Genomic DNA, 117,688 nt, shown 5'->3' on the forward strand with positions numbered 1-117,688 from the left:
GCGAGACAGTTGCTAAGTCAGCTTTGCCCCGTTTTACGAACTTCCTTGCCACCATTGTTAAGGGAGTCCCTGCAATTGTTAAAAGTTAGCTACATGGTTGTTAAGCATCCCGCGTGGACTTGGCTTGTCGGGAGGTCCCCAAAGGGGAATCACGTGACCCCGGGACACTGCGACCGTCATAAATGTGAGTCGAGCATTGGAATGTAAATCACATGACTGCAGGGACGATGCGACGGTTGTATGCGTAAAAACGGTCCTCAATAATCCTGTATTCTAACCACAGGGAAGGAAGGAAGGAAGGAAGGAAGGAAGGAAGGAAGGAAGGAAGGCAATAGCAACAGCCCTTAGACTTATACACCGCTTCACAGTGCTTTGCAGCCCTCTCTAAACCATTTTACAGAGTCAGCTTTTTGGGTTCTCATTTTATCGATCTCGGAAGGACGGAAGGCTGAGTCAATCTTGAGGCAGTCATCTCCCTACTCCAAAAATCACATTGGAAGCGTCTAGCATTTTGTTTTCACAGTGACCTGCCCAATTGCCTCTTTGGGAGGACACCCACCCACACACCCACCCTGCAAGAGAGAGAGAAGAACAAGCTCTGCCCTGCTCTTCTACTATTGTTGCCTGTCGCAATTCTTGCCAGCAGCCAAAAATAGCGGTGGATTTATCGTCCCCATTTAAAGCCCACTGATCTGGTTGCTCTCCGCACATCCTGAGGCAATGAATTCCACAGGTTAACCAATTAGACACTTGTCAAAAAGTCCTGCTTTTGCTCTGGCTTGGATCTCATTGCATTAGATCCCTGGGAGTTTTAGGAAGTTTGCAGCCTGTCCCTCCCTTCCTTTCTTTCTTTCTTTCTTTCTTTCTTTCTTTCTTTCTTTCTTTCTTTCTTTCTTTCTTTCTTTCTTTCTTTCTTTCTTTCTTTCTCTCTCTCTCTCTCTCTTTCTCTCTTTCTTTCTCTCTCTCTCTCTCTCTTTTTCTTTCTTTCTTCCTCTCTCTGTCTCTTTCTCCTCCCCTTTCTCTTTTTCCCTTCCTTTCTTTCGCTCTTTCTTTTCTCTGTACTGCAGCCAGTTGCACAGTATTTTTTTTTATTATTATTATTATTTTAAAAACGCCAGAGAAAAACAGTTCAAAAACAAGAGCCAAACGACCACACGGCTTGGAAGAGCAGCCTCTGAAATCTCACACCAGTCCGAAGGGAGGTGGAGTTGTGTGAAGCCCTGTTGCAAAGGAAACATACAAGGGAAGTGGTCAAGTCTGGCTTGCTTTCTTCCTTCGCTGCCAGAGGAGGAACTCGGCATGACGACAGCCGACAGCACACACACACACACAAAAAAGCCATCCGAAGCCGTCGCTTTTTCCACAACAGCCATGAGCAGAGCGCACGATTGTGTGGTGCCCTAGCTTTGCTGCGATGCTTGTCCCTGAAAGCTTGGGAAAACTTCTCCCATTGGGTCTTGGATTTTTTGGCAACAGCAAAGAGACCCCGGGGGAGACAGACCTGTGGCCCTAAAAGCGAATTTCGTTTCTAGAAGAGTCTGGAGGCCAAATTGTAGGATGTACGGTTGAGGGAGCTCAGTATGTCTAGTCTAGGGAAAAGAAGGACCAGGAGTGACGTGATAGCAGTGCTCCAGTATTTGAAGGGCTGCCACAAAGGAGGGGGTCCATCTATTCTCCAAAGCTCCAGAAGGCAGCACAAGAAGCAACGTATGGAAACTCATCAAGGAGAGAAGCCACCTGGAATTAAGGAGAAACTTCCTGACAGTGAGGACAATTAACCAGTAGAACAGCTTGCCACCAGAAATTATGGATGCTCCATCGCTGGAGGTCTTCAAGAAGAGATTGGACCACCATTTCTCTAGAATGGTGTAGAGTCTCCTGCCTGAGCAGGGGGTTGGACTAGAAGACCTCCAAGGTCCCTTCCAGCTCTATTCTGATGGATTGATTGATCGATTGAAATGGTCTAAGGCCTCCTGCTTGAGTAGGGGGTCAGACTAGAAGATCTCCAAGATCCCTCCTGATTCTTTTATTCTGTTATTCTGTACACCGCCCCAGATAAATGATTGCCCAGTCTTACTTTTGAAGAACTCCAGCGATGGAGCACCCACAGCTCTGGAAGGCAAGCTGTTCCATTGATTCATTGTTCCTGCACGCACGTACACACACACACACACACACACACACGGCTGGCTGGGGAATATTTACACTTGGCAGGTGTAAAAATTGTGAAGTTGCTTCCAAAAACCGGTCGGCCTGGGTACTGTCCAGCTGCTGAACACTGGATTTAACTTGAAAATCCGGCAGCCGGGAACCCGGTCGAACTGCCCATTGCCTTTTTCCTTAAGGAAAATCCCCATTTTTCTCCTTGAGAAAACTCACTTAGCAACGGTTTTGCCAAACCAAATGGAAATTTTGGGCTGCGTTTTTAGTTCCAAGTTGAAGCCCGTTTCCCCAATCTGTCTCTTCGAAACAGTCCGAATGGCGGCTGGAATTCTCAGGAGCCCGGAAAGACTAAACGCGTTTCTTATTACCTAGCCAAGCTAGATCGAATCAAGAACTAAGCAAGGGGTTAGAATAGAATAGCAGAGTTGGAAAAGGGGCCTTGGAGGTCATCTAGCCCAACCCGCTACTCAGGCAGGAAACCCTAGACCATTTCAATCAATCAGAATAGAGCTGGAAGGGGCCTTGGAGGTCATCTAGTTCAATACACTGCCCAAGCAGGAGACTCTAGATCATTTCGAACAATGACACCTCTGGAGTTTCTCTGCTTCCCCCATTTCCATCTGCCTTGCCCTTTTCATGTTGCTGTTGCTTCTAAAGGAAAAAAAAAAAAGTGATTTAGGAACCCTTTCCACACTCTTATGCGACCCTTGCATCATCCCCAGGGTCACATGATTTGCATTTGGATGCCGACTTACCTTTACGACAGTCACAATGTCCCAGGGGTCACGTGACACCCCCCCCTTTCTCCCTCCCCCCCAAAAGAAGCAAAGTCAACAGAGAAACCAAACTCACTTAAGCATCTCTGACTAATTTAACAACCGCAGGGTTTTGCTTAAAGGTGGCAAGAAAAGTCATAAAATGGGGCAAAATTCAAATTAACAAATGTTTCACTTAGCGACATAAACACACTCACACACACACATACAGAGGGCACCAGTGGGGAACAGATCGTCCTCGGGTTTTATCCAGCCCTGTGTGTAGGTCCCATTCAGGGACGAAAAAGAGAAGCTGGAATTTTTTATTTTATGTTTTTTTACTTTTCTACCTGCTTTCTAATGACTTTAGATGAGTGTTTGTCACATTAAGACCCATGGACTTCAACTCCCAGAATCCCCCATCTGCAGGACACCAGTGGGGAACAACTGGTGGCTTTGGAATTTTTTTTAAAAAAATAATCCTTTTTCCCACCCACCCCCAATTTTTCTGGGGTTCCCCCCCCCCAAGCCTTCCCATCTCTATTTGTGTGCGTAATGTGTAGCAAGCAACGAATCTTCGCACCAGTCCTTGGTGAAGAATGTGCCAGGACAAGCCATGGGGTCTGCGCAAATTTTGGTCTGCCCCCCGCCCTTTTTTTGGGGGGGCAAAAATGGATATTGGCCCTTTCTGGGCACACAAGTCAGCAGCACCCGCCGTCCACCAGAACTTGCCGTTGTGTGGTTCAGCAGCCAAAAAAAACCTACAGCTGGATCTTGTCTGGCCGCATCTTCCAGTGACCCCATCACTCCCCCGTCCCATCACAGCTGTGGCAGAACTAGGCAGCCTCGGATGCTGGTCCCCCTGCCTGCCTGCCCCCTAACCTCTCCCCTTCCTCTCTGAGAGAAACGTGGGGCCCTTCCAGGAGGAGAAAGGCATTGCAAAAAGGAGCCAACAATTCGGAAAGTCGGGTCTGTCCAGACGTGAAGAACAGTTGCAGGAACTGGGTATGTCTCATCTAACAAGGAGGAGGATTAGGGGTGACATGGTAGCCGTCTTCCAATAGCTGAGGGGCTCTGCCCCCCCCAAAAGAGGGGGTCCACCTATTCTCCAAAGCCCCTGAAGGCAGGACAAGAAGCAACGGAGGGAAACTAACCGAGGAGAGAAGCCACCTGGAATTAAGGAGAAACTGCCTGACTGTAAGGACAATTCACCAGTGGAACAGCTTGCCACTAGAAGTAGTGAATGCTCCATCACTGGATGGATACCAGGAAGGAAAGGAAGGAACGAAAGAAAGAGAAACAGCAAGAGAAAAAGGAAGGAAATGAAAAAGGGAAGGAAGGAAGGAAGAAGGAAAGAGAAACAACAAGAGAAAAAGGAAGGAAGGAAATGAAAAGGAAGGAAAAAAAGGAAAGAAACAGCAAGAGAAGAAGGAAGGAAGGAAATGAAAGGAAGGAAAAAAGGAAGGAAAGAAACAGCAAGAGAAAAAGGAAGGAAGGAAGTCCACCTATTCTCCAAAGCAGCTGAAGGCAGGACAAGAAGTAAAAGATGGAATCCAGGAGAGAACGAAAGAGAAATTTTGTGACCTTGGGACCAGCAAAGTCAGTGGGGAAGTCCGATCCACTTAACAACTGTGTTACTAACTTAACAACCTCAGTGATTCACTTAACAATCCGGGGCAGCCAAGGTCACAAAAGGGGGCAAATATCCCCTTAACAAATGTCTCTCCTTAAGAACAAAAAATGTTAGGCTCAGTGGCGGTTGTGGGTCGACGGCTACTTATGTACGATAACAATCCACTCTTCCCTCCCAACCTCAAATTACAATCACAATTGGAAACGTTAAATATTTTTCTTCTTTTTCTCTTTCTTTTTTAAAAAAACTGCTCTCTATTCCCTTCTTTGCGACCCTTTTCGGTCAGGGGGCCCAAGACCGTGTCCCAGAAGTTTCCATGGCTGGCTGGCTGGCTGGTTTTCCTCCCAGGTCATCGACACGTGTGCATTTCCACCAGCCGGTGGCACTGTTTACATTTGACAAAACAGCACCAATGGAACTTGCAGCTGCAGCGCTCCACCACTTGAACTTCGTCCGTGTGGAATCCCCGGCCGCAGCACATGAGCTCGCAGCCGTCGATGGCCTTGGAGGTCTTGTTGCAAGACCTCCCCTGGGTGCCCAGCACGCCGTTCCGGAGGTCGTGGTCGCAGAAATCGGGGCTGGAATCCAGATACACCAGGTCCTCGTCCGTGTGCGGTTTGAACTGGGAGTTCTTGGGGACCAGCACCTTCGCGGAGCCGATCTTCCGCTGCTCCACCTCGGTGGCCCCGTCGAACTTCTCCTTCAGCATGTGGCCCACTTTGCGGAAGGGGGGCATGGCTTTCCAGCATGTCTTGACCTCGCACGAGCCCGACACGCCGTGGCACTTGCACTCCACCCTCATGTGATTCAGGATGGCCTGGGGGGGGGGGGAAAGATCGAGGGAGATGCAACAAGGATGCTGAGGCTTTGGGGAAAGTGCAGAGAAGAGCAAATGAGATGATTAGAGGCTTGGGGACCGAAACGTACGAACGGTGGCAGGATTTGGATATGGCTAGTTCTATGAAGGTGGGACATGATAGCACTATTTCAGTATTTAGGGGGGCTGCCCCAAAGAAGAGGACGTCAATTTATTCTCCAAAGCACCAGAAGGCAGGACAAGAAACAAGAAACTAATCAAGAAGCAACCTGGAATTAAGGAGAAACTTCCTGACAAGTTAGAACAATTAGCCAGTGGAACGGCGTGCCACCAGAAGTTGTGGGTGCTCCATCACTGGAGGTTTTGAAGAAGAGATTGGACCACCATTTGTCTGGAATGGTCTAGGGTCTCCTACTTCAGCAGGGGGTTGGACTAGAAGACCTCCAAGGTCCCTTCCAACTCTGTTACTCCACAATCCCAGATCGATCAACCAGTGGAACCCCCTGCCTCCAGAAGTTGTGGGTGCTCCATCCCTGGAGGTTTTTAAAAAGAGACTTTCCTGCCTGAGCAGGGGGTTGGACTAGAAGACCTCCAAGGTCCCTAGGAGTCTATGATTCTGAGATAGATAGATAGATAGATAGATAGATAGATAGATAGATAGATAGATAGATAGATAGATAGATAGATAGATAGATAGACAGATAGATAGATCGCCATAGCTGCAGGAAGTCATTGCTGGAGGGGTAGCCAAGCCCATGGGGCTGTTACCTTTCGCCCGGCTTCGTTGTTATGGAGGTTCATGAGGGCTCGGCTGGAAGAGGCCCCTTTGCTTCTCTCCCGCACGTCCACAAAGGACTGGGAGAAAGCAACGCCGTAAGCGATGTTGTCGGAGCAGCCGGACCACTGGAAACCTAGAGGCAGAAAGAGAAGAAGAGTTTGATACCAGCAGACGAGAATATTTCTAGCTGAGCGTTGAACCGCGCGGAGCCCTTGATGCTCTCTGAGCTGGCTGCTTTTCTTGCAGACGTTTCAGGACCCAGCTAGGTGATATCATCAGGGCTAGAAGGGAGCCCCCTTACCCTGAGGGCTGACGCCGTGCACCGTGTGATCACAGCCGCACTTCTCCAGTTCTCCACTGCTGCACGCCCTGGTCACGGCAAAGGCGACGCCAGCGGAGGAGATGGCGTAGACGAAGGCCGCTTCGCGTGTCCCTGGCAGAACCAGAACAACAAAAAAAATGATCGATTGGTTGAAATGGTGTAGAGTCTCTTCCTTAAGGAGCGGGTTGGACTAGAAGACCTCTGAGGTCCCTCCGTTTTTCTGTGAACTGGACTTCCCGATGAGGAAAGACGATGCGGAACCCAGGTTCCCTCAACTGCCGCGCTGCTCGCTCTAACACCCGCCGCGGTTCCCTTAGCCCCCGTGGCGCGAGAGGCCGCAAAGCAGAGCCAAACGCAACCTCACGGAGGCCTCGCTTAGCCACGGAAAAGTCGGGCTGAGGAGTGGACGTTAAGCTGAGGACCAGCCTGTATTTGAAACCCTCAAACAGCATCAAAGTGCTTCTCTTTCTCCCCCCCCCCCCATGCCGGCAGCCTTTTGCATAAGAGCTGGGTTTTATTTTTAAGTGTGTGTGTGTGTGTGTGTGTGTGTGTGTGTGTGTGCGTTTGTGTTTGTGTGTTTGCGTTTGTGTGTGTGTGTGTCTATAAATGTATAAATTAAGATATATAAATGTATATACATTTATAAAGTAAGATATATAAATTTATATACATTTATAAAGTAAGATATATAAATTTATAAAGTAAGATATTCTGCACGTGTGATATATATATATATAAAGATATTCTGCACGTGTTTTATATATATAAAGATATTCTGCACATGTGATATATATATATATTAAGATATTCTGCACGTGTTTTATATATATATATATATATATATATATATATATATATATATATATATATATATATATATATATAAATTAAGATACTCTGCATGTGTCCTCGCTTGGTCTCTCGCCGAACTTTCCTGGCCCTGTAAAGGAGACCGCCCTGTTCCCCCCCCCCCCCATTCCTCTGGAGAAGCTCTAGAAGAGATGGCGGTCTGTGCCCCCCTCCCGATGCCGGCGGGTGGGGTGGGGCAGGCCTCTGCAAGCCAAAGAGGGAATGTTGGTTTAGCGGTTCTCCCTGAAACCTTGCGACATCCAGTTCCTGCCAATGGTGGTTAGAGGCATGACAGAGGCCTCTGTCTCAAAGGACCCTTTGCTGCCCTCCCTCTCCCCCCTTCCCCTCCCCAAATGGAGCAAAGGAATGGGCAGAAATGCCCTCTTTTGGGATGGGAGTTTTTTTGCAAAGCCCAAACTTGGCAAACCTGGGCAGTTTTGGCTCCTGGAAGAAGGGGGGGGGGAACGGGACACATCCATCCGGACGACCTTTGAATTAATTGTGGTTAATGACAGGCTGAAGCTAGCTGGCCTCGCTCTGCGGCCGGCCGCTGGGAAGAGAGAGAGCTTCATTCCTTGGTATTTTTGGTATTTCCAGGGCACAGGGCTCCGGCAGCCTCTCCCCCCCCCCCCGCCTCTCCCCTCGCTGAACACAAGCAAGGGAAAGTTAAATTAGAAGCCGGGGGGGGGGCTTTTTAAAAAGGAGGCGGCTCCCTGCCTTCAACGGAGGCCAGATGCAAATCCAGCGACGATGAACAAACGGAGAAGAAGCAAGCAAGCAAGCACTTGGGAGAAGCGTATCCACCCAATCTCGCCCCTTTTTCTAGCTTTGGTTTTTTTTTTCGTTTTTTTTTCTCCCCCCCCCCTGCAAATTCCCTGAAAACCTGTCAGTAAGGTGCAGCAGCAAAGAGACTCTTTTGCAAAAAAAAAAACAAAAAGCATTTGATCGCCAGAGCCCCCAAGAGCAGGGGAAAAAAAGGGGGGGGGAATCTATGTCTCCACCAGGTTTGGCAGCTCTGGGCTAAAAGCTCTCGTTCCTCCTCGCCGCAACATTTCATTGCAGGCTTTGGTGACCGACTAGGAAGGCCCGGCTTGTGAAATGAAAGCTGTGCAGAGAAGGAGAAGGAGGATGGGAAGACAGAGAAGACGATGGAGGAGGAGGGATGGAGGAAGAGATGGAGAAGGAGAGATGGAGAAGGAGAGTTGGAAGATGGGAGAAGATGGAGAAAGAGGAGGAGGAGATGGAGAAGAATGAGTGATAGAAGGTTGGAAAGAAGATGGAGAAGGGGAGGATGGACGAGGAGGAAGAGAAGAAGAAGGAAAGAAAGAAAAAGAAAGAAAGAAAGAAAGAAAGAAAGAAAGAAAGAAAGAAGAAAGGAAGAAAGAATTGAGAGCTGTTTAAATGCAGTGTTTCTCAACCATGGTGACTTGAAAAATGCATGGACTTCAACTCCCAGAATTCCCCGCACCATCCCTGTTAGGTGGATTGAAAGCACCCTCCTCCTCTGCCTCGCCCCCTCCCCACCGGCCTCCTGCTGGACCACCATACCTTGCGTGACCACCTTGCCAAAGACCGGCAGGCTCTCCAAGGTGGAGCAGTTCCACCGGCGGTTACGGAACTGGAACTGGCACTCCTCGATGGCCAGCTGCGCCCCCCGGCGCACCGAGTCCATGACTTCCAGGTTCCTCTTGCACATCTGGACTTGCCGCTGGATCAGCCCCTTCAGCTTCTCACAGGTCTCCTCCTCGGAGATGCTGCCCACCGAAGACAGCTTGGCCAAATACCTGCCAGGAACACGTCGGAAATGAAACTCGGCGTAGCTCGTGTTTTTCTCTCCCTCCCCTCTTTCTCTTTCTTCTTCCCTTAATTTCCTATTTTTATTTTTCTTTGTGTTTTATACATTGATAAAACAGTAAAAGTGATCTCTCTCTCTCTCTCTCTCTCTCACACACACACACACACACACACACACACACACACACATACACACACACACCACTTTTATTGGAATTTTAACTTGGTCTCCCAAGATTAAAAGGCGGCCACTGTGAACCCAGGCAGAGAAACCGGTGCAGCTCTGTTATTCTGATATTCAGAACGGTCTAGGTTCTCCTGCTTGGGCACGGGGTTGGACTAGAAGATCTCTAAGGTCCCTTCCAACTCTCTTGTTCTGTTTAAATGTTTTGGCTATCTCTTGGTTGCTGAAGATTTGGGGAGAAAAGGCAGAATAACCGGGTTGGACGGGAACTCGGAGGTCTTCTAGTCCAGCCCCTTGCTCAAGCAGGAAACCCTAGACAAGTGGCTGTCCAGTCTCTTCTTAAAATCCTCCAATGTTGGAGCATCCACCGCTTCTGGAGGCAGGTGGTTCCACTGATTCATTGTTCTCACTGTTAGGAAGTTTCTCCTTAATCCCAGGTTGCTTCTCTCCTTGATTAGCTTCCATCCGTTGTTTCTTGTCCTGCCTTCAGGGGCTTTGGAGAATAAGTTGATCCCCCCTCGTCTTTGGGGCAGCCCCTCAAACACTGGAAGGCTGCTATCCTGTCTCCCCTAGTCCTTCTTTTCATTAAATTAGACATCCCCAATTCCTGCAACTGCCAGATACTTTTCTCAAACTTCCTCTGATGGAGCCCTGGCTATGAGCTGGAGATACCCAGCCTGCTGCTTCCCACGTCAGCCAGGCTTTTGCCTGTTTTAGGGTGCTGATTGATTGATTGATCTGGGATTACAGACTAACAGAGTCGGAAGGGACCTTGGAGGTCTTCTAGTCCAACCCCCAGGCTATGCCCCTTCCCCAGACCTGTCCTTTGTCGCTTCTCCAGCTCAACAGCTGTCCTTTGTCGCCCCCCCCCAAAAAACGGAGGTGGACAGGCCGGCCCTGCCGGGTCTGAGGAGGCTTACTGTGTCCCAGGGCCGTTCGGAGAAGAAGCCAAAGCCGTGGAGATCCGGCCAAGATCAGCAGAACGAGGACAGGGGCTGCCAGGAACCTCCCTCAGCCTGGGCAGCGTTGTGATCCCTCAAAACCACTTCCACCCCCCCCCCCTCCTGAAGGCCAGGCCGAGCTTTTCGAGGTCAGCAACCCCTGCAGGCTGCAGCTGTGGTGGCTGAAAGGCTGCTGGGGACCAGCGCATCCTCGCTGAACTCCAAGAGTCTCATAGCACCGTCGCTGGAAGGGACTTTCAGAAGTCGGAAGGGCCCCTCGGAGGCCATCTAGTCCAACCCCGTGCTCAAGTAAGGAGACCCTACGCCATTTCGGACCAATGGCCGTCCAGTCTCCTCTTGAACAGCTCCAGTCGTGGAGCACCCACAACGTCCGGAGGCAACTTCCGTTCCGCTGGTGGATTGATTGATCTGGGGATAGTAGAATAACAGGACTGGAAGGGACCTCGGAGGTCTTCTAGTCCACCCCCTTGAGAAAGCAGGAGACCCTATACTATTTTAGACAAAGGGCTAAAATTTTTTTAAAAAATCTCCAGTGATGGAGCAGCCACAACCTCTGGAGGCAACTTCCGTTCCGCTGGTGGATTGATCTGGGATGGTAGAATAACCAAAGGTGGAAGGGACCTTGGAGGTCATCTAGTCCAACCCCCGCCCAAGCCACTCCTAATTAGGATTCCTAAGCCATCCTGAGATAGGCTGCTCTCCACCACCCCCCTTCCATGCCCGATCCTATCCGTTGTCACGCACCCCTTGTGAGGGATAACCAGATGGCCTGCGGGACAGGAGCATGGGAGGTTGCCATTTTGGCAGCGCAAACTGGTCAAACCATCCCCCCCCCCCCACCGTCCCTGGTCCCCGGGAGAGTTCCCAGAGTTTTTCCAGCCGATGGGAGCATCAAAGCCGAGGCAGAGGCGTCTCCAGAACGCCTCTCTTTCAAATCCTTCCAAACAGATGCTCCAGATAAGAGCTCTCCCAAACAAATGCTTATTACTGCTAAGGGGAGGATCAAAATGAAGATTAACGTGTGTTGTTTCAGCCGATAAAGGCTGCTGTCCTCCAGGCTCCAAGAGGGAAGGGGGGAAAAAAAAACCCGAAGGAAAAAAACAGTCTCCCAGATGTCTTGTCTTGCGGCTCAGCAAAGCTTCGTGAAAAAGAGGGGCTCTCTCCCCCCCACCCCCATTTCCAGGTCATCCTGTTTAGAAATAGCTGGAGGTTTGTAAGAAGAGGCGGGACAGCCGTTTGTCTGAAATGGTAGAGGATCTCCTGCTCGAATGGGGTTGGACTAGAAGACCTCAAAGGTCCCTTCCAGCTCTATTCTCATTGATTGATTGATTGAATGAATGATTGATTGATTGAAATGATCTAGGGTTTCCTGCCTGACCCGGGGTTGGACTAGACAGCCTCCAAGGTCCCTTCCAGCTCTATTCTGATTGATTGATTGAAATAGTATAAGGTTCCCTATTTGAGCAGGGGGCTGGACTAGCTCCAAGGTCCCTTCCAGCCCTAGTATTCTATCAATAATTAGAGCACCCAATAATAAACCGGATCCCGTTAACAACTGTTTGACTAGCTTAACTGCAGTGATTCGCTTAAAAACACAAGTTTAAGGACTTGACTTAGCTCCTTTGCAAACGCCCTTTATCTCCAAAATATCCTTGTCAGAAGGCCCCCTTCCTACCGGATGAACACTGAGCGAGTAAACCCGGAGGATAAATACACCGCCTCGCAAGCCACCAAGCAGCGAAGGGGTGGGAGTCCCCCCTCCTTTGGCCAAAAGCCCCGGCCGAGTTGCCAGTGACCAAAATTGGACGTTCGTTCTTGATGAATTTGGAATCGCCGTTTCAATAAAAAAGGGGGCTTTGGGATGCCCCCAGCCACCCCTGGAGGACAGCAGCTGTTTTCTATCTCCAGAGAAAGCAAAAGAGGATAACAATTGTACATTACACGCTAATATTTACAACAGGCTTCCCATATTATTATTGTTTCCCCCCTAATTGCAGCTTTGGAAACGGCCTGATTTGGGATGGGGAAAAGAGGCAAACGAACGGAGTTCATGAACCCCACTTTTGCTCGTTCACGCGCGCAGCCGTCTTACTGATTCATCCGTGCGCCCGTACACGGGTGCGGCCAACTCACCCCGTGCCACGTTTCTTACAACATCCCCAAATTTTAATCACGTGACCCTCGTGGGATGCTGCAACAATCGCAAAAGCGAGAAAAACGGTCCCAAGCCACTTCATAACTTTGAAAGGAATGGTCAGCTAAGCAAGGAAAGAAGCAACCTGCAATGAAGGAGAAATTCCCTGACAGGGAGAACAATTAACCTGTGGAACTGCTTGCCACCAGAAACTGTGGGTGCTCCGACACTGGAGGTTTTCAAAAAGAGACTGGAGAGCCATTTGTCTCCTGCTTGAGCCAGAGGTTGGACTAGAAGACCTCCAAGATGCCTTCCAGCTCTCTTCTGATTGATTGATTGATTGATTGATTGATTGATTGAAATGATCTAGGATCTCCTGCCTGAGCAGGGGGTTGGACTAGAAGACCTCCAAGGTCCCTACCGATTCTGTCATTCTTTGACTCCCATGACCTCACAGTTTAACCCCGAGCCACAAAGGTTCCTTTCTAGCGATTCTTTGCGCACCTCCTGCCTTTTATGTACTGGCCCAAACTGTCGTTTACTAGTAGTAGTAGTAATAATAATAATAATAATAATAATAATGATGATGATGATGATGATGATGATGATGATGATGATAAAGTTGGAAGGGATCTTGGAGGTCATCTAGTCCAGCCCCCTGCTCAGGCAGGAAACCCTAGACCATTTCGGACAAATGGCTGTCCAGTCTCTTCTTAAAATCCTCCAATGTTGGAGCATCCACCGCTTCTGGAGGCAGGTGGTTCCACTGGTTAATTGTTCTCACTGTCAGGAAGTTTCTCCTTAGTTCTAAAGTTGCTTCTCTAGGCAAGTTTGCTAACAAGCTGCCAATTCAATAAAGACGTGTCTTCACGAAGGCAGCAGCAGGTAGATAAGAGGTGGAAGGAGAACTAGGTTTTACACACACACACACACACACACACACAAGCACAACACCCAGCGATTTCTTTCTTTCTTTGGGGTTGATCTGGGAGCAGAGCCAAGGATCTGCTCCTCTGGCTTCAATTCCTGCAAGGCAATTTGCAAAGGATGCCAGTCCCAACACGTCTTGCGAGCCTTCGAGCCCTTTTCACATTTTTGACAGATCCTCCTTTCTTTTTCCACACACTGACGAGAAAAGGCACAAAAATCAGCAACTTCGCAGGGCAGCATCAGCCAGGTGGGGGGTGTAGGAAAAGGCCCCTTGGTGGACATATCCCTGACCTCAAAGGGCACAAGATGTTCTTTGTTGCAGGGCCCGATGCCCACCAGAGGCATAGAACATGGAATTATAAGGCTGGAAGGGACCTTGGAGGTCGTCTAGTCCAGCCCCCTGCTCAAGCAAGAGACCCTGTACCAGAATAACAAGAGTTGGAAGGAACCTTGGAGGTCTTCTAGTCCAACCAGGAAACCATTCCAGACCAGTGGCTGTCCCATCTCTTCTTAAGAGCCTCCAGTGGTGGAGCACCCACAACTTCTGGAGGCAGGTTGTTCCGCTGGTTAATTGTTCTGTTAGGAAATTCCTCCTTAGTTCTAGGTTGCTTCTCTCCTTGATAAGCTGCCATCCGTTGCTTCTCATCCTGCCTTCTGGTGCTTTGGATGATAGGTGGGCCCTCCCCCCCCTTCTTGGTGGCAGCCCCTCAAATACTGGAACCCTGCTGTCATGTCACCCCTAGTCCTTTTTTTCACTAGACTGGACAAACCTAGTTCCCGCTACTCCTCATTGTACAGCTTAGCCTCCAGTTTCCTTGACCGCTTCTGTGGGTCTTCTCCTCAAGCAGGGGTCTTCCAACTTGGCCCTTCGATGACGTGTGGACTCCAACTCCCAGAATTCCACGCATGCCTGGCTGAGGAATTCTGGGAGCTGAAGTCCACATGTCATCGAAGGGCCAAGTTGGAAGACCCCTGTTCTAAAGTCTCGCTGTCTTTTTTCTCCTTCGAAAGCTGGTTTTCTCTCTCTTTCTCCCGTCCACCAATATCCTGCCTTTCTTCCCAGGAGTTTGAGGAAGTCTGGCCCACCACAATCACCGCCTGGGGAGGGTGGTCAGGACGAGGCTTTGCCGCAGATCCCGGGGGCCAAATCGTTGGAATGCCGGGCCCTGGTCCAACCTTGGCCCCATCCGCCGGGGGTCTTTGCCTCCAGTGGCCATCTTTAACCTTTCGGCTACATAACACAATGTGTGGCTAGTCTCACAGCCGTGACGTTTTGACCGGGCGACCCCCGGAGAGGGTGCTTGGAGCCCTCTTCGGACCCTGTAGAAGCTTACACGGAGATTTACACGGAGTTGTCCCAAGATACTACACTCATCGCGGTGTTTCTGGAGAGCCACTTTGACACGCTTGGATTAGTCATTACAAAAAGCGATCCTGGCCTGGACGGACACACACACACACACACACACACACACACACACACACACACACTCACTCACTCCCCGATGGATAGAAATCTGCCCTCTTCTCTTTTGTCGCTCTGATCGCTCAAAAGAGGAACAGAGAAGGAATGAGAGGGACAGAACCCCAGGTACGACGTCGGTTAGCGACCCGTTCAAAGTCAATTCTGTCCAGAGTGATAGAGCTGGAAGGGACCTTGGAGGTCTTCTAGTCCAACCCCCTGCCTCAGGGAGGAGTCCTTATACCATCCCAGGCAAATGGTTGTCCAATCTTTTCTTGAAAACCTCCAGCAATGATGCACCCACAACTCCGGGAAAACTTCCTTCCTTCCTTCCTTCCTTCCTTCCTTCCTTCCTTCCTTCCTTCCTTCCTTCCTTCCTTCCTTCCTTCCTTCCTTCCTTATTTTGTTTTATTTCAAGATAAGAATAATGAATAAATTTCCTTGCCCTCCATCTCTCCCTCCCTTCCCTCTTTTTCCCCCCTCCCTCCCTTTTTTAAAAATGCAGCTACAGTTAATATACAACCTCGCTGTTTCTATTATCATCATCATTATTATTATTATTATTATTATTATTATTATTATTATTATTATTATTATTATTATTATTATGTGAGTCGCAACAAGCTAGCTAGCAAAGGCACTCATGAGCAAGGAAGAGAAAAAGGGAAGAAAGCTTTTGGTGGGGGCAGAGAAAGAGGGAGACAATATATATATAATATTTATAATATTTATATATATGAACCAAACACTCTCTTGTTTTATTGCGAAACGCTTTGGGAGAGCTTAACCGCTAATCCGGGCAGGTTTTCTGTTAAAATACGTCCATCAAGTGCCTAGAGGGGAAAAAAACACGTTCCTCGCCAAGGTAAAAACTGGCTGGGACAGCTCCCACACCTGGGCACCCACAGGCCCGAGACAACACACACACACACATACACACACACACACACACACACACACACACACTTGCCACAAATCCTCTTCATCCCCCCCCCTCTTCAGATGCGGGTTGGGTAGTGATGCACAACACACAGACACACACCAAAAAAAAAAAAAACCCCCAAGATTTCTCTCCCTTTCCAAAAGGAAGAAAATTTCTACAGGACAAGACACATCCCAGCGTGGAACTGCTCCAAGTATTTAATATCTCTTGAAAAATCATCTCATTTTCCTCCGCCGTCTCTTCCCCCCCCCCTTCCCTCTCCAGCAGTTCCTCATCTCGAGGTCAAAAGAAACTTAAAAAAAAAAAGGGGGGGGAACCTGGGAGAAAGGCAACTATCCCGTATGGGCAAATCTAAGAAAACGGCCCCCGCCCCTGAAAGTCTCGTCCGTCCAATTCCTGGATCGCCGTCGCGGTCCGGAGGAACCCCTGGCATCTTGTGGGCAACCAGGAAGAATGACAAGACCGGGCCTGAGACCTCAAAAACCACCCAAAGTTGGAAGGAAGAAGGTTCAGCCCGGTTCAAACCCCACCATCCCAGCACAAGGACTGTCTTTCTGCCAAAGCAGCTGGATTTGCACAATATGCAGCAAGAAGGGAGGGGTGGGAGAAACCCCACTTATATTTATTTATCGTCGCTTTTTCTCTAAGGCAGGGGTCTCCCAACGTGGCCCCTTTTCAGACGTGTGGACTTCAACTCTCAGCATTGAGACTTACGGACTTCCTCTCTCAGAATGGTGGACTTCCAATTCCCCAAATTAGGACTTGCGGACTTCAACTCTCAGAATTAAGACTTGGGGGTTTGATTTCTCCCCTTCCCCATTTTGCAAAATGACAGCATTCGCTTTCCGAAACCGCTCAAAACACGAAGACAGTGGCTGCGTCTTCCAGGCCGCTCCATTCGCACCCCACTTGCCCTCCCCGTCTTTCTCCCATTGCCCCCCCACCCAGTTTTTTCATTCCAAAATCCAGAAATGAGTTAAAATGCCACGTTGTAGCAGAATAACTGGGTTGGAAGGGACCTCAGAGGTCTTCTAGCCCAACCCCCTGCTCAAACAGGAGACCCTAGACCATTTCAGACAAATGGCTGCCCAATCTCTTGTTAAAAAGCTCCAGTGATGGAGCACCCACACCTTCTGGTGGCCAAGTTGTTCCACTGGTTAATTGTTCTGTCGGGAAGTTTCTCCTTAATTCCAGGTTGCTTCTCTCCTTGGTTAGTCTCCATCCTTTGCTTCTTGTCCTGCCTTCAGCTGCTTTGGAGAATAGCTGGGCCCCCCCTCTTTTCTGCCCCCCCCCTCTGAGACAGCCCCTCAAATATTGGAATCCTGCCACCATGCCCCCCCTAGTCCTTCTTTTCGCTAAACCAGACATACCCAATTCCTGCAACCGTCCTTCATATGTTTTAACCTTGTCCAGAAAAACCTACAAGCTAGTTTCCAAGTTTTTGTTTCGTCTCCCTTCGCCAGGACTGGGTTTTCTGCCCGACTCCCTCATCCCTCTTCACAACCCACATGTTTCCTTAATTGCCCGGCCTTTCCTTTCCTGGCACCCCTCTAGAATAAAATAGAGCTGGAAGGGACCTTGGAGGTCTTCTAGTCCAGCCCCCTGCTCAAGCTCTACCCTCAACGCAAGCTGTAACCCAGCTAGCAGAGAAGGCCGGACATTCGACGTGGCTGAGTCTCTCCTGCCTGATAAATAAAGAAATTTTTTTTCCTCCATTCCTGCAGAGAAAAACCTCTCAAGGCTGCCCCCATACACCCACACTTTGGGGCACCTGGAACCGGGGTTGTCCTCGGACTGACAGCCAGCCGGGCCCTGCGAGGCGAGGCCCCGGTTTCCCTTGAACCAGTCCCAGCTCCGCATCCGGGTCTCAATTTAATCCGCAAATATTTGCCTATGTTTTTATGATACTGTTAATCGCGCTTGTTGTTGAACTGGAGGAAGAAAAATCAAGCCGGGCTGCAAATTTGCCCGGTGCCAAAAGCGGATAAAACAAAGGCTGGGGAAGGGGTGGGTGGGAGGGAAGGAGCCCACTTGATTAACGTGGCCCACTAGGGACGACGGACAATGAGACCGTTGTAAGGGTAAGACCCAGTCGTAAGTCGCTCTGGGAGCTGACGTCCTCACATCTTAAAGCTGTCGTGGCTGAGAAACACTGAATTAGATAAATAATAATAACAGAATAATAAAGTTGGAAGGGACCTTGGAGGTCCTCTAGTCCAACCCCCTGCTCAGGCAGGAGACCCTCTGCCATCTCAGACAAATGGCTGTCCAGTCTTTTCTTGAAAACCCCCCGCAAGCCAGATTGTGAGGGGTGACAACTCCACACGCACGAAGAACCTGGAGTTCTTAACGGGCATAGCAGAAAAAGAGGAAGGCAGAAGATTTAAAGCTACTTTCCCAACTGCTTGCATTAAAAAGAAAACCTGCCAGTATGTTTAAAAGGATGAGTAGATAATCAAGAGAAATCTAACCGACCCACTTTAGAGCGATAGTAACCAGCAGCAATTTATGAATCCCTGTCCAAAGGGGTCTTCATAAATTCTAGTTTTCCATCCCGTTTAAAGCAATAATTGCCTTATTCATCTATCTTATTTCAGCCTCACAAGAGACCAAAGAGAGTTTGACCGTAAAAAGCATCCATTTAAAGCAAGGGAAGACGCAGCTAAGTCTGATCTAACTACTTTGTTCCCTCTGACCCTCTTGAAAACAGGGAGGGTGGGAAGCTGGGCAGGTTGCGGAATTATGACCTGTTTATTGTGCATAATAACATCCACAAAACGGGGACCCAGAGCAGGTGAACCCCTGAGCTTTTTCAATCCGAGCCTTCGGTTACCGGCCTCGGGGCATGCAAAACCAGCGTTACCATCCTGCTCTCCAGTTCTTGGTCAGCCGTGAGAAAAGGGGGGGGGGATAAAAATAAATAAACCCACACATTTGACAAAATCGTCCCTTCAGTTGGCTTTAAAGTGGAGGCTGGTCATTTCAAATCTTATCGTCCAACCGCGGCGGCAATCATGTAAGGGATGATAACTGGCTAAAAGTGGGTTTATTGTTTACCCAAGAATAAAAGGTTTACCCAGAGAAGTTGTATTACAAGCCTTTAAACGGGGAACCGCGAAGATAAGTTGGGTCAACATTCAAATCGTGGCAGAAACCTGGGAACTAGCATTTATTCCTCCGTCTGGCTTCATCCTGGTTTTGTGGTCCCTTAGGTTTCCATGTACCAAAATCTCTCTGTCTCTCTCTCTCTCATCTGTATTTATCTATCCATCCATCCATCATTTATATCTAATCTATTATCTGTATTTATCATCTCTCTAATCTCCCTTTCTATTTGTATCTCTCTCTTTCTCTCTCTCTCTCTCTCTCTCTCTGTCATTTATCATCACTGAAGGTTTTTAAGAAGAGATTAGACAATTCACTTGTCTGAAATGATATAGGTTCTCCTGCTTGAGCAGGGGGCTGGACTAGAAGACCTCCAAAGTCCCCTCCAGCTTCTATTCTATTCTATTCTATTCTATTCTATTCTATTCTTCCATTCCTATTCCATTTGATTCTATTTTATTCTGTTTTGTTCTATTCCATTCTATTCCTAATCCTTTCTATTCTGTTCTGTTCCATTCTATTCTGCATTCTATTCTATTCTATATTCCAATCTATTCTACATTCTATTTTATTCTGTTCTGTTCCATTTCCATTCCATTCCATTCCATCTCCTATTCCTATTCTATTCTATTCTATTCTATTCTATTCTATTCCTTTCTTCACAACGATTCTGCTAGGTGGGCCCCCCAGGTGTGTTGCCAACCAGCTGCCCAATCCCAGTCTTGCCAATTCCTAGACGCCCCAAGCAAAGCTGCTATCTTGCCCTGGATCCCTCTGCTAGCCAGGCCCAGCGAGGGCCGGTTTTACGCTTTTATTTTTTGTTTTATTTGTAAAATTGATCGGCCGGCCGCCTTTCCTCAAAGTAACTCCGAGCGGCTTACCAGGCTAAAAGATACAAACGACATAAACTTAAAACAAACAACCCTCCCTTTTGACGACCCCGTCATCCCTTCCTCCTTCGGGGTAACAGAAAGTCAACCGCGGCAGCGCAAGTCAGCAGGCGCCGGTTCGCCCGCCTGGTGGGCACGCAGAGGAGCCCCGGTCCCTGCCCTTCCGCGCCCACCCGGGTCTCCCCGCCGAAGGCAGAGTCCCTCGGTGACCCCCCCTCCCCCAAACGGAATGTACCGCCTTCCAGGACGGCCCTTTCGCCCCCGCCGGCCGCCAAGGGCCTCTGAGCGTGCACAGAGCACGGGAGCAGCCGCTCCCAGTCGATCCTCTGAGCGTGCCCAGAGCTCTGGAGAGTGCCAAGGGCGCGGGTGCGATCGTCTGAGCTTGCAGAGAGCGCGGATGCAGCCGGTCCTCTGAGCGTGCCCAGAGCGCGGGTGGAGCCGCTCCCAGCCGAGTCTCTGAGCGTGCCCAGAGTTCTGGTGCCAGCCGGTCCCAACCGGTTCTCAGAGCGTGCCCAGAGCGCTGGTGCCAGCCGCTCCCAACCGGTCGCCTGAGCGTGCTCAGAGCGCGGATGCAGCCGGTCCTCTGAGCGTGCCCAGAGCGCTGGTGCCACCCGCTCCCAACCGGCCCTCGGAGAGTGCCAAGGGCGCGGGTGCAGCGGCTGCCAGCCGATCGTCTGAGCTTGCAGAGAGCGCGGATGCAGCTGGTCCTCTGAGCGTGCGCAGAGCGCGGGTGGAGCCGCTCCCAGCCGAGTCTCTGAGCGTGCCCAGAGCGCTCAGGCAGCCGGTCCTCTGAGCGTGCGCAGAGCGCGGGTGGAGCCGCTCCCAGCCGAGTCTCTGAGCGTGCCCAGAGCGCTCAGGCAGCCGGTCCTCTGAGCGTGCCCAGAGCGCTGGTGCCAGCCGGTCCTCTGAGCGCGCACCGAGCGCCGGAGGCGGCGTGATCTTCCCTCCGCCCTCCCCCGCCCGGTGTCTCCCTCCCCCCTCCGCTCCTCTCGCGCGCCGGCCAGGTAAGGCGAGCCGGGCCCGGCGCACCTGCCCGCCCCGCCCGCCCGCCCGCCGTCCCCCCCCCCCGCCCCACTCACAGCCAGTTGCTGGCGTTGGCCGAGGAGGCGGCCAGGATGAGCAGCGGCAGCGAGCGCAGCAGGCAGCGCGGGCTCATCCTGCAGCGGGGCGGGGAGCCCGGCCCTCCCTCCCTCCCTCCGCCCGGGGGGCTCAGGGGCCGCCGCCGCCGCCGCCCGCTCGGCCCGCCGGCCGGGGCAGCAGCAGCAGCAACAGCAGCGGCGGCGGCAGGAGCGGAGCCGGACTGTCAGCGCGGCCGGGCGCTGCCGGGATGCGGCGGGCGGGCGGGGCGCGGCCCCAGGGGGCGGCTCTCGGGGCGGGACGGGGACACCCCCGAGGCGGAGCGCCCGGCCGCCCACACGCGCCGCCCAGCCCGGCCGGGCTCGGTCCGTGGAAGAGCGGGAGGGCACCTCGGAGGTCTTCTAGTCCAACCCCCGGCTCCAGCAGGAGACCCTGGACCATTTCAATCAATCAATCAATCAGAGCTGGAAGGGACCTTGGAGGTCTTCTAGTCCAGCCCCTGCTCAAGCAGGAGACCCTGGACTATTTCAATCAATCAATCAATCAGAGCTGGAAGGGACCTTGGAGGTCTTCTAGTCCAGCCCCTGCTCAAGCAGGAGACCCTGGACTATTTCAATCAATCAATCAGAGCTGAAAGGGACCTCGGAGGTCTTCTAGTCCAACCCCCTGCCCATTCCAGACAAATGCCTGTCCAGTCTCTTCTTGAAAACCTCCAGTGTTGGAGCACCCGCAACTTCTGGAGGCCAGCACAACTGGCCTGGGGGATTCTGGGAGTTGAAGCCCCCCCCCACCAATCTACCTGTGACCAGGCTTGGGAAACCAGGCTGCTTGATAGGAAGAGGGCAGATGTCAATAGGGCAGAATGACGTCTCTAGCGCCATAATAATTAAGAAACTGGGTTTGAAAATCGGTGAGTAATGGCAGAGGAGGCAGGCGTGGTTCCAGAGCCTCTGGAATTAGCGGGTGCCACCTAAGCCGGGCAGAGCCGAAAGCCGAGCGAGACTGGAACCGCAGACAGGCCTTGGCCTGTTCCGGCTCTTCCTCTCCTCCGGGATTTGCCCTCACCGCGACTCCCTGCGCTTTTGAGAGGGTTTCCATCGGCAGCGGGCAGGAGAGCCTGCGCTGCGTCTGATCCCCAAAGTCTCCCCGGCCTCGCCCTGAAAGGAGAGTTGTGGCTTGGCTGCATTGTGTGCCTTTGTGATAGTTGCTGAGAAGGCTTCTCTTTTCTCTTTCTTCTCTTCTCTTCTCTCCTCTCCTCTCTTGTCTCCTCTCCTTTCCTCTCCTCTCCTTTCCTTTCCTTTCCTATCCTTTCCTTTCCTTTCCTATCCTTTCCTTTCCTTTCCCTTTCTTTCCCTCTTCGCCTTTTCCTTTCCTTTCCCTTTCCTTCTCTTTTCCTCCTTCCCTCCCCTTCCCCTCCACAATTAATCAGTGGAAGAGCTTTCCTCCAGAGGTTGTGGGGGCTGCCTCATGTGTCTGGAATGGTATAGTTTTTCCCTCCCCACGCAGGGGGTTGAGCTAGAAGACCTCCCAGGTCCCTTCCAGCTCTCGTTATTCTGTCTTCTCTTTGCCTCCTTCGTGCCCCCCCCCCAACCTTCCACCCAGCCTCTCTAAGCTATTCTGGGACCCTTGTCTAACTGCAGTTTGTTGATGAAACACAATCAACAGCCGAGGCGCACGCAGCCACCCAAACCGAGACCGAAGCCGCGTTTTGCAAAGCCCTTCTTCCCCACCCCCACCCCCCCACCCCCGATTTTGCAGAGGTGTGGTGCAGGCGTTGCGTGTGGCTGTGTTTTCGGACGCGAGTAATTGGTTTATTCCTGAGGTAACTGTATAAATAGCAAAGGGGAAACGCTTCCTGTTCCAAAGCAAATAGTGGACTGCCAGCCGGTTGGCTTCTGGCCACCGAAACGGCAAAAGGACACCGTGCATCAGTGTGCAGCAATGCGCAGCCGGCCTCCTCCATGCGCGCTCTCCGGCTGGCTGAAATACCTTCGCCCTCTCCCTGCAAACCCTCTGCTCCAATCATGGCCCATCCTTCCTTCGCAAAAAAACACCGGGCACCCTTGTCCTCGCCACGTGGACGGGCAGCGCCCCGGCGTGGCTTTGGCAAACGGCGACGGGTTCTTTGAACGTCACAGGTGGCTCGAACCGGCCTGCAAAATAGAGAGGCCTCCAAAAGAAGAAGGTGAAGGAAGAAGAAACACACACACACACACACACACACACACAGCAAATAACGTACCTCCTCTAAAGCAGATTTAGTCTACCTTGGCAGCCTGAAGATGGGTGGACTTCAGCGCCCAGGAAGAAATGTTTTGAATCTATCTCGATGGATGTTTGCTCCGGATTGTTGTTGTTGTTTTTTTAATTATTATTATTATTTGTGATTTCAGCCTAGCCTACACAATTTTTTTTTCTGTAAGCATTTTTTCTCTCTCTTAACACAACACACTTTTATTTAGTCTTTTCAAGAACGCAAACATCCTTGTACTGACTTCCCCCTCCCCCCCCCGCAATATCAGTTTTTAACATTATCCACGTCGCAAGATTGTACATAAGAAAACTTCCTGCAATGCAGGATGGTTTACATCGAGTGCAGGCAAAATATTGTCTTTACAGAGGGCGAAATGCTTATATTCCTCTTTTTTTCCCCCCACGTTTTCTCTCCTTTTTCTTCGCCTCGTCTCCTCAGCTCCAGCTTAGCAGAGAGAATTTCCCGAGGACATTTCTGAATTGGAAGATGGTTTTTATCTGCTCGCGTTGTATTTTGTACTCTGCTGAAGTAGTAAAAAAAAAAAAGTACAAGTAAAATGAACAGGTTTTTTAAAAAACAGGCAAAAGTTTTGTGCTGGGATTGATATCCTTCCCAGAGATGGTAAAAGTGCGATAGATAGATAGATAGATAGATAGATAGATAGATAGATAGATAGATAGATAGATAGATAGATAGACAGACAGACAGATGATAGATAGATAGATAGATAGATAGATAGATAGATAGATAGATAGAGATATATCTTGATTTTTATTCTGCGGGAAGTGCCTAGAGTCATGTCAATTGCTAGTTAGTCAATTGCATGCTGGTTAATTGTGCATTAGTCAATTGCATGCTGGTGAATTGCATGCTAGTTAATTGCATGTTGGTCTGTCATTTGCAACTTGGTCAATTTCATCTTTAACTCAGCCTGGAGTTTCTGGCTAGACTTAGTCATGGCGGTTTGTGCTGAGGGCCGGCCCCCATTCCCACGTTAGAGTCCACACTGACGTACCAGACTCCTTCCCTGAGAAGGGAGCTGGACTAGATGACCTCTGAAGTCTTCTCCATTCTACAATGCTCCTTCTTTGTTCTTTATTCTGACTTTGCTTGTCTGCACGTTCAGTTACGGGAAAGAGAGTCAAGGACCGGATTCACAACACGTCAGCCCTCGTTGGTTTAACCAGGCGTCCCCGTAGCATTCCCTCCTCCGTGAACCCTGGTTTGCAAACCCATCATAGCTGGGGGCTCCCCCACAAAACACGGTCTTTCCAGAAATGTGTGAATGTAGCCTTCTATTTTCCATCCAGGTTCAAGCCGCTTGCTCCGTCCCGGGGCAGAAAAATGAAGCGCCTGCTGTCATTTTTGCCTCTCTGCAGGGAAAATAAGGGAAAAAGACCAACACAAACACATTTGTGCCGAAAACAAGCGAGCTTTCGCACAGACGCAGGCTCCCCGCCGCTGGCTGTTGATGTCAAACAAATTGCAAACACAAACACATTTTGCTAATTCGGATCCCGCTCTCCCCTGTGGATTGGGCCACGGGCCACGTTCAGATTCCTGCCTGCAGGCTGAAAATTCATCCAATTGGTGGGACTAGAAGACCTCCAAGGTCCCTTCCAGCTCTCTTCTGCTTGAATTAGCTATTTGGTAGCATTGCCCTATGGCGATGCAGCTAGTCTCCCCCCCCCCTTTAAACCAAGCAACCCAGATTCAGTTCCAGTTGTGTCTTTCCAACACAATTTGGAACCCGGGGCCTGGGACCCCAGAGGGGAAGCACCGGGTGTCCCCTCCCTCCCTCCGGGCCGTCCCGTCTCCCCAGCCTCCCGGTCGGATTAATCTGGATCCCTTCTCACAACTGCAGGGGTGAAACAGGAACTAGGAGCTTCCCAGACACAAACATCTATTTTGGTCGCGCTGCGTAAAACCGTCCCCGCTGGAAAAATTTTTGACACGCGCCGATCCCTTTTGTATCGGCTCCCCAGCCCCAAACCCTAATTACGGCCCTGCTTGTAATCAAGACCCCCGTCCGTCCATTAATAAAAGAATAATTATGGAGGGGGATTAAGCAGGTTTATCGGAAACAGGTGGCGGGCAGCATGTGTGTCTGCTCCGCCGGGCAGCCCGAGCCGGGCCCGAGTTCCCTCCGTGCCTGGCCCGAGGGCTAATCTGCCGGATGGACGGGCGGGCGACGGGTCCTGCCCTTTGCTGCCCACCCCCCGCCCCGTCTAAGCCGTGCCCTTCCTTCGCTGGCGTGACTTTGTAGGAGTGCAACTGCAGTAAGCAACCCTCTTTCCTTTTTCTGCAAGAGAGCGCAAAAAAACCCCCAAACCCACAATCCCCCATGCGGGAGGCTCACGCCATTCCCTTTTGCGACCGTCTGAGAAACCGCGTCAACGCAGTCCCGCAACAACCCCGCGTGACTAGCTTAACAACGGCAGCGATTCACTTAAACGGGGTGGCAAGTAAGGTCGTAAAAAGGGGGCAAAGCTCACAACCGTCTCGCTTAGCAACGGAGACTTTGCAGATAAGGAGAAGGGCAAACATTCGTGACTCGCTGAACAACCAAAAGAAATTTTGGGCACGGCGGCCGTCGTAAGTTGAGGACTTTGCTTGTTTTATGCGGACCGGTTGCTGGCGTGCCGCGGCCCGGTCCCGCTTCCATGGACCAGGTGGTTGGGGACCCCTGCTCTACCCCCCTCCACTAGCTCGAGTAAAACGCGTTCCCACAACCGGTTGATTTGGGGGGGGAGGAGGAACGTCTCGTTTCCGTTTTGCACATCCGCCCAGTTGCACAATCCGAGATTGTCCGGCGAGTTAGCGGTCTCCTGGTTTGATGCCAGCTCCGGAAACGGGTGAATGCCGTCCCGGTGTGCCAAGCAGGGTCAGGAAAGCCGCGTTGGGTTACCGCACCAATAGTGTAACTCTATCTACCTGGAATGTCGTCTTTCCAGCTTTCGAGCTGCATTCGGGACTCTTGCACGGGATTTTATATCCCGAGCGGGCCAGGGAGGGGAAAAAAAAAAAAAAAAGAGCAGAAGGATGCTATACCTGAGCAAGCCCCGCCCCTTCGCTTTCTGACTCCGCCCACTGACGCCGGGGACCCTGCGAGTCAGCTAGCGAGCGTCTGAATGTTGATCACGTGGCCCTGAGGTCGTTAAGTGTGAAAAACGGTCATAAGCCCTCCCTTATTTTTTCCTCCAGCGCCGTTGTAACTCGGAACAGTCACTGAATGAATTTTATTTATTTGTAAATAAAATTCCCCTTGACTTTGAAGGAGCCAGCGTCTCAACAGATGCACTGGCTTTTAAAAACTATTTTGATTTATACACCAATCTGGCAGCATCTGCCTGTCCCGGACAAACAGGAATAAATAAATATATATATATTTCCTCCCTTTTTTGGTGCTCATCTGCCTTAAAACGACCCCTTCCTTTCTCTCTCTCTCTCTCTTTTTTTCCCTAAAAACCTTTCTCTCCTCCTAAAGAAAAGAGAGTGCAAAAGTTAATTGCCCAAGCCATTCATTTTCATTTAAGGCCCAATGTTTGTTAACGGTCTGTTCTTGTTCATCAAAATAGCTTCGGCGATTGAGCCCTGCGATAATTGGGTTTTTTTTTTTAATAAAAAAAAACGCACACACAAACAAAACACGGCTTCTTTCAGACATAACTTTTCTCCTGCCCTGGCGATAACGCCGATTAAGAAAAGAAAGAAGGAAAAAAAAGCTTTTGATGCCCCCCCAGAAGGAAATTCAGCCCTTTTTTAAAAAAAATTTGCAGACAAAACTAAATGTGCAGCCCCCACTTTTCTCCCTTTCGAACCGTTTGCATCCTCCCACAACTGCGCCTTGATCTCCCTGCCAAAAGAAGCAACACACACAGCTGGATGTCAGCAAGCAGCCTTGGGTTGCGATGAGTCAAATGTTGTTGCGGAGAAAGGCAGAAAGGCGGCGAGGTCGTGATGCTCACCGGGGTGTGGAAACAGCCCTCGCCCCACGGCTGGGAGCCAGGTGGGGCAGAGCTGGAGAGAAGCGTGGCATCCCAGGGCGGGGAGGAAGGGACCCGGGAGGTCCTCTAGTCCAGCCCCCTGCCCAAGCCAGGAGCCCTGAGAGCATCCCAGTCGAATGGCTGTCGAGGCTTCTCTTGGAAACCTCCGGCGATGGAGAACTCACAACTCCGGGAGGCCAGGCGTTTTTTCACGGGATCGATCCTTCTTACAGCCAGGAAATTGGCTCTTGTTCCATCCACTGCTTCTTGTGCTGCCCTTAGGTGCTTTGGAGGGAGGGAGGGAGGGAGGGAGGAAGGAAGGAAGGAAGGAAGGAAGGAAGGAAGGAAGGAAGGAAGGAAGGAAGGAAGGAAGGAAGGAAGGAAAAAAGGAAGGAAGGAAGGGGATGGAAGAAGAAAAGGAAGAGAAGGAAGGAGGGAAGGAAGGAGAAAGAAGGAAGGAAAGAAAGGAAGGGAGGGAGGGAGGGAGAGGGAGGAAGAAAGGAAGGAAGAGGATGGAAGAAGAAGGAAGAGAAGGAAGGAGAAAGAAAGAAAGAAAGAAAGAAAGAAAGAAAGAAAGAAAGAGGAAGGGAGGGAGAGGGAGGAAGGAAGGAAGGAAGGAAGAGGATGGAAGAAGAAGAAGGAAGGAAGGGGGAGATAGAGAGGGAGGGAGGACGGAAGGAAGAGGATGGAAGAAGAAAAGGAAAAGAAGGAAGGAAGGAAAGATGCTGGATCCCACTGGATCCTTCTTCCTTCCGATTATGGGATGTCCTGCCTCCTCAACCGGAGACGCCACCCCGTCTCTGCCTTGCCCCGAAGGGCGGCCAGGATGATGGGCTCACCCAGGCCCTTCCCTCCAGCCCTCCTCTCTCCCTCCCTCCCTCCCTCCCTCTCTCCCTGTCTTCAAAGGGGCCTCCCAGCCTTTCTCTTGGCCCCAGCAGGGGACACTTTCTCCCCGCCGGCCGAGTCCCGTCTTCCGGAATGCGAAGGCCAAGGAGAGCTTTTCAAGTTCAGCCAAAAATCACAGTCGGCGGAGGTCAGCCGGGCCGACCCCGGCTTGGAGGAGAAGAAAAAATACGGCGGGGCCCGGGTCCCTCCCTCTGGGGGCCGATGCCTTGGAGGGAGCATCAAAGCGCCGGACGGGGGGGGGGACCGAGGCCAGCCCCGTCCCTCCCCTCCCCTCCTTTCCTCCTTCCTTCTTCTCTCCTCTCCTCAAAGTTGACTCCACAGCTGTCTTGCTTTGCAAACCTTGTGGCTGTAAGTCGAGAGTTGCCTTACGCACCTCTGAAAACTCAAGTGTTTTTTTTTTTTTTTTAATGGCGTAACGTCTTCTGGCTTGGCCGGGGGGGGGGGGTCAGACTGGAGGACCTCCGGGGTCCCTTCCCGCCCTTTATCTCTGTTTCTAACTCCACCTTTCCTTTTTTTTTTTTTTTTTGCATCTTTGCAAGAAGATGACTTTTGTGCGCAATGTTGTTTTTCCAGGGCCCAAATTCAAGATTTGGGTATCCCGGATCCCTTTCCTCCGGCCGTGCCCCATCCTTCAGAAGCCAGCCGGGATTATCTCGGCGGGCTCTCCACACACACACACACACACACACACACACACACACACACACACCCCTGTCCGCCTTACCTGTTCCAGGTAAGTCCCTTTCTCGGCCCCGCTTTCTCCCCACACCCTGGGCCTCACCCTTTGTATTCCCAGGCCTCCCTTGCCGGGACTTGCTCAGGTGAATGCCGCAAAAACGCTTCAGGGAACATTCCTGGCCACAAATATTTGGGTAATGTAGCTGCCGAGGGAGAACGGGGAGGTGTGTGTTGTGTGTGTGTGTGTGTGTGTGTGTGTGTGTGGGAAATCTCCCTGACTCAGGCGCTACAGGTAGGTTAATATGCTAAGGAATGCTGCTATGGGGGCGATCCGGCCGAGGGGGGCATGCCTGGAAGCATCTGAAGAGCGTTGAAGGCCCCCCCAAGGGACACCCCCATCCTTGACGATGGAAAAGCAAGGGGCTCCTTCGGTGTTTCTCCAGCTTCGCCCCCTGAAAATGGGTCTTCTGCCTTGAGCAGCAGGCGGTTAGACTAGAAGACCTCCAAGGACCCTTCCAGCTCCCGGGATGGGTGAACTTCAACCCCCAGAATCCTTGCTGGCTGAGGAAGTCTGGGCGTTGAAGTCCACACACACACACACACACACACACCCCATCTTCAAAGGGACAAAAGCTTGAGAACCCTGTTGCAGACCTTCAACCACGGATGGTCCCATCTCCGTTGACCGGTGGCTGACCCTCCTCCGATGCTGCCATCTTGCACCCCCCCCCGCCCGCATCCTATCATGGGTCCAGACCCCACCCCAAGGCCTTCTCGGATGCCAAACTATAGCCTCAGGGGAGGTCTTCAAGCCCAGAAGGACCATCTCAAGTTGAGGTTCCTCAAGGGCCAACCACCCTTGGCCACCCGGTGCCCACCTTCCCAAGGTGTCAGCCAGGTAGCTGAGGAGTCTGACAGATCCTTAAGCTGCCGGATGGATAACCGGCCCTGGTTGAAATGCCAGGAAGCGGGGGCATTTAGAAACACAGGCGCTCATTCACCGGTGCCGTAACCGGAGAAGCAGCCCCGAGGCCGGTTGGGATTAGCAAAAGTCATTAGCCCCCCCCACCCCCGCCGTCTTGCTCAGCTCCCAGAAGGATTGAGGGGCAAGGTCTTCTGTCCGAGGGGGATGGGGTGGGTGGGGGGCAGCCAGGAGCAAGATGAAATGTCCTGAACTCTGCTGGCTGGTCAAGTCCCCCCCCCCGCCCGCCAAGAGGATGGCAAAAGGTCTGGCTGGATTCTGGCCCCCAGTTGAAGGAGGAGGGTTTTTTTAGGGGGGGGGGCTTGTTTTGTTTTGTTTTGTTTTTTCAAATTTATCTTGGATCTTCTTCAGCCCAGCGGTGTTTTCAGATTCTGTGCATTGGGACCTTGTCCTTCCTTCCTTCCTTCCTTCCTTCCTTCCTTCCTTCCTTCCTTCCTTCCTTCCTTCCTTCCTTCCTTCCTTCTTTCTCCTCCCTCCCTCCTTCCCTTCCCTTCTCTCTTTTTCCTTCCTTCTTTCTTTCTTTCTTTCTCCTCCCTCCCTCCTTCCCCTCCCTTCTCTCTTTTTCTTTCTTTCTTTCTTTCTTTCTTTCTTTCTTTCTTTCTTTCTTTCTTTCTTTCTTTCTTTCTCCTCCCTCCCTCCTTCCCTTCCCTTCTCTCTTTTTCCTTCCTTCCTTCCTTCCTTCCTTCCTTCCTTCCTTCCTTCCTTCCTTCCTACCTTCCTTCCTTCCTTCCTTCCTTCCTTCCTTCCTTCCTTCCTTCCTTCCTTCCTTCCTTCCTTCCTTCCTGTGGCCATGGTTGAGCAACCCTGCTGTAGATAAGCCCCATCTGAGTTCCAGAAGCGTTCCAGAGGCGCATCTCCCCATTCACGGATCCAGCCCTTCCCGGAGATTAATTAATTCGGTATAATTAAACCGGAGGGGAGAGTAGGAACAGCAACAGGTGCCCAGAGCGCCCGGGATCCGAGTGCAGTTTTGGGGAGCAGAATCCAGATTCGAGGCTGGGTCTGCTCAGAGGAGGGGGGCGGATCCATGCTCGACTGCCTTTCCCCCTGGACGACAGGTGACCGCCGGGTCATTCCAGCCCCAGAGGGAGACGCCTCCTCCTCCTCCTCGAAAGAGGAGCGTGCCGGAGAAATCCGAAGCTGGAATACCGCTCGTAGCCCAGGCCATACCAAGGAGAGATTCCTTCCGGAGAAAAAGCAGTGAAAAATTCTTGCAGGGTTCTGCCAGCTGGGTGGGGAAGGATGCCCGGGGGGGGGGGGAGAACAGGAGGGGGTCAAAACCCCAGAGAGCCACCCAGATGGGTCTCTAGCACCAGTTTAGGGAACCAGGAGCCAAAAAAAAAAAATAAACAAAATTGTCCATAGAGTCCTTGAATTATGACAGTTCATTTAGCGGCCGCTTGAAGTTTCAGGGGCACGGAAAAAAGTGACTTATTTAGGATTGTTTTTCACATGACCATGTCAGCATCCCTTTGATTGATCTATCTATCTATCTATCTATCTATCTATCTATCTATCTATCTATCTATCTATCTTCCTTCCTTCCTTCCTTCCCTTCTCTCTCTCCTTCCTTCCTTCCTTCCTTCCTTCCTTCGATCCCGTGATCACTTGGCCACAGACTCATAGTTATGATGGTTAGTGTCCTCCACATTCCCTTCCAACTCTTGTTATACTGGGAAAAGAAATAGCATCTTTTCAGGAATCTGGATTTATTTTTTCTTAAATAAAAAAGATTCCAAGTCAGCCGGCTCGTGTGAACACAAGTCCTCTTTTAAACCAATCCGTCTGGGCTGGGATATCTTCGTTTCTTGCCCAACCATCCTTTTGTCAAGGGCCGCAGCTTACAGTTCATCGTTACAGCTCCTGTGTCGCATTTCCTTCCTGTTTCTCCCCTTAATCTCTCCCACCAACCCGAATTAACGGGCATATCGATACTCAACAGTTAATACTCGTATCTGATCAAAGAGATTTGCAGTCTGGGACAGCTTCTGCCCTACAGACTGTGCTAATTCTCCCAAGGAGAATGTCTCATTCTCATTATTATTTAAGATTTAATCTTCAGTTTGATTCATAGCCTGGGACTGGTAAAAGTATAACAGTTGTTTCACCTCCTCCTCTTCCTCTTCCTCCTCCTGGTTTCATCAAGAGGATGTTAAGATGTCTCAAGCAGAGCTGCGCCATTGAGTGCCACAGGCTTAAGGGCTTAGCTGGATACGGAGAGGCTGGTGGAAATTCAATCCCTGAGGGATTCTGATATCAGGTGTACCAGATCTGAAGCACCCCCAGCCTCATGTGCGGAGGGGAAGCGCGTTATCTGATGGAGATTCGGACTGGGGATCAAAATGCAGTTTGGGAAGAGCAGATTTGTAGAGAGGCCAGGCTGTATTTACTTGCAAAGAAGCTTAGATCTCTCTCTCTCTCTCAAGATAGATAGATAGATAGATGAAAGAAAGAAAGAAAGAAAGAAAGAAAGAAAGAAAGAAAGGGAGAGACAGAGAGAGACACACAGAGAGAGCCAGAGAAGGTAGGTAGATAGATAGATAGATAGATAGATAGATAGATAGATAGATAGATAGATAGATAGATAGATAGATGAAAGAAAGAAAGAGAGAGAGAGACAGAGAGAAACACACAGAGAGAGCCAGAGTAGATAGATAGATAGATAGATAGATAGATAGATAGATAGATAGATAGATAGATAGATAGATGAGATAGAGATACACACAGAGAGAGATAGATACCAGTAGATAGATAGATATATTCATAGATATATTTGAACAGGTAATCTTAAAAGTTGCCCAGGTTGAGAAATATTGCTCCTTAATCTGTTTGGTCCCTTTTTGGCCCTCTCTCTTCAATGAAAGAGTCCCTACCCAAATGGTTCAACTCCCCCCGGATACACCTCTAATTTCCTCCTGGGGGTGGTCATTACCCCCACTTTAAAAGCCATCAACTCGGGGTTATATGAACCCCCTTTTCCCAGATGAGGAAAACATGATCCGTTTCGGAGAACAGATTCCGCGGCTGCGATCAGAGACTGCATAGGCCGGAAGGGACCTCCGAGGTCATCTAGCCCACCCCCCTGCTGCTCCAGGCAGGAGGGACCTTATACAATACCCGGTCAAACCCAGTCTATTTTTGCCAACCTCCGGCGACTGCTGGGCACAGCGCCCAGTTGTCTCCGCGGAACGCCTCTTTGCGTGCTGTTTATGTATCGAGGGCGACGGAACTACAAAGTCCATGTGGCGTGGCCTTCGGGGATCTCACTCGGCTACTCACACCGCCCCTTCCCGCAGACGCCCTACCCCCAAAGCAGCCCCTCCCTTGGGCTCAAAAACAAGCTAGTGTCCCTCTCCCTGTTTTGGGCACACACCCCCTCCCCTCCGTCTGCTGTCCGGGCAGCCCTTGGCGAGTCCATCAATCAGGCTGCAATCAACAGTCCCCAGCCGGCCAGCGGTCAGTTTTCCAGGCTGGAGCAGCTGGTGGGATTCAACGGCTCGATCACCCTCGTTCCCTGCTTGCTGCCACTGTAAGAGAAGACCCTCTCCGGACACCTGATCCCCTCCCCTGACGGAGGGGGGACACGCTGGAAAGTCAGCCAGGCCCGCTAGGTGCCCGCCAAGTTGGGGGCTCAGGTTACGATGGCTGGACTTTGCAGATGGGGGGGACGAAAATAGCTCTCCAGCCGCCCCTCCTGCAGCCTGTTGAAATTGGGGCATGGACGCTTCCCGCTCCTCCCCTCCTCCCAAATCCTATCTAGCAGGACCAGGATTTGTCCGGCTTACAGAAGTGCAGAGTTGGAAGGGACCTCGGTGGTCTTCTAGTCTGACCCCCTGCTCAAGCAGGACATCTTCTATCATTTCAGATCAATGATTTTTTCTTACAAACCTTCAGTGATGGGGAAGGGAAGGGAAGGGAAGGGAAGGGAAGGAAGGAAGGAAGGAAGGAAGGAAGGAAGGAAGGAAGGAAGGAAGGAAGGAAGGAAGGAAGGAAGGAAGGAAGGAAAATAACAGAATAAGTAGTAGAATAACAGGATAACAAAAGTTGGAAGGGATCTCGGAGATCTTCTAGTCCAACCCCCTGCTTAAGCAGCAGATCTTGTACCATTATGGATATATGGCTGTCCAGTTTCTTCTTAAAAATATATTTTCAAGAAGGAGGAGGAGGAGGAGGAGGAGGAGGAGGAGGAGGAGAAGAAGAAGAAGAAGAAGAAGAAGAAGAAGAAGAAGAAGAAGAAGAAGAAGAAGAAGAAGAAGAAGAAGAAGAAGAATGTCGCAAGAAACATGCAAAGGAAGCATCATTGTGAGACGAAAATCCTTGCAAAAATTAAGGGGAAGGTAAGAACGATGCCTCCAGTTGCAACTCAATGGAAGAAGAAGAAAAAAAAGGCCCCAATTTTTAACAGCACAAAACAGGGCCGAAGAAGAAGCATCTCTCTCCAAAACCAGGATCTCCCCCTCAAGTGGGCCAGGCAAACCGAGCGGGAAGGATGAGAAAGAGTCGGCATGGAAAAAGGGCAGATTGCAAAGGAGCATCATAACACGGAAGGACCGGCTACACCACCCCAAACTCCACCATATAGTTGGAGATTGTTTTTTTTTTTCCCACCAGGTTCCTTCTTTGCCCAGTTCTTCTCCCCCCCCCCCCAAGGTGCCCAAGATTTACAAAAGGGTGGAGACCCTTGGAGTGCCAATTCAGCCCCTGCCTAAGACTTTTTTTGGTTGTTGTTGTTATGCTTGGGATAAAGCAGGAGGAGACCGTTTCTCCGCTTATCGGAGGCGGCCGGGAGACAGGGCTAGCTGGAAAGGCAAGGCCTGCAGGATGGCGACGCTTTAATCACGCCGGATGTCAGGACGGGCTGGGAAGATGGGTGTGCTGGGCAGGAGAGATCCCAGGGCTGCTCCGATCGGCTCCGGAGGGTGTGGTGGGCGAGGACGTCGCCCGGGCGTTGTGAGAAAGCCATGGGAGGGGATTGCCAAGCGGGCAGACGTCATCCCAACTTGGGGGGGGGGGAAACCACACCACGGCACCTTTGGACCGAAAGTTCAAGAAACTCGGAAAAGGGCTTGCAAAAAGCTCAACCTTGTGGAGTAGAGCAAAGCTGGTTGGAAAGGGGCTTGCAAAAAGCTCAACCTTTTGGAGTGGACAAAGCTGGTTGGAAAGGGGCTTGCAAAAAGCTCAACCTTTTGGAGTGGAGCAAAGCTGGTTGGAAAGGGGCTTGCAAAAAGCTCAACCTTTTGGAGTGGAGCAAAGCTGGTTTGAAAGGGGCTTGCAAAAAGCTCAACCTTTTGGAGTGGAGCAAAGCTGGTTTGAAAGGAGTTTGCAAAAAGCTCAACCTTTTGGAGTGGAGCAAAGCTGGTTGGAAAGGAGCTTGCAAAGCTCAACGTTTGGCGTGGAACAAACCCAGTTTGATTCCATGTCTTTCTGATTCCATTATGGTTTCTCGGCGTGATTCCCGGGGTTTTGCTGGGGTTTCCAGCCCAGGTCTGGAGTGTCTCTTCTCTTTTGCTTCCCGGCCTCGGCTCTTTGCTAATCAGCTCCAATGATAACGCAGGCTTCCTGAACGGGAAGGCCCGTGTTTTGTTTTGTTTTTTAAAAAATTATTATTCTTTTAATCATCATTTCATCATCTGTGAAAAGAGATTTGGGAGAAAATAGAACCGCGGGCAGCTTTTCCAGGCGAAAGGCTGCTCAGCTCAGCCTCCACAAAGTTCTGGGTCTTCTCCCTCGTTCCCCCCCCCGCTGGCTTGGAAGAGCGAGTCGGAAAAGGGTGAGGGGGTCCGAGTGGATCCAGTGGGTTCAACTTGGAGGCTTCCCTCCTTCCTGCTCTGAACCCTTGGCCTCTGTCCAGCCCTTTTGGCAGGGGGTGAACGGATCCCTTTGCCCTGTCAATCACGGCCCGGGACAGGTGTGGTCCTGCGAAACCGGCTCTCCCAGGCCGACCCCCCCAGGGTTTGTTTGCGGGCCGGTTGCCCGGTTGCAGCCCTCTTCCCTGGGCTCTTCTCTGCTCTTCCCTTCCGCCCTGCCCCTCCCTGCCATGTGAGTCACTGGCGTGACAGGCCGAGTGCCGGGGCACGGACTGGCAAGGGGGTAGCGGGGGGGGGGGGAAGGGTCCTTGCTCATGCACAGATGCAAAGCCAGGCAAGGTTTTCCCCCCCCACACACACACAGAGGCACACGTGAGCAGTCATTGAAGAAGAGAAGAGCACAGTTGGAAGAAGGAACCTTGGAGGTCTCCCCTGCTCAAGTAGGAGACCCTAGACCAGAGGGGGGGGGCTGTCTTCAAACCTGGCCCTGTTATGACTTGTGGACTTCCAACGTGTGCACGCTGGCTGAGGCCTTCTGGGTGTTGAAGTCCACAAGTCATAAAAGGGCCAAGTTTGAAGACCCCCCTGCCCTAGACCATTTCCATCCATCAGTCAATGAGAATAGAGCTGGGAGGGACCTCGGAGGTCATCTAGTCCAGCCCCCTGCTCAAGCAGGAGACCCTGGACTAATGGCTGCCTAGTGTCTTCTTGAAAAGCCTCCAGGGATGAAAGCAAATAAATTCTTCTCCACAATCGCTTTCCTTCAGATCCCAGCAGAATCTAATTTTGGGTGAATTGCCTATATTTATATATATATAAAATCCTAACTTGCTGGAACTTCAAGAAGGAGGGAGAACCCTCTGCACAGCTGGATGGGAGAGATCTCTATCTCACAGGCCGGAGGAGAAAAAAAAACACGAGGAGCCCAATTTATAGCTTTGCCGTCTTTTGATCTCGCTTCTCCGGTCTCGTAAGCAGCCCAGGAGGCTGCCTTTCAGAGCTTGTTAAATTTCCGGGCTGTTTCCCCGATTCTCCTGGCTGGAAGTGCCTCCCCGTTTCAAGCAGGTCCTTTGAAGCAAGTCAAGCATTCCGGGCCTCCCATCGTACCTTGTCCTCCCAGGAGATCCCGTCCCTTGGGATGGTGGGACTCAGGAGGAACCCTTCAAAGGAAGAGGGGTCCGCCCCCCTCCCCAAGCCTCCCCCCCCCAGGCATCCAGACAGGCTTTGCACTGTTAACAAACAACAACAGAATAACAGGATTGGAAGGGACCTTGGAGGTCTTCTAGTCCAACCCCCTGCTCAAAGAGGAGATCCTATGCCCTTTCAATCAGTCAATCAATCAATCAGAATAGAGCTGGAAGGGACCTTGGAGGTCTTCTAGTCCAATTCCCTGCTCCAGCAGGAAGCCCTAGACCATTTCAATCAATCAATGTGTCCTTAAAAACCTCCAGTGATGCATCACTCACAATTTCTGGTGGCCGGCTGTTCCACTGGTTCATTGTTCTCTCCTTGACATCTTTTTTTAAACAGCTTATATTTCAGTTGTATTTATAAAGGTCATCTCATTAAGTCAGTGTGTGTCCTGTTTTCAAGATTCTTGTGTGTGTGTGTGTGTATCTATGTTGCTAAGTGAGACACGTATTAAGTGGATTTCGCCCCATTTTACGACTTTCCTTGCCACATTTGTTAACTTGACATTTAGTCGAGGACTAACTGAAATACGTTGAATCGAGATAAGAAAAAAAGAAATTTTCTGCCCAGAAATGCCCATTTTATGGAAGGAAACGACAAGGTCTCTGCTCTGATTTTCCACAGGCTGCAAGAAGGAAGATGGGGAAGGGGGATGCGAATCCCACCCACCCATCCCACTAAACACGGCAACATCCCTGATTTATTGGGCTGACATAGAGGCTCTAAATAGAGTATTAAGTGCAATAAATGTAGATCGGTTTCCTAAATATTCCGTGATTTATGCCTTTAGGGTCCCGTCCCAGTGACAGAGTTTATATATCTTTGCTGTAGAGCTGTGGTGGGATTATAACGGTTACTCCACGGACAGGAGAAACAACACACCAGGCAGACAAATCAGTTGTGTGACAGGATCGGAGGGGGTGCAGGCTTCTTAAAAACTTTTTTCCTTCCTTCCTTCCTTCCTTCCTTCCTTCCTTCCTTCCTTCCTTCCTTCCTTCCTTCCTTCCTTCCTTCCTTCCTTCCTTCCTTCCTTCCAAAAATCACTTCTCAGAAAATCTTATCAAACTTCAAGGACTGGTCCCTTCCTTCCACACTGTTGTGTATGTATATATATATATGTTTGTATATGTGTGTGTTTGTGTGTCGCGTGTGTGTATGCGTGTATATGTGAGAAAATTGGGGGAGTGTAAAAGAACCGGCTTTATTCTCTTCTATTAAAAAAAGAAAGAAAGCAATAAATTGGAGGGGAAAAAACTCAACAACATTCTTAACAGGTGTTTCTATCTGAAAAAGGAGCCTCCATATTTTACATTTTTTAACATTAGATTTTTGCCTCGGGGCACAAAAATTCCACCGCAGTTTAAATGAACCGAAGCTGCTTGGCCCTACTTAGGGAGTGTTTAAAACAGGACAATTTCTTTTTTTTTTCTCCTACATTTCTTGCACTTAATACTCTATTCTAGTCTATATTCTATATATTCTCTATTCTATATATTCTCTATTCTATTCTGAATTCTATTCTATTCTATTCTGAATTCTATTCAATTCTGTTCTGTTCTGTTATTCTATTCTATTCTGTTCTATATTCTATTCTATTATGTATTCTATTCTATTCTGAATTCTATTCTATTCTATTCTGAATTCTATTCTGTTCTGTTCTGTTCTTCTCTTCTGTTCTATTCTGTTCTGTTATTCTATTCTGTTCTATTCTACTATTCTATTCTATATTCTCTTCTATTATGTATTCTATTCTGTTATTCTATTCTATTCTGAATTCTATTCTATTCTATTCTATTCTGAATTCTATTCTATTCTGTTCTGTTCTATTCTATTTTCTCTACAGAGCAACTTTCTCGACTCTTGCTTTTCTATCATAGATGGGAACAGGAGGAGTCTGAATGATCACGCTGGCTGGGGAATTCTGGGCATTGTAGTCCACCCAGCTTCAAATGGCCACGATTGAGAAACCTCCAAACTCAAATGGCTTCCCCCCCCCACTCCCCATTGGAAACACTTTGAAGCAAGGGCCCTTCTAAGCATCTCCGTAGCTAGAAAAGCTTCTTGGGCCATTTCTAGATGTTTGCGGATGGTGCTCCGGACGAAATCCAACCGAAATTAACAGAATATAAATTAGTCATTGCAACGGAGCATGATTTTTTTTTTCCTTTTTTCTTTTTCAGCTTTGTGTTTTGTGAGTTCACTCCCTCGGAATGCAACCGCAGAATAAACAACCGTGAAGAATTCTGAAGCACAGCAACAACCTATGAATAACCGGTCTCGCATCGGAAGGAATTTTAACCCCGAACTGGCTCAATCGATGTTGTTTTTATTTCTGACGAGGAGGCCAGAAACAACTAAAAAAGTTACTGTTTTTTTTTTTTCCAAAATCCAAAGCAGCTCCTTGTAGTGCAGGATTTTTTTCTCTTTCTGAACGCGACTCTTCGATTTTGGAGCACAGGCCGTCCTCGGCTCACGAGCACAGTTGGGAGAAGAATTTCCATGGCTAAGCAAGGTGAGCCGTGCCTGATTTTACCCTGGTCACGAATTTTACCCTGGTCACTAAGTGGATCACTGCAGCTGTCCAAAGGGTCATGTGCTCATTCAGCAAATCCAAGTTGTTACGGTTGTTAAGCCAGTCACACGGTTGTTAAGTGAATCTGGCTTCCCCCATTGACTTTGGTCGCAAAAGAAGATCGCCTTTTTTTCAGATCTAGGGTTACGGTAAGGGGGTGCCCCAAAATGCAGTGATACCCCTCCCCAAAGGAGGGGAGGCTGTGATTAAAATGGGCAGAACCCCATGATAACCATAGAGAACTACTTTTTAAATTTATATGATAGATAGATAGATAGATAGATAGATAGATAGATAGATAGATAGATAGATAGATAGATAGATAGATAGATTTTAACATCGTGTAAAGACCCCCCCGTGGGAAGTGACGGGAAGGATCCCCATCCTGATTTAGCGGAAGACCACACAGGGTCCAGAGAGACCGGGTGGACCCGCGAATGGCTGTTCGTTGGCCGACTTTTCCATTCTCAAGCCAGCTTTGCCGGGAAGTTACAACAATTCCTGGCTGGTTTAAATTAGCTGAGATGGCTTTCCCGGACATCTTGGTTAAATTAGCACCCATCTCTACAGCTTGCTTTTTTTTTTTTAAATCATGTTCTGGTTTTTATCTCCAGGCCCGCTAACTTGTTCCGAACTTGAGCAAGAGAGCCAGGGTTTCTCAAACTCGGCCACTTTACGATGGGTAGACTGCTCCTGCTTAAGGAGGCACCAGTCCTGATCTACAATCTTGATCAATCTATCTCCCAGGGTGTAGGGTGTTTCTTATGCTCTCCCCCCCCCCCCACTTCAATCTCTTATCACTGAATAGTAGCACATTCTTGGCTAATTATCTCCTGAGATCGTTGGGGGGAAAAAGCCACGATTACGGACCTCCCAGCTGGCTGTAGTTAATTGCATTTTCGTTTTATTTCATCTTTATTTAATTGGAATTCTGTTAAATGTTGGGAAAACAGGAGAAATCATTTACCTTTCTCCCTTTTCTAGGCTGCCTGCTGTTTTAGCGGTTAGCCATTTTTACACCTCGGCCTACCGGATTTTAAAAACATCTTAATAATAATCAATAATTATAATTAAATAATAATAATAATAACAACTGCAACACATGGGTGGGGGGCTTCAAGGGGTGTTTTCAGCCCTAAACTGCTCTAATTTAGACTTTTAATTTGGATTCCTGCCCTGAGCAGCTGCTTGGACTAAATGATCTCAAGTGGACCCTCCCAACTCTGTCATCCGCTTTTAAACCGGTTTTTCGCTTCTTTCCCCTTAACTGACCTGGGCTGGAACCCCTAAAAGTTGTGTAACCGAGACTTGCACCCTCTGCATTTTGAATTCTTGATTAGTTTAGAGCAAGGTGGGTGTTTTCACCAGAATTTAAGTTTCTGAGCAACTTTTTTTTATTGTAAAATTCAGTGGTGTTGTGCTGCCCCCTGGTGGTGACAAGAGTGTACTGACTTTGCCTCTGCATTCTGCTTTCTCCAAGTTACAAATTGGATTCATTTTGTATAGTTGTTGTTGTTGTTGTTATTATTATCCTATTTTTCCTTTCCCATTCCCTCTCTTTCTCCTTCCTTTCCTTTCCTCCCCTTCCTTTTTCCTCCCTTTCCTTCCCTTCCCTTCCTTCTTCCTTTCCTTTCCTTTCCTTTCCTTTCCTTTTTTCTCCTTCCCTTCCCTTCCCTTCCCTTCCCTTCCCTTCTTTCTTCTCTCTTCTCCTCCCATTCTTCCAACCCCTCTCCTCTCCTCCCTGCAAGACTTTTTTGTGTTTCTGCTTTTGCAATTCTACCCTACACGATCTCTTAGTGGTCTCCCATCCCCCCGAACCATTTTAACCCTGGCTAGCTCTCACCCACTGGCTTGCATTTCGTGAACTTGCCCCTACGTGCAGCACAAACAATTCCTGCCTCTCCCCTAAGAATAGCTGCCAACCCACGAAACAAGAATGGGAGGAGAGTGTGACCTCCATTTCCCCCCCCCCAATCTGATCTGCACAGATAAAATTCTTCGTCAAGCCAGCTTTAAGCCATCATCATCGCCCCCTCCTCCATCTCCACCTACAAATAAAACGCCCCATTTATGATAGGATATTTCACCCTTCCGCTGCTGTGGCCCTGCATGTCCGTTCCTCCCCCTCCCCTCAAGCTTTGTGGGTTGCGTCATTTGCGAGAGGGATCACACACACACACACACACACACACACACACACACACAAAAGCTTGCCAAGCTTTTTGACCTCTCTGCCTGCAAAAGCGATTTGCAAGGTTTTGTCGGCTGGGGGCGCCAAAGACTATGCGTTTTCCCTTCCAGTTTTCTCTCTCTCTCTCTCTCTCTCTCTCTCTCTCTCTCTCTCTCTCTCTTTCTGATTCTGTGTTTTTAAGAGGAGGTTCTCTCTCAGAACTCTGGGTAGGCTTGGAGAGAGTGCTTGGAGGAGGAGAGTATTCGCCCTTTGCATAGTTCAGAGAAGAAGTGCAATTTATGGGTAATAATCCTACCTTGTTTGTAAATTACATTGACAGAATCTTGCAAGTTTGAAGCGATGTCTCTCCTTTACTCCTTCTTCCCTCCTTCCATTCTTTCTCCTTCACCTCTCCTTCCTTTCCTTCTCTTCCTTCTCCTCCTCCTTCTCTCCTTCCTTTCCTTCTCCTTCTTCTCTCCTTCTCTCCTTCCTTTCCTTCTCCTCCATTTGTATAAACCATGATTTATGGCTTAGCATGTTGGGAGCGCACACCAGCCATCTGGCTTATTCAAGAAAGTAATGGTTTAGACAAATCATGGTTTACCTGAATGGACGGACCTAGCCGTAGTTTCCAATCCTTGCATCCTTTAATTTCCTTCCTTCCTTCCTTCCTTCCTTCCTTCCTTCCTTCCTTCCTTCCTTCCTTCCTTCCTTCCTTCCTTCCTTCCTTCCTTCCTTCCCAGTAATGCAGTTTTTCTCTCTGCATTCTCTCTCTCTACCTGGCTCAACGCCATCTAGACCCACAATTCGGATTACCGGGGGGGGGGCTTATCTCTGCTTTCATCCACAGCAATTACTTTATCTCTCTATGCAAGTGTATCAGAATATAATCAATTAATTGACTCCGGCCTGGGCCGCCGTATCAATTTCTGCTGGCTTTTGCTGACAGACTGCCTAGTAATTAAGCAATTAAGAGCCTCGTTCCTGGGATTGTCATCTACCTTCCCCAACACTAGTTATTAACAGAGTGAAACCTTCTTTATAATGGGAAAAGTTATGTGATTAATTCTACGGGGGAGAGGGGAATCTTTTTAATAAGTTTCCAGATGCTAGATATTTTTTACAGACCGCTGTCGGTGAGCCGGAAAACCCATTCCTTGTTGACAGAATTAATCCCCTGTTTTCATCCTGGCCAGAAAAACACACTTTGGGTTAGATTGATTGCGACGTGTCTCGAAATGTCTTCCTTTTGAAACACGATTCGTGTGTTCCCCTTTCCATTAGCACCTAGGATGGCAAATACTCCATAATCCTCAGCCGTTCTGGGATTTGGGGTCAAATCGAACGAAGCCGGCAGGACGACAACTTTGTGAGGTGGGCTGGTGATTGGCCCAAAGGCACTCAGCCAACTTTCATGGCTAGAACTCACCGTATCCTGGTGATTGGTCCAGGAGCCCTTGGAGAAGATACTCAGATGTTGTGAGGTGTCTACACCTACAAAGATCCCAGTTGGGCAAGCCACAGTCTTCCCTGTGACCAAAGTTGGACTTTGAAGGAGCAGAGGAGGACGAACGTGGATACCTTTGAACTTGGTAGATGGAACAGAGCCTGCAGAAGACCACGGACAGCCAAGAAAGCCTAAATCATTGAATAAGTCAACGTAAACCTCTCACTCAAGTCACACAAGACTGGGGTTCAAAGGATCCTACTTTGGACCCCTGAAGATCTGGAGAAGGTTCTGAGGTTAGGAAAGGTGGAAGGAACGAGAAGAAGAGGACCACCACCGAAGGTGGAAGAACCATCAGAAGGTCTGAAAGACCAGCTTTTAGGGATAGACCATCCAATTTATGTGATGATGAAAAGCCGGCATGGACTTTGTGGCACGTAAACAATCAGTCCAAATAACCAGAAGAAGGTGGAGGTGACCCACTTGGCCACCTCTCCTCCTGGAGACAATCCGTCTGTGTCATTGCCAAACGTCGAAAAGAACGCAAAAAACGGGCAGAGAAATACTTCAAGGGGGCCACCGTGGCGAGGCCAGCCTTTGTTCCCCTGGCCGTCAGAGCCATCTCAGGGTGAGATCTAAGCCGACATCAAGCCAGCTTCGGATTCAGGGGACGCAACCCTGCTTTGCAATTCTCTTTAAACCATGAAAGAGAACGCCCTGGGTTGAGGTTAGGTGGGCCAAGGACAGGCGTGCTGATTGATGAGAAAGGAAATAATAATAATAAAAAAAGAATTCACTTTCCACTTTTTTCTGGCTGGGGGGGGGGGAAGAGAGACCCTCTTTAGCTGCCTCCCCCCCCACTGCAGAGCAAGGACACAGAAAAGCTTTAAAAGAAGGGGAAGCAAATCTCGAGGGTGGCTTGATAAACGTCTGCTGGATAAATGGAAGCCAATTTCAAAGGAGGAGAGGAAGAAGACACAGACATACAAAAATACACCTCCCTCAGCCCCTTGGGGACAAAATTCCTTTCTCTCTCCCTTCCTTCCTTCCTTCCTTCCTTCCTTCCTTCCTTCCTTCCTTCCTTCCTTCCTTCCTTCCTTCCTTCCTCCCTCCCTCCCTCCCTCCCTCCCTCCCATCTTTCTAGAATATCTTTTTTTCCTTCCTCTCTTTCTCCCTCCCTCCCTTTCTATCTAGAATATTTTACTTCCTTCCTTCTTCCCTCCCTTCCTCCCTCCGTCCCACGCTTTCTATCTAGAATATTTTTTTTCCTTCCTTCCATCCATCCATCCATCCATCCATCCATCCATCCTTCCCTGCTTGAGCAAGGGGCTGGACTAGAAGACCTCCAAGGTCCCTTCATCTCTATTCTGATTGATTGATTGAAAGGAGACAGAGTCTCCTGCTTCAGCTGGGGTTGGACTAGAAGACCTCCAAGGTCCCTTCCATTGATCGATTGATTTAAATGGTCTAGGGCCTCCTGCTTGAGCAAGGGGCTAGACTAGAAGACCTCCAAGGTCCCTCTGATTGATTGGTTGAAATGCTCTAGGGTCTCCTGCTTCAGCTGGGGGTTGGACTGCTTAAGAGGGTACCAGCCATGGCAAGAAAGATCGTAAAAAAAAAAAAAACGGGGCAAAATTCACTTTTCACTTAGCAACACAAAAATCCGGGGCTCCTAATTGCGGCCGTAACTCCAGGACCGCCTGTGATTATCTTTTGGGGTTCAAAGCTGGCTCGTTTCATCACCACCTCCCCCCGTGCTCTGATCCCTCGGTTTATTTTGCATTTTTTGTATTTCATTTTTGGGAGCAGAAAGGCGTCCACGCACACATGCACAAAACACGCCGCCTTCTCCAAAATAACCAGCATAGGAAGAATTGCCAGTCGTGTAGTTTTAAGCTTTTTTCTCTCTTCCGCGCAATTACATTCCTAATCGCTGGCCAAGCCTTGGCTGATACAGGGAGAAAGTTGTCCTATTTAAAGAGGATGCTTTGGTGTCCTCGCTCCCATTTTCCCAGCAGGAGCCGGCCACAACCTCGGGAAGAAGAGCGGCTGTTTCCGTGCGCGACAGCAAACCACCATTGGCCTCCTGCTCAAAATTACCTCCATTGGCTGGCGTTCGCTCTGCTTCCAAGCAAAGAATCCATTTTCGACACCAATTCGTTTCTCATTTTGTCTGGGGGGGGAGGGGGAGGGAAAAAATATACGGATGTTTGTTCCCGGCAAATCAAGCTTGGGAAAATAGAGAGGGAGGCCAAATGATGCGTTAGCGGCCCAGCTTGGCTTCAGGAGTTGTGGTCACGGTGCAATTTGTGTTGATGGGTTTCGCGGGTTGCCGTAAGATGGGGGCCCCAAAAAAAAGAAGAGAAAATTAAAATAAAGGAAATTACTGCCGTAATTAGAGAGAAGGGAATGATGTGCGGGCAGCGGCGTTTAGCGGGCAGCAAATTTTGGCAGGGGTCAAACTTGGCAGAGAAGAGAGAAGAGAAGAGAAGAATGAAAAGAGAACAAAAGCTCAAGGATTAGAATGACTTGGTTGCAAAGAGGAGAAGAGAAGAGTAGAGAAGAGAAGAATGAAAAGAGAACAAAAACTCAAGGATTGGAATGATTTGGTTGCAAAGAGAAGAGAAGAGAGAAGAGGAGAGGAGAGAAGAATGAAAAGAACAAAAGCTCAAGGATTGGAATGACTTGGTTGCAAAGAGAAGAGAAGAGATGGAAGGGACCTTAAAGGTCTTCTAGTCTGACCCCCTGCTCAAGCAGGAGACCCTACACCATTTCAATCAATCAGAATAGAGCTGGAAGGGACCTCAGAGGTCTTGTAGTCCAACCCCCTACTCAAGCAGGAGACCCTACACCAGTCCAGACAAATGGCTGTCCAGTCTCTCCTTAAAAACCTCTAGTGATGTAGCCCCTACAACCTCTGGTGGCAAGCAGTTCCACTGGCTAACTGTCCTCCCCGTCAGGAAGTTCCTCCTTAATTCCAGGTGGCTTCTCTCCTTGATCAGTTTCCATCCGTTGCTTCTCGTCTTTTGCCTTCTGGAAGGACATTTTGTGCAGCGATGAATTCATAACTTCTCGTGGTGGTCGGGGCAGCACAGAGAAATACCTGGCTCAATGGCAACAAGGCTGCTGAGGAAGCAATAAGGGTTAAGCCTGTAAAATTAAAGGGGGAAAAAAAAGGAAGGTGAACCATTTATAGTATTTATAAACTTCTCTTCCTACAAGCAGCTAAAAATATCTCTAAAAGCTCAAATGTTCCCAAATTAGCCAGGAAGCTGTTCTGGACAATTAATTTCTCATTTCTTGGGAGGTATATCTGTAGCAACTTAGGAACTAAACTTGGTATATGCTTTGAGCTGCTGGCAATCGAGGCCCGGAAACAGGCTGAGATTCAGGAGGGGTGGACCAGAAATAATAACATTAATAACAATAATAGTAATAGTAATAATAATAGCTGAAAAGAGAAAGAAATTGACGTTCTTTGCAGGCAGAATTTGAGTCCACTTGAATAGTATAGAACAGGGGCCCTTTTACGACTTGTGGACTTCAATTCCCAGAATGCCCCAGCTGGCAGCAAATGGTCTGGTTGGGGGAATTCTGGGAATTGAAGTCTTCAAGTCTGGAGACCCGTGGCACAGGGTCTCCTGCTTGAGCAGGGGGCTGGACTAGAAGACCTCCAAGGTCCCTTCCAGCTGTATTCCGATTGATTGATTGAACTGGGGTCTCCTGCTTGAGCAGGGGGCTGGACTAGAAGACCTCCAAGGTCCCTTCCAGCTCTGTTATTCTATATTTCTACGAATCGGGACCTGTGTGACCTGGATCCCTTTAAGAATAAGAATCATGGGGGGGGGGAAGAAACTAAACAGATCCCCTTCTGGGAAAAATACGCTTAAATGCATCCCAGAAAAGCCAACTCTTTATGAAATAAGCCTCCGCAACGTTTGAAGGATAATCAAATCTATAAATATAGATTCTCTTGCGAGGGAAAGCGATTTGGGCTCAGCGGCGGTTATCAAGAGATTAAAAAAAAGATAACACATCTGTAATCAAGTAATTTCCTCAGCTTCTTTATTTAGCCGTGGCATCGATACCGCCACAAGCCGTTTCGGTTTGAGGTCAGTGAGAATAAAGTTGTGATTTTTTTTTTTTTTTAAAAAAGAAATTTATCAATTCACAGATCCTTTTGAAATTTAAGAAAGTCATCCTAAATTTGTGGGTTTTGATTATGCTAGGAATTTGCACGGAGATCAAAAAGCCAGGGGGGGTTATAGTTCAGTTTTGAGTCTCATTAAAAAAAAAGTGACTTTTATAGATTGTGTCTTGACGCAAACACAACCGGGCAATTGTATTTTATTTTAATTTTTTTTTGCCTGCTTTATTCTGGAAAACAAGGATCTCACGATCTATATGTAAAAAAAAAAAAAAAAGCATTTTTGACTCTATGGCATGCTGACACTCTCTCCAGCACTGTTTCTCAACTTAGGAACTTTAAAACATGTGGACTTCAAATCCCAGAATTCCCCTAGCCAGCAATGCATGCTGGGAGTTGAAGTCTACACGTTTTAAAGTTCTTAAGTTGAGAAACAGTGCCAGAGAGATTGTCAGTATACACAGTCAAAAATGCTTTTTTTTTTTACACATGGATTTTTATTATTTGCAAATATTCCTTTCTATGGGTGTTTTTATTAGTTGCAAATATTCCTTTCTATGGGTGTTCTCCCTTGTCCCATTCACTGTGCACTGAGAGCCTCCCCCCCCCAAATTCCTCATTTTTTTAACAAGATTTGCCCAATGTTATTATTTTGCAGATTCGGCTGCCTAACGATAAGCCATTTCGAAATAAAAATCTGGATTGTGAAACTGAGAGGAGAAAAGCATCGGACAGACTGCTGGGCACACAAAGGTAGGATATCAATTACACCAAAATAAATAAATGAATCGAATAAAAATGAATTAATAAATTAAACACGAGTGAACGGATGAATAAGAATAAGCGGCTGAACCAAAAAACAAGCAAATGGATTAATACAATAAAAATAAACGAAGAAAACAAAAAACGGTAACATAAAAATCAACGAATAAAATAAAAATGAAGAAATGATATAAAAGCAAACGAAGAATATAAAAAATAATAACATAAAAATCAACGAAGAAAGTAAAAATCAATGAATGAATAAATACCATATAAACAAATGGAAGAATAAAGCCTCCCACAGCCGGTCTTTGTGAAATTAATTTTAAGAAATACAAAACATAAATTAAAAAAAATAAAAAACCCAGTAACATAAAAATCAACGCATAAAATAAAAAAGAATAAAAATAAGTGAAGAAAATAAAAATCAACGGATGAATAACATAAAAACGAAAGGATGAATGAATGAATAAAACCGGCTAGAGCCCCTGTTTGTGTAATTAATTTTAAGAAACAAAACATAAATATAAGTAAATAAAAAGAAATGAATCAATAAACAAACACATAAAATAAAAAGGCATGGATGGATGGGTGAATGAATGAAAAATTGAAGGAACGAAAGAGAAACCGACTGTTAAAATTCAAGGCAGGATTGAAATAGAAAAATGAACAAATGAATAAAAAGAAAGATGAATGGATGAAACAAAAAATAAAAAAAAATAAATGACAAATGGAGAAAAAAATAAATAAAATAATATAAAAGATAAAATAGCTGTCTTTTCAACCAGAGATCCGGTTCCAGCTTTGCAAACTAAGTTGCCTTGATCCCATGCAGAGGTCAGAGGTCAAAGAAGGCATTCAGTCCTTCTATTCCCACACATCATCATCATTATTATTATTAGCATTAGCATTTGGACCTTAGGTGCAGAAAGAATTCTCGCACGAGGCTTGATCTGCTCGGCCAGAACCAACTCCAGCGGGCTCAACATCTGGACATCCTCTCTTTTTGCAGATCCGTGGCTTCCTTCCAAATTGTGGGGCACCTTCTCCCCCAAAATCCCACCCATTTAAACCCTTGGACTAAGGTCAAAGTCGACCCCTCTTTCTTTGCCGAGACTTCACCGACTGTTCTTTTCTTCGGTCAACGGCCGGTTCCTTCAGCTTGACCGGCCTTGATCATTTTCCTACCTTGCAATTTCTCCCGTCCTTCTGGGGCAGAATCGCTCCGGTCCAGCATGATTGCAAAAAAAAAAAAAAAAAAAGGAAAAAAAAGGGGAATTGATTTTTACACACTGCCAAGGCGCGAGCCTTCGAACCAATTATTTTGGGATTATCCCTGATGGGTTACGAGCGAAAAGGGCTCAACTCATCTAACCCAACTGAAAGCCAACAGGAGGTGCTTTCACCACATCCCTCCCGTTTAAGGGTAATTTGGCCTAATAGGCCGTTTACACGAATCAGGGAAACACAGCGCAGGGGTTGTGTGTGCGTGTGTGTTGGGGGGAGGTTTATCCTTTAGAATGGAATTGGGGTTGTTGTTGTTTTTAAAATATTTTGTATATTTAGATCCTGGAAGGATGTTTGGGGAGGCGTCAGCTTGGAAAATGCATTTTGAAATGTCTCAATTTTAGCAACTGTAAGAGGGGTGGGCTTCAACTCCCAGAATCCCCCAGCCGGCCTGCTTTAAGAGGGGAGGACTTCAACTCCCAGAATCCCCCAGCCAGTATGCTTTAAGATCATCTAGACTTGTTTTTTGCTGAGATGGGCTGCTACAGAAATCCGACAAACGCATAAATAGATTTATTTTTGTTTATTTATGTTTCATTCAATTTATTGGCTGACCTCTCACTGCCAGGGGGCCAATGAATCGAATAAATCATAAATTAAAACATTTATCATGGGTTAGGAGCGTTTGCTCCAAAGGTGGGGGAGGGGGGAGCTGAGCCTTCCTATCCTGAGGCCCAGAATATGAAGGCTTGAGAGGGACCTCAGAGGTCATTTAGCTCAACCCCAGCCCGGCGCAGGATGCCATCCTTTACCGCTGGCCATCCAGCCTCGGTTTCCTCTCCGGAGCAAAGCCAGATGTTACCAGATCAGAAGCCTGTCCCTTTGAAAGAGCTATTCTCGTTTTTTTTTTCTCCCCCTTTCCTACCAAACCTTCTCTGCAAAGCCAGGAACCTCGTTTTTTCTGGAGTTCTTCCCATCGTGATGTCTCGGGTTTTCCGGCTGTAAAATTCTCCAAAAAGAATCGATCCTCAAAACGAATCTTCCTACCCTGATTGGGTAGAGAAGAGTCCCCCTAAAATATGCATTTTTTTTCTTTCTCCCCACAAAATGAAGATATCCCTCTCCTCCTCCTCCTCGGCCTTCCCAAATTAATATTCCAGCTACAACTCCGTGCTTCACAGCTTAATCTGCCTGCCGTTGACAGCTCCTTTGGTGGTTTTCCTCGGTGTCCCCCACATTAGCTCAGTGAATGCCACTCTCTGCAAAAATCTGCTTTTTTCCCCCCCTTTGGGTTCTTTTCTCTCTCTCTCTCTCTCTCTTTTTTTTTTCCTTTTTGGCTTGGGGGCCTGTTTGAGGCGATCTGCTCTCTGACTTCCAGGCTAGGGAAGGAACGCTTTGCAACCCCACGGCATAAAATGCAAAGCGTGAATTTCCTAGACAGCTGATTTCCCCCCCCCCACACACACACACCTGTCTTCTCCGTCACCCAAAATCCTGTCCTCTCTCCAGATCCCAAACGGGGCCATCTCCATTTCGAGAACATTGCAGAATGCAGAAAGCAATTTGGGGCAAATTAAAAGAAAAGAAAAAAATACACACAGACAAGAAAGAGAGAGGGAGGGAGGGAGGAAAAGGAAGCAAGGACAAGGAAAGAAGGAAGGAAGGAAGGAAAGAAAGAGGAAAGAAGGAAGGAAGAGGGAGGGAAGGAAGGAAGGAAGGAAGGAAGGAAGGAAGGAAGGAAGGAAGGAAGGAAGGAAGGAAGGAAGGAAGAAGATATGACACTTCCGTAAAAGGAATTGTTCTGTTGTTGTTGTGTTAAATCTTTGGCCATGTAGGTTTCCATGCAATTCAGCTGGAGAGCGGCTGACAGACCGGAGGCCCAATTTACAAACATGGAGGTCACCTAGTCATAAGTCCTTTCATGTACGCTTAATGTGCTAAGAGCCCTGTTTTGAAAGTGAAAAATAATGGCCTTTTTTCTTTCTTTCTCTTTCTTTCTTTCTTCCTTTCTTTCTTTCTTTCTTTCTTTCTTTCTTTCTTTCTTTCTTTCTTCCTTCCTTCCTTCCTTCCTTCCTTCCTTCTCTTTTTCTTTCTCTCCTTCCTTCCTTTCTTTCTCTCCCTTCCTTCCTTCCTTCCTTCTCTTTTTCTTTCTCTCCTTCCTTCCTTCCTTCTCTTTTTCTTTCTCTCCTTCCTTCCTTTCTTTCTCTCCCTTCCTTCCTTCCTTCCTTCCTTCCTTCCTTCCTTCCTTCTCTTTTTCTTTCTCTCCTTCCTTCCTTCCTTCCTTCCTTCCTTCCTTCCTTCCTTCCTCCCTCCCTCCCTCCCTCCCTCTCTCTCTTACTATTTTTTTTAAAGTGGGGGGGCATTTTTCCCATCTCAAACCCTCTGGTATGCTAATGTTCCAGTTCCCTGGGTTTTCATTTTCAACAGGGACTAATTTGAAAGAAATGGCCAGTCTCCCAGCAGACTTCAAAGCAAAAAGCATTTGATGAGTTTTAGCAGTTTCTAGCAAGCTCTCATTTGAATTTCAGAGTGTTTCTCTGCAATTTTCCTAGTGACATTCAAAAGGAATGATAGGGCTAGCTTTATCTGCCGGTAAAACTGGGTTGTTGTCTTTTTTTTTTCTTCCCCTTGGTGCGTGCTACTGATTTGTTACAGCAGAAAAAGAAGAGGGTGTGTTGTAGAAAGGAGACCTCTAAATTGTGAGGACACAAGAACCACTTTAAGAAAGGATGGAGTGTGCAAATAAGTGAGAGGAGGGGGAAAGGGGGGGGCAGGTATCAGCTTGTCTGTGTGAAATAGAGGTCACAGCAAACATCACCCAAGCGTTGTTACCAAATCTGGAACTTCTTCAGGGGAAGAGGCTATTCATCAATATCTCTGTTTTCATTGAAAAGTCAGTTTGCAACAAGTGTGTGTGTGTGTGTGTGTGTGTGTGTGTGTGTGTGTGTGCATTTCAAGCCCAGGTTGCAGTCAAGTTTGGCCAGGAGCATTACAGAGAGAGAGAAAAAGGGGGAGAGAGAAAGAGAAAAAAAAGATAGAGAGAGGGGAAAGAAAGAAAGAAAGAAAAGAAAAGAAAAGAGAGAAGGAGAGAGAGAAAGAGAGGGGGAAAGAAAGAGAAAGAAATTAAGAGAGAGAGAAGGAGAAAGAGAGAGGGGGGAAAGAAAGAGAAAGAAAAGAGAAAGAGAGCCAGAGAGGAGAAAGTGAGAAAGAGAGAGGGAGAGAGAGAGAGAGGGAGATGAGAGAGAGAGAGAGAGAGAGAGAAAGGCTGGGGAATTCTGGGAGTTGAAGTCCACCCGTCTTAAAGTTGCCACGGTTGAGGAAGCCTGCCTTACCTGCTCAGATAGTGTTTGTTAGTTGGTAACTGTGATTTCTCGGAAAGAGATGGGTGGCTCTAGGGGGGGGGGCAGACGGGGAACATCTGAGACCCCCCCCCCCAGACCCTACCCGATTAGGGATGTCAGTGTCTGCAGCTTTGGAGACAATCTAGCTTTCGGAGTGAAACCGCTGACGTGGGGTGGCCATGTTGCATTTAATGCCTGGCACCGCTGTCGCTGACAATTTCACGCCTTCCTGTACATCTTTAACTCGTCGGCTGTTGACAGCTTCTCATCTCCAGCTGCCTGAGTGCTTCGAAGGACAAAGGAGACGGAGGCCGCTCGTTAGCAAAACCGGCCCTCGGACCCATCGCTCAGGACCGCCTTGACACAGCGTTTCCCCCACCCCCACCACCACCTTCCCAAACCTTGCCACGAAAATGAAAAAAATAAAAAAATCAGTCCTCGGAATCTTCTACCTCTCCAGTGCGTTGAGCGGAATGAGAAGTAGGCCGGAGATCCCAGCCGCGGCTACCCTCGGGGGTCCGAGGAGGCCGCCGTAGTGACAGGGAGATTGACAAAGCAGTCCAAATTTTTTTTATTTTTTTTTTTTTTGGGCCTATCATGCGCCATGCCCGTGAGCATCTCAATGAAGGCAGGAAAAATCACGGTGGGAAGCAGACGGAGGATTTCGTTGCTTTCCTTTCAAATCGCCGATAACAGCGTGCATCGGTGGCTCGTGGAGAGAGCCAGGATGGCTTCCCAAGCTTGCAGGGCGCTAAATGTGTTCTCTTCTGACATGGCCTCCTTGGAAGATGGAGGAGGAGAGGAAGAGGAGGACAGTCTGGAAAAGTGATAAAATGGGACGGTTTTTCAGCACCACGGACAGCTCTGGGCCAAGAGAGACGTTGTTCTGAGGACATTTTTGGTTAAGGAGAGACTTGTTAGCTCTTTTCCAATCCTCGAAGGGCCGCCACGGAGAAGAAGGGGTCGAGTTATTCTCCATAGCGCCCGAGGGCAGGACATCAATCAATCAGAACAGAGCTGGAAGGGACCTTGGAGGTCTTCTAGTCCAACCCCCTGCTCAAGCAGGAGACCCTATACAATTTCAGACAAATGACTGTCCAGTCTCTTCTTAAAAACTTCCAGTGATGGAGCATCCACAACTTCTGTTCCACTGATTAATTGTCCTCACTGTCTGGAAGTTTCTCCTTAATTCCAGGTTGCTTCTCTCCTTGATTAGTTTCCATCCGTTGTTCCTTGTCCGGCCTTCTGGTGCTTTGGAGAATAGGTGGATCCCTCCTCTTCTTTGTGGCAGCCCCTCAAATATTGGAAGACTGCTACTATGTCACCCCTAGTCCTTTTTTTCTCTAGGGTGGCCATACCTAAATCCTGCAACCGTCCTTTGTATATTTTAGTCTCCAGGCCTTTAATCATCCTAGTTCCTCTTCTCTGCACTTATTCCAAAGTCTCAATACCTTTTTTATAACCTGGGGACTAAATCTGGATGCAGGATTCCAGGTGTGGCCTTACTAAGGCTTTATAAAAGGGTAGTAACACTCCAGGTGATCTTGATTCTATGCCGCTGTTTATACAACCAAGGATTGTGTTAGCTTTTTTGGCCGCTGCCGCACATGCCTGGCTCCTGTTTAAGGGATCGTCCCCTAGGACTCCAAGGTCCCTCTCACAGCTGCTGCTTTTCAGCCAGGTTTTGCCTAATCTGGACTTGCACCTTTGTTTTTTTCCTGCCCAGGTGTAAAACCTCCTACACTTAAAAAAAAAAACAAACCCTTTTGTCACTTTTTCCTGACAGTGAGAATGATTAATCGATGAACGTGCTTGCCTCCCGGAGTTATAAATGCTCCATCGCTGTAGCTTTTCAAGAAGAGATTGGACAGCCATTTGTCTGGAATGGTCTAGGCCTAAATCTCCTGCAGGGGGTTGGACTAGAAGACCTCCAAGGTCCCTTCCAACTCTGTATTCTACAATCCCAGATCAATCAATCCGTGGAACGGCTTGCCTCCAGAAGCCGGAAATGTTGGGAAACTCTGGATTAGAAGACCTGCAATTGGTTTTAGGATTGGATGCAAACCTGCTCAGGATGCCTCGTCTCGCCAAGATGCGGGAAGGATGAGCGAGCGAGGACCTTCACTTTCGCTCAGTAGAGACCTGTGATTTCCCAGCGGTCCTGACCGGGATGTAGACAATGTGTCCTGTGTCTAGAGGCCTCCCCTAATCCCATACTGATAGTGTCCATGGCTTTTCAGAAGCGAAAAGCCCGAATCCTCGGCTATCAGCCGCTCACAATGAAATCTAGCTGACAAAGCCCCTTCTCCTAATAAAGCTGTCACTGCAAGGCTATTATTTCCAGGCTCATAAACGTGCTTGCCCTCCGTTTCACCAGATAATCTGCCTATTTAAGAATCGCTTTTCTGCCAGCCTGGTAAAAGCTCTCAGCCACTTGTAACCAATGCACTGTACGGGTGGAGAGAAAAAAAAATAATCGGAAGAATAGAAAGAAGCACCAGCATTTTGCGGAGAACAGCTACCGTGACCAGCGGGATTCAATTCCACGCTCTTTCCTCAAGCCTTCGAGAACAGTCACGTCGGCGTCCCGGTCTTGGGTGACCGTCCCGTAAAACCGTTATGGGGAGGCCAGCTCAATTAAAGAAAAATTAAATTAAATCGAGAGCCAGCACGTTTTGAGTCTTTGATAGTGCCCAGTTTGTGGTTCAAACTGGGGCGAGGAAGGCTTGGCTGAAGCCTCATGTTAATCTGTTTGCATAATCGTTATTTATTGTAGGAACCAGACTGGGCTCCGGGTTCAGGCCATAAATCCTGGTTTGCACAGATTGCGAGGGCCGAGCCCATAAGCCACACGCAAGCCAAATTAGTTAAGACTTTGTTGGCTTCGCTTTTGGTGCGAAGCGACGCCTTTGCCAGCTGTTCTCTGCGCTTCCGGGCAGATGTTTCCAATAAAATGAGGGAAATTGGGAAACTGGCTAAGACTGCGCTGGAGCGCAGCCTGTGAAATTCCCTGCAAGGCACGCTAAATGGGAAATCCAGAACCGCAAAAACACAATTGCTGTTGTTCACTGCACGGGAAACCTACAAACAAACGGACAACGCTGTATGAAATTTTGTATACAGCTGTTCCTTGACTTACGACAGGGACAACGGCACTGAAAAAAGGGACTTAGGACCCGTTTCTCACACTTACGACCGTCACAGCTTCCATCACGGTCATGTGATCGAAATTCAGAGGCTTGGCAACTGACTTGTAGTTATGACGGTCACGGCACTCCCGGAGGTTCAGGTGATCTCGTTTTGCGAGCAGCAAAGAAAAGAAAACAGATGAAAGAGAGAAAGAAAAAAGAAAAGAGATAGATAGATAGATAGATGAAAGAAAGAAAGAAAGAAAGAAAGAAAGAAAGAAAGAAAGAAAGAAAGAAAGATTAAAAAGAAAGAGAAAGCAAAGTTGTAAATCAGAAAAAAATCAAGGGGGGGGGGAAGACCCAAAAAGAATATGAAAGAAAAATAAATATATAAAGGTCTGGCTTCTGATCTTCTTTTAGCCCTAAATGCATTATATTTTACCTTCTCTCTCTTTAAGATTACATCATATTTGCCTTCTCTCCCTAATCTAGCTTTTCTAATCCTCAAACTCATAAATCACAACTCCATTTCCCCCCCCCCCTTCTCCCCTAAAGGGACTTTCCAATCACTAACAAATGTAGTTATTGTCTTTTCTCTAATTAAACAAGCCAATTTCGCCATCTCGGCTAATTCTGACAACTTCTCCAGGCGTTCCTCTGTCATGCTGGATATTTTAGAGTCCTTCCATCAGATGAGCATCTCTCTGCATCCAAAAATCCTTGGATTTTTGAGAGCGGGCAACTAAATTTCATTTTTTGATGTGTGCCATTGTGCCCTGTAAAAAAAAATGACAATAGTTATCTTTTCTAGTTCCTTGTCCGTTAGCAGGAAAAAAAAAAAAAAAAACAGGTTTCGGTTGAATATTGGTCTTTTAAAAATTCCTTCCATTACTCTATATATTTAAATCCAGAATCTTCTGGCTTTTTTTTTTTAACAGGTCCACCAGGCAAAAAAGGACCCTTTTAATCTTCTATCTACATTACTTACGTTCCCTTTCTCCATTCATTGTTCTGGACTCTTGTACGAGCCGTCAATCATTTTATTAAAAATACTCTTTTCGGTTCGTAAATTTCAGTCCTTTCAGCCCCGTTTCCCTGTTGTTCTTTCAGGATATTGTGTGCTTTCTCTCCGTTTTTAAATGTTGAGGTCCTTTTAATCCATGGATATATATATATATTTTTATGTCTCTCTGTGTTTATGTGGTCATTCAGAATATATTAATAATATATCCACAGAGATGGGCCTTATCAAAAGCTGGCATTGTCTGCCACCGTGGAAAATTGCAACCCTGCAACACTGCATGCATTGGGGCACATTTTTGCTGGTCAAAATTGCACAAGGGAGCGACCGTGGAGGCAACACACAACTGTGAGGTGCTGGCAGCCGGACAGGAGTAACCCACGAGGCATTGCGGGTTCAAGGTGAAGAAAAATATGAAAAAAAAAAAAAGGCTAGAGAGATAGTACAGAAAAGAGGCTACAATTGTCAGCAGCTTGAAAGAGTTTTCAGCAAATATGGAACATGGTGGTGTGTGTAGGAGGTGTTGAGATGCAAGCGAAAATAGAAAAACCCTGTGAAGCAATTTGGGTTGAGACGGTGAGAAAACTAAAAAGTGACAAAATCTTCTCTCTAAAAGAGGGGGGGGGGGGAAAGGCCTTTGAGGTTACTCGGAAGAAAAATGGTTCCTTAGATGCAAAAATTCAGAAAAATCACACCAGGCGGACGTTCACATTATCAATAGTTCTCAGGTTATGACGGTAAGGGAACCTGTCCATCCCAGTTATAACTTGGGATGGCCGTGAAACCGGTCGGACTGGATTTTATTGATTGATCTGGCCGAAAATCGGAAGCAAATGCCACATTTGGCAAAACCATCTAGTCTCTTCTTAAAAACCTCCAGTGATGGAGCACCCACAACTTCTGGTGGCAAGCTGTTCCACTGGTTAATTGTTCTCACTGTTAGGAAGTTTCTCCTTAATTCCAGGTTGCCTCTGTCCTCGGTTAGTTTCCATCCATCGCTTCTTGTCCTGCCTTCTGGGGCTTTGGACAATAAGTGGACCCCCTCTTCTTTGGGGCAGCCCCTCAAATGTTGAAACATTGCTATCATGTCACCCCTAATCCTTTCCCCCCCATTAAACTAGACATCCCCAATTCCTGCAGCGGTTCTTCCTATGTTTTAGTCTCCAGGCCTTTGATCATCTTAGTTGCTCTTCTCTGCACTTTTTCCAAAGTCTCAACCTCGTTTTTGTAATGCGGTGACCAGAACTGGGTGCAGTATTCCAGGTGTGGCCTTATTAAGGCTTTATAAAGCGGTACTAATACTTCACATGATCTTGATTCTATGCCTCTGTTTATACAACCAAGGATCGTGTTAGCTTTTTTGGCTGCTGCTGCACACGGCTGGCTCCCGTTTAAGGGATCGTCCACTAGGACTCCAAGGTCCCTCTCACGGTGACTGTTTTTCAGCCAGGTTTCACCTAATCTGGACTTGTGGCTTTGGGTTTTCCTGCCCAGGTGTCAAACCTTGCTTTTCTCCACATTAACTTTCACAAAATCAATCCTGATTGACACAAGGAGGGGAGACCACCTGGAAAGTCGAAAGCTGCAGGCTGGCCTGGGAAAGGTATAAAAAAATCACAGAAGCAGAGGGTGGCAAAATATCACCATTATGGGGACTTATTCGTAAAGGACCTAAGGAATTGCATCTGTTAAACAGGTGTGACTCTTTCCAGGTAGTCCTCAGCTTAACGACCACAATCGGGACATGAAGTTCTGTCATTAAGCAGTCATCAAATAAGTCGCGGCCATTTTTTTTTTTTTTTTTTTACCTTTTTGTGTCTCTTCCCCTCTCCCCCGTTTTGCAACATAGATTTGTAGGTTTTGGTGGTGTGTTTTCATGCTGAGTAGGTCTCCATGTTTCTCGCCTAGAGAGATGAAAATTTACACCGTCCACTCTGATGTTTCTCTTTTTAAAGCCTTTTACCTCTCCAAATATTTTATCTTTTCAATTTGGGGAAAGACATCTGTATCCCAGCAGATCTTATCCCGGCCAGGAGTGTGGGGGGGAAAAGGAACAGGGGTTCGAAATAAAACCCTGCCTGTATGAAATATGCTGATATTTTATCCCTGTATTTAAATATTAAACCCATTCAATTGAACGCAGAGCATAGAAAGAAAAAAAAAGCAGGGCTCGCCTTGATTTTTTCCATCAAAGCTAAAAAAAAAAAAAAAAAAAAGGTCGAACAAGAAATCAGATCCAAAAAAAAATAAATTCAGAAATCAGAACTGCCAAAAGACAATTTTCTTGGAAAGAGAGGTAAAAAAGACTTTGGGGGATTAAAAAAAAAAAAAAAACTCCCAAGAGATTCCAGCCTCTTAAAATGTGGATTTTTTTTTCTTTTTGTTTCGTTGTGCAATTGAAATTTTAGCCCCTCTCCTTTGCTTCCCACCCAGGCAAGCCAGCTCTGAGCTTTGGAGAGACCCCCACTCACCCATCCAGGCTCGGTTCATCCCCACCCTCCCTTTCCATGCCAGCTGGGGTGGGTGGACACCCTGCTTGAAAGTTTGGGGTTTCCTAGCAACGGGGAAACAATCTGATGTGCCTCCTCTGGGGTGCGCCGGTGCCGTTGTGTGTGTGTGCTTGTGTGTGCGGGTGCACACACACACACACACCCGCCCGCTTTCCCCTGGCAGTCCTTGGCACAAAGCGCACCCCCTCCCAACCTTTTCTCTGGCTTGCATGTCAGGAAAGGCTCCCCGACAAAGGCAGAGGGGAGGGGTCCTGGGCCTAGGGGGTGCCTCCAATTGGCTCGGGCAGCGTGACAGGCAGCTGCCCCCCCCCTCCCCACCTTCTTTCCCTTCCCTCCCTCCCACCCCCCGGCTGGGGGGGGGGGACGGGAGGGATGCGATCCAATGTGGAGAAAAGTCCATTCAGCTGAGCTGGCGCAAAGCAGCAGGACGTTGGCCAGCTCCAGCTGGCCGGCTGCTTCCCAGGCAAGATGACCGGGTCCCCCGGGGAAGTAGTCGCCCCCGCCACCCCGGCTGTCCTCCTGGCAGCGCTGGCCACCTGCCTCTCGGCCACCACCAGCGAAGGTAGGAGCCGGGTGGGGGGGGCGGAAGAGGAGGAGGGGGGAGAGGAGGAGGAGGAGGGTGTGGGGTGCCTGGCAATCTGGCGCAGCATCCTCTCCCGGCTGACTCGAGCATCCCAAGCTGGCTGGGTTCCCTTGGCAACCTGAATTTGGGGGGACCCGGCTAAGGAGGAGACACCCCGGGATGCATCCTTTTGGGCCGTTCCTCTCCCCCCCTCCCAGTCTCTCTGATGCTGGACCCTCCGTTGGTCAGCTCCCCGACTTTTCTCTCTTCTAACAAAGCACAGCAGCGTGGAAGGGACCTCGGAGGTCTTCTAGTCCAGCCCCCTGCCCCAGCAGCAGGAGAGGGAGACCCTAAACCATTCCTGACAAAAGACAGTTGGGGGGGGTTAGATCCGTGCTTTGGGTTGCTCGGACTCCTGGTCGTTTGGGGACTCGGGACCCCCTAATCTCTTCTCCGTCCCCCCCAAATGGACTTTTCTTGTGTCACGGCTGCCCTTTCTTTGCCGTGACCTCTGCCCTTGTATGCGCCCCCAGGACCAGTCGGGGTCATGGCCCTCTGCAGGCAATGCCCCTAATTTGCCCTCATCCGTTTGTGGGTCAGCTTGTCTCTCTCTCCCTTCCTCATAATTTTATGTTTTTCCTCCTTCTTCCCTTCCCTTCTTCTCTCTCTTGCTCTCCCTTCCTCTCCTCCCCTTTCTCCTTCCTTCCTTCCTTCCTTTCTTCCTTCCTTCCTCTCCTTTCTTTGTTTTCTTTTTTCTCTTTCTTTCTTTCTTTCTTTCTTTCTTTCTTTCTCTCTCTCTCTCTCTCTCTCTCTCTTTCTTTCCTTTCCTTCTTTCTCTCTCTCTCTCTCTCTCTCTGCCCTTCCCCTTCTGCCATTGCAATGTGTCCTTTTATTATCATCTCGTTGGCACCGTCTCCTCTCTTCTCCTCCTCCAAACCTTTTCCATCCATCTCAAACCTCCTCACCTTCCTTCTTTGTGTTTTCCATCGTACCCCGCTAACTTTTCCCCCAGGGATGGCATCCTGGTGTTCCGTTTTCTGTCTCAAATTGCGCGGAGAAGAAGTCACACTTGAGTCAGAGAGAGAGAACAAGCTGGCCTGAAGTCCTCAGAGGACCAGCTTCTGGGAAGATGGAAACCACCTGCGTGGCTAAAAGGAGATGCTTGGATCTTAACGGGTTTGAGACACCCACGTCTCGCCCAAACCAAGTTTATTTAGGTACTGCCCCTCCCACGAACACGGGAACCAGGGCTGTTGTAGGAAGCCATCCACCTGGCTTAGCAGAATCACAGAGTGGGAAGGGACCTTGGAGGTCATCTAGTCCAACCCGCTGCTCAGGCAGGAAACCCTATCCCATTTCAGAAAAATGGCTGTCCAGTCTCTTCTTAAAAACTTCCAGTGTTGGAGCATTCGCAGCTTCTGTTCCACTGGTTAATTGTCCTCCCTGTCAAGAAATTTCTCCTTAATTCCAGGTTGCTTTTCTCCTTGATTAATTTCCATCCGCCTTCGTGTTTAAGGTGGACCCCTCCTCTTCTTTGGGTCAGCCCCTAAGATACTGGAAGGCTGCTATCATGTCACCCTTAGTCCTTCTTTTCCTTAAACTAGACATTCCCAATTCCTGAAACCGTCCTTCATATGCTTTAGCCTCCAGGCCTTTAATCATCTTAGTTACTCTTCTTTGCACTTTTCCCCCCAAAATCTCAACATCTTTTTTACATCGTGGCGAACAAAACTGGATGGAGTATTCCAGGTGTGGCCTTACTAAGGCTTTGTACAGAAAGCTTTTGATCTTTATAGGCTTGATGTTCTGCTTTTCTCCAGGTGCTCTTAAACAGGGCTGCACCCTGATTCTGCCTCCGCTCTCTCTCTCTCTCTCTTTCTTTCTTTCTTTCTCTCTCTCTCTCTCTCTCTCTCTCTCTCTCTCTCTCTCTCTCTCTCTCTCTCTCTCTCTCTCTCTCTCTCTCATCGTGGCCTAGTTTAAACCTCCCTCACCACGATTCCTTTCTAACCGTCATCTGGGGCGGAAGCAGCTTATACCTGCACCGCAAGACCCATCCCACCTTGAGGTTCCTCCAGTGTGCTCCGTAATCTGCCAACCTGGGGCCAACTTCCTCGCCTCCCAGTAACCAGCAATGTTGGTTTGTTCATCCTGCTGCCGGGGTGGAGGGAGAGGATGGCGGCGATGTCCTGCGTGGACTTTGATTCTACAATTAGGCACCCCCCAGTTGTCAGCTTCACTCTTCCCCCCCCCCGTGATCCTAATTAGATGGCGGTCTGTTTTGGGATCTCCAGGGCTGTCTGATCTGGGATCTGCTGGTTTTTCGTCCTTTCATCTAGCCGAAATTGCATTTCCAGGCAGCTGTTCTCCCAGCATGAGCTGAAGGAGGGGTGTGTGTGTGTTAAAATTTGCTTTTTAGCATCCTGAACAAATCAAGGACAGCCTCGGTGGGGACCCATCTGGTTAATTTCGGTTGGGGTACTGATCGGAGTTCCATCCGGCGAGATCCCCCAGAATTTGGCGGCGGTTAGATTTGGCAATCAAGAGAACGGATCCAGAGGGATCTTCCTTAGCTGTAAAGCTTAGCTTCTCTAGCCGTACATTTATCCTCAGCTTAGCTAGATTTATTTATTTTTCTTCTCTTCAGTAACATCCCCAGTTCCCCTTCGTGGAGAAACCCCTGGCTCTAATAATTCTTTCTGGATGGATTTCTGGGATCTGTACTCCAGCAAACCAGGCTGCGTTTTGCTCCAAAGGCTAAGCCAGGATGAGAACAGGCCAGGATTTACCCGAGCTTAAGTTTTAGCATCTTTTCCCAGGGTGGTCTTGACCTGTTTCAAAAGACGTGCTTGCTGCGGTCTTGAAAAGCAGCCCCTGAAGTGGTTAAAATATAAAGGCTGTAACCGTTGGAAGGGATGTGAAGATCATCTAGTCTAACCCCCACGCCCCAGAAATTCTTTGCAATGGCCAAATCAAAATCTCTTTCTTTCTTTCTTTCTTTCTTTCTTTCTTTCTTTCTTTCTTTCTTTCTTTTTCTTTCCTTCCTCCCTCCCTTCCTCCCTCCCTCTCTATCACACACATTTTTCCTTCCTTCCTTCCTTCCTTCCTTCCTTCCTTCCTTCCTTCCTTCCTTCTTTCTTTCTTTCTTTCTTTCTTTCTTTCTTTCTTTCTTTCTTTCTTTCTTTCTCTTATTCCCCCTTCACACAAATTACACTGTTGCCCAAGGTGGGATGTTTTATTGCCTCTAGTGATTTTTCCTCTAGTGTGATTTTTCACATAGAGCTGCCGGAGTCCGGGCCTTTCGGGCCCGGCTGGACGAGGGCTGAGGAACCAGCTCTGCTGGCTTTATAACTCGGGAGGGGTGAAGCTGCTCTCCTGCTTTTCTCATTCAGTGCCAGGAAAAAGATATTTTTGCCCTTCTTGGTTGTGTTCCAAGGCGGAAGTGAACGTCGGTGCATTTCGCTGGCTGTCAAAACGTGTGAGGGCCCTGCTTTATCTTGAATTTTGCCTTCTGGCCGGCTGGCATATTTCCAGCTTCACCTTTCCCGCCCCGTAATCTTTAACAGAGGCTCTCGGGATCTCACGAGAGGGATCCGAAACGAGGATCCTTTCTCCAAAATGGGGTAGCCTGTTGCCGGTGGATGCAAAGATCGTCCTCTTTGCTCTGTGCTCAAGTGCATTTCTCCCAGGCCGTACAGACAGTCCTTTGCTTAGGACCGTAACAGAGTCCCAAATTTCTGTTGTTAAGTGAGACATTGGTTAAGTGAGTCCTGGCTTCCCCCATTGACTTTGCAGGTCGTAAAAAGGGGATCACGTGCCTTTGCGGCACTGCGACCGTCATAAATATGAGCCGGTTGCCAAGCATCTGAATTTTGACCAGGTGATCACAAGGATGCCAAAACGGTCGTAAGTGTGAAAAACGGTCCTAAGCCACGCTTTTCAGTGCCGCTGTAACTTTGAACGGTCACTAAATGAACTGTCATAATTTGAGGACTACTTGTATTTAACTGCTGGTAACTCCCTGTCACTTTGTGGCCGCCCTCTTGAGTTTGAAATTGGTTTTCCATTGGCCCAGCCCTGAGGAATCTTTTTACAGTGGTCGATGGCTTGCAAATTGATTGTGTGTGTGTGTGTGTGTGTGTGTACCCTATCCAATATAGGACAGAGAAAAGTGTTTGGATGTGCCTTGAAAACAAACCAAGTTTTGCCACAGTCAAGGACAGTCTGGGATGTCTTTAAAAGATGATGGTTTGTCTATTAATACAACATTATTATTATTATTATTATTATTATTTTATTTGTTTGTTTGTTTATTTGCAGATACAGTTCCCTGCCTTGAGAGGGAATTTAGCTCTATAATATCTTAAGGAGCCCTTTCTGCTACCCCAGTGAGGTCTTCCAGAATTCCTCCACCAGCAATTGGGGACTTCAACTCCCAGAATGCCCCAGCCATCAGGCGCGGACTTTACCTGGCTGGGGAATTCTGGGAGCTGAGGTCCACACCTCCTCCAATGGCCACGTTTGAGAAACAAATTCGCCATTGTGAAGTGGGCTTCAACTCCCAGACTCCTTTGCACTGACCCAAGGAACTCTGGGAGTTGAAGTCCACACCTCCTCCAATGGCCAAGTGTGAGAAGCAAACTAGCCTAGACCGTGGTTTATGAGTGGGCCAACTCCCAGAATCCTTTGCACTGACCCAGAGAATTCTGGGAGTTGAAGGCCACACGCCCTCAAATTGCCAAGGAAAGAAGGGGAAGGAAGGAAAGAAAGAAGAGGAAGAAGGGAGGAAGGAGGAAAGAAGGGTTAGTGGAAAGGAAGGGGAAAGGAAAGGGAAGGGAATGCAGGGGAAGAGAAAAGGGAAAGAAAAAAGAAAAGAGGAAGGGAAGGAAGGAAGGGAGAAAGAAAACAAAGGAAAGAAAGTGGCAGAAAGAATCAAAAGAACTAGAAAGAAGTTTCTGATTTCCTTTCCGGCAAATATAAGCACAATTGCAAAATTATCTCTTCCTTTCAGATTAAAGAGAAAAGCCCACTCTTTTCTATTATGCAGTCAGGGTTTTTTTGTGTGTGTGGGGTTTTTTTTTTTTTTTTGGTCTTATCATCAAAACCACACATCATAAGTGCATTTCTTTTCTCCGTTTCATGCAAAAAGTCAAAAGGGATTTCCAGTCATCCATAAATGCGGATATTGGTTTTTTTTTCTGCTCCCCCCTCTAATCAAAGAAGCTAATTTAGCCATCTCCACAAGCTCCATCCTCTTCACCCACCCGTCCTTCCCAACGTGAAATCTTTCCACCGCGGAACCTGTAATAATCCTGCCGCCGTTGTGATCTATAAAAAACAAAGTTCAATTATTATTATTTCTTTTCCTAGTTGCTTATCCATTAGCCTGATCAGAAAATCCTCTCTTTTCAGTTGTACTTTATCCCTTAAAATCTTCGGCACGATTGTATGGTTTTTTTTGCATCCCAATTTTTTTTTGGGGGGGGGGGCTTTTTTTACATGCCCACCAAGCATAAAACGTCCTTCATTTGTCCCATGAAACTATCCTGATTGGGTTGCTTTTTTTTTTTTCAAACCAATTTTCTAGGCACTTTACACTGAATTATTCACTTGCCTAAAGGGTGGCCTTCACACACCGCCTAAGGACAGGTGTGTGCGAAATGAAAAAAAAAAAAATCCTCTTTTATTTGACACCCCAGATGTTTGGCTTGAAGGCTGGTTGAGGGTCCTGCATTTCAACCAGAACAAACTCCGAAATGGGCCTTGTGGGGTGCGTCCCCCTTTTTTTCCTTCCTCGGCAGGGGCCAGCCTTGCGAGGTAGTCCAGACCCAGGAACGCACGTGGTGCTCAACTTACAGCGACAACAGAGCCCAAAACTTTGGTGGCTCAGCGAGACAGTTGTTAGGACGGATTTTAACCCTCTTTTATGGCCTTTCTTGCCCCAGTTGTTAAGTGGATCGCTGCAGTTGTTAAGTGAGTAAGAGGATTATTGAGCGAGTCTGGCTCCCCCCCCGTGGATTTCGCTCGTCCGAAGGTCGCAAAAGGGGATCACGTGACCCCACCGGGACCCTGCGACCGTCATAAGTAAGAGTCAGTAGCCAAGCATCCAAATGTTGATCACGTGACCCTGGGGATGCTGTGATGGTTGCAAGTGTGAAAAGTCACTTTTTTCATAGATGGATGGATGGATGGATGGATGGATAGATAGATAGATAGATAATGGACAGACAGAGAAACAGATAGATGATGGATAGATAGAAATATATGGTGGATAGACAGATAGATGGCTAGATAGAGGGATGATAGAAGAGAGATGATGGATAGATATAAATAGATGATGGATGGATAGATTAGATAGATATTGGTAAATAGATAGATGATGGACAGACATACATGATGGATAGAGAGAGATAAATGATGGATAGACAGACAGATAGCTAGATAGCTAGATAGAGATAGTTGATGGAGAGAGAGAGAGAGAGATGATGGATAGAGATAGATGATGGATGGATGGATTGATAGATGAATATAGATAGATAGATAGATAGATAGATAGATAGATAGATAGATAGATAGATAGATAGATAGATAGATAGATAGATTATGGAAAAGGGCTTTCCAACTGAACCTGGCGCCCTTAAGGCTGCAAGGCAGCTTCTGGGTTCCTTGCTGACCCGGGTCAACACTGTCGTGTGAATCCCAGTTCCGGGAGGTCCTCCTTTCTCAACCTTTGGCAAAAAGGCCCGGTTGCAGAGGGCCGAGACAGCCAGGCCTCCACTTATTGGGAGGGAGTCAATTAAGCAGTAAGAGAAGTCTCACTAAAAGCTTGCCCTGTCAAAGAGCAGCAGAAGATCAGAAGCTGTGTATCCAACACACACACACACACATACACAGCCCTCTCTGCTCATCCTATACAAAAAGATAAATTAACCGGGCGCTTTGCAGGAAGAGGCGTTTTTAATGGACTGCAAAGGACTGGCAAAAAAAAAAAAAAAACCAGCCCAGCCAAATAACAACTGTTTTGCTCTGCCCAGAGACACTAAGATGGATCTTTTTATTTTATTTTATTTTTTTGAAGCTCTCGACGGGGGAGAAAAAAAGAGGCACAAAATTGCCATCACACTGTTCGGAGTTACTGAAGGAGGAGGCTTCTGCCAGCTTTGCAAACCATTTGCTGCTCCGTTCCAGCGAAATGTTCAACAATTTCTTTCTTCAAGAAAGAGTTGATATTCTCGGGAATTTGGCCTGGGGGTGGGGTGGGGAGGGGGCTGCAATCCAGAGAGAGGACAACAAATGTCCAGATTGTTTTATTTCCTTTTGCACGTTTCCGAATGGGATTAAAATGTGCTCCTTTTCTTAGAATGCTTACAATTATTTTAAAGTCTGCTTTTGACATAGAATAGAGTAGATTAGAGTAGAGTAGAATAGAATCCAGAATAGAATAGAATAGAATCCAGAGTAGAATAGAATAGAATAGAATAGAATAGAATAGAATAGAATAGAATAGAATAGAATAAACAGAGTTGGAAGGGATCTTGGAGGTCTTCTAGTCCAACCCCCTGCTCAGGTAGGAGACCCTATACCATTTCAGACAAAAAACTGTCCAGTCTCTTCTTAAAAACTTCTTAAAAACTCCAGTGATGGAGCAGCTGCAATTTCTGGTGGCAAGTTGTTCCACTGGTTGATTGTTCCTGCTGTTAGGAAGTTTTTCCTTAATTCCAGGTTGCTCTTCTCCTTGGTTAGGTCCCATCCATTGCTTCTTCTCCTGCTTTCCGGTGCTTTGGAGAAGAGCTTGACTCCCTCTTCTTTGGGGCAGCCCCTGAGATACAGGAAGATTGCTATCCTGTCCCCCCCTCGTCCTTCTCTTCGTTAAACTAGACATATCCAATTCCAGCAGCCTTTCCTTATATGTTTTAGCCTCCAGTCCCCTAATCATCCTTGCTGCTCTTCTCTGCTTCTCTGTCTAGAGTCTCAGCATCTTTTTTACATCTTGCAAGTCTGAACTTAACCCTCTTTCTCCCCCTCCCTTGACTCCTACGAAACAACCCACCACTTTATTTTTTTTTCTGAGCTGATCTGCGACTTTTAAAACTCGGCTGACCGGAGGTGTGTGTGTGTGTGGGGGGAATTTGACACAATTTGTCCACCTTTAATATCCACTCAGCTGTTCTGGGCAGTGGGAGGCTGCTGCGGCCCTTTCCTTAGAACAAAGCAATTTAGCACCAAAGCTTCACAACTCTTGTGATGCCACAAGCCTCTAGATTAAAGAGAGAGAGACATCAATCCGGGGAGCCTGCGGAGAGCATCCTAAACGGCCCGTAATTGGACACCGTTTGAAAAAATCGTTATTTCCCAAAAGGAAATCTTTGTCTCTCTCCAAAGATAAAAAGGCGGATTTTTTAAAAAAATTATTTTATTTTTTTTTGCAATCAGAGTATCGTCTCCAAAAAGCTTTCTCTATTTTTATTTGGGGGGGGGGCAATTAGCCTTGCTTTTTTTTCTTCTTCCTCTTTGGGTTATACAGATAGTCCTCAACTTACAAAGTTCGCTTAGTGACTGTTCCAATTTACAATGGCACTGAAAAGACTGATGGAAGGAAGGAGAGAGAAGGGGAAGGGAAGAGAGGAGGAAGGAAGAAAGGAAGGAGAGAAGAGAAGGGGAGGGAAGGAAGAAGAGAAGAGAAAAGAAGGAAAGGAAGGAAGGAGAGAAGGGAAGAGAAGAGGAAGGAAGGAAGGAGAGAAAAGGGAAGAGAAGGAAGGAAGGAGGGAAGGGAAGGAAGGAAGAAGGGAAGAGGAAGGAAGGAAAAGGAAGGAAGGAGGGAAGGGAAAGAAGGAAGGAAGGAAGAAGAGAAGGGAAGAGAAGGGGAAGGAAGGAAGAAGAGAAGAGAAGAGAAAAGAAGGAAAGGAAGGAGAGAAAGGAAGGAAGGAAGAAGGGAAGAGGAAGGAAGGGAAAGAAGGAAGGAGAGAAGGGAAGAGAAGAGGGGATGGGAGGAATAAAGGGAAGGGGAAGGAAGGAAGGAAATTGGGGATAGGTAAAACCCAGGATAATTAAACAATTAGCAAAAAGAACCCAAAAGAAAAATGACATTGTGTCATTAAATACACTGAGTCGCCTGTCAGCCATCAGACTATGCCGCGTCTTCTTAAAAATGCTCGCCATAAAGTAAAATATGATTAGCTATTTTGACCCAGAAGGGTAGTTTTATTTCTCAGAGGGAATTATTAAGCCTGGCCTCCAGCTACGCAAATGGCTTTATGTTAAAGCAAGCTTTAAAAGCTGCATTATTTAAGCGCTTGCAACATTGCGTGACACTTAGCCAGCTTGATCTGGAGAACTATCAGAATTAATCCCAGAGTTAAATTATGAGAAACACACACACACACACAATTTTATGGTGTTTCCCTAAAAAAAAATCTGTGCAGAAAACAAGAGATTTATATTTTACAATTTTATAATTTTTAATTATATAATTATAATTATACATTTATAATTCCCCCCCCCATCGAATCCAGGCCTGGATAAAAGAGAAAAACAACACCCCCAAATTCAAAGCTGGGTGTTTTTTTCCCCCATCCACCCACCCACCCAACCTCAGACTTCCCACCGTTCTCTTATAATATCCCCATTATAATTAATCCCAATTTCCTTCAGAGATGGGACTTTGATTTATTTATTTTTTTATTTTTCCTTTCCTTCTCGCCATCGTCTCTCCTTGGGTGAGCAGAGGAATCCAAGTCTGCCTGATTGCTGTGCGGATTTGAAAATGGATTTAAAAAAAAAAAAAAAAAAATCTCCCCCCCCCACCTCTCCCCGGTAGCAATGGTAAAAGGGGGAAGGAGAGAGCGCACAACTTTGGACAGGGGGGAAAAATAAAATAAAAAATAAAGAGGAATTAAAAACTCAGAAGAAATCTTTCCTAACCTGTGGATTGGAAAAGGGTGTAGATAGATAGATAGATAGATAGATAGATAGATAGATAGATAGATAGATAGATAGATAGATAGATAGATAGATAGATAGATAGATTATCGATATAGATATATACATACATACATACATATGAAAACTGCAATTAAAAGGCCCCTCCTATAAATGTTTTGCAGAGAGTTAACGACTTAGAAATTGATATTCTATCCACCTCTGCCGAAGACTTATCGTGATCTGCGGCAGCTCCACACCGTTTTGATCAGGGGTTTGGGAGCATTTTAAACATCTTGATAACATGCTCGGAAAACAAACGCTGCTCAGAGTTTGTTGATGGTGCGGCTCTGTGTGTGTGTGTGTGTGTGTGTGTGTGCGCGCACGCGTAGGTGGCTTCACACAACCCCCACAGACTCCTCCATCCACAGAATAGAGAAACACAAAATCAAAGGGCTGGAAGGGCACCTCAGAGGTCTTCTAGTCCAACCCCCTCATCCCAAGGTAGGAGACCTTATCCCATGTGGGTCAAATTACAGGCCGTCCTTGACTTAACGTCCGGGATTGAGCCCCAAATTCTGAGACGCTTGTCAAGGGCGTTTTTGTCCTATTTGACAATATCTCTTGCGTGAATCCCTGCCGTTGTTAACCGAATAGCACGGTCGCTAAATGAATGGCTTCCCCAGAGAAGATTGCGAAAGGGGATCAGGGCTCTGTGACCATCATAAATCTGAGTCAGTTCCCAAGCGTCTGAATTTTTGATCCTGTGACTCTGGGGGATGCTGCAACGGTCGTAAGTGTGAAAAAAAACGGTCCTAAGTCCCTTTTTTTTCCAGTGCCATTGTAACTTTTGAACGGTCACTAAATGCAGCATTGTAAGTCGGGGACTGTCTGTAGTTATCCAGTCTGTTTTTGAAAACGCAGGAAAAACCAAATTCTCGGGGTTCAGATGATACGTGATGCCCAAAGTTCCAGGATCCACAGCTTCGGATCTTCTAAAAATGGATTTTTCTCTTGCTTTTGCAGTGAATTTGCTGGATACCTCCAAGATTATTGGTGACTGGGGCTGGCTCATTTATCCTTCCCATGGGGTAAGTAACAACAATAATAATAACAACCACAACAACCACAACCGTAGTCATAACCATAACCATGACCAGGATCACAATCAAAAAATCAACTATAATCTCAATCCCAATCAAAATCATTCATAATCACAATCTCAGTCAATCACAATCAAAATCAATCACAATCACAATCACTCACAGTCTTAATCAAAATCAATCCCAATCAAAATCACAATCATCACAAACCACCCAATGGAACCAGTTCGATTCCCCAATTTTCCGAATTGTTGAACTGGTGGCTTCCTCGCTGGAGGTTTTCGAGAAGAGACTGGACAACCGTTTGACCGGCATTGTATAAGATCTCCTCCTTAAGCAGGGGGGGTTAGACTAGAAGACCTCTGAGGTGCCCCCCAGCCCTACGATTCCACGTTTTAAGTCATTTTTTGCCTCCGTGGGCTCAATTTTAAGCTCGTTTGACATCCTTTCTTTTTCCAGCCTCTTTATCCCTTTATAATCTGATATATATTTTTTTTACCCCCTTAATCTAGCATTAGCTTCCATTTAAACTATTAGATAAATTCCCGCATAGAGATGAAATCAAGCGCCCTGTCTCGGCGCATTAACGACGACATCCACATTTTGCGTCCGGCGAAGGGATTTTTTTTCTTCTTCTTAGGGAGAACGGCTGGAGCAGCTACTGCATGCCGGCTTGTTATCCCAAAAGCCTGTCTCTTTATTTCAGCCAAATCTGTTTTTTCAGGCCTCCAGATCACCGGGGACCGGCCGTTAATCAGGCTTAATGCTTTTTGATCAGTTCATCTCGAGCGGGTTGGGAAAACGCAGGCGGCTGGCATGTTATTGGAAACACACTCGGCACGGCCTTTCCCAAACTGTGCAAAATTCAACACCTCGGACGACAGATAGTCCTCGACTTAACGGCTACGATTGGAGGCTGGTCGTTAAGCGAACCGGGCCCCGGTTTTTATGACTTTGATTGCCACGGTCGTTAAGCGAATCACTTTGGTCGTTAAGGGAGATACGCGGTTGTGAACTGAATCCAGCTTCCCCAATTGACTTCCGGCTGGACAGGTCATAAATGGTGATCATGGGAAACTGGGATAGTTAACTGTCACAACTACGTGCCAGTTGGTTGGGGGATTCTGGGAGTGGAAGCCCACCCCTCTTACAGCCAACAAGGTTGAAAAACCTTGCTCTCACTTGACCCCCCAGCTGTGAGAATTAGCCCAAAACCTCTTGCAGAGAGTACAAGACTCTCCATTCCTTTGCAAAAAAAAAAAAAAAAAGCCTGAGCAGGAGGGGTGGGACTAGAAGACCTCCAAGGTCCCTACCATCTTTGTTCTTCCCTCTTTCAATCCGGGTGGGGAAGCTTGTTGGCACAGCCAGCTTTGTAGCAAAGGCCACTTAAGTTTCCCAGCCTTGCCGGACGTGACGGGCCTGCGGAAGCTGGCAGCCTCGCCATCTGCCAGCCGGGGTTTCTCCTTAGAGGAGATGGCCAGCCGCCCTGGGTATTCGTGGCGGACCCCGAGCCACGTGAAGGCAAGAAGCCACGGCTTCTCTGCCAGCCTGGAATGCATCTGCTGGCGTCGGCTTTTAGCCTTTGGCTGGCATCCAGGAACACCCACCCCCCACCAGATGCCAAGAGAGACAGGCAAATCTTAATCAAGGCTAGCCAGGATGGAGGCTGCCTCCAGCTGCAGAGCCAGCGGCGTTGAGGCTGCGATCGGAAAGGACGAAAAAGCCGGTCTGGGTGGCACTGACCCTCTGTGGACCAGCCTGACGCTCATACGTATTTCTTAGATATTTGGTTTTCAATCCTGCCTTTATTATTTTTATAAATAACACAGCATGGTGAACCCACGACAGCAACCTTATGAGGTGGGTTGGGCTGAAACAGAGAGAGGGACTGACCCACAGCCACCCAGTTGGCTTTCCCTGCTGGGAAAGAAAGAGAGAGAGAGAGGGAGGGAGGGAGGGAGGGAGGGAAGAAGAAAATGGAAGGGAGGAAGGAAGGGAAAGAGAAAGAAAGAAAGGAAGGAAGGAAGGAAGGAAGGAAGGAAGGAAGGAAGGAAGGAAGGAAGGAACGAAAGAAGGAAGAAAAAAGAGTAGAGGAAGGGAGAGGAAGAGAGAGAAGAAGGGAAGGGAAGAAGGAGGAAAAACATAAAATTATGACTTCTACGCCTCTTTCCAACAAGTACTTGCCATCTTCCTATTTCCCCTTTCTCTTTAATACACTTTAATCCCCTAGTCATAGAATCACAGGGCTGGAAGGGGTCTTGGAGGTCATCTAGTCCAACCCCCGGCTCAGGCAGGAAACCCAGTTACCAATTCAGACAAACGGCTGTCCGCTCTCTTCTTTTTAAAAAAAAAAAAAAAAAACAATTACAGGGACGGAGCACCCACAACTTCTGGAGGCCAAGTCATTTCCGCCAGTTGATTCTTCCCACCGCCAGGGAACCTCTCCTTAGTTCTAGCTTGGGGGGGGCGGGGTCTCTCTCCTTGATTAGAAAGAGTCTCGGATTCAAATCCTCCCGCTTTCTTCCTCCCCCAGTGGGACTCCATCAACGAGATGGACGAAGCCTTCCAGCCCATCCACACCTACCAAGTGTGCAACGTCATGACGGCCAACCAGAACACCTGGCTCAGGACCAGCTGGATCCAGCGGCACGGCGCCCACCGGGTTTACGCCGAGATCCGATTCACCTTGCGGGATTGCAACAGCATGCCTGGCGTGCTGGGCACCTGCAAGGAAACCTTTAACCTTCACTACCTCCAATCGGACCGGGATCTGGGCAGCACCGCCCGGGAGAGCCAGTTCGTCAAGATCGACACCATCGCGGCCGACGAGAGCTTCACCAACGTGGACCTGGGGGTCCGCAGGCTCAAACTCAACACCGAGGTCCGGGGGGTCGGGCCGCTGACCAAGAGGGGCTTCTACCTGGCTTTCCAGGACATCGGGGCCTGCATCGCCATCGTCTCCCTCCGGGTCTATTACAAGAAGTGCCCGGCCATGGTGAGGAACCTGGCCGCCTTTTCCGAAGCGGTGACGGGGGCGGATTCCTCCTCCCTGGTGGAGGTGCGGGGGGAGTGCGTTTCGCACTCGGAGGAGAGGGACACCCCCAAAATGTACTGCAGCGCCGAGGGGGAATGGCTGGTGCCCATCGGGAAGTGCGTCTGCAGTGCCGGCTACGAAGAGCGGAAGGACGCGTGTTTGGGTAAGGCCTGGGTTCGGGGAGGATGGTTTTGGGGGTACCGATCTGGGGGCAAGAGGAATAGGGAGGGGTTGAAATTCAGGAAGTTAGAGGATTGAATAATTGATTGATTGAAATGGTCTAGAGTCTCCTGTTTGAGCACAGATGAGACTAGAAGACCTCCAAGGTCCCTTTCCAGCTTTATTCTGATTGATTGATTGAAATGGTCTAGCGTCTCCTGTTTGAGCAGGGGGTTGGACTAGAAGACCTTCAGGGTCCCTCCAAGGGTTTTCACAGAACGAAAGGATGGGCAGGGGGCTGAATTACATCCATCTTCAACTGGCCAAGAGGGGCGTTTAAGCGACTTCGTGAATTGTGCTGCACGACGCACGGCCATCATGCTTCAAGGTTAACCTAGTTTGTAGTTTGGGGAGTGAAGCAAAGACAGATCTTAATCAGTCCCTTCTGCAAGAAAGGCAAATATTTGGATGAAACATCCACAGCAATTAATCCTAGAGAAATGAAATCCCTTTTCACTCCGCCTGGAGTTGGGAAATATACTCAAGTCTTCCACTTACAACCACGGCCGAGCCCCAAAAAGTTGAACCAAGTTGAGGATAAAGGAGGCTTGTTGTGGTTATTTATTTACTTATTTCTGATTTGCCTGTTTTATCAACCCCCCCCCCCCAAAAAAGCCAGCCATTTTGTGAGCTGCCACAAGACGCTTCCTCGGATGCCTCGTTTTTCCCGTTCTCCTTAAACCTCCTAAGTCCTTCAAGCCTCGGGGCTTAATTTGGCAAATATTTCTCCTTCCGCGCAGAATCCCAGCGGTGTGTGTTTGTTTTATCTGGGGAAGCCAGGAAAAAAAAAAAAAAAAAAACAGGCTTTTTACAACTCCAGAGGGGTTCCTAAAGACGGTTTTTATCCAGAAAAGATGAACGATTGGCGAGGAAGTTTGTAAAATGGGGCAAATGTCTCGCTTAGCGATGGAAATCTTGGGCTCCCTTGTGGTCGTAAGGCGAGGACTATCCGTACTCACTGCGTTTGGTGAACCTGGGATTGGAAAATTGGGTGGAAGATCAATTTATTATTGGTGTTGTTGTTGTTATTATTTAAGATTCAATCTCCAATTCGATCGACAGTCTGGGACTGGTAAAAACATAACAAGGCCTAGTCCTCATCATTGTGACCAGAAAGGTCATAAAATGGAGCAAAAGTCACTGGATAAGCAAAGTCTGGGGGGGGGGGAGAAGCGAGATTCACTTAACAGCCGTGTGACTACATTAACCACTGCAGTGTTTTGCTTGGCAACCGTGGCCAGAACAGTCGTAAAAATGGGGCAAAACTCTCTTAACAACTGGAAAGTTGAGGCTCCATTCTGGTCATAAATGGAGGACTCCCGGTCCTTTTTCCAAGCCGAAATCTGAATTTTCAGTGTGATTTGGAACCATTCCTGACGCGCTTCTTCCTTTGAAAGCATCCGTGTCATTTCTGGATTTTTGCAAAGTCGCAAAAACGTCTCCTCCTCTCCGGGCAAGATTGATCTCCAAGCATGGAAGCCATGTTCCCCGTCCCTCCCTCCCCTCTTCCCTCCTAAGGGGCTCCAGCAAGATCATCCGGCCCGCACCTGTACAAACCCTGATAAGACGACGGCAGCCGCAAACACCGCGCGCTTCACCCAAGGCGACGCGTGTTCCGGAGAGCTGGCGCCACGCTGGGCTTCTCCGAGGAGATGCTTGTTTGCTTTTTCGACTTCTTCGCCGAAAGAAGTGGCAGGCGTTGACTTTGTAAACACCACACCGCAGGGGCTTCGTTGAGATGCGGGGGAAACGGCCGGTTTGTGCCTTGACAATATCTCACACAAGGGGGGCAGACGTCAAGGTCACAACGGGGAAGGATGCTGGAGCGTAAAATGCTGCCCGCCCTCAGTTACGCCGGATAAATTTGGGACGGCCGTTCAGTTGTTGTTGTTTTTTTGCAAATGGGCCGTTTCTGTTTTCCAAGTGAGGTTTTCAGGAAGAGACTGGATAGCCATTTGTCTGAAACAGCCCAGGGTCTCCTGCCTGAGCAGGGGGCTGGACTAGATGATCTCCAGGTCCCTTCCAGCTCTATTCTGATTGATTGATTGAAATGGTCTAGGGTCTCCTGCTTGAGCCGGGGGTTGGACTAGAAGACCTCCAAGGTCTCTTCCAGCTGATTCTGATTAATCCCTGACCCTTCACGTGTTTCATTCCTGCGTCATAAATCAAGGACGCCTGGATTGAGATACGTCTGCATTGAAATCGATAGATATTTATCAGGGAGAAGAGGGAGAGAAGGAACGAGGGAGGGAAACAGTTTAATCTGGCAAAAAAAAAAAAAAATCCCCCCCTTTTCGGATAGACAGGAGAAAGGACCGGCTATAAATAAACACCCTTCGAGATTCACAGAGAGAGAAAAAAATCCGAGTTATTTATTAATGCCAAGCCCTTCTTTATTAGATCATTTTATTTTTAGAACTTGGAACGATACAATTACGAGGGGAATGAAAATAAGTTTCTGCAGGACACGGGTGGCATTTGAAAAAAAAATTACTCTGATAAACGTTTTGGGCCTCTCTTCCTTTTATTGCTAGTCCTCAGCTCACAGAGAAATCTCATTTTAATGTTATACCGATTAGCCTACATTTAAAGTGACAATAAAGTTATTTTTCGACAATAGAATGGAATAGAATAGAAAGAATACAGAATAGAATAGAATAGAATAGAATATAGAATAGAATAGAATATAGAATAGAATATAGAATAGAATAGAAAGAATAGAATAGAAAGAATAGAATAGAAAGAATAGAATAGAATAGAATATAGAATAGAATATAGAATAGAAAGAATAGAATAGAATAGAGAATAGAAAGAATAGAATAGAATAGAATAGAATAGAATAGAATAGAATAGAATAGAATAGAATAGAATAGAAAATAGGAATAGAATAGAATAGAACTGGAAGGGACCTTGGAGGTCATCTAGTCCAGCCCCCTGCTCGAATGACGCTCGGAGTTACAGCGTCACTAAAAGAAGGGGACTGAGGACCGGTTTTCACGCATTTTTCTTTGCTCCTTCTCTTCCAGCCTGCCCAGTGGGGTTTTATAAGTCGTCTCCTGGAGACCAGCTGTGTGCCAGGTGTCCCCCAAACAGCTATTCCGACACCTTGGCCGCGCAGGTGTGTCGCTGTGAAAACACCTTTTTCCGGGCTGCCCAGGACCCGCCTTCGGCCGCCTGCACACGTATGTAGCTCTTTGCTCCTGATGGCAAATTCCTCAGTTTTTCACCCGTCGGGAGGTTTCCCTTCTCATTCCAAATTTTGTCAGCTTCGGTGTGTCAGGTGCACTTTCCTAATAATCGCAATTTCTCCGATTTTCATCTCTTTGTCAGTTGCATTTTTTTTCTTCCACTGGACTTCCTTGTTTTTCCTTCGAAGACGTTTCGCTTCTCCTCCAAGAAACTTCTTCGACTCTGACTGGAGGGTGGGGAAAGGAAGGATTTATACGCCTTGCAGACCGCTGGTCATTTGCATCCTTTTAGAGAGCTGTTGAGGCCACTGTGTCCAAATGGCCTCAACGGCTCTCTAAAAAAAGGCAAATGACCAGATGACTGCAAAGGGGACAACCAGGGCCTGGATGAAGGAGGCTCTCCACAGAAATAAGTTAGGAAAGTTCTCTCCTGAATTTTTTTCCTTCCCCATTATGCATTTGTGGTCTAAGTCCTCTCTTATCTGACCATTCCTGGTCAGCTTCCCTTCCTCTGTCTCCCAAAGTCTTTCTCACACGCCGTCCTTCAAGTTGGAGGTCGAGTTGGCTTGCAACTGGATTCTTAGCTCCTTCTCCACCTCTCCAGGTCCCCCTTCGGCTCCCACCAACCTGCTCTCCAGCGTGAACGGCACGACGGTGACCCTGGACTGGGCTCCCCCGCTGGACAAGGGCGGGCGGCGAGACGTCAGCTACAACGTGATCTGCCATCGCTGCCCCTGGGGCGGGGGCCACTGCGAATCCTGCGGGCCCGGCATCCGTTTCCTCCCCCAGCAGATGAATTTGGCTCAAGGGTCTCTCTCTGTCTCCAACCTTCTGGCTCACACCAATTACTCCTTCTCGGTGGAGGCCGTCAACGGGGTCTCCGACCTCAGCTATGAGTCCCCGCGATTTGTGGCCGTCAACATCACCACGAACCAGGCAGGTAGGAGAAGGTGTCCCCAGCCCACCTCACCCTCCTCCTCCTCCTCCCTTCTCCCCGTTGTTGTTGTTCTTCTTCTTCTTCTCCTCCTCCTCCTCCTCCTCCTCCTCCTCCTCCTCCTCCTCCTCCTCCTCCTCCTCCTCCTCCTCCCTTCTCCCCCTTGTTCTTCTTGTTGTTATTGTTGTTGTTGTTCTTCTTCTTTTCTTCTTCTTCTTCTTCTTCTCCTCCTCCTCCTCCTCCTCCCCTTCCTCCTCCTCCTTCATCATCCTCTTCCTCTTCTCCTCTTCCTTCCCCTCCTCTTCTCTTCTCTTATTCTCTTCCTTCTTTCCTTCCTCCTTCCTTCCTTCCTTCCTTCCTTCCTTCCTTCCTTCCTTCCTTCCTTCCTTCCTTCCAGATCAACCAATATGTGGAACTACCACATCTGGTTTTTCTTGCATCTGCTGAGGCTGAAATTGCGCGAAGTCACGAGAAGACAAAAACGAAAGCCAGGATACGGCCTTGCTCTGCTCCTAAAGCAAAACGTATCACGGCAAAAGCCAGGCCAGAAATCTCCTGCCCTGCGCAGGGGGTTGGACTAGAAGATCTCACAGGTCCCTCTCAACCCTACGATGCCATGTTCTACCACTACTTTCCAGAAAGACACTTGAGAATTAACATTTTTGGTGCTGAGAAGGTCTTGCCAGCAGCTCGGATGGAAACTGGGCCGGATTTTGCAAGGAATTGCTTCCCTTATTGCAAATCAAATCAGTCCCTGGTTATAAGATTGCGGCCTTAATTGTAGCTATTAATGGCAAATCATTTACAGTATTAGCTGGTCCGGTGAGAATCGTTTCACCCTAATTGTTGTTATTAATGGCCGGGAAAATGGAAACCCGGATGCAAATGGATCTGTGCACGGTGCTTTGCTGAAGCTTTTTTTTTTTTTTAATGTTATTTCCTATTTTATGTGCAATCACTTTCTCAATAATTCTTAATGGTGGATTGGCAATTTTCACGGCGGGAGTCTTATTAAGCCATTTTTTACATTTCTCTGGCGACCCCAAGCTGTTCTTCAATTTAAGAGAGTTGGGGTTTTTTTCTTCTTCTTTTCTTTTTTTTTTCTTTCCCTCTAAAATATACAACGCTGGATCTGCAAACACAAGTGTAAGGTTGCGCAGTGTGTAAAAAACATATTACAGGATTTTGCAAGAGCGGCCAATTTGGATTCCAGAGGACAAAAGAGAGAAACAATTAAAAGCAGATAAACAGATGCGTTTCGTTTCCATGTCCACGTCCTAAAAATTAATTCGTTTAATTAATCAGATTAATTTCCCCCTCCTGTCTTTAACGGTTTCTCCGTTCTCTGTAAAAAGTTTTAATTTGCTAAGACGTTTAAAATTTTTAGATTCCATTTAAATTTGGAAAAGTGGGAGGCCCAGGATTGAGGTTGCCTACCTCTGAAAAAGAAAAATGATCTTTTCTTTAAAAAAATATAAAAAATTGAAATGATCTCTTTTCTCTTATCGGCTTTGTTATCTTATATTTGATGATTTAAATGTTCAGTTGTGAATGTCCAAAGTATAAATAAATAAATAAATAAATAAAGAGAAAGGAAGGAAGGAAGGAAGGAAGGAAGGAAGGAAGGAAGGAAGGAAGGAAGGAAGGAAGGAAGGAAGGAAGGAAGGAAGGAAGGGGAGAGGGAGGGAGAGAAAGAAAGGAAAAAGAAAGAAAGAAAGGGAGAAAGGAAGGAAGGAAGGAAGGAAGGAAGGAAGGAAGGAAGGAAGGAAGGAAGGAAAGAGAAAAAGAAAGGGAGGGAGGGAGAAAAGACAGAAAGAAAAAAAAGAGAAGAAAGAAAGAAAAAGAGAAGAAAGAAAGAGAAAGAAAACCCCCCTTTTTAAAAAATACGTTTAAAAAATATCATTTTGATGCCTGGCCTTTTTTTTTTTTTTAAAAAAAAAAAACTTTTTATTTTCATTTCACCCATCCCTACAGTGAAATATTCATTTTATGTACGTCGAGGTATAGCCTCTCCCGTCTTTTTTTCCCCCCTTGTTTATTTTGCTTAATTAGTAAAACTGATTTTTTAAAAACAAACAAACAACTAAAAAAAGGAAATCCGAAGGCTGGAGGAAAGAGGCTGATGCACCAAGGTCACCTTGCCTGTCTTCCATTAAATGGGAAACACATCCAGCCCCTCTGCCTCGCTCAACCGTCTTCCCACATCTATCGAGAGGCGTCTCTTGCACTCGCTATCTCCCCCCCCCCCCATATAGTGGGCTTCTCAGATTCCCAGCTGGGAGGGAAACCATCCAAAAAACAGATTTATTTTATATATATATAAAATAAAGAGAAAGAGAGGGAGAAAGAGAGAGAAAGAGGGAGGGGAAGGAGAGAAAAACAGAGACGGGGAGAGAAACAGAAAAAGAGGGAGAAAGAGAGAGAAAAAGAGAGAGAAAGAGCAGGAGAGAGAGAGAGAGATCATTTTTATAATTCTCACAATAAGAATAGGATGTGTTGGAGGACTACCAGCTCCGGTGACCAGCATTGCCTTGAGCAGGGGTTGGACTAGATGACCTCTGAGGACTCTTCCAACACCTTGATTCTTGGGAGGACATCCTAAGGGGAGGGGGGAATCCTGTGGCCCTTCCAGTCACACTCAAGGATCCCAGGAAACTTACCTGTCGGGTAGTTGTGGCTCCACCCCTTTGTTTGCATCCCACCTGTGAGGGAGGGGCTGTGGGCGGGGCTCGTGCCTTCTTCCTCTTCTGCCCTGACCTGCTTGTTTCTCTCTCTCTCTCTCTCTCTCTTTCTCTCTCCCTCCCTCCGCAGCGCCTTCCCAAGTGACGGCAGTCGAGCAGCAAAACGTGGGTCAGCACAGCGTCACCCTCCTGTGGCCTCAGCCCGAGCAGCCCAACGGCATCATCCTGGAATACGAAATTAAATATTACGAGAAGGTGAGGCTCCGTCTTTCTTTCCCTGGAGGCGAAGGGGGGGGGGCTTTCAAAGGCTGCAGCATAGGGAAGCGGTCTCAGGGTCCCCCTATGTGAATAACAGGGACCTCGGAGGTCTTCTAGTCCAGCCCCCCTGCTCAAGCAGGAGACCCTGGACCGTTTCAACCGATCAATCAGAATAGAACTGGAAGGGACCTCGGAGGTCTTCTAGCCCACCCCCTTGCTCAAGCAGGAGACCCTGGACCATTCCAGACTAATAATGGCTGTCCAATCTCTGGTTAAAAAGCCTCCAGTGATGGAGCGCCCACAACTTCTGGTGGCAAGCTGTTCCACTGGTTCATTGTCCTCACTGTCAGGAAATTCCTCCTTAATTCCAGGTTGCTTCTCTCCTTGGTCAGTTTCCACCTGTTGCTTCTTGTCCTGCCTTCAGGGGCTTTGGGGGATATCAAGATGGGCATGTCCAACTCAAGCACAGGGTGCCATGGATGGATGGATGGATGGATGGAAGGAAGAAGGGAGGGAGGGAGGAAGGAAGGGAGGAAAGAAGTAAAGGAGAGGAGAAGGAAGGAAGGAAGCTGTCTCTTCCCCCCCTCCTCTTTCTCAACTCAAGGGACCCTCTCCAGAGCAGAAGGCCTGGGGGTCTCATCCCCCCCCCAGCCCCCACCACCCTCTCCTCTTTCCCCAGGACAAGGAGATGCAGAGCTATTCCACCCTGAAATCCAAGGTCAACCGGACCACCGTCCTGGGCTTGAAGCCGGCCACCCGCTACATCTTCCAGGTCCGGGCCCGGACGTCGGCCGGCTGCGGCAAGTTCAGCCAGGCCCTCGAAGTCGAAACAGCCAAAGCAAGTGAGATAAAATAGGGAGGAGGAGGAGTGTGGAAAGAGCCCGGGGGAGGGGGCAGGGCTGTGAGAGTCCAGTGGCGAGAGTCCCCAAGGAGATTTTTTTGGGGAGGGCAAAGTGCATGTCGAGAAGAAACCGCTTTCCCGGCTTGGAAAGCAGATCCAAAACCAGGAAGAGATCCTGATTTTGGAGAGAAAAGTTTCTTCTTCCCCTGCTTGGGCTCCCTGGCTATGAGAAAAAAAATCACATTTTTTTGCATGTGTCGCAAGTGGAGGCCTTGCTCTTACTTTCCCCTTTATTTTTGCAAGGATTCTTCCCCAAGGCCATGCTTTTTTTGCATGCTTCCTCCTCCTCCTCCTCCTCCTTCTCCTCCTCCTCCTCCTCCTCTTCTTCTTCTCCTTCCTTCTTTCCTTCTTTCCCTTCATTCCTTCTCCTCCTTCTCCTTCTCCTTTCTTCTTCTTCTTCTTCTTCTTCTTCTTCTTCTTCTTCTTCTTCTTCTTCTTCTTCTTCTCCTCCTCCTTCTCCTTCCTTCCTTCCTTCCTTCCTTCCTTCCTTACTTACTTACTTCTTTCTCCTTCTCCTTCTCCTTTCTTCTTCTTCTTCATCTCTTGGCTGGCCGTGTTGCAAAATCTGGTGAAACTGACCGGTGCCAGTGCTGACGTGGCTAAAATTCCGTTTCCTTTTTCTTTTTCCAGTAGTTCCCCAATACGACACCATGACGGTGGTGTGGGTCTGCCTGACACTCATCAGCGGCTTGGTAGCCCTGCTTCTGCTCCTCATTTGCAAGAAGAGGTAGGGTCTTCCCCTTTGAGCAGGCTGGACTCATCCAGATGTGCACATCAGGGCAAGAAGGTGCCCCCAATCCCACATATCTTTCCTCTGTAGCAAGGGATCTTACAATACAGAATACAACATCCCTGCTATTGCTCCCTCCCCCTTTCTTTCTTTCTTTCTTTCTTTCTTTCTTCCTTCCTTCCTTCCTTCCTTCCTTCCTTCCTTCCTTCCTTCCTTCCTTCCTTCCCTTCATTCCTTCCTTCCTTCCTTCCTTCCTATCTTCCTCCCTTCTCCCCTCCCTCCCTCCCTCCACTATTCCTCCTTCCCTTCCTCCCTCCTCCCTCCCTCCCTCTCTCCTTCTTTCTTTGCTCCCTCCCTCTCCCTCCCTCCCTGCCTCCTTCCTTCCTTCTTCCTTCCTCCCTCCCTCCTTCCTTGTCCACTATTCCTCCCTCTGTCCCTCCCTCCATCCTCTCTCCATCCAGCCAGCCAGCGTGGCTGGAGAATTCTGGGAATTGAAGTCCAGCCCTCTTCCAGCTCCCCTCATTGAGCAGCACTGCCCCAAAATGACTCACTCCAGATAAGTCACCCAGAGAAATTGAGACGCCTCACGGGTGGGCTGGTCTCTCCCGGTTGCAACAGAACCTGTTGCAATACGGGTTGTGATCTGGAGGGATCAGTCCCAACCGGAAGCCCCTCTCCGGCTGGACCGTGAGGAGGTTTGTGCGGAGAGGCAGGGAAGTTGCCGTTCACACTTTTATCAACACCCGCTTCTGCTCCCGACAGGCACTGTGGCTACAGCAAGGCTTTCCAAGACCCAGATGAAGAGAAGATGCATTACCAGAACGGGCAAGGTAAGTGCAAGAAAAGTCCTCAACTTACAACGGATTGTTCAGTGACCGTTCAAAATTACAACAGCCCTGAAACAAGGAACTTATTGGCTGTTTTTCACCCTTCACGGCCGTCGCAGCACGTGATCAAAATTCAGAGGCTTGGCACCTGACTCATATTTACGACGGCCGCAGTGTTCCAGGGGTCACGCGATAAACCTGAGTCGGTTGCAAAAAAGGCGTCTGAATTTGGATTCAGAACGAATGACTGTGGCCACGGGGATGCTGCGATGGTCGTAAACGCCTGGATGGGTCGTCAGTCCAGGTCTTTAAGAGTTGTTTGGTTTTCCTGCCTGTTGCAGAGGGCTGGACTAGCTGACCTCTGGGGCCCTTTGCAACTTGACGGGACGAGCGCCTGAAACGAATGTGCAGATTTAAGCAAAATTAAATTCAGCTTCTTCGTTTTTCTCACCTATCCCGACAGTGAAATTCCCCGAATCTAAATTTTACCTGGAGTCTCACACCTACGAAGACCCCTGTCAGGCTGCCCACGAGGTCATGCGGGAAATCGACGCGTCTCGGATTAAGATCGAGAGAGTTATCGGCTCGGGTGAGTCTTCTTCTTCTTCCTTCCTTCCTTCCTTCCTTCTTCTTCTTCTTCTTCTTCTTCTTCTTCTTCTTCTTCTTCTTCTTCTTCTTCTTCTCCTTCTCCTTCTCCTTCGCCTTCTCCTTCTCTTCCTTCTCTTCCTTCTTCTTTTTCTTCTTCTTCCTTCTTCCTTCTTCTTCTTCCTTCTTCTTCTTCTTCCTTCTTTTTTCTTCTTCTTCTTCCTTCTTCTTCTTCTTCTTCTTCTTCTTCTTCTTCTTCTTCTTCTTCTTCTTCTTCCTTCTTCCTTCTTCCTTCTTCCTTCATTCAGCCTTTCTCAACACCAGCTGGAAAGAGGGGAGGACTTCAACTCCCAGAATCCTGGCTGAGGAATTCTGGGAGTTGAAGTCCTCCCCTCTTCCTCCCCTCCTGCGGTTGAGAAAAACGCCATCCTAACTTTGAATGAACTGGACGTCCTTTTTTTCTCGTCGGTCAGGTGAATCCGGAGAAGTCTGTTACGGCCGTCTGAAGATCCCCGGGAAAAGAGAAGTGCCCGTCGCGGTCAAGGCCCTGAAACCTGGTTACACGGAAAAGCAGCGGCGGGACTTCCTCAGCGAAGCCAGCATCATGGCCCGGTTCGATCACCCCAACGTTATCCATCTGGAAGGGGTGGTCACCAAAAGTAGGTCTCTCCGGCGACGGATCTTATCAGGGTTCCTGGGAGTTGTTAGATCGGCCCAAACTAGCCGTGCATCCATATCCTGCCCCTCTGGACTTTGCAATGTTCAGCTGGGCCATTGTGCCCATTTTACAGATGGAGACGACAAAGGGAGCCCGCGCACAAGCGCTTGCCCACTACGCACGCAAGTGGGGATGCACGCACCCCCGTGTCCACTCGCCCGCCGGTTGAGGACCCCTGGTTTAGATCTTGGGGTTAAGTCCAACCAGCTCTCTTATTTAATCTTTCTTGTCTTTGCAGGCAAACTCATGATGATTGTGACCGAGTACATGGAGAATGGATCCCTGGATTCCTTCCTCCGAGTAAGATGCCTGCAACGCCACGGTGCTCAAAGTTGGAAAGAGAGGTGTAACATGGGAGAGAGAGCAATAGCAGTAGACTTATATGCCACTTCACCGATCTTCACAGCCCTCTCTAAGCGGTTTACAGAGTCAGCCTATGGCCCCCAATAATCTGGCTCCTCATTTTAGCGACCTCCGAAGGACGCAAGGCTGAGTCAACCTTAAGCCAGTCTGGATCGAACTGCTGGCAGTGGGCAGAGTCAGCCTGCAATGCTGCATTCAAAGCATTGGGAAGGAAGGAAGGAAGGAAGGAAGGAAGGAAGGAAGGAAGGAAGGAAGGAAGGAGAGGGAAGGAGGGACAGAAGGGAGGAAGAAAGGAAGGGAGAGAAGAAGGAAGGAAAGGAGAGAGAAAGGAAAGAAGGAACAAAGGGAGAGATGAAGGGAAGAAAGGAAGGTGGGAGAGAGGGAAGAAGATCTGTAGGGAAGGAAGGAAGGAAGGAAGGTCTGTCATTATTTTCTCAGCTCCTGCACTGTCCAGCTCCTCAAAAGAGCTGAGTTCGAGGGCAGAGGGGATGGGCAGAGACGAGGATTCTCCAACTTGGTGCCCACACACCAGAAAAACCACCCAGCTTGGGTTTTTTCCTCCCCTCCTCTCCAGAAACACGACGGGCAATTTACGGTCCTCCAGCTGGTGGTCATGCTCAGGGGCATCAGCGCCGGCATGCGCTACCTCTCCGATCTGGGTTACGTCCACCGGGACCTGGCGGCTCGTAACATCCTCATCAACGGCAACCTGGTTTGCAAAGTCTCGGACTTCGGCCTGTCTCGCGTTCTGGACGACAACCCGGATGCCGCTTACACAACCACAGTAAGCGTCCTTGTACGGTGAAACAAATAAGCGCCGACACTTCACGTGATCGTGGTTCTAGGTCTCCGTTAACGCAACCCAGGATCACATTCGCCTTTGGGGCGGCTGGCTCACACTTAACAGGGGCTCCCCCTGCACTGAAGCGGTTGTGAGTTGCGATGCGTTTCTTCCAAAGCGTATGTGATCCCCCCCACCACACCACCCCGTTCTTAGCCATCCAATCAGGGCTGAGGGTAGAGTGTAAGGTTTCGGAGGGGAACCCTGGAGGTCATCTAATCGGGCCCGCTTTGAATTCCAGGGAGGCAAGATCCCCGTTCGGTGGACGGCCCCCGAAGCCATCACCTTCCGGAAGTTCTCCTCGGCCAGTGACGTCTGGAGCTACGGCATCGTCACGTGGGAAGTGCTGGCCTATGGCGAGCGACCCTATTGGAACATGACCAATCAGGACGTAAGCGGAGAAGGGTCTGCAATCTTAAGGGGGGGGAGGGAGCTGGATCTGAAGCGCCTCGACTTACAACGGTCCATTTAGTGACCATTCAAGTTACAACAGCACTGAAAAAAAAAAGTCACTTAACAACCAGAAACGTAAGTCCAGGCCAGTTTGTACGCTTCTGATCTGAGCCGTCTTCCGAAGGGCGCCCAGAGAGACACGACCGCCGTTGCTTTTAGAGAGGAGAAAACTTTTAGAGAGGAGAAAACTTTTAGAGAGGAGAAAACCTTGGGTTCGAGGTTAAGCGGGCGACTCTTCCTCGCAGGTCATTCAGTCGGTGGAGGAAGGCTACCGGCTGCCCGCTCCCATGGGCTGCCCCATGGCCCTTCACCAGCTGATGCTCAGTTGCTGGCAGAAAGAGCCAGACGACAGGCCGCGCTTCTCCCAAATTCTCAGCGTCCTGGACAAGCTGATTCGCAACCCACAAAACTTAAAATGCACAGCCACGGTCAACAGGTAAGGGGCGGGAAATGCGGCCGTGGCAGGCAGGGTCTAGGACAATTCGTCCCGGGCAATTCTTCTGGACAATTCGTCCCAGCCAACTTGTCCTGGACACAATTCATCCCGGTCAATTCGTCCCAGTCATCCCAGTCAATTTGTCCCAGCCAACTTGTCCTGGACAATTCATCCCGGTCAATTTGTCTCAGCCAACTCATCCCAGAGAATTCGTCCCAGTCAACTCATCCCAGTCAATTTCTCCCAGCCAACTCATCCCAGTCAATTTGTCCCAGCCAACTTGTCCTGGACAATTCATCCCGGTCAATTTGTCTTAGCCAACTCATCCCAGAAAATTCGTCCTGGACAATTCGTCCCAGTCAACTCATCCCAGTCAATTTGTCCCAGCAACTCATCCCAGAGAATTCGTCCCATTCAACTCATCCCAGTCAATTTGTCCCAGCCAACTTGTCCTGGACAATTCATCCCGGTCAACTTGTCCTGGCCAATTCGTTCCAGGCAGTTCATCAGAGCCAATTTTCCGTGGGGCAGTTTGCCGCGGAACCAGAGTTACACTACTATCAGAGAAACGATGGGATATAATCGTGAAAGCAAGGATGCCAAAGGGGGGGGGAACCAAATGTAATGTGAATGATGAAAATGTTACGGTCAACTCCCCCCCCCTCCACCGACCACCCCCCTGCTTTTTTGCCTGCAGGTTCACCCAAACGCTGTCCGAACGAGGCCACATTGATTTCACCCGCTGTGGCTCTGTGGGAGAGTGGCTGGATTCGATTCGGCTAGGAAGGTACCAGGAGAATTTCGCCCTGGCTGGCTATTCGTCTCTCGGCATGGTGATGCACATGAATATTGAGTAAGTACATCACACACACACACAGTAACACAAATACACAGTGCCAGTGTCTGGTTTTCAGCCGTTGGGCCTTATCTCTGCACCCCACTGAACAGAGTGGATCCTTCCCCTCCCCCATCTTATAAAACTTAACATTTCTTCTAGATTTGAGCCAACCTGAAAACCATCCCAGGTAAGGAAGGGCCTTTGCTGTAAGCAGGGCATCTCAGAGATCATCTAGTCCAACCCCAAAGGTGCCTGTGATGTCAGAGGCTGGGGACTCTCCAGGCTGGAGAACCTCTTGAGGATCAATCAATAGTTTGTCCTTGGAGCATCTCTGCTTCTTGAAGACCCCTCCCCCTTCTTTCCCCCCTGCCCCAAATCTTGGGGGATATTCTGGTCCTTCTGTGGAGATTTCCCCCCCCCCACTCCCCAGGTCGTTCCAGATGAATTTCTGCCAGATGAATTTCTGCCTTGCGCCATCATCATGAATGTACGTGACATTTGGCTGGATTCCAATCCAAGCCAATCAGCGCAAACCTTCATTGAAGGTCAGATGCTGGTTTGTCTCTAATCTGCCTTGGAGAGAGGTTCTTGTAGGTGTTAAGGCAGGCTGCCCTCTTCCTTGCTGAGACACGCCTAACGCTGTTTCAACTGGTGTCAGTTTTGACAGTCGGATGTTACTCCTCGGCCCTCGAATGGGGCCGACCCCAGAAGGATCAAGGACTACAAAGCCTTTGAAGCTGGAACGATGGTGATGTAACGCTAATGTCTCATCTTCCATCTTCCTCCTGAAAGCCAGAAGAAGCAAGCCAGCAATCTTTAATCTCCTGGCACTTTTAGGCTAGAAAAACATCAGAAAATCTCAAACGCCCGACAATTCTTTCGACGTCCATAAAATATTAAAACCTGCAGCAGGAGAACGCAACATCGAGAGAAATAATGAGGTCTCTTTTGCTTTTCGGCATCAAATCATTCTAGCTTATTCTGCTTGTTTCTTTCTTTCTTTCTTTCTTTCTTTCTTTCTTTCTTTCTTTCTTTCTTTCTTTCTTTCTTTCTTTCTTTCTTTCCCCTCTTTTTCCTCCTCCAGGGACGTGCAAAACCTGGGAATCAATCTCACGGGCCATCAAAGGAAGATCTTGACCAGCATCCAGATCATGAGGTCCCAGCTTCTCAACACCATGGGTTGCAGAAGACCCCTCTGATAGTTGTCGCTTGTTGTTGAGTGTGGTTTCACGCGGGGAACCCTACCGAGGAGTTAGCAGGAGCCTCGTGCGTGGTGTTAGCGGTGGGATACCCCTTTCGCTGCTCAGAACGAGGAGGTTGAAGGGGCTCCAGAAACAGGCTGGGTCCTGTTCTGACCATTCATCCCTAGGGGGGACTCCTTCAGACTGACCTTCTTGGCCTCTACCTGATCGGGTAGGGAGTGGGGGTCTCCCGTAAAAGACGGTCTTTGTAACTAACCGTAGATTCTTACAGACTTGTACTTTTTTTTTAAGCCACTGATCGCAATAACTCTTTTGACCTGCACCCTCAACGGCACCTTCACCAAGGGGGTTCAGGAAGGACCTCTCTATGCTCCCCCCCCTACTTCCATCTGAGGTGGACAACCTGCAGCTGAACGGGGACTGCTCTGGAGACCTCAACAATTCTTCCAGGTGTATCCGGAGCCCACAAACTCAAGTCCCCTCTAAGATCTCCCATCTCCCCTGGCCCATTCTCTGCTCTCTTTCCCAGCTCCGACCGGTCTCCCTCTGTCCCTCTCTTGCTGAGGAAAGCGGGATTCTCACCCACCTCAACCTCTTGGCCTCTCCGGGTCAAGGTACGTCCCTGTGGCCGTGTCATCCAGGGACGGACAGTCTTCCGTTCCACGTTCCTTCAATCCGGATAATTTTCTGATCGTCCTCGGTGCTGTCTTTGATTATCGACTTACAGGGTATATATTTCATTGTCGCTCAGGGGTGGAACGCTGAACCCGTCACACACACACACACACATACACACACACACACACACAAAGAACAACTCAACAACCTCGTTGCTCTCTTCCTCCTCGTCCTTCCTCTTCCAGTCAAGATCGTTCTCTGTTTACTTCTCGGGGGGGGGGTCCCTGATCAACTTGAAAACCCTCAAAGTCCATCACGGGAGGTCTCAGAAATACATCTGCCTCCCCTACACAGCTGATCAACAAAGCTGGTAAAAATGGACCTTACGTCGAGAAGGACACCTTCCCAGGCCAAGACCCTCTCACGACTTCCAGGATCAACAAACCTGGTTTGAGATCCGGGAGAGCATCCGATTGACCCCCGAGATCTTGTAACATGCAATAATAAAAAAAAAACCCTCCCCAATTCTACAGGGTGACCGCCACCTCAGATCTAGCCTAGGGCTGTCCAGTGGCGAGTATTCTTCCTATGGAAGGCCATTCTTTCGTTTTTGAAGCAAGGCAATACGGTCCGTCGTAGCTGGGAGAAGCAGCCCCGGGAAATCTAGGGGAAGCCGGGCGAAGAGTAGAGGGCTGCACAGGGTGGGAGAGAAGACACCTCAGGACAGGCCTCGTTCTCCAAAAGCTACCCCTACTCTGTGTAATGGGTGGGCTCGTGAGGACGGAACGGGACAAATCGGCCGGGACAACTCGCCACGGCCAAGTCAGCAACGGTCAATTCGCCATGGGAAAACATGCTGTGGGACAATTCAACCGTTCTTACTATTATTTTAATTTTTGTCATTCCCGTTTCAAGTTGCCCTTTCTTCGGCCTCCTTTCTTTAGTGATTTGATTTGACTTGTTTTTTCTTCGGTATTAGGGTAACTCTTCTCCCACGGCCAGTTTTCCCGTGGCGGAGTTGGCCGTGGCGAACTGGCTACGGCCAATTGGTCACGTTGAGTTGGGCTGTGCCGGACATGGCCAGGGCGAGTTGTCCTAGACCCCACGAGGACGGGATGATGCTTTGCTTAGGCTGCTGGAAGGAGGCGACGGGGACGGTCCTTCCTGGTTGACCTGTGACGCCGTCTGTATTTTGGCATTCCATCAAACTTGTTGGAGAATAAAAAGTCTACTCTTTATAACCGGCCTCCTTGTTTCTTTATTGGCGGAGGAAAGCGTGCAGAGAAGAGCGACAAAGATGAGGAGCGGGCCGGAGGTTAAAACATACGAGGAACAGTTAGAAGAATTGGGATGTTTAGTCTAATGAAGAAAAAGACCAGAGGTGACAGGATGGCAGTTTTCCAACATTTGAGGGGCTGCCACAAAGAAGAGGAGGGGGTCCACCTATTCCCCAAAGCACCAGAAGGCAGGACAAGAAGCAACGGATGGAAACTAATCAAGGAGAGAAGCAACCTAGAACTAAGGAGAAACTTCCTGACAGCGAGAACAATGAATCAGTGGAACTCCTTGCCTCCAGAAGTTGTGGGTGCTCCAACTGGAGGTTTTTAAGAAGAGACTAGACAGATATTTGGTCCAGGGTCTCCAACGTGAGCAGGGGGATGGACTAGAAGACCTCCAAGGTCCCTTGCAACCTATGAAAGTTTGCAAGGCTTACAAACAGCTTTGAATCAGTGTCCAGCTAACCAAGGTGGCTTGCAATGAGTGCAAAATGATCAAGATCCAAAGATGGCTTGCGGAGACGTTCTTCTCTCCTTGCCTTTGGGGTGTCGTGCCCTTGCCTGGCATGGAGGGGTCTCCGTGTCACAGAGGGGGAGATATTTTACCTGGGCGACCATCCGAAGCGATTCTGGCAGCCCCCCCCCATCTCATCTCTCCTCCCCATCTCCGTGGGAAATGGGCGTCTGTGTGTGTGTGTGTGCACGTGTGTCTTTGTTAGTGCAGCTGGACAGCCGGTGATAAATAAAAGATGGGCACAGGTGTCTCCCATAATTTAAGCACAAGGCAGTGAAATTTTGGGGGGTGCTGCCCATCAAGCCTCAACTTCAAAGAGGCAGAAGCCCAGGCTGGCCCTTTGATGTGGCTGCCGTCTGTCCCCATTGTGGCAAGGGGTCTGAGCAGCCATCGGGATGGGATGGGGGGGAGCCCCAGTGGGGCAAGACAGCGAGGCAGGATCTGCCAGCTCTGGGAGGGGGCCAAACGAGGCTGGCTGGGCCGGAAGCCCTGAGCCTAATCAGACCCGGCGGCCCCCAACAGTGGCCATTTATTTGCACTGACCCAGACATGACTGGATGTGGGGAAGGGGGGTGGAAGGGAGAGAGGAGGAGGAGGAGAAGGTGTTGGTCTGCCAGCAGCCTCTAAATTGGGGCTGCCCAAAAAAGGCTCCCGCTGAATTTTATTCTTTGAAATAAGAACGCTCATTTTGAGCAAGGAAGGAGGAGAAGGAAAGGAGGGAGCGAAGAAATAAAGGCAGGGAGGAAAGAAAGAAAGAAAGAAAGAAAGAAAGGGAAGAAGGAAGGGAATGAAGGAAGGAAGAAAAATCAGGGACAGGAGGAAGGAAGGAAAGAAAGAAGGGAGAGAGAGAGAGAAGAAGTAAGCTTATCTTCCTTCCTTCCTTCCTTCCTTCCTTCCTTCCTTCCTTCCTTCCTTCCTCTCTTTCTCTTTTCTTTGCCTTTCTCTTCCTCTCTCTCTCTCTCTCTCTCTCTCTCTCTCTCTCTCCTTCCTCCTTGCATCTTTCCTTCCTTTTCTCTTTCCCGCTTTTCCTTTTGATTCGTTGCTGTGGGTTTTTTTACGTCCTCGCTAAATATCATTCCTTCAATTAAAAAGAAAACAAAACAAAACACTTTTTTAAACAGGAGGGGACTTCCTTGAAGTCCCCCCCCCCGCAAGATGCAAGGACGTTGTTGTTGTTGTTGTTGTTGTTGTGTGTGTGTGTGTGTGTGTGAAGAGAGAGAGGGGATGAAGGTCTCTTTAATTGCTGTGTGTGTGGACCTCGGGGCCTCCCAAATCTACTTTTCTCCCACCACCAACACCACCCCCGCTGTTCTCCGGGCCTGTCTGCACGCAAGGGCTGCTGGCTGAGCCTGAACCGAGGTGACAAGAAGGGAATGGATCCGTCGGCGGTGCAACAGCAGGCAGGCAAACCTTCGCACGGAAACATGCAAACAGATCAATGCCTCCCGCTGCGCTGGGCCTCGGTGCCCCCACTGCCGTGCAGACAGAACAGCGCTTTCCTTTCTGCCCTCCGCAGGAGAGGTCAGCGGCCGAGCAGATGGTTCCGGAAAGATGCAGCAGGCCTCACCTGGCGCTGGGCCGGGCAAGGCGCATAAATGGTGCCCTTCTGCCACGTTATCCGTAGCTCAAGGTTGGGGCACTGGGATGCTCAGAGTTGAAGCCTCAGTAAAAGGGAACTTCGGCAGCTCTGGGGGTTGATGCTCTCTGAGCTTGGGAGGGGGGGTTCTTGCAGACGTTTCACGACCCAACTAGGGAACATCATCAGGGTTAGAAGGGAGGAGTCTTGGAGGAGGAGGAGGAGGACGACTGTGGGGTGATGAGGTTACCTAGGTTGGGTCATGCAACGTCTGCAAGAAAACCCCCAAGCACAGAGAGCACCAAGGACCCCACAGTCTTCCTCCTCCTTCCTTCCTTCCTTCCTTCCTTCCTTCCTTCCTTCCTTCCTTCCTTCCTTCCTTCCTTCCTTCCTTCCTTCCTTCCAGCACTGAGGATGCTACCTACCACTCTGTACCCTGTCTGCAAGAGCCTGCAATTCCTATGGCCTCGGTGTGCGTTCCCCTGATCAATTCTTAGGGTGCTCTATCCCCGGAGGTGTTTAAGAAAAGATTGGACCACCATTTGCCTGGAGTGGTCTTGAGCGGGGGGAGTTGGACCACTAGAAGACCTCAAAAGGTCCCTTCCAACGCGGCTGTTCTCTCATCCTGTAATCCCGGATCGGTTAATCAGTGGAATGACTTGCCACCAGAAGTTGTGGGCGCTCCATCCCTGGAGGTTTTTCTGAGAACCTTGGACCAGGATGGTGGTATAAGGACTCCTCCCTTTAGCAGGGGGTCAGACGAGAAGACCTCGGAGGTCCCTGCCAGCCGTACGACTCTTCTGCCCTAGATGAAAAGCGGGCAGGTCGCATTAACCGGATTAACCCAAGTCCTACCAGCGGGATGCTCGGCCATCCAGGGAATGATGGGCAGCTGGGAAGGCTGCGGGAAAAGAGCAAAGGCATCTCCAGGCTATCAAACCGGAGCTGAACTCCAGTTGCTGTTTGGCATCGCAACCTTTGGGCTACCTTAAATCGCCAGCTTTTCCCTCTCTGGAGCCTGCTGGGAAAGCGGGATGTGTGTGTGTGTGTGTATATGTGTGTGTGTGTGTGTGTGTGTGTGTGTGTGTGTGTGAGTGAGGGTGTGAGAAGTCACAGCTAAGCAAAGCTCCCGGGGCTTCCCTCCCGGGACCATTGACACGCTCCTTCTTGCACAGAGGCTTCCTTACACGCTACGGCTGTCACAACACAACTGTACTCTGCCCGACAAGGGTTGGCATGGCCTGGAGTTGATTTCCCCTCTTGATGATGGCAGGAGCGGAAGGAAAGGGTGGTTTTTTTTTAGCAAAAAAAAGGAGAGAAATAAATGTCTTTTTCTTCTTCCACTTTGGCTCTTTAGAGGTTCTTCAGTTTTTATTCTACCTTCCAGGCCCGGCCGGAGCATAAGAAACAAGCAACAAGGCAGTGCATTGTCAAGTTTCTAGTCCTTAAGGTGACGTGATAGCAGTCTTCCAGTATCTCAGGGGCTGCCACAAAGTAGAGGGAGTCAAGCTATTCTCCAAAGCACCCGAAGGCAGGACAAGAAGCAACGGATGAGAAGTAATTCTAGGAGAGAAGCAACCTGGAACTAAGGAGAAACTTCCCGACAGTGAGCACAATTAACCAGTGGAACCACCTGCCTCCAGAAGCGGTAAATGCTCCAACACTGGAAGTTTTTAAGAAGAAATTAGACAATGTTTTGTCTGAAATTGGAGAGGATCTCCTGCCTGACCAGGGGGTTACACTACCCAAATCGTGCAACCGTTCTTCATATGTTTTAGTCTCCAGGCCTTAATCATCTTAAGGAAGGAAGGAAGGAAGGAAGGAGAAAGAGAAGAGAGAGAGGAAAGGAGAAAGAGGAGGGAAGGAGGGAAGGAAATTGGCCTCTAAAACACCAGCACCTCCCTAGATTTGGGGGGGGGGCTTCACAATGGTACCAACTCATCCATCCCCCCCCCTCGTTCCCCCGCCCTTCTCAGGTGCTGAGCCAGCATGATCCTGAGTAGTATTATAATTTGATATTAATTTCCTAACTCCAGGCAAGCAAAGAGCTTGGGCGGGGGAGGAATTCTGACAGTCGCAGCTAATATCCTGGCATCGGGCCCAATCTAGCCCGATTAACAGGGCTCCTCATGCAACTAGCCCCAACTTACGTCCGTTTAGTGACTGTTCAAAATCCCAAGAGCGCTGAAAGAAGGGACTTGGGACCGATTTTCGCCCTGGCGGCCGTCGCAGCCTCCCCCACGGCCACGTGGTCAAAATTCAGACGCTGGTCAACTGACTCGCACTTACGACGGTCGCAGCATCCCTGGGGGGGGGTCACATGATCCCCTTTTGCGACCTAAGCTTCCTGGCAAGCCACCCAACTGCGGTCGGAGCAAGGAACGGGAAGTGGACAAGGAGAGAAGGGGACGCAAAGCGGGAAAATCTGCCTTGCAAGCATCTGGAGCAGAGCCAGTTTTGAGATTCAGGGCCCGTTTCTGCAAGATGGATGGAAATATATATATATATATAAAATAATGAAAAAAAAAGAGCCAAGCATCCTGGGATCGTCCCCCAGACGCTGCATAAATAGGAAACTTTTTTTCCGACTGCACGGGGGAAAAAAAAATCAGAAACCACTTCAAAGTCTTCTCCTCTCCTTATCTGTGTCAAACTGCAGCTCTAAGCCGTGGCCGATTAAAGCTGAACTTTTCTACTCAGCTCGACATCTTAAAAAGCATAAAAACATACGTCGCTCGGCTTTTCAAGTCCCCCCCCCCCCGGCTCCCTTCGCAGCCTGCCGAGCGATTGGCGGCGGGAATGAAAGCCGGCGAGGTAGAAAGCCAGCGAGCAAGCGGTAAGGCCGCCGTTGCGGCTTTGTTCACCTTGCGGGTTGGACTACTGCCCTGCGCTCCTTTCTGGGCCTGCCCTCGGAGGCTGCTCGGCAGCTAAGCGGGCAGCGACGGGCAGACCCTGCGAGGCGGTCCAGCCAAAAGCACCACACAACATGTGAGCGCTAAGGCTACTTTCATTGTAAGGTGACCTTGAGAGTGTTTGGAAAGTCTGAAAGTGTGTTCTTCCTCCGTGTTTTTACGGAGGGTCCCGTCTGAGGGACTTCCCACCCCCTTTTCCTTTTGAAGGCTCAGCTGCCTCTTATCTGCCCAGCTCTTCGCCCTGTCCCCCAAGGGGGTCTCCACAGACTCTCCCTGCTATCCCCATGTAAGACCTCCGCTCCATCAACCGCGCTGGGTTCATAGGTGATTCAAGGTGCTCGGCTATCATCATCATCATCGTTGTTGTTGTTATTCCCAAACATCAGAGCGGTATTTGAATACTAATGGGATTGAAATAAAATAGATGGATAGATAATTATTTAACTACTATTAGACCGATAGATCAAAAATGACAGATAGATAGATGATAGATAGATAGATGGATAGCTATAGATACATAAACATAGGATAGATAGAGACAGACAGACAGGTAGATAGATATAGATACATAAACAGGATAGATAGATAGATAGATAGATAGATAGATAGATAGATAGATAGATAGATAGATAGATAGATAGATAGATAGATAGATAGATAGATGAATGGATGGATAGCTATAGATACATAAACATAGGATAGAGAGAGACAGACAGATAGATATAGATACATAAACAGGATAGATAGATAGATAGATAGATAGATAGATAGATAGATAGATAGATAGATATACATAAACATAGGATAGAGAGATAGATACATAAACATAGGATAGAGAGATAGATACATAAACATAGGATAGAGAGATAGATGAGAGAGAGATGATGGGAGAGACATGATAGATAGATGAGAGGTGGTGGGGGGTTGTTTTTTGGGCAGGATAAATATTGGCCAGGTATGAGGCACTGCAGCCGACCTCACCAATAAGAAGACAAAATGAAAAATCATAAATAAAATCAGAAAAGGGGGAAAGGACAGGTGTGAAAATGAGGTTTTAACTACTTCTGGTCTGTAACTGCATTAGATTTCTTTGAGTTATGCCTCCCTCCCGCCCTCATTAGCTCTGGGAATTGCATAAAAATGCACACACTCCCCCCCACCCCAGATCTGGGGTTGATGGTTTACCATACGTCAACAGGTACTATTAAATATTCAACATTGAATATAATATGTAAATATGTAAAGGACTCAGATTTGCAAGCAGGGTGTTTTCTCTGACTTTGTGTAACTTATTCTGTGGATAGACTCTTTCTGATCTTTTTTAAAATCCAAAAACGGGCTGTTTTCGTTTCATTTTGTGTGTCCTTCTCAACACAAAACTGGCTGACCTCACATCCATATGCATTTTTATGCAATTTTTTCCCCCTGCACCTTTGATGTCCCTTTCAAAAAACCTGCTGTTTTTGGTTGAAAAAGCTGCATTGCAAATCCAGCAATGTATATTTAAAAAAAAAAAAAGTCTAAGGGACAATTGTATTCTAATTTGTGATCCGGAAAAAAACAGTTGTGTTGCGTTCGGTGTGCCCGACAACTTGAGGAGCTGAGAACTGAATCTGTTCCCCTGAAAAGGTGAACAAATACATTTTATTTTCCTCTCTGTGTGTCGACACAGATGGAAAAACAACAACAAAAACATTTTTCGCTCAGCCACCAGGCTGGGAAGATAATTACTCGAGAAAGATTTAATTTAATGCACATTTTTTTACTATGTTAGAACTTCCTTTTTGCTCTTGTTATCTCTGGCCCAACACACAGCGCAAAATCTTTGGGAAAAAGTTGCCATCTCTGTGTGTTGATTTGTGCCCTTGCAAAATATTCTGAAATATCTTTTTTTTTAATGATTACTTTTACTTCTTCCATCGTTATGATTTCCTCTTGGTCTCCCATCCAGGGTCTCAGCAACCTCTGTAGTTTTTTGAGATCCACTCCAAGGTCCCTTCCAACTCTGTCATTCTATTCTAGGCAGGAAAACCACACAAACACACACAGATACACACACACATACTGAGTTGCAAAAATTCCACCACCATCTCATTTTTTCAAAACCGGACATCCCCAAAAAAGATTTCTGCCCATTTTTAAAGGCTAGAAGACGTTGCTTGTTGTCAGGCTTCCCAATTTGCTGCTGTTGTTTGTTTGTTTTATATTTTTGGCGAGTCTCCTTCAACAAATCTCAAAGGCTTTGAAAAGTCGGGCGAGAAATCTAGCAGAGGCAATCGAAAATCACAGGCTTGTATCTGGAGGCTTGATCAGTATGCAGAGGGATCTCCCTCTGATCAGCTTAGAGCAGAATAGTTGTCAAACACCTCCTTAATCCAGGATAGTCTAACCTTTCTCGTCGCCCTGATTCTTGCCTTGGTTTCAGCCAGCCTGCTCCGAGCTGAGAAACCCCTCTGCCTTCCAGTTTAGCGGGCCCGTTTGCAGCCAAATACATGCTCTGTGCATTCAGTCAGAACAGAAGCTGGAAGGGACCTTGGAGGTCTTCTAGTCCAACCCCCTGCTCAAGCAGGAGAGCCTGGCCTAGAGCATTTAAGACAAATGGAGCAGCCCTTAAAGACTCCGAGACTTTTAAAGAAGAGCAACTAGGATGATTAAAGGCCTGGAGACTAAAACATATGAAGAACGGTTTCAGGAATTCCTTCCTTCCTCTTTCTTTCTTTCTTTCTTTCTTTCTTTCTTTCTTTCTTTCTTTCTTTCTTTCTTTCTTTCTTTCTTTCCCTGGAGACTAAAACATATGAAGAACAGTTGCAGGAATTCCTTCCTTCCTTCCCCTCCTCTCTCTCTCTCTCTCTCTCTCTTTCTTTCTTTCTTTCTTTCTTTCTTTCTTTCTTTCTTTCTTTCTTTCTTTCTTTCTTTTCTTCAATTCCTTCCTCTTCTCCTTCCTTCTTTCCTCCTCCTCTTCCTTTTTTCCTCCCTCAATCTTCCTTCCTTTCTCCCTGTCTCCCTCTCTTCCTTCTCCTCCTTTCTTTCTTTTTCTTTCCTTCCTTCCTTCCTTCCTTCCTTCCTTCCTTCCTTCCTTCCTTCCTTCCTTCCTTCCTTCCTTCCTTCCTTCTAGTGTGACTCACCTGTCTGGAATCAGATGCCAGGTCTCACCTGTCTTAAGTCAGGAGCATTGGGTAGCTTCTTCCTCCAGGGCCCCCTGTGCGCCCCCTTGCCTCCGAGCCATCGGTGGGGCAGCAGTGCCCCAGCTAAGGGCAAAACCCGCTCAGGCCAGGCCTGCCTTCCGCCAGCGCCTTTCCCGCTCTGCCTGGAGAAGAAGGCTTTTATGGAGGAGGCACCCTTGTCTCTTCACGGGAGGCCTTTCCACTAAATTAGCCACTGGCACAAAACCACAGCGGGGTGTGTATGTGTGGCTCCATTAGCCGCGTGTGGGGGAGAAGGGACGGGGGGGGGTGTCCCAAAAATGCTCCCAAAATATCTCTCCTCACGTGGCCCCTGAGGGGGGTTCAGGGCTGGCCTTCCGGGTCCATCTTAGGACATCAAGTTCAGCCCTTCACCTGGGATGGGGGCCTTGGCTGCCTGAAGGACGCTCACCCCCTACTCAAACCTGAGTAAATGACCCCAAACTGAAGTTATTTTTTCTCTGGCTAACATTCCAATGAATCTACAAGACATCCTTGACTTAATGACAGTTTATTTAGTGACCGTTCAAAGTTGCAGCGGCACTATAAAAAGGGACTTAGGATCGTTTTTCACACTTACGACCGCTGCAAAGCACCAGAAGGAACTAGAAGAGAAGAGAAGAGAAGAGAATGGAGAAGAGAAGAGAAGAAGAGAATAAGAAGAAAGAATAGAATAGAATAGAAAGAATTACAGAATAGAACAGAATAGAATAGAATGCAAAAAATGCAGAAGAGAAGAGAAGGAGAAGAGAAGGAGAAGGAGAAGAAGGAAGAATAGAATAGAATAGAATAGAAAAAAATTATAGAATAGAATAGAATATAGAACAATAGAACAGAATAGAATAGAATGCAAAAAATGCAGAAGAGAAGAGAAGAGAAGAGAGGCCAGGGCAGGTGAGCATATCCTTCTATCCCTTCCACCTTCCTTTCTTCTTAGCCACCTCCACCCATCCTCCCCATTCCGGCATTAGATCCAAGCAAGCCGTGGAATTAATTACCAAACTAGCAAATTGCAAATGTGCCAGTAAATGAGAGTGCAGGGGGGGGGGATCAACCCGAGGGAATTCTGCACAGCACTGCGAATGGAAATGAGGCCGGCGCCAAGCCGTCCCTCCGCGCTGGATTCAAAAGTTCACCGTGAATCCCTGGGAAGCAATTTTAATCATGATTGCTGGGCTGGATGAACCCAATCTGACCCTTCCTTGTCTTGAATGAGGGTCCCTTGGCTTCCCTCGGGTGGGGGGGGAGCAGCTCAAGATTTAGCCCAATTTTGCCAGCCTTGACTGGCATCAGTGGAGATCTACTGGAGACTGAACATGTCAAGAGTGGGTTTTTTTTGTTTTTTTTTAGAATCTCCGCTCGGAATAACAGAAAATAGCAAAATAACAGAGTTGGAAGGGACCTTGGAGGTCATCTAGCCCAACCCCTTGCTCAAGCAGAGAGTCCCATTTCAAACAAATGTAATAACGATAACAATAATAATAGAGTTGGAAGGGACCTTGGAGGTCATCTAGCCCAACCCCTTGCTCAAGCAGAGAGTCCCATTTCAAACAAATGTAATAACGATAACAATAATAATAGAGTTGGAAGGGACCTTGGAGGTCTTCTAGTCCAACCCCCTGTTATATCTTTGAACCCATCGTTCAATGAACGGTCTTGAGTGCGAGGACCACCCTGTAAGGAATAGAATTCAGATCTGTGCGGAAGAAGGGACATGCAGGCATCAGTTGAGTTTCCTTTCTTGGAAAGAAAGAGTTTCTCTTTGGGGTTTTTTATAGGTTTTCCACCGGGAAGGCAGCTGATCACAAAGCTGGAACACAACTCGCAAGGCGATAAAAATCACCATTTGTAGGTTAGAGAAACAGTGCCCCCTGGTGGACAGAAGAAATCATGCCAGTGCATGAAGCAAAAATGCCCAAACAGAAAAAAATTGAGAAACACCAGACTAGATGATCTTCAGGATCCTTCCAAGTCTTCATTCTACCATTTTGCAGAAGGTTAAGATGCCGCAGTTTAGTTTTCTTTTTGCAATAGGTTTGATTTTGTCTTCTTAGATCTGACATTTTCCTTTTTATGGGTGGTCCCCAGATCTTCCCTTCCCTTCCCAGTATATTTTTAACAAAATTTAAAATAGAAAAGGGCCTAATTTTAAAAAAAAAACACTGGATAGTTTTTATTGGGAGCAGAATAGTATTTGCTCCCTGATTTGAACGGTCAGCATTGGCGACTTTGCAATCTGCACATAATCAGTGCCTACTGGTTTTCCTCTTCACACAACGCCACCAAAGCTGATTTCACCAATGCAGCCTAGTGGTTTGACCCCCCCCCCAAAAAAAACAGGAAGGGCAAATGCAGGGCACTCCCCTCCTCCCCCCAAATGTCCTCTTCCTTTTTAAAAAAAAATTCCCCGAAACTGTCGGGTACTTTAAATTTATTTCTGGCTGCATCGCACGAGATCCAGAAATTGCAGAGTGATGAAAATTGGCTGGATCAATAAAAAAAGGAAGGAGCTTGTTTCTCAGCCGAAAAGCAGAAGGCTTTTGTTCCTTTCGCTGCTGCTTCACCAAAACTGCTCAGAAGACAGTAAATAAATAATAACAATGAGGATGAAAATCAGCTTTGTTCAGCAAGATGTTTTCCATCGTGGTTTGGCTTTGCCAATAGTTCATACGTGCAGGACTTTTATAACTTGCCAGGTAATTAAGCAATCAAAATAAGACTTGCAAGATTCTGTTAATGTAGTTTTACAAGATAAGAGACTGAGTAGCCCTCAGCTAAACAATGGACTCAGAAGAGACCCCCCTCATTTATTAGGCTGTAAAGGACGAGGGGATAATTGCATCTCTAGACTTACAACATAGCAGCCATATCTGATACACCGGACAGGAAACGTGACCAGATAAGTTAATTCTACTTTATTGTAAGAACATAGAACCATAAGACTGGAGGGGACCCCCTGCTCAGGTAGGAGACCCTATACCATTTCAGACAAATGGTTGTCCAGTTTCTTCTTAAAAACCTCTAGTGATGCAGCACCCATAATTTCTGGAGGCAAGCAGTTCCACTGGTTAATTGTCCTCACTGTCAGGAAATTCCTCCTTAGTTCTAGGTTGCTTCTCTCCTTGGTTAGTTTCCATCCGTGGTTTCTTGTCCTGCCTTCAGGTGCTTTGGAGAACAGGTGGACCCTCTCCTCTTTTTTGTGGCAGCCCCTCCAATATTGGGAGACTGATTTCATGTTCCCCTTAATCCTTCTTTTCATTAAACTAGCCATCCCTAATTCCTGCAACCGTTCTTTACATGTTTTATCCTCCAGCCCCCTAATCATCTTTGTTGCTCTTCTCTCCACTCTTTCTAGAATCTCGATGAGTTTTTTACATCGTGGTGACCAAAACTGGATCCGTTATTCCAAGTGTGGCCTTACCAAGGCATTATAAAGTGGCATTAACACTTCACATGATCTTCATTCTATCCCTCTATTAATGCAATTTAGGATGGCGTTGGCCTTTTTGGCAGCTGCAGCACGTGGCTGGCTCATATTTAATCCCAGATCCCTCTCACAGTTACTGCTGTTGAGCCAGGTCCCACCTCTTCCATACATGTGCATTTGGTTTTTCCTGCCTAAGTGCAAAACTTTTATTTTTCTCACCACTGAACTGCAAACTGTTAGATAGGGCCCAATGCTCAATATTATTATTATTTTAAAGCTTAGTAAACAACCTGTGGTCCGGGTTCACATATTTAATGTTAACTTCTTCAATATGAATCTACTCAGCACTGCACAATCCAGTATTTTTTCCTTGATCTTCCTTTCTTCCCCCTGTTTTTTCCCCTTTTCCTCTCATCAAACAATTACAATTCTTAACATTATCAATGTATACTAAATTAGGTGGAAACCTCACCATCTTATTTTGCTAACATTGTAGAAATAACTACAATACCAGCTCATAAGTCAGTAGCCTGTTTTTCGCGCTCTTGTGTGTCGTCTGCAAATTTGATGAGTTCCCCTTCTCCGTGGAAGGAGAAGGCGATGGACCCAATTCGTTTGTGGCCGGTGGGGGCTGCGAGCAAGAGGAAGCAATTGAAAGGGGAAAGGAGGAAGGGAAACTTTGAGTTGTCTTACTCAGCCATCTGGGACTGTCCTCCATCCGGTTGTCCGTTCCTGTGCTCAGCAAAGGGAGACAATTCTCCCCAGAAATCTGATCCGGATCGTCTTTTTTTCCAAGGAGGTAAGTGGTATTCTGGAGTCTCCTTCCAGAAGGGACTTCAATTCAATGTTGGGTTTATTCCCCAGCTTTGACCCTTTTGGCCTGTTCTGATGGACACTCCTTCTTGTTCACCAGATGGTTGGAAGAGAGAGTTGCCGTGGAGGTCCATCTGTAGGAAAGCTGTTGAGGTTCTCCTGGATTTTCTGCCCAGCATGGTCCAGGAACAGGGTCTCTCAGCCTTGATCACTTTAGGATGGGTGGGCTTCAACTCCCAGAAAGGAGACCCTTCCAGACAGAATGATAGAATGACAGACAGAATGGTAGAATGACAGACAGAATGATAGAACGACAGACAGAATGACGGAATTACAGATAGAATGAGAGAATGACAGAATAACTGACAGAACGAGAGAATGACAGAATGATGGAGAGAACGACAGAGTTTGGAAGGGACCTCAGAGGTCGTCCAGCCCAACCCCCTGCTCAAGCAGGAGAACCTACTAGACCCATTCTGGACAAAATGGGGTTTCATTTCTAGTCTTCTTCCCAACAGTTGTAACTCAAAGTGGTTTGTGAGAAAATAAACAGCTTGGCTTTGCAAATGGAAGCCTTGAAAATGGTTCCGTGGCTTGCAGAGCGTGAGAAACCTCTGGGCGGTGGGCAATTCCTTCTCCCCCCCCCCAAGTAGGAGAAAATGAGGGGGGGAAACGAGGGTCTCTCACCCTCTTCTCTGCTCGTGGCCACAGAGTCAAGATGGCAAGCCGCCCGTGGTTGGCCGTCGCTGTGTTGATCGTGACGCTGGAGGTGGTGGGTGCCCAGCAGAACGTCTGCCAAGCACCCCGGGGCAGAGACGGACACCCAGGAGCCCCAGGAAGGAATGGAAGGCCGGGCCAAAAAGGGGACATGGGTGCACCAGGTAAATAATAATAGTAACAATAATAATAATAATTGCCAGCAGGTAGCCAAGAATGAAGCAAAGGAAAGCAAAGCAAAAACAGGAAAGCAAAAAAGCAAAAACTAAAAAAGAAAAATAAATTAAGAATGACCGGTTTGCTGTAGGTATTCAAGTTTAGAATAGAATAGAGTAGAATAGAATACAGTACAGTACAGTACAATAGAAATAATAAACAATAGAATACAATACAGTACAGTACAATAGAATAGAAATAATAAAGAATAGAATAGAATAGAATAGAATAGAATAGAATAGAATAGAATAGAATAGAATAGAATAACAGAGTTGGAAGGGACCTTGTTACTATTGGGGGGCACAGCCCCTTTCTCTCAATGGGGGGGGGCTGGAGTCCCAAACCCCATCTCCATCCTGGAATCCACGTCTAATCTCCATAATAACCTTATATCAAAATAATTTAAATTATTGGCTTCCTCCCAATCAATGCCGTCGCCCCTTGAACCCTGCTCGAGCAGGGGGTTGGACTAGAAGACCTCCCGTGGGCCCTTCCCCCCTCCCTGATTTTTTCCTCTCTCCTTTCCTTCCAGGGATGGGGACCCACAGCTCCGGAATCCGGGGCCCGAAAGGCGAACCGGGGGAGCCCGGCCCTCCGGGGCAAGCAGGCGACCAAGGTCTCCGAGGCCCGGATGGCCTGGTGGGCCCCGCTGGGCCAGTAGGGGATCGGGGCCCCAAGGGCCAAGTGGGCAACGTTCAGAATCAGCCCAAGACGGCCTTCTCGGCTTCTCGCAAGGACCCCTCTCCCGGGCTGTCCCCCAAAACCGTGGTCTTCGACCACAGCATCACCAACCAGGACAACGCCTACAGCACCCAGACGGGGAAGTTCACCTGCAGGGTCCCCGGCTACTACTACTTCACCTTCCAGGTGGTCTCCAAGGGAAGCCTGTGCTTGGACCTGATGCAGCGGGACAGCGCGGTGGCCACCTTCTGCGACCAGAGCCAGGGGCTGCTGCAGGTCAACTCCGGGGGCAGCGTCCTGCAGCTGGCCCGAGGGGACCAGGTGTGGCTGGACAGCAACCCCCCGGGTGGGGCCAGCATCTACCAGGGCTCGGAGGCCGACAGCGTCTTCAGCGGCTTCCTCTTGTTCCCCACCAAGGCTTGACCCAGCTCGGGGTTTCGCCCCCCCCCTCCGGGACGCCCCTTTTGGCTGAATGCAATGCTTCGCTTGGCAACGCTGCCCCTGCGAGGGAGGACTGGGCCTGACCGACAGGGGTCTGTCTGGACTTCCTGGGTTGAGAGGCAAGTTCCCCTGCTAGCTGCTGCCAAATAAAAATCTTCTCAAGGTCAAACGTCGTCTGATAAATTCAGGGTGGTGGACCTTGCCCCCTGTGGGAGAGGGGCTTAAAGGAGGGGAAAGGAAGAAGAAAGAAAGAAAGAAAGAAAGAAAGAAAGAAAGAAAGAAAGAAAGAAAGAAGAGAAAAAAAAAGAAAGAGAAAAAAAGAAAGAAAGAAAGGGAAAAGAAAGAAAAAGAAGAATGAAAGAAAGAAAAAGAAAGAAAGAAAGAAAGAAAGAAAAGGAGGGAGGGAGGGAGAAAAGAAAGGGAGGGAGGGAAGGAAGGAAGAAAGGAAGGAAGAAAAAGGAGGAATGAAGGAAGAAAGGAAGGAAAAATAGGGAGGAAAAAACGGAGGAAAAAGGAGGGAGGGAAGGAAGAAAGGAAAGAAAAATGGGACGGGGAGGGAGAAAGGGAGGGAAAAAAGGGAGGAAAGGAAGGAAGGCAGGAAGGAAGGAAAAAAGGAGGGAAGGAAAGAAGCAGAGAACTGCAATTATTATTTAGAACAGAACAGAATACTACATGGTTAAATACACCTAGACATAAGTTTATTTATTTTTTTTGTATGGCGTTAACAAAATGTAGCCTGGTGCATGAAATTCTCACACACAACATATACTACGCGTATGAAAATATAAAAACCCCAGAACGGTGAATTATTTTAAAAGCACACAGTGCCACTGATCCATACAATTATGAATACAGTGAAATTAACATTGTACTTCCGAGTTCAGACCGTCTGTTCAAAGTTATGACGATGCTGAAGGAAGGAGCGTACGGCCGGGTCTTGCAAGGTCGATAATTTTTTTTTCCTGAGAAAAAAGAAAAAGTTTGGGGAGCACTGGATTAGATGACACCCCCGCCACGTCCCTCCCAATCTTACCATCCCAGATTTTAATAACCTAATTCGAATTCCTGCATGGGGTTAGACTGGATGACCACCAAGGTCCCTGACTCTCCCATTCTGTGAAATGAATATAAAAGGAGGAGAGATCAGATCAAAGGGCCTGATGGCAAAACGCTATTTTAAAGGAGGTGGCATATACCTTTGCTGGACAGCAGCCCATCAGGGATGCTGTAATAACGGCAGGGAGGGGATGGACTAGGTGACCTTCAGGCTCCTTTCCAAGCCTTCCATTTGAGGATTTTGAACATTCCGTTTTTCAGAATTTTTTTCCCTGGAAAAACACAAGCCTGAAATCAATCAATTACAGACATTTACGGAAAATGCCTGTCACGGCCATCAATAAATACTCCCATCAATGGAGGTTTTTGAAGAAGAGATTGGACAGCCACTTGTCTCCTGCTTGAGCAGGGGGTTGGACTAGATGACCTCCAAGGTCCCCTCCAGCTCCGTTATCCCATTATTCTGTTCAATGGAGACAATCTCTCTAATCAGAAAAGCTAATTCATCCCTCTCAACAAGACCTGTGAATTTCACCCATCGTGCCTATAACAATCTCTCCGTAATAATCTTATAATTAAAACAATTTAAATTATTGGCTTCCTCACCATCAGTTCTGACCCGGAAGCACGGATGTGTTACGGAGTGCTTTAATTATATTTATGGCTGACTAATTAATGGAACATGCTTGCCTTTCGGAGCAACCTAGAACTAAGGAGAAATTTCCTGACAGTTAGGACAATTAACCAGTGGAACGACTTGCCACCAGAAATTGTGGGTGCTTAATCACTGGAAGGTTGTTGTTGTTGTTGTTTTTAAAAAAAGATCGGACAACGGTTTATCTGGGATGTGTATATAAGGTCTCCTGCCTTTAACCAGGGGGTTGGACTAGACGACCTCTAAGGTCCCTTCCAGGCCTGTGATTCTATGTAATTCTGCTCTTCCTTGTGGGGCCAGGACGTTCCCTGACACTCCTGTTTCATCTTTGAACATAGAATCCTAGGGCTGGATGGGACCTTGGAGGTCTTCTAGTCCAACCCCCTGCTCAAGCAGGAGATCCTAGACCATTTCAATCAATCAATGAGGATAGAGCTGGAAGGGACCTTGGAGGTCTTCCAGTCCAACCCCTTGCTCAAGCAAGGACACCCTGCCTATACCTTCACAACAATCCTAGGAGGTAGGCCACTCGGTGAGTAGTTTTCATTGCTGAATTCGGATTTTCAGCTAAATCTCTCCTTATTCATCCCTGGGGCAGGGGAGATTGAAATTAACGGGTTGCAAAGCAGCAAAATTGTTGACGCTGAGGTTTTAGATTCAAAAGAGAAGCACAACACGAGGTGGACTAGTTCCTTTTTTTTTTCTTTCTTTTTTTCTTTGGGGACCACCAACTTCCTCATGAAGTCTGATGCTGCTGCAAGACGATTCTTCTGCCCTCAACTAGCTGGCCCCTGATTAATTCCTGTTGCTTGCAGGATCGGCTAGGATCCCGCCGTGTCCTTGAGAGGTAAGAGATCCTCCCCATGGAATTTTCTGTCTTTTTCCAAAGGTTTAGGAAAAAAACCTTTCTCTCCGGGGAAGACACAGCAATCGGCTCCTCTCGAAAAAACTGGAGGAGCCTAGCCGAATTTGGAGGGGGGGGGCAATGATTGGCAGATCAGCTGGGAAATTAATTTATTCTTGACAAAAGCATTTATAATCCCCAGTAAGGCAGAAGGATTGAAGTCTGGGGAATTAAAATCAGGTTGTTCCAATCTCCTCTCTTCTCCTCTCCTTTCCTTTCCTTTCCTTTCATTCTCTTTCCTTCTTTCCTTTCCTTTCCTTCCCTTCCTTTCCTTTCTTCCTTTCCTTTCATTCTCTTTCCTTTCCTTTCCTTTCATTCTCTTTCCTTTCCCTTCCTTTCATTCTCTTTCCTTTCCCTTCCCTTTCCATTTTGATTGTTGTTGTTGTTGTTGTTGTTATTATTATTATTATTAAGTTCTTAACCAACACTCTGTGTCATTATGACCCCAGTAAGAGCTTTCCTTTGCTAATGTTTCTCAACCTTAGCAATTTTAAGATGTGTGGACTTCAGCTCCCAGAATTCCGTGGTCAGCATGCTAGCGAAAGAATTCTGGGACTTGCCGGTTGGGAATTCTGGGAGTCGAAGTCCACACGTTTTAAAATGGCCAAGTTTGCAAAAAAAAACAAAAACATGGCTTGATTCTGTCTCCCTGCAGGATGGACAGGACCTGGGTGCGGATGCTGCTCTGGATCATTCTCCTTTTGATCGTGGGAGATGTCTCCTGCGCAGCAGATCCTCTAAGTTATGTCTACGGGGCACCGGGTCTCCCCGGGGTCCCGGGACCTCCAGGGAGAGATGGCCGAGACGGTTATAAGGGATCCAAAGGAGAAGCAGGTTAGTAGCTCCTGTTTGCCCCCTCCTCATTTTAATAATCTGGGTGAACCTGCCAATCTTTTGAGAAGTCTGGCTGGACCCTCACTGCCGTGGCTATTTATTATGATTGTGTACGCTTAAAGGAAAAAGAAGGGGAGAATAGGTGGAAAAACAAGGGACAGGCGTGAATTTCAGATAAATAAACCCCAAACCCAATCTCTAAGGGGCTGCCCCAGGGAAGAGGGGAGGGGGTCCCACCTATTCTCCAAGGCGCCTGAAGGCAGGACGACAAACAACAGATGGGAACTAATCAAGGAGAGAAGCAAGCTGGAACTAAGGAGAAACTTCCTGACAGTGAGAATAATTAACCAGTGGAACTCCTTGCCACCAGAAATGGTGAGTGGAGGCTTTCCAGAAGAGACTGGGCAGCCGTTTGTCCGGAAGGGTATACGGTCTGCTTGAGCAGAGGGTTGGACTAGAGGACATCCAAGGTCCCTTCCAGCTCTATTACGGTAGCAAGTGGCGGATTAGCTGGGTGACGGTCTCCCGGCTTCCAACTCGCCTTGTCTCCGATCACTAGGTCCCCCAGCCCTTCCTGGAAGCCACGGGCCCAAAGGAGAAGCAGGTTCCCCCGGTGTTCCGGGTCTGCCCGGGAAAAGTGGACCTCGGGGATCTCCCGGCGTCCTGGGAGACGTCGGCCCCAAAGGCGAACGGGGTGAGACCGGGGATCCTGGCGGCCACAAGCTCATGTACCAGTCGGCCTTCTCGGTCAAGCGCCAGACCCACGCGCATCCGGTGAAGAACGCCCCGGTGGTCTTCCACGGCAACATCACCAACACCTACCACGATTACGACACCACCACGGGCAAGTTCACCTGCCGCATCCCGGGCGTCTACTACTTCGTCTTCCACACCTCCCTGACCTCCAACCTCTGCGTCAACCTGTATCGGAGCCGGGACAAGGTGGCCAGCTTTTGCGACCACATCTCCAACCCCAAGCAGGTCAGCTCCGGAGGGGTCCTGCTCCAGTTGCAAGCCGGCCACCAGGTCTGGCTGGCGGTCAACGACTACAACGGCATGGTTGGCATGGCGGGGGCCGACAGCGTCTTCTCCGGCTTCCTGCTTTTTCCCGATTAACTTCCCCGGGAGATCCACCTTGGCTCGTGAGCCTGTAAGGAGACTCCTTCTGGATCTCCCCCTCGCTTTGCTGTCGTTCCAGGTTGCTTCCGCTTTATTGCAAAAAAATAAAATAAAATAAAGAGTTTGTAACTGTGATTGAAAAAAACAAAAGAAAAGAAAAAACAGTCAAGCGGTCTTTGATTTGCTCGTACACAATCGCTTCCCGCCGGATGCGTCTCGACGTCGCCCAATTTAAGATGGGTGGACTTCAACTCCCAAGCTATACCGGCTGGGGGGGATTCTGGGAGTTGAAGTCCATCCATCTTAAAAGGTTGCCAAAAGAATGGCTGGGGGATTCTGGGAGATGAACTCCACCCATCTTTAAAAGGTTGCCAAGGTTGAGAAACAGCGATTTAGGGCGTTACATTATGCAAATATACAGTATATACAGTGTATGAATAAATGAAATCAATGACTCGCTCGGGTGACCTGGATGGTTTAAGGATAAACCATTCAAAAATTGAACCCCAAGTTCTCTCTCCCAGGTTCAGCCCCTCTTAAGAGGCATCTGATTTTGCACCCCGATCAACGAAGAACTCTTGACGGAATGGCAATTTCTCATCCCATTAAATTCAGGAACTCTTGAGCTGGTTTCTGAAGTTGATTAATTTTGGTTCAGAGCTGAATAACACAGAAGCTCAAATCAGCCAATCAAGCAATCAAATATTTATTATAATCAGAGACCAGCATAAGAAGACTGGAATACAGAAATTTTAAAAGCTAAAACATATAAAACCCACAAAATTATATACACACACAGACACATACATATATATCAAGATCATCTCTATCTATCTATCTATCTATCTATCTATCTATCCATCCATCCATCCATCCATCCATCATCTATCCATCCATCATCTATCTATCTATCTATCTATCTATCTATCTATCTATCTATCTATCTATCTATTCTCTATATTTATCTTTATATCTATCTATCATTTCTCTATATCTATTTATCTATCTATCTATCTATCTATCTCTAACTACCTATCATTTCTCTATATCTATTTATCTTTATATCTATCTATCATCTATCTATCTATCTCTTTCTTTCTTTCTTTCTTCTTTCCTTCCTTCCTTCCTTCCTTTCCTTCATTTCTTTCTTTTTCTCCCACTGTTTTGCAGTTGTCACCCTCAGCCTCTCTTTGGCTGGCTGGGAACCTCTGAGCTTTGCACACCAAGCAAAATTAAACTCCTTTGAGATGGCAAAGACAGGGTTGTGATTGCAAAACGCTTCCCCCCGTCCCCCCCCCCCGGGAGCCAGAGAGAAAAGAGAATAAGACCCCAAACCACAAAAACCACCAGGAACCCAACACTCTTCTTTATTTTTTTATTTTTTTATTTTTTTTTGCAGAGGTCGCAGAAAAAACCCCGAGAGGCATCCTGCTTGCCCCCCACCCCACCCGTGAGAAGGATGGATGTGAAACTGCTGGCAAGGCGGATGAGGGTACAGGGAGGGGGGGGTGTCACCCAGCAGAAAGCAGAAGCTTGGGCTAGTTTCCTCGTTGTGGCAAACACAACGTGGAGGAAAGAGGGGGGGGGAAGGAGGTCAGCAGCCTGAAGCCCAGAGATGTGTGTGTGCACACACACACATGCCTGTCCCATCTGACAAATCGCTTTTGACTTTTCCAACAGCACCGGACAGGACGGACCGACAACGGGCGGCAGCTAAGACTTGCTAGCTTGAGGGCACAGAAAGAAGGGCTAGGTAAGAAAATGACTTTTTTTTGAGGGAGGGGGAGATTTTTGCTGTGGAGCTCAGCACCTTTGCAAGTTGTGTGTGTGTGTGTGTGTGTCTGCGTGTGTTTATGACGGTGGTGAATCGCAGATTCTTGGGGGGGGGTCCACAAAAGGATCCACCAGGTTGTCCCAAAAGTGACTTTTTTCAAGAAGCAAGTGGACTTTCTTGTTTTTTTCTTTGAAGAGGTTTCGCTACTCATCCGAGAAGCTTCGTCGGCTTCTTTGGATGGTGGGGAAAGGGAAGGATTTATACTCCTTGCAGACAGCACAGTGCAGGGAGCCCTGTGCAGATCTGTCCCTTGGGGGGGACGAAACAACCCCTTGACAAACGCAGGGCGCAACATAACAATCCTGCCACTCCCCACCGTCCACTCAGAGCTGAAGAAGCTTCTGGGATCAGAAGCGAAACATCTTCAAAGAAAAACAGGAAAGTCCAGCGGGATGACAGAGACTCTCCGTAGACAACTGGAGTTTCTTCTTGTTGTCGTTGCTGTTGTTGTTGTTGTGCTTTCCCTTGGAAAACATTTTGTTTGTCATCCGAGAAGCTTCTTCAGTTCTTGGGCGAGAAGCGAAACATTTTTTTTTCTTTTTTAAAAAATCTTTTTTTATTATTCCTTTATAATATAAAATGCAGAAAGACCAAAGAAAACAGCAGGAAAATAAAGGGAAGGGAAAGTGTAAGAAAAAGGGGGAAAAGAAAGAAAAGGCCTTGGTAGAATAAGATAATAACGTCAAATCTCTCTCTTTTTTTTTTTAACCATCGCATAATAGAATAAACTAGCCTATCTAATTGGTGAAACCCAAAATCGAAGTTTCCTTTTTTTCCCCCCACCTCAAGCACAAAGTCCAGAAGTGGTTTCCAAGTCGAAACAAAAATAATTGTGTTTTTTTTTCCCCTTCTTTGATCAAAGCAGTCGCTTTAGCCATCTCTGCTAAAGGAGTGAAACATTTTTTTAAAAAAAATTAAAAACTAAGAAAGTTCGTTTGTTTTTTTTGGGGGGGAAAGCACCTTTGAGACAACCGTGACCTGGATGATGGAGAGTTTCTGTTGGTGTCCACCAGGGCTGAATAACAGGCCTGGAAAGGACCCCGGAGGTCATCTAGTCCAACCCCCCTGCTCAGGCAGGAAACCCTGTATCTTTTCGGACAAATGGCTGTCCAGTCTCTTCTTAAAAGCCTCCCTTGCTGAGGACCCACGATGTATTTTAATGAAAGCTCAAGAAAAGCAGGAGAGGAGATTCTGATGACCTTGCTAAACCCAGGCTCACACAAGGCAAAGGCTGAGTTCCCAGAGCCCTAACTGGCAAACTATGGTATGAAATAAACCAGCGTTTCTCAATCTCGGGAACTTTTAAGAACAGATGGACTTCAAACTCCCAGAATTCAACTCCTGGCATGGCTGGCTGGGGGAATTCTGGGAGTTGAGGTCCCACCCATCTGAAAACTGAAACCCAGGCTGGTGGCCTTCGACCCCCAGCATTCCCCAGCCAGGATTCTGGGAGTTGAAGTCCTTTGTCTGGGGGGGGGGGCAATTCCACCTAATCGCTCTGTTGCTTTCTGTGCCCATCCAGGATGCTCAGCGCCAAGGTGGCGGTCGGGGTGCTGATGCTCTGCCTGCCTGCAGCGTGGCTGGCACAGGCCAGCAGCTGTGAAGGACCCCCACTGATTCCAGGGACCCCTGGGATGCCAGGAGCTCCGGGCTCGGACGGCCAGGATGGAGTTGACGGGAGCAAAGGAGAGCGAGGTAAGCAAGAGAAGGATCCTATTAAGGTGGGCAGAGACCTTTCCATCTAAGGCAGGGGAGGGAAAAGGTTGGGAGGGAGCTTGGGTCATCTAGTCCAGCCTCGGAGGAGGTCTACTGCAACAGGGGTGAACAAAGCCTCTACCTCAGGAGCTTCGCAAACCTTTTGTCCTCCATTCGCCCGAACCACTTATCAGAGAGTTTGATTGAATTTCAAGGAACTGGGGAAAACCAGGAGCTGCGTTAGCACGAGCATAATTAGCATTCGGGTCCGTGTAGTCGCCGTAATTGCTGGCAGATTGCTGGCGGCGGTCGCAAACGAGGAGGAGAGGGAGAAGGGAAAGATGGAGGTGGAGAAGGAGAAGAAGAAGGACAAGAAGATGGAGAAGTAGATAGAGGAGGAGATGGGAAAGAAGGAGAAAGGAAAAGAAGAATTCTCCCTTCCAGTTCTTCTTCCCCACCCACCCCCTTAGTCTGCACCCACAGCAACAACCCTACAAGGTAGGCTGGGAACTCAGTGCTCGCTAGGACCCACAGTGAAGCTACCCCATCCACCCCTGTGTCTTTTTTTTTCTTCTGTCTCTTTTCTAGGCCCACCTGGAAGAGTCGAAGACTTCCGGGACGCTGGCGAACCAGGGGAACCGGGAATTCCAGGTTTCCCAGGGAAATTTGGACCCCGGGGACCCACCGGGGCCAAAGGTCCCCCTGGCCCCCCCGGAGACCGGGGCCCCAAGGGCGAATCCGGGGACGCCAAAACCTCCCACCAATCCGCTTTCTCGGCCACGCGGGGTACCACTTTTACCCCGAGCCGAGCTCGACCGGTCCGCTTTGACCGAGTCATCACCAACGTGGGGAACCACTACAACAATCGCTACGGTCAGTTCACCTGCCAGATCCCGGGCATCTACTACTTCACCTACCACGCCACCTCACGGGGCAACCTGTGTCTGAAGCTGAAGAAGGGGCGGGGCAGCGCCAGCAGCGAGAGCGTGGTGACCTTCTGCGACTACGTCCTGAACACCTTTCAGGTGACCACCGGTGGGGTGGTCCTCCGGGTGGCCCAGGGCGAGATGGTGTGGCTGGAGCCGACGGAGAAAAACTCACTGCTGGGGGGCATAGAAGGGTCGGATAGCATATTCTCCGGGTTCCTGCTGTTCCCCGAGGCAAATGTCTGAACGCGTTACCTCTGGGGGCGTCCGTCTCTCGTGCGCCCCGAAGGGATAACGCGGGGGGCTGACGAGTTGCAAGCCTCCTCCTCTCCCGTCTCCTTCCTTCTGCTTGGCCCCCTCCCTGCTTTTCTCCCCCACCCTCTATTTTTTGTTTCCAAGGGAAGCCGCCGAGCTTGAGGTCTCTGCCGCATTTGCAAACGAATCTAATAAATGATCATTGACGAAAGGTTTTTCCAGGTTTCGTGGGGTAATTCGAACAGAGGTTTCACGGCGGTGAGTCCTCTTGGGGAGAGGGGGGGAGTTTATGATCCAGAGGGTGTCAGAAAGGCTTTACAGGGACTCCTCGGCTTACAACGGTCGGTTTAGTGTCTGTTTGAAGTTATCCTTGAGCATCTAGCGCCCTCTGCTGGCTGCGTCTGGGTTACCCGACTTTTCTTGCGGCAGATGTTAAGTGAATCACTGCGGTTTTAAGTTAGGGACGAGGTTGTTAAGCAAATCCAGCTTCCCCCGTTGACTTGGCTGGTCAGATGGTCGCCAGAGGGGATCCCATGACCCCAGGGTGCAGCGACCGTCATCAATACGAGTCAGTTGCCAAGGGTCTGAATTTTGATCCCGTGACCACAGGGGAATGCTGCGACGGTCGTCAGTGTGAAAAACGGCCATAAGCCCGTTTTTTTTCAGTGCCGTTGTAACTTCAAACAGTCACTAAACAAATGGTTTTAAGTAAAGGATTACCTGTCTCTTCGGTCCAGCATTTAGGTGACCTGGATGGAGCCAGCAGAGGGCGCTAGACGCTCAAGGATTGGCATCCAGACCTTCCCGGGGACATTGCAAGAAAGCAAGCAAAGAAGACCCCCACCCTAAACACACACACACACACACACACACACACACACACACACACCTTGCTTTATGAAAAGGGGGCTTTGTGGATCTGGAGAAGCATCACATCTCCAGGACTGAGCGAGCCTGGCTGGAGGGGCAGATTGAGTTACCCCCCCCCCCCAAAAAAAAACATTTGCCCAGTGAAGGCAGCTTGGCTGACCCTCTGCACAGGCCCAGGATTCCTTGGCAGTCCCCCTCCCATCTCCCCTCCCCACACACAGGAAAAGAGAAGAAACATGAAAAGGAAGGAAGAAAAGAAGGCAAGAAGGAGGGAGGGAGGGAGGGAGGGAGGGAGGGAGGGAGGGAAGGATGGATGGATGGATGGAAAAGGGAAAGAGTAAGGAAGGAAGGGAGCAAGGGAGTGAGAGAAGGAAGGAAGGAAGGAAGGAAGGAAAGGAAGGAAGGAAGGAAGGAGGGAGAGAAGGATGGATGGATGGATGGAAAAGGGAGGGAGGGAGGAAGAAAGGAGGGGGACAAGTTGCAGCTGCACCCCACTTCCAAAGGGGCCGAGGGGAAGGCCTGCGGGGCTCCCCTCGTCCAGCCACCCCCTCCTCTTCCAGCCCCACCGCTCTTGCCTCCTCCCGGCCTAGGGCGACGCGGGAGCCTCCCGTGACCCAGAAACCGGCTGGGGGGCCTGGGGCGGGCTGGAGGTTTCCATGGGGACGGCCGGAGAGGAGCGTGTACAGCCGGCCGGGGCATCTCCCCCCACCCCCCCACTTCCCAGCATACTATGCTGCCTCCCCCTCCTCCTTCCACTCCTTTTGAAGCCAGGAAACCCATCATCCTCGCCCTCCACCCTGTTCCCTCGGCGCACGCCTGGGAGGCAGTGAAAAAGGCGCGGAGGTCGGACTAGAGGATCTCGAAAGGCCCCCTTCCAGCGCTCCATCCCCTTTTAACGATCCGAAACGGGAACCGTTCAGTGCAGCATATCCTAAAGATGCTAAAATTACAGCATCTTCTAGGTCATATTGTTTAGATAACGCCTGTTTCATAATATGGCCTGTTTCATAAGACAAGAGTCTCTCTCTCTCTCTCTATTTATTTACTTGTTTATAAAATATATAAAATTTTAATATATATTTATTTATGAACAAATCATATATATATAACATTGTATACTACATCTGTTTTATTATTTTAATTTTAAACGATGTATGTCATGTTTCTAAATTTTAAATTATTTTGGATTTTAAAATACACACAACACACACACACACACACACATAAATTTACGATGTGCTGATCCCAAGAAAACATGCTCATTTCCCCCCCCCCTTCCTTTCAAGGCCTTGAACCCTGAGGATGCTGCAAAGGTTGTTAAGTCTGAGGACCAGTTATAAGTCATTTTTTTCAGCCTTGTTGTAAGTCGAGGAGGATCTGTAGGTGAATTTTTGCAGGAGCTTCTTTGGGTCTCCAGCCCAAAGTAGAAATTCAGTTTTTTTTTCTTTACCTTTCTTGAATAATTCAGGAAACTTTAGTTGATTTAATTCCATTAAAAGACACTCAACTTGTGCCTATAAATATGGGAGAATAAGAGTGTTCCTCGCTGGATTTGAAAACTATACTACAGGTCAAATCCTCAGTTTACAACAGTTCATTTAGTGACTGTTCAAAGTTACGACGGCACTGAAAAAAAGGGACTTAGGACCGTTTTTCATACTTACGGCCATTTTTCACACTTACGACCATCGCAGCATCCCCGTCAGGTGATCAAAATTCAAACGCTCGGCAGCTGACTCACATTTACGACGGTCGCAGCGTCTCATGCATAGCAATGTAAATTTTGGGGTTGACTATGGTCGTAACTTGAGGGGAGGGGCTGTCCCGATTGCGAGTAGCTGTAATTGTGATTTTTTTTTCTTGACATCCTGGAAGAATGCAGTGAAAGGGGACAGAGACCCCCCCCCCAATATGGACAGTCCTCTGCTTACAATCACAATTGGGCCCCAAATTGGTCCCGTTTCCCCCCCCCCCATGAGAACCCATTCTCATTGGATCTGAGAATAAGCTCCTCCTCCTTGGAGCTGGCTTGAAGACAATTCTGCATTTTGGGAAACTTTTCTCGCAGGGGGCCGTTGACTTTTGACGTCTCATTGCCCCCTCCCCAAGAAGGGAATTGGCAGAAACTGCCCCCCCCTTAAGTAAACCCCTTTCCAGTCTCGGTTCCACGGAAATTTATGGACTGTGGTAAAAAGTCTCCATAAAGTTTATGGTGGAAGGATTTTAAACCTAAACCCCCTGGCTCAACATGAAATGGGGGGAGAGAAGGTGGGCTGATAACCGATAACTGAAGTTTTAGTCAAGATTTCTTATCTCTCAGGGTGTGTGTGTGTGTGTGTGTGTTTCCAGCACATCTGGTCTCTTTGCTTATGGGGTGGGGTGGGGTGGTGTTTGTTTTTGAGGAGGAATTTGGTAAATCAGAAGCTTCCCTTGAGAGGGGCTCATTCAGGG

At 48.2% G+C, this 117,688-nt stretch overlaps 5 protein-coding genes and 1 long non-coding RNA gene across 9 annotated transcripts; 4 read left to right on the forward strand and 2 right to left on the reverse strand.

Annotated features, from left to right (window-relative positions):
• Positions 1-4,753: 4,753 nt before the first annotated feature.
• On the reverse strand, positions 4,754-20,999 carry WNT4 (Wnt family member 4). Its single transcript, XM_039367128.1, has 5 exons — positions 20,801-20,999; positions 8,866-9,101; positions 6,448-6,579; positions 6,137-6,279; positions 4,754-5,368 (listed from the first exon to the last, which is right to left on the reverse strand). The coding sequence occupies exons 1-5, from the start codon at positions 20,875-20,877 to the stop codon at positions 4,901-4,903; spliced, it is 1,056 nt and encodes a 351-aa protein (XP_039223062.1). The 5' UTR covers positions 20,878-20,999; the 3' UTR covers positions 4,754-4,900.
• Positions 21,000-23,310: 2,311 nt separating this feature from the next.
• On the reverse strand, positions 23,311-28,727 carry LOC120319185. Of its 2 annotated transcripts, none has more exons than XR_005559700.1 (3): positions 28,669-28,727; positions 24,068-24,425; positions 23,311-23,575 (listed from the first exon to the last, which is right to left on the reverse strand). It is a non-coding gene; the product is annotated as an uncharacterized LOC120319185 (long non-coding RNA). The 2 variants fall into 2 exon arrangements; XR_005559699.1 differs by lacking the exon at positions 28,669-28,727 and adding an exon at positions 27,021-27,308.
• A 9,854-nt stretch (positions 28,728-38,581) lies between these two features.
• On the forward strand, positions 38,582-90,571 carry EPHA8 (EPH receptor A8). Of its 3 annotated transcripts, none has more exons than XM_039367655.1 (18): positions 38,582-39,114; positions 47,597-47,691; positions 70,431-70,495; positions 73,041-73,704; positions 76,787-76,942; positions 77,553-77,888; positions 80,694-80,818; positions 81,501-81,663; positions 82,353-82,449; positions 83,215-83,282; positions 83,743-83,868; positions 84,338-84,523; positions 84,821-84,882; positions 85,520-85,729; positions 86,028-86,177; positions 86,485-86,675; positions 87,373-87,528; positions 88,598-90,571. In XM_039367655.1, the coding sequence occupies exons 4-18, from the start codon at positions 73,059-73,061 to the stop codon at positions 88,710-88,712; spliced, it is 2,787 nt and encodes a 928-aa protein (XP_039223589.1). In that variant the 5' UTR covers positions 38,582-39,114; positions 47,597-47,691; positions 70,431-70,495; positions 73,041-73,058; the 3' UTR covers positions 88,713-90,571. The 3 variants fall into 3 exon arrangements, with proteins under 3 accessions (XP_039223589.1, XP_039223587.1, XP_039223586.1); XM_039367653.1 differs by lacking the exons at positions 38,582-39,114; positions 47,597-47,691 and adding an exon at positions 59,372-59,489 and having other exon boundaries at positions 88,598-88,669; positions 89,007-90,571; XM_039367652.1 differs by lacking the exons at positions 38,582-39,114; positions 47,597-47,691 and adding an exon at positions 59,372-59,489.
• A 12,286-nt stretch (positions 90,572-102,857) lies between these two features.
• Positions 102,858-105,258, forward strand: C1QA (complement C1q A chain). Its single transcript, XM_039367537.1, has 3 exons — positions 102,858-103,020; positions 103,746-103,915; positions 104,500-105,258. Exons 2-3 carry the CDS (start codon positions 103,753-103,755, stop codon positions 105,069-105,071), a joined length of 735 nt encoding a protein of 244 aa, XP_039223471.1. The 5' UTR covers positions 102,858-103,020; positions 103,746-103,752; the 3' UTR covers positions 105,072-105,258.
• A 2,235-nt stretch (positions 105,259-107,493) lies between these two features.
• C1QC (complement C1q C chain) lies at positions 107,494-109,807 on the forward strand. Its single transcript, XM_039367536.1, has 3 exons — positions 107,494-107,647; positions 108,360-108,538; positions 109,098-109,807. Exons 2-3 carry the CDS (start codon positions 108,361-108,363, stop codon positions 109,652-109,654), a joined length of 735 nt encoding a protein of 244 aa, XP_039223470.1. The 5' UTR covers positions 107,494-107,647; position 108,360; the 3' UTR covers positions 109,655-109,807.
• A 1,426-nt stretch (positions 109,808-111,233) lies between these two features.
• On the forward strand, positions 111,234-114,582 carry C1QB (complement C1q B chain). Its single transcript, XM_039367535.1, has 3 exons — positions 111,234-111,410; positions 113,014-113,186; positions 113,775-114,582. The coding sequence occupies exons 2-3, from the start codon at positions 113,015-113,017 to the stop codon at positions 114,356-114,358; spliced, it is 756 nt and encodes a 251-aa protein (XP_039223469.1). The 5' UTR covers positions 111,234-111,410; position 113,014; the 3' UTR covers positions 114,359-114,582.
• Positions 114,583-117,688: the final 3,106 nt, after the last annotated feature.

The sequence above is a fragment of the Crotalus tigris genome, unplaced genomic scaffold (genome assembly GCF_016545835.1).
Source record: "Crotalus tigris isolate CLP2741 ecotype Arizona unplaced genomic scaffold, ASM1654583v1 scf7180000020588.15403103151:6194809, whole genome shotgun sequence".
In the NCBI taxonomy this organism is placed as follows: domain Eukaryota; kingdom Metazoa; phylum Chordata; class Lepidosauria; order Squamata; family Viperidae; genus Crotalus; species Crotalus tigris.

Excerpts from the sequence above, each read along its gene's own strand:
- WNT4 (XM_039367128.1), bottom strand. The coding sequence starts at position 20,877 with ATGAGCCCGCGCTGCCTGCTGCGCTCGCTGCCGCTGCTCATCCTGGCC. Across the intron at positions 9,102-20,800 it reads GCCAACGCCAGCAACTGGCT|GTATTTGGCCAAGCTGTCTT; the intron begins GTGAGTGGGGCG and ends TGTTCCTGGCAG. Across the intron at positions 6,280-6,447 it reads GCACGGCGTCAGCCCTCAGG|GTTTCCAGTGGTCCGGCTGC; the intron begins GTAAGGGGGCTC and ends TTCTGCCTCTAG.
- EPHA8 (XM_039367652.1), top strand. The coding sequence starts at position 59,396 with ATGACCGGGTCCCCCGGGGAAGTAGTCGCCCCCGCCACCCCGGCTGTC. Across the intron at positions 81,664-82,352 it reads AGTCGAAACAGCCAAAGCAA|TAGTTCCCCAATACGACACC; the intron begins GTGAGATAAAAT and ends TTCTTTTTCCAG. Across the intron at positions 83,869-84,337 it reads CGAGAGAGTTATCGGCTCGG|GTGAATCCGGAGAAGTCTGT; the intron begins GTGAGTCTTCTT and ends CTCGTCGGTCAG.
- C1QA (XM_039367537.1), top strand. The coding sequence starts at position 103,753 with ATGGCAAGCCGCCCGTGGTTGGCCGTCGCTGTGTTGATCGTGACGCTG. Across the intron at positions 103,916-104,499 it reads AGGGGACATGGGTGCACCAG|GGATGGGGACCCACAGCTCC; the intron begins GTAAATAATAAT and ends CTTTCCTTCCAG.
- C1QC (XM_039367536.1), top strand. The coding sequence starts at position 108,361 with ATGGACAGGACCTGGGTGCGGATGCTGCTCTGGATCATTCTCCTTTTG. Across the intron at positions 108,539-109,097 it reads GGGATCCAAAGGAGAAGCAG|GTCCCCCAGCCCTTCCTGGA; the intron begins GTTAGTAGCTCC and ends TCCGATCACTAG.
- C1QB (XM_039367535.1), top strand. The coding sequence starts at position 113,015 with ATGCTCAGCGCCAAGGTGGCGGTCGGGGTGCTGATGCTCTGCCTGCCT. Across the intron at positions 113,187-113,774 it reads CGGGAGCAAAGGAGAGCGAG|GCCCACCTGGAAGAGTCGAA; the intron begins GTAAGCAAGAGA and ends TCTCTTTTCTAG.